This window comes from Quercus robur, chromosome 3 (assembly GCF_932294415.1).
Source record: "Quercus robur chromosome 3, dhQueRobu3.1, whole genome shotgun sequence".
NCBI classification, from domain to species: Eukaryota; Viridiplantae; Streptophyta; class Magnoliopsida; order Fagales; family Fagaceae; genus Quercus; species Quercus robur.
The window spans coordinates 53,044,524-53,188,702 of NC_065536.1; the positions used below are offsets into that span (position 1 = coordinate 53,044,524).

The 144,179-nt window shown below is 34.5% G+C and overlaps 5 protein-coding genes and 3 pseudogenes across 8 annotated transcripts; 2 read left to right on the forward strand and 6 right to left on the reverse strand.

Moving 5' to 3' along the window:
• Nucleotides 1-6,224: 6,224 nt before the first annotated feature.
• Nucleotides 6,225-9,900, reverse strand: LOC126718342 (glycosyl hydrolase 5 family protein-like; annotated as a pseudogene).
• A 9,539-nt stretch (nucleotides 9,901-19,439) lies between these two features.
• LOC126718336 (glycosyl hydrolase 5 family protein-like) lies at nucleotides 19,440-23,230 on the reverse strand. The gene is made up of 4 exons (XM_050420468.1): nucleotides 22,655-23,230; nucleotides 21,046-21,293; nucleotides 20,320-20,840; nucleotides 19,440-20,128 (listed from the first exon to the last, which is right to left on the reverse strand). The coding sequence occupies exons 1-4, from the start codon at nucleotides 23,072-23,074 to the stop codon at nucleotides 19,614-19,616; spliced, it is 1,704 nt and encodes a 567-aa protein (XP_050276425.1). The 5' UTR covers nucleotides 23,075-23,230; the 3' UTR covers nucleotides 19,440-19,613.
• Nucleotides 23,231-28,031: 4,801 nt separating this feature from the next.
• On the reverse strand, nucleotides 28,032-30,359 carry LOC126719767 (glycosyl hydrolase 5 family protein-like; annotated as a pseudogene).
• An 18,393-nt stretch (nucleotides 30,360-48,752) lies between these two features.
• Nucleotides 48,753-51,312, reverse strand: LOC126718343 (glycosyl hydrolase 5 family protein-like; annotated as a pseudogene).
• Nucleotides 51,313-69,848: 18,536 nt separating this feature from the next.
• Nucleotides 69,849-70,358, reverse strand: LOC126719768 (uncharacterized). Its single transcript, XM_050422287.1, has one exon. The coding sequence runs from the start codon at nucleotides 70,356-70,358 to the stop codon at nucleotides 69,849-69,851; it is 510 nt and encodes a 169-aa protein (XP_050278244.1).
• A 2,928-nt stretch (nucleotides 70,359-73,286) lies between these two features.
• LOC126718344 (mRNA export factor GLE1-like) lies at nucleotides 73,287-81,781 on the forward strand. 3 transcript variants are annotated; one of them, XR_007652890.1, is made up of 15 exons: nucleotides 73,287-73,452; nucleotides 73,633-73,800; nucleotides 74,413-74,541; nucleotides 74,757-74,871; nucleotides 75,188-75,336; nucleotides 75,752-75,923; nucleotides 76,408-76,612; nucleotides 76,726-76,835; nucleotides 77,071-77,141; nucleotides 77,832-77,913; nucleotides 78,656-78,730; nucleotides 79,639-79,722; nucleotides 80,703-80,834; nucleotides 81,013-81,131; nucleotides 81,221-81,333. XR_007652890.1 is itself a non-coding variant. In XM_050420479.1 (15 exons), coding segments are annotated over exons 1-15 (1,884 nt in total). In that variant the 5' UTR covers nucleotides 73,287-73,450; the 3' UTR covers nucleotides 81,488-81,781. The 3 variants fall into 3 exon arrangements, 2 of the variants coding, with proteins under 2 accessions (XP_050276436.1, XP_050276437.1); XM_050420479.1 differs by having other exon boundaries at nucleotides 81,009-81,131; nucleotides 81,221-81,781; XM_050420480.1 differs by having other exon boundaries at nucleotides 74,760-74,871; nucleotides 81,009-81,131; nucleotides 81,221-81,781.
• A 2,013-nt stretch (nucleotides 81,782-83,794) lies between these two features.
• Nucleotides 83,795-90,295, reverse strand: LOC126718345 (E3 ubiquitin-protein ligase RGLG5-like). Its single transcript, XM_050420481.1, has 11 exons — nucleotides 89,488-90,295; nucleotides 86,801-86,885; nucleotides 86,587-86,727; nucleotides 86,378-86,491; nucleotides 86,160-86,257; nucleotides 85,843-85,922; nucleotides 85,639-85,744; nucleotides 85,415-85,542; nucleotides 85,074-85,317; nucleotides 84,852-84,908; nucleotides 83,795-84,726 (listed from the first exon to the last, which is right to left on the reverse strand). The coding sequence occupies exons 1-11, from the start codon at nucleotides 89,776-89,778 to the stop codon at nucleotides 84,646-84,648; spliced, it is 1,425 nt and encodes a 474-aa protein (XP_050276438.1). The 5' UTR covers nucleotides 89,779-90,295; the 3' UTR covers nucleotides 83,795-84,645.
• A 31,942-nt stretch (nucleotides 90,296-122,237) lies between these two features.
• On the forward strand, nucleotides 122,238-128,962 carry LOC126718347 (uncharacterized). Of its 2 annotated transcripts, XM_050420483.1 has the most exons (6): nucleotides 122,238-122,379; nucleotides 122,515-123,975; nucleotides 124,072-124,148; nucleotides 124,323-124,434; nucleotides 124,990-125,106; nucleotides 128,451-128,962. In XM_050420483.1, the coding sequence occupies exons 2-6, from the start codon at nucleotides 122,599-122,601 to the stop codon at nucleotides 128,802-128,804; spliced, it is 2,037 nt and encodes a 678-aa protein (XP_050276440.1). In that variant the 5' UTR covers nucleotides 122,238-122,379; nucleotides 122,515-122,598; the 3' UTR covers nucleotides 128,805-128,962. The 2 variants fall into 2 exon arrangements, with proteins under 2 accessions (XP_050276440.1, XP_050276439.1); XM_050420482.1 differs by lacking the exon at nucleotides 122,238-122,379 and having other exon boundaries at nucleotides 122,388-123,975.
• The last annotated feature ends 15,217 nt before the right edge of the window (nucleotides 128,963-144,179 follow it).

The window sequence follows — 144,179 nt, forward strand, 5'->3', positions numbered from 1 at the left end:
TTCCAATTAGCTAAACTAATAAAGTCGAAGCAGATATCATAAATTAAAACTTTATAAAAAAAAAAAGTTACAAGCTAATATTCTAAAAATACTTAAAGTTGATGAACTCTAGGAAATCAGTAGGCTGAAAATCTTGAGCGTTAATGATCTCTAAGGCTGTTCATATATCCTGAAAAAGCAAACACAAAATTAGAGGAGACCGGTCAAGAATCCTTCGATGGCAAAGTCAATATTTTTTAGAATTCCAAGTATAATGGAAGTGTCTGAATGCCCTACCGACCTGTAGAAGAGCCCTTATATAGTGCTTGTTTGAGGCAGTTATTTGTATAATAACTTCTCCTACCATTGTGGAGTTCGGAAGACTCGGAGGTAACTTCCATAACCGCCATGGAAGTTACATTATTTGGGGTCCGTTTTCTAGAACCGTTTATTGGAGAAACAATTTGTAGCCTGACAGGAAAACAAGGGTCGCTTCAAGTTTGTACACAACGAACATGTTCAAGACACAAGGTGCTCGTCCAACCAACTTCACGAACGGACGAGCGTATACTTGGACAAACATGCCCTATGCAACTCAACTCTTCCTTTGGACGAGCCATATGGACGAGTTAGAAGTCGGTCTATTTTATAACACCATCAAAAGTAATAACTATTAAAACATATCATTTTGAAATAGTTATCTACTATTCAAATAATCTATCTTAAAATGAGAAAGAAACAAGGAATACAAGATTTCTTAGCAAATAGATGAAGATATTACCTTAGTTGAATATAAGTTTTGCCAATATAGATCAAACTATTAATAAAATCACACTTTACCGGAAATTAAATGTAGCAAAATCGAATACATCAATTTGCATATGTATATTTCTATATATAAAAATTGCATATGTATTTATAAATACTCCTTCCAAAAAAAGTTGTTGTCCTCATCTAATCCTTCCAATAAGGTCAAAATATTTGAGTAGCTTTTACACCTTCAAATTTTTTATACATGTCAAGAGTCTTGTAACTTAATTTATATATCTTCATGTAAGAACTTATAGGGGGAAAGTAATTCTAGTTGCGAGATTAGCAGCATATTGTAACTTTCTCAAAAAAAAAAAAAAAAATACACACACACACATACATGTGGGTCTAAATATAAAAAGCAAGAGTTAGATACAATACTTAAGTGTTGTTCCTTAGGTTCGACATGTGGTTTTTTTCGCATGAGATGGAAGTGTATTTTTTCAATTAACTAACCACATGGCATAATCTTAAAAGAATAATTTAAGGAATAACAGCTAAGATACTATATATAAGTTTTGTTCAAATATAAAAATAATTGAAAATATAATAATTTTATGAGAAATGATATGTCTACAACATTTTTACAATATTTTTACAACAAATCCTAAGTAACAAGTTGTTACTAGTTGTTATTGTTGGGGCAAAAAAGTAATCTTAGCGTTAGTTTGAAATTTGAACCAATAACAACTAATCACTTGTGATTTGTTGTAAAAATATTGTAGACGTACCTCTCTAATTTTATAGATCCATAAAATCATTAAAAAAGATCAAACCCTCTAAATCATGATCTTATTAAGATCCTACATATTTATTATTTGACTTAATTTGAATATCATTTTGAACTTTTTAGATAGTAAAATCTTAAGCTTTTAAGATCTAAATCAACATTTTAATAAAAGAGACCTAGCGCCAACTCACGCCCAGGTGATATTTATCTTCTTTTTTTAAGAAGGTGATATCTATCTATAGGTACACATATTCATGCTCACTGATTAACCCAATTAAAGATCCATGAGGAAGAGCATGCATGAAGACAGCTCAAAGCCATACAGAGCTCCTGGGTATGTACATGGATTACGTTATTAAAATTCCCTATTATATTGTGCTTGGGTGGAGTGATTACTATTTAGATAGAAATTGACGTATGAATAGATTTAAACTTCTATCATTTAAAATCCCAGTAATCATAAATTTCATGATTTTAATAAAATGATGGCATTGTAAATTTGCATTTATTTGAAAACATGTTTAATTTTTCATTTTATTTCTTTTTAATATTTTCAATTTTATTGTTTTTGAAAATTGGCCAAAAATACAATATTGAGCCTCTAAGTTTCACATTTTGTCATTTCGATACTCTAAATTTTAGTTTTGTCATTTCAGTCCTCTAAGTTTCAAATATGGTCAATTCAGTTCTCTATTAAGCTTCAGTTAAGTACTGCTGTCTATTCACCAAAACAACACCGTTTTGGACTTCTTCCTTTTTCAATTTTTTAATTTTTTTTTTTTAAAAACTGAAAAATATTAATTACAAAAAAAAAAATTAATAATAAAGAAAGAAAGAAAGAATCTAAGAGGAACGATGTCGTTTCCCTGCCAGCTGAAAAACAAAAAACAAAAAACACCACCCACCGATATGATACCCTAGCTCAGATATCGGTTACTTTCATCTGAAATTTGAGCCTTCAAAGTTCAAATTCAAGGGTGGTAGTGTTATTTTCTCTAGGGTAACAGGGTTCCAAAATATCCCTTCTCGGACTTTTGCTATGCTGTTAGCTTTCTAACTTCTGAATTATGTGAGAGCCCATGGAAAGGAAAACTGGCTGTACAGAGAATGCCTGATCATTTGATGTGGACTTTAAAAAGACAGAAGGAAATTAAAGATCTTCGATCTAAGCTCAAGATTATGAAATCTCAGGATTACTTCTTTCTTGAGATTTTGGATGTTTTGGATAAAGTCCCAATTATGGCTCTTGAATGCAACCTGAGCGCAGATAAGATGATAAAGAAAATTTTCATTTTCACTTATACTGGCGATCCATTTTTGTGTTGCTGGAAGACTGATAGTGAACCAATCAAAAAGAAATTTGAAATGAATGGCTATGTGATGCCAAATATAGTATGCTGGGACTTGAAATTTCGCTTGATTCCTATTGTGACTTCAACAGGTGATATGAAAACTTGTTTGGCTTCAACTACTGGCCATGGTTGGTGTGTATATTCATATTCCAGTACTGCTCCAGATTGGTGCCTCCTCTTTCTTTGGAACACTGTTACCCTAGAGATAATAACGGCTATTATTGCCAAACAGACTATTCCTAGGAAAAAATTAGGCGCGTGGCATATGTTCAAAGTTATTTAGTAAGTTAGACTGTTTTTGAAAATCGAGTTTGGCAAACTCGACTTTGGGCTAGAAAACAGACACTATAGTGGCGTTTTTTTAGTGGCTATAGTGGCGTTTTTGACAAACGCCACTAAAAAAAACACCACTATTGTGTCTGTATTCCAGCCCAAAGTTGAGTTTGCCAAACTCGACTTTCAAAAACAGTCTAACTAACTAAATAACTTTGAACGCGTGCTGTCCAGCTAAAATTTTTCAGAATTTTCACTGTTTGGCAAATTTTGCCAGATAATAACACAACCGCCCTTGAATTTAAAGGCTCAAATTTCAGATGAAAGTAACCAATATCTGAGCTAGAGTATCGTATCGGTGGGGTGGGGTGGGGGTTTTTTGTTTTTCTTTTCAATTTGGCTGGGGAACGACGTCGTTCCCTTTAATTTTATTTATTTATTTTTGTAATTAACGTTTTTCAGTTTTTTATTTTAAATTAAGAATTTTTTTTAAGAAAAAAAAAAAAACAAAAGTCTAAAACAGCCTATTTTGATTAGTAGATGGCAAAACTCGACAAAAGCTTAACGAAGAACTGAATTGACTATATTTGAAACTTTTAGAGGATTGAATGACAAAATTGAAACTTAAAAAACTGAAATGATGAAAGGTGAAACTTAGAAGGTTAGTTTTGCATTTTGGCTTAAAAAATTTCACACATAATGCTTACTAGTGTATAGCCTCATACATATGTGCATGTACAATTAAAAATAATCACAATTATATAATTCAAATTATACATTTTTTTAGAAGATGTTCAAATTATACATGGTATTAACTTACATATTTTTTAAACCATACATGTCTAAAATATGTAATGGTTTTTCAATATATATATAAAATTTAGAATTTAATTGGATTTATAATTAATTTTGAGTTTTTGCATCCAATAATTTACTTACCACAAAAATTAAAAAAAAAAAAATTAGATGCACACTTGGTGCAAAATTGGATTTTAATTGAAATCCAATCTATAATTTAATTGGATTTTCACTCTTTGATTTTTACACTCAATAATTCACTTGGTACAAAAATTAAAAATTGAATGGGACACGTGACGTAAAATTAAGATTCAAATTAAAATCTAATTAGATTTTCTCTAAGTTTTAGCTTTTATTACAAACTAGATTGTAACCCTATACATATGCATGAATACACTTAAAGATATATACAATAAGATGTATAATATAATTCTTATATATATAATTTAAATACTATTGATAGTCATTTATATATTTTGTTAATTCTTTAAAAAAATTTGTAAAGATATTATTAGATATAAAATGTAAATTGTCCTTTTTTTATAATTATTGTGAAACTTTTTTTTTTTTTTACGATTCATTTATTCTAGACTCTTTTGTTTTTGTACTTAATAACTCACTTGGATGAATATTTATGATGTGGTCCCATATTTGATTCTAAAATTAAGAAATAAAACTCTTTAAAAATAAATAATTTAGGACACATAGCGCAAAATTGGAACTCTAATTTGGAATTTTAATTTGAGTTTCTCTAAATTTCACCTATTATTATTATTATTATTATTATTATTATATCCATTTTTACAAAAAATGAAAACAGTGAAAGGTGTTGTCATTTTCTATATTCAAATTCACTTTTTTAAAATATTGAAAATGAAAATTGAGTATAAACTTGCAAACCAAACCAATTTTTTTGTAGTAGGTCCCACAGAAAACTAAAAATGAATACAGAAAACTACACTTTTTTCCTCTAATCAAACAGGCCCTCAATGTCTTTTATTCTAACTGCAATATGACTCAATTCCTTGTCCAATTTCAAATCCATTAACATTACTGTAAACGGATTTGGATCTAGTGCAATTACTCCCACTCATTCTCACATCAATTTTTACCACTCTCATTTTTTAATTTTTACTTCTTAACTTTTTTCAACTTTTTTTATTCAATAGTTGAGATTGAAAGTTGCTTTTTTCAACTTCCAATCTCAACCATCCATTGCTATTGCATTAGGTGCAATCCCTTAGGTAGGGTATTGCAACTGATCTCAATCCATTGTAAATCAATGACTCATGTCACGTATGAACATTTTAAAGTTTATTTTTATTTTTATTTTTTAATCTTACATGGCACAATTTACAGTTGACATGGCATGAAAAATCATTTTTTATTGTTCCGTTTGACACATCGCCTTTTTCCATCTAAGGGCAGAGACCAAATTGACATAGCATTGAAAATGTTAGATACCAAATTGATACAATTGAAAGATTAGGAACAAAATTGAGATATCATGTAAAGAATGGGGACAAACTTTGTAATTTACCCTTCTTTTAAAATAAACAGTCTTCTTGTCATGATCATTTTTACTTAAATATCTACCCAAATAAAAATATTTCATATGAAGATATCATTGTAAACAAAACACAAAATATCATATAAGCAATTGTTGCTCAAAAATGAGAAAAATTAGAAAAAAAAAAATTTGTTGTTATCGGTTGATAATCTTTTAAGAGTACTTTCTTCGCAAAAATTGCAAATCTATCCATCCAAAATTATTACAAAATAAACAGATACTAACGAAGTATCATAATTAGGCTTTAATATGTATCATTAAAAGAATTTAAAAAAATAATAATAATCTAAATATAAAAACTAAAATATATCACTCATCTGATCATTTTCATTTGATTAATCATTGCTTTTGTCTAAATAAGTGTTAGTGTAGAATTATGAGCATGATCTTTGTTATTGAATACATTAAGATCATATTGATACAAATCAAAGATACAATATGAAATTGTTTTCCAAAAAATAAAATAATAAATAAATAAAATAAAAAAAGAAGAAGAAGAAAAGAAAAGAAAAAACACAAGATGTCATACTCAACAAATTGTTACTTAACAATGATTAATTGGATTCATTTGGAGAACAACTTACTTTTGAGAAACTATTGAGAGTACTTTTTCCACAAAAACTACATATTTGTCTAATCAAAAGAATCAATTAAAAAATAAACCAAAATTAGCAAAGCCGTATAATTCAAAAATTATGAACTCAAACTCAAATCAAACCAAAGTGATACATAGAGAGAACCTGTGATTGGAAATGAATACACCAAAATGCTTGAATTACGTAGTATACCGATCTGCCACAAAGAGAAAAAAATGGGATGTGTCAATTAAATCAACAATAACAAAAAGAACAATTAGCAAACAAAACAAAATCAAAAACAAAAATGGTAGAAACTATTTATAAAAAAATAAAAATAAAAAATCCACTAAAAGAGAAACAAAAACAAAGAAAAGAGATTATTGACCTTTTTTTTTTGTTATGGATATTAATATGGAATGAATGGAAGAGAGAGGTGAAAGAGAGTATCAAGAAATTTATATGAAAAGAAAAGATAGATGAAGAATAGTTTCAGAATGAATAATTTTACTTTATCTAATTAGAAAGTCAAGAAGATAGAAGTTGAAGGACGTGAAAATTTTGAACAAAGTGAATGTAGAATTTAAAATTTTTCTAAAGTGAATGTAGAATTTAAGAATGAATAAAGGGAATGAAATGGAAAATTTAATCAGGCATAGGTTGAATGAGATAAAAGAGGTTGAACAAAGTGAAGAAAAAAAAAAAAGAATGGGAAAGAATAATTACATTTTTTTTAGAAGAAGGAAAAAATAATGACATGGTGCAATAGGAGATTTGCAAAATTTATTGCAAGGCCTCTATTATTATATATCGATTATAAGTTGTAATCTTTGAGTATTTACCATGTTTGAAAATGAATTTGACTTTTTCATTTTAATTTTGAATAACTTTATTACAATCATAGAATACATTGCGTCAAACCTTGTTTGAAATTGAATTGTGCTTTTCTATTTTAATTTTTTGAATAACTTTATTACTATTATAGAACAAATTGAATTACAAAATATTAATTTTTTACGGTTTTGAATAAGAAATTCTATAAGAAAATTTGTAAAAAGACCTCACAAGGTGAACATTCAAGGGAGAGGAGTTTAGAATTCTTTAGACTCAAAAATGTTTGGCGAATAGATCTACTCTTGTATATATGGCAGCCTTTCAGTTTATCTTTTTGGGGCAAGAGTAGGTTTATATAGAGAAAATTAGGTTTAATAGGTAACACAACAAAGTTCATTTATTGTTTAGGTAATTTTGGCTGAGTGAAGGTTTTGTGAACTTCCAGTTTCAGTTTTGGTTGATCAAATGTCAAGTGAGGGTCTTCCAAAAATTGATTTTTTGAGATTCTACTTCTTGACTTGATATAATACAAACCAAACTTAATTTAGCCAACAATCTAGCTAAAACCTAACAAGATTGAATTATCACAGGGTCTAATAGTAAATTTTAAACCTCTTTCTATTATTTTTGGCTGATTTAAGTCAGAAATCCTTATGAGTGACCTAATCTTATGGACGTGCCTTAGATTATTAAAAAATATTTAAGGTTTAAAGCTGATCTCAACAACTTCCATATATACAAAATACTTACATCGATAAGGATAAGCGAAGGCCGTGTCTAGCTCAAGAGCGGGACTTGTATAACTTGAATTTGTGCTGTCAACAAGCTTGAACCACTGGCTCCCTGGGTCACACATGTTATCTCCACTCAAGCACTTGCAACTGTTTACAACAACTGTATTTTCGGAATCTACATCTAGGCATGCTCTGGAACCATTGAAAACCTTCGATGAGAAATGCATTTTAGAATCTGAGATGGTTTCCCATTGGTAACTAGAGAGGGCGCAAGTGTAACCCAACATTGCTGGTTCTCCCAATCTAAATGCTTCTATACAAAAATCTGTTCCCTTTAATGTTAAAGTTCTCTGTGGTAGGTAGTTCCAGGCTTCGGATTTATTGCAAGTGCCAAGCTTGAGGGGCTTATAAATTGATTCTCTAAGCACACAGAGACCTGTTAATGGATGAAAAATCAAATTGTGTAGATTATCTTCTGGTAGGCCTGGCCCTGCAAGTCACATGTGTGCAATCTTGGTTATGGTACAATTGAGTCTCTAACCAACTTATGATCTCAGACTTAAAGTTAGTAACCAAATTGAATTGCATTTGTGAAGATTTGATTTTGAGAAAGGATGGAATGCCATCATACCTCGAAAAGGAGATTGGAGAGCAGAGATCCTTTGCAAGAAGCTTGAATTTCGATTTTCATACCAATTCCAGTCAAGCACTCCATAGTACTCATTGAACCCAATTACCCCCTCTCTTATATAATAACTTCCAACAAGTGTCCATAAGGACCAGTCCAGGTCAAGTTCAGCCACCACGCCTATGAAGCAATTCATATACCTGTTGTCATTTACATTGGTTCCTCTTAGGTCCATCCCAAACTCGCTCACTAACAATGGCCAACCTTGATCCAACAAAAATCCTGACAATCTCATGAAATTATCCACCTCTCTCTTACATACTTCATTTTGGTTGCCAGATTCCCATGCCTTTGCATCTGATAACCCATTCCAGTGCACCTCATATGCTAGCTTTCTGGTGAATGTGAGGTTTACTAGTTGATTGCGAAGAAATGACAAGTCTTTGCCGTAACTCAAGCCGGAGATAATGACAAGAACATCTGGGTTTGCTGAATGCACTGCTTCAGCTGCTTTTTCCATGTACCTAGTTCATTCCATTTACATATATGAAATTAGAATCAACACTAAAATTAAACCCAAAAATCAATTCCAATGTCACAAATAAGTCCTGCCTTTAAAGACTATCTCCCACAGCTCACTTACCTATACCAATCATTCACATTCTGTCCGGAGCCTTGGAGCTCATTCCTCAAGCTCATGCCAACCACATTGGTGACACCATTAAAGATGGTCGCCATCCGAGTTAGTCCCTTCATCCAGAGGTCCGGATCGAAATACTGGTTGCCAAAGAACCCATTACCATTAGAGCTACTGGGCTTGCTTATGCGATTGTCCAAGATGACCAGCACATTATTTGCCCCTAGGCTAGACACCACAGCCTGAGATATAAATTGTCAAATATAAGAGGGGATAAACAGGTCTCTTCATGTAACTGGAATATATTACATATACATTGAGCATTGAGCAAGTTTTATTGTACAGGTCAATTTGAACACAAAGTCGTTTATTCTAGATCAAACCAAACCCATGAAGAAGCCTAACGTTAACTACCCACGTATTTCATAAGATCTATTCAAATATTAAAAACAAAAAACATAATAGATAAGGATTCCAGTTTATAAAGTTCTCTTCTCTTTTCTCTCGCATGTTTACGATGTTAAATTTTTTTTGTTAAGAGGGGTGTAGGTATTTTACCTGGTAAGCTTTTATGAGGGGGAGATCAATGATGGAGGGGTTGTTGGCCTGGATTCCAGCAATAGATTCAAACAGCCCAAGACTCTGAAAGGACTGTCTTACAGTGAGAGAAGCCAATGAGTCATTGGTGACCAAAAAAAGTGGCCAAGTGAGCCTAACACAGTTGAATCCCATGGATACAATCTTCTTGGAGATTGCATCCATGGGCTGCTTGCTAAGGCCCTCAGCCACCATGGGTTCCAGATGTGACACCCAATTCACGCATGCTAGTGCACCCGTTTCCCTCCTTCGTCCACAATCCACCTTGAATTGGTATATAGAGGTAGAACTATCGTAGGCTTGCTCTCATGAGGCTTGCTGATCATAGGCTTGCGAGGGAGAGAAATTACTAGAAGAGATACAAAGAAGAAGAAGGTGAACAAAAAGATCCTCCTCATATTGAGGTTTTTTTTTTTTTTTTTGGGGACAGTAGAAGTCTTTGGATGAAAGAGAGCTGAAAGCCTTTTATGAAAGTAAAAGGTAATAGAAGAAGAGGGAGAACTAAAACAACCTCCCCGTGTTGAGTTTGTTTGAACTGTTGAAGTGTTGGAATGAAAGAGATAACAAGACTTATTGAAATAAAAAAAATTAATAGAAAAACCAATGTTTTCTCTCAATACTTTCATAACTAATCTTAGGTGGTAAGTTTCTGTTCTCCGTCATTACTTACGATATAGAGACTAAGTCTATTATTAAGTAATGCTACATAAATAACAATTTTTACAATATTTTCCATAATATTAAATTGATAGATTTTTATTGATTCTTATATGAATCTATAACTAACTTCATTTTAATATCTGTCATTCATAGTTTGTCACCTTAACCGTTGTGAAATATTTTTTTATGAAGGTTATTGTGACTCAATACTTATTTTCCACAATATCTTGTCGTTGCGATAATTACTCTTTATCACAAGATCAGGAGACTAATTGGTTTTTTTTATTGTAGGTAAGCTTTCAATCTATATACCTTATTCGACGACATATGACATCCACTCCATAATTATTACTCTCTATAATGAAGTTAAGACACTTAGTTATCAGTTTTAGAGTGTAAACAAAATTCAAATCAAATAAGATCGAGAGTAAAAAAATATACAAATTGAATGAACTAAAACCCCTTATTAAGTTTAATTTTACTATTTATAGTTCCCATATTAAAAAATTTTGGCATCTTGTTAAAGGACAAAATTTAGCTATAAAATTGGTTGTAACCTTAGGCTACAAGGTTACAATCTTACTCAATATCTTTTTATTGAAGATGAATTTTGACAAATTCACCATTAGATTACATTTTCTTCTTATATATTCTATGCTTGCAAAATTTCTAGAAAATTAAAAATTAATAGTTATGTCATCAATAAATTATTTAAATTGCAAGTTTTTGTAGTTTAATTGCGTAAAATATAAGTTTATAATTCATACAGTAAATAATATTCGTTTGACACGAAATTTGACATATATATTAAGAACGTAAAGAGCAAGCAATTCAATAGTTAGATTTTCAAAATATGTAGTAATGTTTATTTTATTGAGTAAAGTTGTAGGCTTGTAGCCCTAGACTACAACCAATATTGTAACTAAATTTTGTCCTTAATCAAATCATGAGAGTATGACATACATACAATTTCATAAGTAAATATTAAGTATTCTTAAAGTATGATAACATGGTATTTCCTCTTTTGACACTCATAGTGAACTCCACTAATTAAATACATGATAAGATTCACTATGAATTTAAGAGGAAAAGCGCCACGTTACCATACTCCAAGATTACGCAATACTTTTTCTAATTTCAAAGTTAGGGAGCAAGGTTATTATAAACGCATCAACTTACTTTATGATAAATGCTATTTCTAATTTCCATAATAAACCTTCTCTCAGGCCGGTAGTTTATTTAATTTTTTTTAATTAGTATAATTAAATTAAGTACAAAAATCTTCTCCAAAAAAAAAAAAAAAAAAAATTAAGTACAAAATTACATATAGGCTATAGCTATATAGCACAAGGCACAATTTTAATTTTTTTGCCTTTTGCCAACCCGTTGTATCTTAGGACCTAAGATGATAACTAAATTGAGACCTTTTATATATATTTACATTTTAGTTAAAAAAAATAATTTTTTACATACAATCTATTCTTCTCACTTTTTAATATGAAAATTTATTAATTAAATTTTGGAGAAAATTACTCTTTACTACCTTAAACTCCACATATTACATTTTGTATCTTAAATTTGTTGAATGCACATTTTGTATTCTAAACTATGACCTTTGTTATACTTTGCACCCTGACATTTTTCACCCTAACCTATGAAGTAAGTAGTGATGATTAACTTCCAACATCCTAAGTTTGTTTTTGCTCAATTTGGCCTACCCCCCATGTGAAAGAAGGGAACAATGCTCCCAAACTAGACGAGCAATGTGTAAGTGTGATAAGGTTGAGCTGTCACATGGATATAGCTCGTGAAGAAAAAGTATTCTTTTGAAAGGTGGATGATTTTATGGAAAAGTTTAAGGCCACAACTTTTTACTACAATTGTGACGTGGCAGGGTATGATTGGTGAAGAAAAAACAAATGGTCCATGTGTAAGTGATGATTAACTACTCACAATCTGTCATGTCAGAGTTAAAATGCGGCCATAGGCCCTACCTGATAAACACTGCTGCATACACTAAAAACGCGACTACAAAACTGTCTTATAACTGCATTTTACAAAACGCGGCTATAGGTTCATAATTTTAGCCGCATTTATAACAAACGGGGCTATATGGTATCTATAGCTGCGTTTTTGCAAATGTGGCTAAAAAAAATGCAACTATAGACCCGCATGTTTTGTAGTGGTTGTGGCAAAAAGGTTATGAAATAATTTGTGGTGATTTTATAGATAAAGTGTCAGTCACTAATAGAAACTATTTCCTGTTTGAAAATAAAAGCATTCCTAGAGGTTGTACGTGTCATATGGAAAAGGTAATAAGAATATCGTATGGTGCTATGAGAGACTATGGGGTTGACTATATATCCCATAACCATGCTTGCAGGGCTTTGTGACAAAAAAGGGGGGAGGGTAATTGCGAGGAAGTCCCATGGGTTTTTTGCCCATCTAGTCATGGAGAACGTCTATGATATAGACTTATAGACAAGGGAGTCAATCTCATACCGAAGGCTGTACCAATTTGACCAGTGGAACGATATATTTCAGTACCGGTCAATACTGGTGTACCATTTCGGGTTACCGTTATTTTTTATATTTATAAATATATATATATATATATATATATATATATATATATGTGTGTGTGTGTGTGTATGTACATATGTATGTATATATGTATGTCTGTGTGTGTATGTGTGTATTGTAATAAATATAAAAGTTTACCATAAAACATTACCTCAATTCAGAACAAATTATTCATGGTTTTAGACTTTAGCATCAATATAAAAAAAAATAAAAAAAATTAAAAAAAAAAAAAAAAAAAAAACACACACACACACACACAATATAAAAAATAGAAAGCTTAATTGTTCATTGCATACTAAAAAACAAATAATACTAATAAGTTAATGCAAATAAGTTATCATTCTGCCTTTACAAAAAAATTCAAAAATTACAAAACTTAAATAAATAAAATAAAATAAAAAAGCTTTTTTCTTTTTCTTTTTTTCTGTACCAGCCGGTATTGCCCGAAATCGGTTGGTATGGCCAATACATGGCCAGTACGACTGATATTTAAACCAGTATGAAACATTGGCGTTTCAATACCAGTATTCGTACTAGTATGGTACATACTAGCCAGTACGGCCGATATTAGTACGGTATTGACTACCTTTTATAGTCTCCTATTGAACTTTAGTTGTCCAAAGAACTCTTGGGAAGCTTTTTACCATGCAAAGAACACTAAAGGGAGAGGAAATTTTTAACCACCTAAGAGCATTCTCATCAAAAATGGTATAAATGCTATAATGCTATTTTAGCAATTAAAACACCAAAAGGCAAGCTACAACAAAGATGCTAAAAAAAAAAAAAAAAGGCGCAACTAAGCTAAAGTGAGATGTCAAAGATAATGGCCAAAATGGCCAAATACCACCAATTTTTGAAATTTTTTGTAAAAGAACACTGTTTCGGAACTATATAGGGAAATACCATTTTTTATGGTACTCGAGTTTCTTAAACTCGAGTTCCTAGAAGTTTTGCCATCGTGGCACTGCTGATGTGGAAATTGGGCAATTAAAAAAAATTATGTGGTACTCGAGCATGGTAAACTCGAGTACCATGAACAATACTCGAGTATACCAGGCTCGAGTACCATTATATAATAAAATGCTTCTTTTTTTTTTTTTTTTTCTAAGGTACTCGAGCTCACTAAACTTGAGTACCTTCTAATTTTTTTTTTTTTTTTTTGGGATTATCCACATATAAACAAAAACATAAAATGGTGCTTATTTTATTTATATAGTACTCAAGCTCACCAAGCTCGAGTACCTAGTAAATTTTTTTTTTTTTTTTTTTGGGATTATCGACAAATAAACATAAACATAAAAATAAGTAGCTTTTTTACGTTTTTATTTATTTAAATAGAAGAATTTTAAAATATAGAGATTTTAATTTCAAAATATGAATTTAATTTCTACATTAAGTACAATTGTTCATTGTTTTCTCACAAAAATTGTTCACTGTTTTCTCACAAAAATTGTTCACTGTTTTCTACATAAACTATTTCTAGCATTTTGCATAAAATTATTTTCTGTTCAACATTATTTAAAAAAAAATTCACTCTCTTTTCTACGTAAATTATTTTCTGTTCACTATTTAAAAAATCGTTCACCATTTTCTCATAAAACACCTAGTGAAATCGTTTTTTCTAAATCTAAATGCCAAATCTGAATGCATTTTCATGTTTGAATTTCACAATAATTGAATCTATTTTGCTGCATTGATAAAATCTGTTTCTACATTAATAAAATTTGCACTCTGCCCATCATGTTTACTGTATATTCAAATCTGCTTATTGCATTCATAAAATCTGTTTTTTGCATTAAGTAGAACTGTTCATTGTCTACTCATAAAAATTGTTCACTGTTTTTTGCATAAACTATTTCTAGCATTCTGCATAAAATTATTTTATGTTCAGCATTATTTAAAAAATTGTTTACTCTCATTTCTGCGTAAATTATTTTATGTTCACTATTTAAAAAATCGTTCACTGTTTTCTCATAAAACACCTAGTGAAATCATTTTTTCTAAATCTAAACGCCAAATCTGAATGTTTTTTCATGTTTGAATTTCGCAATAATCGAATCTATTTTTCTGCATTGATAAAATTTGTTTCTACATTAATAAAATTTGCACTCTGCCAATCATGTTTACTGTATATTCGAATCTGCTTACTGCATTCATAAAATCTTTTTTTTGCATTAAGTAAAACTGTTCACTGTTTTCTCATAAAAATTGTTCATTGTTTTCTGCATAAACTATTTCTAGCATTCTGCATAAAATTGAATTTTTTGTTCAGCATTATTTAAAAAATTGTTCACTCTCTTTTCTGTGTAAATTATTTTTTGTTCACTATTTAAAAAATTATTCCTTGTTTTCTCATAAAACACCTAGTGAAATCTTGTTTTCTAACTTTAAAAGCCAAATCTGAATGCATTTTCATGTTTAAATTTCAAAATGAACGAATCTGTTTTTCTGCATTGATAAAATCTATTTCCACATTAACAAAATTTGCTCTTTGTACATCATATTTACTGTATATTCGAATTTGCTTACTGTATTCATAAAATCTGTTTTTTGCATTAAGTAAAACTGTTCACTGTTTTCTCATAAAAATTGTTCATTGTTTTCTGCATAAACTATTTCTAGCATTCTGCATAAAATTATTTTCTGTTCAGCATTATTTAAAAAATTGTTCACTCTCTTTTCTGCGTAAATTATTTTCTGTTCACTATTTAAAAAATTATTCCCTGTTTTCTCATAAAACACCTTGTGAAATCTTGTTTTCTAATTTTAAAAGCCAAATCTAAATGCTTTTTCATGTTTAAATTTCAAAATGAACAAATTTGTTTTTCAGCATTGATAAAATATGTTTCTACATTAATAAAATTTGCACTCTGCCCATCATGTTTACTATATATTCGAATCTGCTTACTGCATTCATAAAATCCTTTTTTTGCATTAAGTAATATTGTTCACTGTTTTCTCATAAAAATTGTTCACTGTTTTCTGCATAAGCTATTTCTAGCATTCTGCATAAAATTGAATTTTCTGTTCAGCATTATTTAAAAAATTGTTCACTCTCTTTTCTGTGTAAATTATTTTATGTTCACTATTTAAAAAATTATTCCCTATTTTCTCATAAAACACCTAATGAAATCTTGTTTTCTAACTTTAAAAGCCAAATCTGAATGCATTTTCATGTTTAAATTTCAAAATGAACGAATTTGTTTTTCTGCATTGATAAAATCTATTTCCACATTAATAAAATTTGCTCTTTGTACATCATGTTTACTGTATATTCGAATCTACTTATTGCATTCATAAATCTGTTTTTTGCATTAAGTAAAACTATTCACTGTTTTCTCATAAAAATTGTTCACTGTTTTCTGCATAAATTATTTTTAGCATTTTGCATAAAATTATTTTCTGTTCAGCATTATTTAAAAAATTGTTCACTCTCTTTTCTGTGTAAATTATTTTCTGTTCACTATTTAAAAATTATTCTCTGTTTTCTTATAAAACACCTTGTGAAATCTTGTTTTCTAAAAAGTGGAAGTTTTAAAAGTTCAGCTTTTTGAAACAGTTCTTTTGGAAAAAGTGGAAGTTTTAAAAAGTGCAATATGAATATACAGTAAATATGATGGGCAGAGTTCAAATTTTATTAATGTAGAAACAGATTTTATCAATGCAGAAAAATAGATTCGATTATTGTGAAATTCAAACTTGAAAATGCATTCAGATTTGGCGTTTAGATTTAGAAAAAATTATTTCACTTGGTGTTTTATGAGAAAACAATGAACGATTTTTTAAATAGTGAACAGAAAATAATTTATGCAGAAAAGAGAGTGAACAATTTTTTAAATAATGTTGAACAGAAAATAATTTTATGCAAAATGCTAGAAATAGTTTATGTAGAAAACAGTTAACAATTTTTGTGAGAAAACAGTGAACAGTTTTACTTAATGTAGAAATTAAATTCATATTTTGAAATTAAAATCTCTATATTTTACAATGCTTCTATTTAAAAAAATAAAAATGTAAAAAAAAGCTACTTATTTTTATGTTTATGTTTATTTGTCGATAATCCCAAAAAAAAAAAAATACTAGGTACTTGAGCTTGGTGAGCTCGAGTACTATATAAATAAAATAAGCACCATTTTATGTTTATGTTTATATGTGGATAATCCCCAAAAAAAAAAAAAAAAAAAAAAAAAATTTACAAGGTACTTGAGTTTGTTGAGCTCGAGTACCTTAGAAAAAAAAAAAAAAAAAAAAGCATTTTATTATATAATGGTACTCGAGCCTGGTATACTCGTGTATTGTTCATGGTACTCAAGTTTACCATGCTTGAGTACCACATAATTTTTTTTAATTGCCCAATTTCCACCTCAACAGTGCCACGGTGGCAAAACTTCTAGGAACTCGAGTTTAAGAAACTCGAGTACCAAAAAAAGTGGTATTTCCCTATATAGTTCCGAAACAGTGTTTTTTTACAAAAAATTTCAAAAATTGGTGGTATTTGGTCATTTTGGCCCAAAGATAACAGCTCCAATCTTATAAAAAAATATTATTTTATTCCTTTCTCTCTCCACTTCTCTTTAAAAAATATTTTTTCTCTTTCTTCACTAACCATCTGTTTCTCTTTTTTTTCTCTCTAGCTTCTTATCTCTTCTTCTCCAGATCTTGCCTACCTCCTCTTCCTTTCTTCTATTTTTTTTTTTTTTTTTATTTCTTAAGCTATGGCCGAAAATACCTCTCTCTATTTCTTTTTTCTTTTTTTTTTTTCTTTCTTTCAATTTCTTTTTTCTCTCTTTTGTAGTGGTGATGGGCTTTATGGCTGGTTGTGGTTGTGGTGGTAATGGGTTTTGTGGCCGGTTGTGGGTGTTGTTGTGATGAGTTTTGTTGGCTTTGGTTGTGGATGTGGTGGTGATGGGTTTTTTTGGCTTTGGTTTTGGTTGTGGGTGTGGTGTTGATGGGTTTTGTTAGCTTTGATTGTTTTTTCTATGTGGTGGCTTTGTGGCCGGTTGTGGTTGTGGGTGTGGTTGTGATGATGGGTTTTGTGGGTTTTTTTTTTTGGGTGGTGGTGGTGGTAGTGGCTAGCAATGGATTGTGAGTTCTTGTTTGATATTTTTTTTAACTGGTGGGGGTGGTTGGTGGCAGTGAGTGGGCGGTAGAGAAGAGAGATGCAGCAAGTGTGGGTGGAGAGAAGAGAAAGAGATGGAGAAAGATGAGAGAACAAGAATAAAAAAATAAAAATAAAAAGAATAAAGAAATAATAAAGAAAGTATATTTAAATGAAGTGCTATTAAAAATAGAACTTTTAATATTTTGTGTATTTTAAAATGGAATGTTAAAATACATGAAGTAGGTTTTTGAGATGTTAAAAGCTAAAAATTTTAAAAGCTTGGATGTGAATGCTCTAAGGAAACATCCAAGGTGTTAAGTCTCACCTTGGATGTTTATTGGGTCTACTCCTGATGATAGCTTTTTATCATCATACTAAGACATCAATCAGTTTTTGGTATAGGCGGGGATTGAACCACAGATCTCTTATATAACCATCAGAAATTTTACCAATTAAGTTAACTGGAACCCACATCTTAAATTATGTAAATGTTTGGATTTATTAGGTAAATCTTGACTATATAAGCAATTACAATGAGTCTCGGCTAGCACTTCTTTGAGCTGTGACAAATATAGAACTCTTTAAGTTCAAGGAGGTTTGGCTCATCTATTGTTGAGTGGTAGCCTCTCTTGCTCTTGATTGAGCGAAAGTTGAGCAAAGATCCTACTAATTTCCAGTTTGAGTTTCAATCGAGCAAGAATATATTTTCTTGAACGAGTCTTCTAAAGCTTTTAATCTTTGAAATTATACTTTTTGGACTCGACTTAATACAAACCAAACTTAATTTAAATACTAACTTTACAATATTTTGTTTTCACACAAGAATGTAGCCAAGAATCTAAAACTTAACAAATGCTCTGCCACTAGGTGAGTGTTTGGATCCGCGTTTGTGTTTCCACATTCACGATTTCCCCTTTTTTTTTTCTTTTTTTTTTCTTTTTTTCCTGCTGCAGCACGCGTTTCAGGGGGACAAACGGCTACTATTCATGAACAGTAGCCGTATATTTCTAACTTTTAAGCCACTTTTCATCAGTTTGTGGGTTCCGTGCACTATTCACAGGACCCACAAACTTCACTTTTCAGCAATTTTTTCATTAAAAATGAGTCTCACGGTATTATTCACACATTTAAAAATTATTTTGCTATAATGTTTTCAGTTTTCGCAAAATAAATTCTATCCAAACGGACTCTGAATCTAATAGTCAATTTTAGACCTTGTTCTATGTTTGTTTTTTTTTTTTGTTTTTTTTTTTTTTTTTTTTTGGCTGATTTAATTTGGGAATCATTCTAAGTGCCCTAATCTCGTGGACATGCCTTAAATTTGTTAAAATTATTTTGTAAGGGGGAAGGTATAAGAATTTGAAAATGAAATAGGAATTGATTTTTTTTCTTTCCTAAGCTTTTGAACAATCCATTATTATCACGGAATTAATTGAATCGAGTAGCATATCATGTAAGATTTTGTAACCACTAACCAACAACATCAATGCTCGGTTTCAGAGGAAAAAGTGAGCGGGTATTAGCATGCTATGGTTGATATTTACGCTGCAAATTAGCCCAATAATTAATCTAAAGAAATTAGACAGGAAATAATTAACCTTCATTATTTTATTCTATTTTACAAAATGAAATTTCCTGTGAGATTAACAAGTCCAACATCTGTATGCAAATTGGGAAGATTCACCATTTTCTATCCTGAAATTTTTTTTTTTTCAATTGTGAATGACTTGTTTGGTTGCTTCCCTTTGCCCATTACTCTAATGCTGATCTCAACAACTTCCATACAAAATCCTTACCAGGCAAAGCCAATATCGAGTCCATCTGAAGAAAGGATTTTGTAGAAATTGAACTTCTTGTGCTGTCAACAAGCTTGAACCACTGGCTCCCTGGGTCACACATGTTATCTCTACCCAAGCATTTGCAGGTACTCACAACAATGGTATTTTCGGAGTCTACATCTAGGCAAGCAGTAGAACCATTGTTAACCTTTGTTGAGAGATGCATTTTAGAATCTGAGATGGTTTCCCACTTTGCAGTACTGTCTGTGCAGATTATACCAAGCTTTGCTGGATTTTCCAATTCATTTGCTTGTAAGCAGAAATATGTTCCCTTTAATGTTAAAGTTTTCTGGGCTGAGTAGCTCCAACCTTCAGAGTTAGAGCAGGGACCTAACCTTAATGGTTCAAACAATGATTTTCTTAGGACACAGAGACCGGTTAATGGATGGAAAATCACTTTGTGTAGTTTAGTTTCTGATAGGCCTGGCCCTGCAAGTCACATGAGCACAATTTGGTTATGTTACAACGTTAGTATTGATGATTATCTAAATCGTTCTAAAACCAGAAAAATTATGACCTCAGACTAAAAGGTTAGGAGCAAATTTGAATTGCAGCTGTGAGGATTTGATTTTGTAAGGGAGAAAAAAGTAACAGGAAAAAGGAATACCGTTAACTTATACCTCGAAATGGAGATTGAACAGCAGATATCCTCTCCAAGAAGCTTGAATTTCGATTTTCACACCAACTCCAGTCAAGCACTCCATAGACCTCATTTAACCCAATTACCCCCTCTCTTAAATAATAACTCCCAACAAGTGTCCATAAGGCCCAGTCCAGGTCAAGTTCAGCCACTGTAGCCAAGAAGCAATTTATATACCTGTTGTCATTTACATTGGTTCCTCTTAAGTCCATCCCAAACTCGCTCACTAACAATGGCCAACCTTGGTCCAGCAAAAATCCTGACAATCTCATCATGTTATCCACCACTCTTCCACACACTTGATTTGGGTTGCCGGATAGCCATGCTTGTCCATCTGAAAACCCATACCAATGCATCTCAAATACTAGCTTTCCAGTGAATGTGAGGTTTACTTGTTGATTGCGGAGAAATGACAAGTCTCTGTCGTAACTCAAGCCTGAGAGAATGACAAGAACATCTGGGTTTGCTGAATGCACTGCTTCTGCCCCTTTTTGCATGTACCTAGTTCATTTCAATTGCAAATCTGAAATTAGAATCAACACTAGGAATTGAACGGAAAAAAACAATTCCCATCTTACAAATGCCTCTAGGAAAATGTAGTCAAGTATACTTCACATGAATCTAGTATCTAGATATGATCATTCTGTAGGCAAGGTCCAAATAAATAAGCCCAGCCTTTTAAAACCATCCCCCAAAGCCTACTTACCTGTACCAATCATTCACATTCTGTCTGGGGCCTCGGAGCTCATTCCTCAAGCTCATGCCAACCACATTGGAGACACCATTAAAGATGGTGGCCATCTGTGTTAGTCCCTTAATCCAGAGGTCCGGATTGAAATACTTGTCGCCAAAGAACCCATTACCATCAGAATTGCTGCAGCACCAACCAGGCTTGCTTATGTGATTGTCCAATATGACCATCACATTATTTGCTCCTAGGCTAGACACCACAGCCTGAGATCATAAAATTGTCACTTATAAGAGGGGGTATACACTTATACAGCTCTTTTCGTCCAATCTTGTAACTTGAATTTTATATATATATATATATATATATATAAACAGACAGAGAGAAAGAGAGCTAGTTGTGTACGTATTTACATATTACACTTTTTTTTTTAGAAGAGACGTATTTACATATTACGACAATGATTAGAAGCGTGAAGCAAATGCAGATAAGATTAAGATTAGAATATACTAATATTTTTGATTCATTGTTGTGGCCATCACATTAATTATCATACTAATATATAGTATTATTTTCATCAATCACTATAGCCTAAGCCAATACGATTTATTTTACAATTAAATAAAAACAATTTAAATATGCAAAGATTAAACCCAAATCTCTTATTCAACCATTAGACTTTTTACCCATTAAGTTAACTGGAACCCACCAATGCACAAAACTCTTATGATAGCAAGGTTGGGGAGAGATGATTAGTGTACAATCTTGCCCCAATTTTTTTTGAGACATTAATTGTTGGACTCAAACCTGTAACTTACCGCTTTCAGTTGAAGGTACTTGTCATCACACTAAAGCCCGACAACTTAAACTTGTGGTAAAACATTAATTACATACTGACTTTTTAAAAACATTTTTATTGATTCTATTATGATAAATTCGTGTATGGTTTGATTTAAAATGGTTTTGATTTTTTTAAAAGCATTTTCATTAATGTTCTTAGCTTAAATAGTGTATGGTTTGAATTAAAACGATCTCAAACTTATAGGGTTCTATTTAAATTTTCAAAAGGATTAGTTTTGATTGGAATATATGTTTCAAATGTGATTTATCATATATCCCTTTTTTTTTTTTTAGAAACAAATATGATTTATCCTAAATAATAAAAGTAATAATCTGACTAGTTCAAATATCAACGTGGCCCCATTTGTTGGTCACTTTGACTTAAATGGCTTCATGTGAGAATATCTACATGGCCAAAAAATATAGTAACCAAAAAAAAAAAAAAAAAAAAGCACAACTCTTGCAACAATTATCTACATGGCTTCATGTGAGAATATGAGAGTATCATATAGTCAATTACAGTCTGCCATGAAAAATAATTCCGGTAAAAATAGTGGCTTTTTATGTAAGTACTAGAATTGCTGCTATATAGGCTGAGTTTGTTCTAGAATAAACCTAAAAACCCATGTTTTCCGTAGAATCTATTTTATTAAAAAAAAAAAACACAAAAAACAAAAAAACAAAACAAAAGATAAGGATGCCCAGGTTATAAAGTTTACTTTTTTTTTTTTTTTTTCTTTTTTTATGTCATAAAAAAATTGGGAAAAGGGGACTGTAGCTACTTTACCTGGAAAGCTTTTATGAGGGGAAGATCAATGATGGAAGGGTTGTTGGCCTGGATTCCTGAAATGGTATCAGACAGACCAAGACTCTGAAAGGACTGTCTCACAGTTACAGAAGCCAGTGAGTCATTGGTGACCAAGAAAAGAGGCCAAGTGAGCCTAACACAGTTGAATCCCATGGAAGCAATCTTCTTGGAGATGGCATCCACGGGCTGCTTGCTAAGGCCCTCAGTCACCATGGCTTCCAGATGTGAAACCCAATTCACACATGCAAGCTTCACCCTTTGCCCTCCTTCGTCCACAATCCACCTTGAATTGGTGTACAGAGGCTGAGCCATCACAGGCTTGCTCTGAGGTATCACGGTGGGGAAGATTACCAGAAGAGACACAAGGGAGAAGAAGGTGAAGAAAATGAACCTGCCCATTTTGATGAATTTGTTTTTTACTGAGGAAGAAGTGTTGGGATGAAATGAAAGTCTAGCTTAAAAGCCTTTATATTGAAGAAAAAAATTAATAGAAAAATGGTTTTCTCTAAATCCCACACCATCTGTCATCTGTCTCTTTCGGTCTGTCCCTCAAGCCATCACTTACTTCCGTTAAGGAGAGAGTCGACAATAATTGTTCATTATTATATGTATATAAAACGTGAGGTGTGGATAGGTTAATTTTCTAGTTAAATAAAATATAAATAAAATAAATAAATAACATATAATTGTATTGTTTAATGAAAGTATACATAATACAATCTGTTTTTTAAGAATAACTCAATTCAATGCAATTGTGTGCAGGCCTACGAAACAATTCACTCAAATTGTCCAACCCACTATGCACCGCACCACCCTGCACGGATATAAATTGATTTCTAAGTGGCCTTGGCGAGTTCAACTATTAAAGTGTCCAGAAGGATTGGGTAGTTAGTTAGTTGACTTTTTATCTTAAATTGTCAAGACCTGATCCAACCCGCTTATATATAAAATTTAATTTAATTTTGTTAACTTCATAATTTACACATTTTAATATGAAAAATGAATGATACTTTCTAAAATATTTGTAAGCATTGATATGGTTATGGTACTCATAGCTATTTCTACTTTTAGAAGAAAAAAAAAAAAAAAAAAAAAAAAAAAAAAAAAAAAAAGAAAGAAGAAGAAGAAGAAAAAAGAAAGTTAAAAAAGTACTCATAATTTAAGTCTTTAGATCGCATGTATTTTGTTCTATGAGAAAGTGGGTCACTTCCTATATACTTCCTTCAATGCTTTATAAGATTTAGAAGAAATACAAATTCTTAACTTTATCCTTGAATGATAAAATAAATTTTTAAGTTTAGTATATGACACATAATTAAAACTAACCCACACAATCCTAATTATGTACTTGAATTTAATTAAAACTAATGAATTGCACTTCTAGAATGTATCTAAATTTTACACAATACTATTTCAAAGCCAAAGTTATTATAAAATCATCATGTTAATTAATTCTATAATAAAACACAAAATTTGCAAACTTTTCTTTTATTTTTTTATTTTTTTAAAGCTATTAGAAATATTTACATAATATATTTGTTACATAATATACTTGTACCATGCATTATTTATCAACCAAAAAAAAACATGTACCATGCATCAATAGTGATGTTTTCATTTTCAGTTGAGATTAGGGAGGATAATGTGGGTATTGGCTATTTCGTAATTTTGTCACTTTCCATTGAGCAATGCGAATGAGAATGTCGTATTATTGTTGGAAACACGCCAAGAAATTCAATGTGGTCAACAGGCTTGTATAACGTAAGGAAAATGCACCATTCGCAATTACATCTTCTTACTTTAGAAGCAAGATCTAATGCTATTTAAAACATTTCGACCTTGTCAAACTTACAAGGCAATGCAAATACTATTGCTTTTCTCAATTGCTATTTTTCTCTTCTACTCCATATCTTTCATTTTTATTTATTTATACATTTCTTGGTTGAAACTATTTCACTCTTCTCTTGTCTACATCATTGTTCTCTTAAACCAATTCCCTCTTTCTAAATTCTAAATAATTCTATATCATATGGGCTTGTACACTGTGGGCTATAATTGACGCTGTCCACGTCCACGCATATAAAGTACTTTAAAACGAAGTTTGGAATTGAAGGCACAGGTGAAGGGCTTGATGGCTAAAAACTAGAAAATGACTTGTAATAGGCCCAAAGCTCCATAAGGCCCAACAGGACCAAGCGCTAACTCATGCCTAAATGATCTTTCTCCGGGCACAGTTTCAATCTCAACAAAATCCACTGGGAGCATTAATGAATAAAAAAGTCGTCAAAACTTTTAGGGAAAAATTAAATAATGCCTAAGAGTATTAGTTTAAGAAATTTTTTTAGAAATTTTTTTATGTGAAAAAATAAATAAATAACTGATTTTTTTTTTTTACATTTATTTTTATATTTCTCATAAAAAATAGTTTTTTTTTTTTTAATTTCCTTAAAATGATCCATTAATAAATGCTCTAAGGACAACCATTAACCAAACCCAAAATTTTATAATTTGAGTGACCAAAAGGTATTGTGTTTCCTTATAAGGAGCAATGTGCCATATTGATGACACTTGAGTGTAGTGACACATGAACAAGAGTTCTTGAGCTTTATTGGACATGTATGGATAAAGAAGTTAATCCAGGAGCATAGGGTTCATATAGTCATATGGACCCTTGGACTATGTTGTGTTCAAAGGGGAAACTAATGAAAATAGTGGATATAATGACTAAAAGAGAATAAACATAGTGTGCTTTTAGGTGACTAAGGGGATAGGTGAGCAATTTAAGGAAATTAAACATACAGGATATAAATTATTGCATATGTGAAAAGATAAAAATAGAAAGAGAGAATGAGAGATGTTACATCCACAACATTTTTACAACAAATCATAGGTGATTAGTTGTTATTGGTTCAAATTTGAAACTAACACTAAAATTACTTTTTTACCCCAACAATAACAACCAGTAACAACCTTCCACTTAGAATTTATTGTAAAAATGTTGTGAAAATGTTGTAGACATATCATTTCTCAAATAGAAATGGTGTAGAAATAGTCATAGATAAAAGTCTTAAATAAATAGTTGTTAAGGTTAGGAAGATTGGGAATGTAATTATTTTTGTAAAAACTTGTTTTAGGAGAAGAGATAATTAACAAAGTTAGATTATATGTTTCTCAAATGGGGTTGGAAGAATCCATTAAGCAAATATTCTTGGAGGACATGGATGAATATTTGATTTAAGGGGTAACAAATGGGATCATTATTTTTATAGTAGAAGATTTGAATGTTCATGTTGGAAAATATGGTGAGAGGTTTTGAAAGAATTCATGGAGGCCAGCAATTTGAACAAAGGAATGAATTAGGAGATAATATCCTAGACTTTTACTATAACAAATTAACGAACAATTGGTTTAACATGAGGAATCCACATGCACTTAATTACTTTTGAAAGTGGGAGAACTCAAATATAATTTCAAATAGGTGTTTTGGTGTAAAATCAGCAACCAGAATTCTGGTAGAATTTCTACGTTTGAAAATATTTCGAAAATTATGATTATTCAATAGAAACTCAAGAAATCATAATAAAAGCAGCATTTTATGTAGAATTTTTGCGTATAAAAAACATATGGAAATTTCTACATTTGAAAATCGTGAAATCAAGATTGAAGTATAATTTTAGGCGAAATTTCTACATTTGTAAACTATTTGAAAAATAATTATGGTTTTTCATGAAAATTCAACCAGGATTAAAGTAGAATTTTCGACAGAATTTCTCCATTTGAAAAATGTTTTTCTTTAGTGGAAAATTCAAGAAACCTGGATTAAAGCAGAATTTTAAACAATTTCTGTATTTGAAAAATATTTTGAAAGTTATGATATTTTATAGAGAAAAAAATCAAGATTAAAGAAAAATTGTGGACAGAATTTCTGGATTTGAAAATTTTTGGTGGGATTTTGATTTTTAAGTGAAAATAAAAATCATGATTAAAGCAGAATTTCAACCCAAAAAAATATATTTAAAAATGGGTTTTGTTGAAGAAGTTTTCACTTTTCAGCGAGTGGAAAAAATAGGATGCTAGGTGTGTATGGGGTTTTTGCATGTAAATGTCAGGTGTACAATAATAGAAGCTAAGTCGTGAACCCTTTTTGTGCTTTGACGAAATGAAAGATTAAAAATAGAGTAGAGCAAAAAAATCAAACATAGTGCAGAAAGCAGAGAACAGAAAGAAAATGAAATAAATGAGAAAAAGATTTGTGGAAAGAGATGAGTTTTCACGTATTGAAGAGAACGGATTCCAATAATGGAATTGATGCTCTGAGAAAAAAATGATATCAATGGTAAAATTATGGTTAAATAATTAAACTTTTTGTTTTCTAACTACTTAAACTTTTGGAATAATCAGTAATTTATTATGATATCAAAAAATAAGATGATGCCAAGAAGTTTGAACTCTGATACCATATCAAAAAATTGATTAAGCCTCTATTCAATTTTGGGATGTTCTAAAATAAATAAAATCTTCTTTAAAAATTCAATAAATAGATTTCCTAACATATTCTCTCTTTTATTAAAGTTTAAATTAATGAGGGAAATTTTGGAAACTTGTACATTTTTAGGTAAAAAATGATATTCCCTTCAAATTTTGAATTTCTAAATAAGCCTAACAAAGTCGGGATGAGGGAGTAAATAAACTTTTTTATGTGTAAAACATGATATTCTCTTCTTGATACTATTGATATGTGTAAATTACAACACTAAGTGTACATTTGGATTCAGCTGAAAGCGTCTGCGTCTGGCGTTTTTCTTTTTCTTTTTTTTTTTCTTTTTTTCACGCGTTTAAGGGACAAATTTTACTGTTACGGTTACTGTTCATGTACTGTTCATGAACAGTAGCCGCAATATTTGACTTGTCAAACAATTTTCAACCACATCAGTGGGTCCCGTGCACTGTTCACAGGACCTACAAACCTCACTTTTCAGCAATTTTTTTATTAAAAATGGATCTCACGGTATTATTCACACATTTAAAAATTATTTTGCTATAGTGTTTTTCAGTTTTTAGTTTCAGTTTTCAGTTTTCAGCTATATCTAAATGGACTCTAAGCACTCTTGTAATTTCTAAATAGAAGGGTAACAACCTGGAAACTATCACAAATAAACTAACTAATTTTAATTAATTACAATATCACAGGTGAAAATTAGGGAAAATGTGTACAAATGCTAATCTAAAATACAATATATACACACTGCAAGTTTAACTGAAGCTTCTTCTCTAGCTGAACGGACCAATATGCTCCATAATATCTACCCAAAAAAAAAAAGAAATTAATTTAATATAAAATTCTCATCAGGCACCTTCACGATAAGTTCTGAGACTTAGGAGAGGGATCTTTTAGGATTTTTATAGAACTTAGACTTCTTGCGCTTGTAATAATCTTGAAGCACTGGCCCTCTGGGCTACAAATTCTACTATTGCTTAAGCAATTGCATGTATTTGTCACGACTGTATGGCTGGAATCTATGTCAAGGCAAAGGGTAGTAGCATTGCCAATTGTTGACGAGAGATGCAACTTAGAATCAGAGATGGTTTCCCAATGTGAAGCAGAGTCATTGCAAATGTTACCAAGTTTCGCTGGCTTCCGCAATCCATCTACTTTTAAGCATAAATTTGTTCCTTTCAATGATAAAGTTTTCTGAGGTGTGTAGCTCCAGGCTTCAGCGACATTGCAGGACCCCAGACTCAACTGTTCAAGTGATGATTTTCTTTGGACACAAAGACCCGTTTATGGGTGGAAAATTACTTGGTGCGGATTAGCTTCTCATAGACCCGGCCCTGTAAGTCATATGTATTCAATCATGTGATGTCTAATGTTCCAGTGCATTAAATGTGACATGACACATGATCAATTTTGAACAGGAGTCTCATTTGTTGCACTAGGCACAATCCTCTAAATAGTGAAATAAGGGGTTCAAAGGAACCATTGAAAGTATAGCCATGAGGTCTTACCTTGAAAAGGAGACTGGATAGCTGAGAGCCTCTCCAGGAAGCTTGAATTTCTAGGCTCACTTGTGTTCCAATGAAGAAGACCATAGGTCTCTTCGAATTCAGTAACTCCTTGTTTAATATAATAACTCCCACCAAGTGTCCATATGTTCCAATCAAAGTCAAGTTCAGCTGCCAATGCAAAGAAGCAATTCATGTACCAATTGAGTTGTTCATTGGTACCTCTTAGGTCCATCCCAAACTCACTGAAGAACAATGGCCACCCTTGCTCCAACAAAAATCCTGCAGATCTCATGAATATATCTACCACGTTTGCACAAGCTTGGTTCGCGTTGCTATATTCCCATATCTTGGCATCTGTGAATCCATACCTGTGAACCTCATATACTAGTTTTCTAGTGAATGTGAGGTTCACTGAATGGTTTCGGAGGAATGACAAGTCTGTGTCATAACTCAATCCCGAGAGAATAACAAGGACATTTGGATTTGCCATGTGCACTGCTTCTGCTCCTTTCGGCATTATCTTCTCATTTCATTTACAAAAATGAAATTAGCCTCTTGAGTCTTTAGTTTATGTCACCCAAAAAGGAATATAATTATGAAGGAAAAAAATACAAAAAGATCATATATTTACCTGTGGCTGTACTAAGCAGGCAAATTCTGTCTTTGGCCTCGAAGCTCATTCCAACCACATTGGGAACACCTTTAAACAAGGTAGCCATCTGAGTTAGTCCCTTTATCCAAAGGTCTGGGTTGAAATAAATGTCACCGAAGAAACCATTGCCATCATATGCGCTACAACACCAACCGGGTTGGCTTATGTGATTGTTTAGTATTACCATCACATTGTTGGCCCCAAGGTTGGATACCACACTTTAAAAATGTAAAAGTTCCTTATAATATGCAAACTGCTACGTTATTTAAAATTTTAAATGATGTGACACTAGATACATTTTTATATTTGTAATATTTAATATGAATTATAAAATAGATCCATTTCAAATGAAAATAATCGTTTTCATGGAAATGAAAGAAAGTATAGTTAGTTTACCTAGAAAGCCTTTATAATGGAAACATCAATGATGGAGGGGTTTTTAGCTTGGATACCGGAAATGTATTGAGATAGACCTAGTTTCTGAAAAGACTCTCTTACAGTAAGAGAACCCAATAAGTTATTTGTCACCATAAGCAATGGCCATGTGAGCCTAACGCAATTAAATCCCATAAACACCATCTTCTTGGAGATTGCATCCAAGGGTTGATTGTTGAGGCCCTCAGCCACCATGGTATCCAAATGTGACACCCAATTTACACATGCAAGCTTCACCCGTTGCCCAGCTTCGTTGACAATCCATCGGGAATTGGTTTGTAGTGTTAGAGCCGTTACAGGCTTGCTTTGGGAAATGACACTAGAAAAGATTAGGAAAATAGCTACCAGAGGGAGAAAAGAGAAGTGTTCCGCCACGTTTTGGTTTTGAGTAGAGGCTTGGGCATGAAGAGAAAGTCTGAAAGTGTTACTTTATATAGGAAGTGAGTTTTCCCTGAATTGTATAATTAGTTTTAATTCCTTTTTTTATTGTAAATGAAGATCCATTAATAAACGTAGGGAAAGTATTTTTTTTCCACTCAATTACGTCCATTATTTTACACCAATATCCATAATTGATTCGTTGATGTACATTTTTTAAAAAGTAAATTTGTTTTTGAATAACATATATAAAAGCCCATACGTATATATACTATTTTTTTTTGGATAATATTAGTGAATACTAATTATAATAACAAGATTTCTATGTGGTTTTAACATGTTGCTTATGTTGGTGTGTGTTCCTAACGCTTGGTATTTACTATCCAAAATTTATGTATATCCACATTTAAAACAAAAAAGTTGATGCGAGAAAATAAAAGCCCATACACATATATACTAATTTGATTTGGATAATATTAGTGAATACTAATTATAAAGAAATTTAATTTATGCATGGTTCTAATATGTTGATCATGCTAGTGTGTGTTCCTAACCCTTGGTATTATTTTTAGTGAATCCCATGTATAAATTAAATTATAAGTAAATAAAATGTGGTAGGTAATTCCAATGGCTCTCAGCCTTCAAGTGGCTTATTCTAGGCGTGACAAATGGCTTGATCCTAGCATGCCACCTCATTGAGCTAGGTGGGGCTCCTGGCCCACACGTGGCCAATTGGCCACTTTCCTAACCATCCTTTTGTTAGAGTTAGGTAAGGTCAATGGTCAAGATGCAATCAAGTTGTGCAATCTCATTTGTCGGAATTCCATACTAACCACCCAAAACCCCTATAACTACGACCTCATCATTTGTGAAATTTGCATTGAAGAGAACAACGAAGAGCGAAAAGAAGGGGGAAAGGAAAAATAGAAGAGTGATGTTAGAAATACTGGAAGATTGTATTGTATTTCATAATAAGAGAATATACATCAGAGCCTTATATAGGAGGCGTAAGTGTGCGGTACAAGTAAAGTGTTGTACAAGTAAGGTAATTGGGCCTAAAGCCCATAATATAATATAATATACATTAACAGCCCCCCTCAAACTCAAGGTGGATGTGAGACCAACTTGAGGTTGTCAACTAAATCACGAGTGCGTCTCTTAGGAAGTGACTTGGTGAAGATATCTGCAAGTTGATCTTTGGAAGAGACGGAGAAGAGCTTAAGAGCACCATGGACAAGATGATAACGGATAAAATGACAATCAATCTCGATATGTTTAGTCCGTTCATGAAAGACATCATTGTGAGCAATATGAATGGCACTCTGGTTGTCACAATAAAGGGGAGTAGCAGAGGAGGTGGACACACCCAAATCCTTAAGAAGCCATCGTAGTCAAAGGAGCTCAGATGTGGTATCAGCAAGGGCACGATCAGAGCCTTATATAGGAGGCGTAAGTGTGCGGTACAAGTAAAGTGTTGTACAAGTAAGGTAATTGGGCCTAAAGCCCATAATATAATATAATATACATTAACAAGTGAGAAAAGAGAAAAGCTTTATTATAAAGTTGTTCTTAATCCTTTGTGTGTGAAAGTGTGTCCAACACAAAGGTAGATACTATGACTAATATTCTTAAGGGGTTGTTTGGCCAAAAAACCGCTTCGCACCAAATTTTTATCCTAGTGGCACAAATTAACATTTAAACACAATGCATACACATAATTCTATAACTTTATGAGATTGTTCTTGATATCATTTTTAGTTTTTTGTTATTGTATTGATTATTCGGAATAGACTTATTGTATGTTGGTAAAAATAAGAATTTACGTGTTCTCCAAAATTATTTTTCAAATAGCATGTCGATGTACCAAAAATAATTTACAGTCAAATTAATTACAACTAGTTTTATACTAGTGTAGGGATGACCCTCCTAGTCTCCTCTCAATGTTTCTTTTGGTGTATAAAGATGGATTAAGATCCTTTAAAGTTCTTAGTATAACTCTAATGATAGTTTATATTTGATTAAATATTGGTAATGTGGTAAAATTAATCCAATCAATTCAAAATTGATGGAGAAGATTTTAGAAACTCCAAGAATTGCCCTAAAAACTCTATCTAGACCATCAGTAAACCGTATATTGATGGAGTACTGGAGTAGATTTTCTTTTTCCTCTCTACTTAAGCCTCTCTATCTTTATTTTGGTGTATAAAGATTGAGTAATTTTCTTTTCCTAGAGAGATAAACTAGTTAAGAGACAACGGAAGAAGAAGGAAAGAAGCTATAGTAATCAAATTCAGTGTCATGATTCATAATCTTGTGGGCATACACTACATTATCAAAATCTATTATTGAATATTTTCTTATTTGAGTCAGTAACTTATTTCAAGATAAATCGTAATTCTGTTATTTCACTTTGAATCAGTTTATTATTATCATGGAATAATGCAATAATTAGTACTTCTGTGGGCATGCATGAGCATGACACACAATATTTTACACAACAATTGTCATTTTGCTAATAAACTCGTGGTTCCACAATCAATATCCTTTTTTTTTTTCAAATATATTTCTCGATATTGTATTTGATATAATTGTTTGTGTGGGGGCCAATTATTTAGAATGTATTATTAAAACTGTATGAATTGGGCCAATGGCCCAATCCGAGGATGGTCAAATAAGGTTATAATGGGAATGGTATAAGAAGAAGAAATAAAGATTGTATGTGATAGTTCAACATACGTCCGAGAAGAAAAGTCATCTCGAAAACGGAGATCTGAGGTCAGTAAGAATATCTTATCATCCTGGACATTCTTTAAGGTTGCATCACAACTAAGAGTCGGGCATTGGATAAGGGATGAGCAAAGGGAGACAACAAATATCTTCAAAAGCTGCTACCTCCACATTAAATGCCTCTCAACTAACTCTTTGGCCGCATTAATGTGGAGGTGATACCTAAACAGTGGTTAAGCAGCCTTACAGCTATTAGTTGATGGTTCTAGGAGGTGTTGGATAGGACAAGAAGGAGTTCCTAGAATCTAAGCCTACATGTGTATGGTAGAGATGATACCAAGATTATAGTATATAGCATGGGAAGGTAGCCTAATGAAAAGGGATCAGAAAAACTAAGAAATCCTTGTAATGATACTTTGAACTCTTGTAACTTTGTTCATCAACAAGACATTATAACATAGCTCCTCAGGCCGTGCCGAGGACAGATTTTCTTATCTTATTTGTGTTTAATGCTCTTAAATCAGCAACTATTATTGTCTTTCTTCTGGAATAGAACTAGTTCTTTCACCCACGCTCTACAAATTCATTGTTTGGCCTTATTGGACTAAAACTCAATCCTATACTGGGTCCAATCCAAATTTGGTCCTTACAATTGGTGCCGTCTGTGGAGAAGACTTGATCTATTCTGAAAGAAATTTGGGTACAACATTTAAGATGGAAGAAGCAGGTCCACACCAGGCAGCGATAGGACCACACCAGGTGGATGCTAATCTACACCAAGTAGAGTCAAGGGGGTCTCAACATAGCAATCCACGTAGGAGCCTCGAATGGAGAGGAGATCATGAGGGAAGTGTGCACACAGCTCATACTAGTAAAAGCCAGTCTCGAGGGAAGAGCCATGTTTCCCATTCAAAGAATGATAGAGACATGCAACGTGAAATTGATGAATTGAAGAGGGAATTGCGCCACACACGGCGAAGACATTCATCGCCCAACTTCGAGCTGTCCTCTGAGGAGATAGATGGTGCTAGTTATAGACAGAGATCCAAAACTCCGTCCAGCAAGACTTTCTCCTACGACGAGGAGTATCACCATAGACGTAGATATAAGAGCCCGCCTCGTAGAGGCCTATGGAACGATATCATGAACAAGGCGTTGAGTCAAGTTTCTAAGTCACCATTCACTCGAAACATAGAAGGTGCGAGTCTTCTTCGGCAATTCCATCAGCCCACGTTCACCATTTATAATGGTCGAACAGATCCAGTAGAACATGTCAGTCATTTCAATCAAAGGATGGCCATTCATTCTGAAGATGAGGCTTTGATGTGTAAGGTCTTTCCATCTAGCTTGGGCCCAGTGGCGATGAGGTGGTTCAATGGTTTAAGGGCGAATTCTATTGACTCCTTTAAGAAACTCACCCGGGCCTTTGGTGCTGGCTTTATCACTTGTAGCAGGGTTCCTTGGCCTTTGGGATCCTTGTTATCTATGTCCATACGGGAGGGGGAAACTCTGAAGGCCTACTCAAATAAATACTGGGAGATGTTTAACGAAATAGACGGCGATTATGACGATGTGGCCATCAATACTTTCAAGGCTGGCCTCCCAGCCGAGCATGACCTGAGGAAATCTCTGACTGGTAAGCCTGTTACTAATGTGCGCCAACTTATGGATCGGATTAACAAGTATAGAAGGATAAAGGAAGACCAAATACAGGGGAAACGAAAGGCTAAGGTGATCCCTCAAGAGATGAGGGATTTCAGGTCGAACCGGTACAATAATAACCGACCTCGGAAAGATTTTGTTGGGAAGCCAAGATCTACCAACACCCAGGTGGTTAATGCTGTATTCCAAGAACCAGTATAACAGGTTCTGAAGAAGATTAAAAACAAACCGTTCTTTAAATGGCCAAACAAGATGGTAGAAGATCCTATAAGGCACAATCAAAACCTTTACTACCAATATCATCATGATCATAGGCACACTACTGAGGATTGCAGAAACTTGTGGGACCAACTAGTCCAGGAAGGGAAGTTAAAGCAACTCTTACATCATTCCAATGGTCGGGGAAGCCAAACGGGTTTGGAACTTCGGGGAGATGCTTCTTCAAGACTCCCTCTTGGCACAATAAATGTCATTTTTGCTGCCCTAGGGAGGACCGGATCTTGTCCTTCCAGAGTAATGTCAGTATCTCGTTACCCAGTTGACGAATCCAGCTCAATGCCTAAAAGAGTCAAGATGGGCATCCCACTGGTGTTAGGTTTTTCAGATGAGGACAAACTTGGAACCATACAGCCCCATGATGATGCTTTAGTGGTTACACTTAGAATTGGTGGGTACGATGTGAAAAGGGTGATGATTGACCAAGGCAGCGGAGCTGAGATAATGTATCCTGACCTATATAAGGGGCTAAATTTGAAACCTGAAAACTTAACAGCCTACAATTCTCCTCTGGTGAGTTTTGAAGGTAAAATGATTGTTCCGAAAGGTCAGATCAAATTACCTGTGCAGATAGGGCTGTCCATCCAATCCGACAAACCGACCCACCCGAAGATTCCGACCGGATCCGACCCGAAAACCGGCCGACCCAATCAAGTCACCAGTCGGCAACGGGTCATTTGTTCCAAAAACCGACTCTAGCGGGTCGGTCTCGATTTTCCTCCCAAAACCTGAAAAAACCCGATTCGACCGATGTACTAAGAATTTCAAGCAAAAAAATTCAAGAATCCGGCAGAAATTTCCAGAATCCGGCGGGATTTTCCAGATTCCGGCGAGATTTTCCAGATTCCGGCCTCAAATTTCCAGATTCCGACTTCAAATTTTCAGATTCTGGCAACAAATTTTCATATTTCGGCGACTTATCAAGTAGATCTATTGATATTTCGTCCAAATCTAGTGAAATCTCACCGGATCTAGCGAGATCTCACCAGATCCGGTTAGATCTCCGTCGGATTTGTCGTTTTTTCGCCTGAAATCAACTATTTTGACTGGATTTTTCACCGTGGACGGTTCCGACCAAACCGATCGTGTTCCCGGCACAAAACCGACCAAGCCGATCCGACTCCCTCACAAGTCGGCGGCGGATCAGGATTTTCTCAACCCGATTCTATCGGGTCGGTCTCGGGTTGGGCACAAACCCGACCCGGACCGACCCGTGGACACCCCTATGTGCAGACCAGCCCAGATGTGGTGGAGGTGGACTTCATTATTGTAGATGCTTTCTCTCCATACACAGCTATTATGGGCAGACCCTAGCTTCATACCCTGGGGGTCGTCTCCTCTACTATTCACCAGAAGATGAAGTACCCATCTAGAGGCCAAGTCTTAGAGATATTAGGAAATTAGTCTATAGCCAGACAATGCCTAGTAGCGGCCATCCAACATCGGCCTGAAGTTGAAATCTCGGCCACCGCTGATAATGGCTTATAGCAATCAGAAACTCCGGCGTTGCCCTTCAATGAACCAACCGACGAAGCGAAATGTGAAGATCTAGAGAGAGTAATTGTTGGCGATGATCTGGAGAAGTTCTTTCAGGTTGGAGCTCAACTGCCTCTGCAAGAGAGAGAACAATTGGTTGAGTTCCTTAGAAAAAATGTTGATGTGTTCACATGGAGCGCGTATGAAGCCCCGGATGTAGACCCAAGTTTCATTTGTCATCATTTGAATGTTAACCCTTCCATCATTCCGAAGAGACAGTCACCTCGACATCCATCAAAAGAGCACGCCGAGGCTGTCAGAAATGAAGTAACAAAGCTCAAACAAGCAGGGGCTATCAAGGAAGTTTTCTATCCTCAGTGGTTAGCTAACACGGTGGTGGTGAAAAAGAAAACTGGGAAATGGCGTGTGTGTGTGGACTTCACGGACCTCAATAAGGCTTGTCCCAAAGATCATTTCCCTATGCCTCGGATAGATCAATTGGTGAATGTGACGGTAGGCCATCCTCGGATGAGGTTTTTGGATGCCTTTCAAGGATATCACCAAATACCATTAACGCTGGATGATCAAGAAAAGAAAGCTTTTGTCACTCCCACTGGAAACTATCACTACAGAGTGATGCCCTTTGGTTTGAAAAATGCAGGGTCTACTTATCCCTTTGGTTTGAAAAATGCAGGGTCTACTTATCAACGGATGATGACTAAAATGTTTGAACCACAGTTGGGCAGGAGCATTGAAGTCTATATTGATGATATGGTTGTAAAGAGCAAGGTGGTGTCTGAGCATGTGGGAGATCTTGCTAACATTTTTGGAATTCTGAGAAAACACAAGTTACGCCTAAATACTTCTAAGTGTTCGTTTAGTGTAGGCTCAGGAAAGTTTTTGGGCTACATGGTCACTTACAAGGGAATTGAGGTGAACCCTGATTAGATTAAGACCATTAATAGCTTGCAACCACCTCGGAACCCCAAGGAGGTCCAGAAATTGACCGGGATGACTACTGCATAAATGGAAGGGATTTGAATGGACCGATTTATTTCCAAATCAGCAGATAGGTGCAGACCTTTCTTCCTTCTGCTGCATAAATGGAAGGGATTTGAATGGATAGAGGAGTGTGTTGTAGCATTTCAACAGCTCAAAGAGTACTTATCTCGGCCGCCCATCATGTCCAGTCCTGAGGTGGATGAGGTCCTATTTACCTACTTGGCGGTAGCCTCCCATGCGGTGAGTTTTGTTTTGGTACGAGTAGATAGTGGCATCCAACGACCGGTCTATTACGTAAGTAAGTCACTTCATGAAGCCGAGGTGCGGTATTTACCACTGGAGAAGGCCATCTTGGTAGTAGTGCATGCTACACGAAAACTCTCCCACTATTTCCAGGTGCACACCATGGTTGTTCTAACTCAATTACCACTCAAGTCAATACTTCGGAGCGTGGATTATACCGGGAGGATTGCTAAATGGGATACAATTCTAGGGGCTTTTAACATCAAGTATATGACTCATACCTCTCTGTAAAAGGCCAGGTCCTCGCCGATCTAGTAGCCGAGTTTGCTGAATTTCCTGAAGAAATAGATGTGAAGCAGCATGGCATGGATGAAAAATCAGTTGGCCTAATCTCCACACAATATCCCTTACCCTAGAAAGTATATGTGAATAAAGCAGCAAACTAGCGGGGATCAGGAGTGGGGCTGGTTCTGGCATCTCCTGAGAAGATCACCATTGAAAAATCTTTAAGGTTGGGGTTCTCGGCTACAAACAACGAAGCAGAATATGAAGCTTTGTTGATGGGAATGGCGATGGTTCAGAAAATGGGTGGAAAGACAGTGGAAATGTTCATAGATTCAAGACTAGTCGTAGGCCAGGTAAAAGGGGAATTGGAAGCTCGAGATACAAGAATGCAGAAATATTTGGGCCAAGTTAGGCGTATACAAACAAAGTTTGAATTCTTCGACTTATCGCATATCCCTAGAAGTGGAAATACCCATGCAGACTCCTTGGCTACCCTTGCCACTTCCTTGGCACAGGATTTGCCCCGAGTGAGACTTGTTAAAGACTTATGCACCCCTATCCCAATAAAGAGAGACTTGCTCCAGGTCCATCAAATCAAGTTGGGGCTGAGTTGGATGGATCCTATACTGCAATTCCTTGAAAGGGATATATTGCCTGAGGAGAAGTCAGAAACTGAGAAAGTACGAAGGAAAGCTCCTCGGTTTTGGATGTCCAAGGACAAAAAATTGTACAAACATTCTTTTTCTGGACCATGTCTGCTTTATGTACATCCCGATGCATCAGAATCACTCCTAGAAGAACTACATGAAGGAATTTGCGGAAGTCACATAGGAGGAAGATCTTTATCTCATCAGGCCATTACTCAAGGATACTGGTGGCCGAGCATGCAAAAGGAAGCACAAGAATATGTTAGAAAATGTGATCAGTGTCAGAGGTTCGCGCCAAACATTCACCAGCCTGGAGGAGTTCTTAATCCTCTTTCCAGCCCTTCGCCTTTTGCTCAATGGGGTTTAGATATTGTAGGTCCTTTCCCTAAAGCACTAGAAAATAAAAAGTATCTGCTGGTCGGCACAGATTATTTCAGCAAATGGGTCGAAGCTGAACCTTTGGCTAATATCAAAGATATGGATGTCAAAAGGTTTATCTGGAAGAATATCGTTACTCGATTCGAGGTCCCCCATACCCTCATCTCGGATAATGGCCTTCAATTTGATAGCAAAGCCTTCAGGCAGTACTGTTCTAATCTGGGGATAAAGAATAGATATTCCACTACAGCCTATCCACAAGGAAATGGGCAAGCTGAAGCTGTCAACAAGGTTATAGTGAATGGACTTAAAAAGAGGTTGGATGATGCAAAGGGAAAATGGGTGGAGAAATTACCACATGTCCTTTGGACGTATTGAACAACGCCTCAACGGTCAACAAGAGAGACCCCTCTCTCAATGACATATGGGGCCGAGGTTGTAATCCCTCTAGAAACAGGTTTCTCGACACTAAGAACAAATGCATTTACCTCGGACGGCAATGATGGGTTGCTGGAAAAAAGTCTAGACTTGATCGAAGAGCGAAGAGAGAATGCAATGGTCCAACTGGCCTACTACCAGCACAAGCTCAAGCAAGGTTATGATACCAATGTAAAGCTAAGAACGTTGGCCCTAGGAGATTTGGTGTTGAGAAAATTTTTGGGGACTACCAAGAATCTAGCCTGAGGAAAATTAGGGCCTAATTGGGAAGGGCCGTATTGAATCACTTCGATGGCAGGAATAGGTGCGTACTATTTGGAGGATCTAGACGAAAAAACTGTACTCTATCCTTAAAATGTAAACAACCTAAAGAGGTATTATTAATAATAAAAATAGTCCTGTTTAATTCTTCTTTAATTTGTCTCAATCATGTATCATGTGTTCCCCTATCTATTGAAGTATTAAACAAAAACTACGTCATGTCAAGTTCCTCGGACCACAGACTTGGTGGAAATTAATACCCTTTGACATCTATTGAAGTTTTAAACAAAAACTAAGTCATGTCAGGTTCCTCGAACCACAGACTTGGTGGAAATTAATACCCTTTGACATCTGTTGAAATATTAAACAGAAACTAAGTCATGTCAGGTTCCTCGGACCACAGACTTGGTGGAAATTAATACCCTTTGACATGTTTAAAAACTAAGTCATGTCAGGTTCCTCGGACCATAGACTTGGTGGAAATTCATACCCTTTGACATATGTTGAAGTATTAAACAGAAACTAAGTCATGTCAGGTTCCTTGGGCCACATACTTGGTGAAAATTAATACCCTTTGACATCTATTGAGATATTAAATAGAAATTAAGTCATGTTAGGATCCTCGGACCACAGACTTAATGGAAATTAATGCACTATGGTACCTATTAAAATGCTAGTCCAACATGAATTTAAACATTTAAAGGAAATGAACCCCTAATTCCCGGATCACAAGGTTTGTTATCACCTAATAAAGATATAGACCGCAATAAGCCCATGAGCATCACTTAAAGTATTCTGGGGTGCCCTAGACTTAACTTTATTTGATCAAACATTAGAACATTTTCTTGAAGTTAAACTTGTTAGAATTGATAGATTCAAAATATGTCTTAATAGTACTACAGATTCAATGGTTACAATCCACTTTGATTACTGATTAAAAATATGTGTAAACTTTGTTTTTCTCTTGTGTAAGCAACTTTGTACTTTCCTGGCATATGATTATGTTCAAACAAAGGACAATCAAAATGAAAATTACTTAAAATATATATATATATATATATATATATATATAAATAATAAAACAAATAAAATAAATAACAACTCATACAAATTTGAGAAAGTAAAAATGCATATTTCATTAAAACATGTCTTGGAAAAAGCAAATTCCATTACAAAAATCATAATTACATTACAAAATGAAGATTCAATGTTTCAATTTTATCTAAAGCTTATCCTTGGAAGTCTTGTTAGCTGGTTTATCCGCTTTAATAGGAATCTTCTTCTCCTTCTCTTTGGGGGCTCCCTCGGCAGGCATAGTAATTGAAGCTAAGGCCTGTTCAAAACCTTGGGAAGTTGCCCCATCTTGTGGAACCTCTACGGCCTTGTCCGAGGATGTTTCCTTTGAAACTTCAGGTTCCTTTAACTGCTCCTACTGATTGGGAGGAAGAGGGTCCTGAGGCTGTGCTTCCTCAACCGAGTCAGGAACTGTAAAGGCCACCTCACCTTGAGTGGAAGGAAGGTCTGAGGCTCATTGGTGGGAAGTAGATGTTTTCTGGCCTTCTCAGCTCAGAAGAAGCCTCAACCCTGACTCGGTTGAGAGCTTCCTCCCAAGTCTAAGCATAGTAGATTCGACATACGGCTGGGACCTCTGCCCGGAGGGTATCCTCGGTCTCGGCTACGCCAACGTCGTAACCATGTTGTACAGCCTCGTTCCTAGCCCTCTCGGCCTCTACTTTTGCCTTCTCGGCCTCAGCTTTCAACTTCTCATCCTGATCTTTGAGCTTCTGGGTTTCTTCCAATTTCTTCCTAAAAGCTGCTATTTGCTCCTTGGAAGAAGCCAGCTGATCATTGGCCTCACGTAGGCACTGCCTCTGATCCTCGGCTTGTCTCTGAACGCTCTCCGGAGCTGAGTCAGCACTCTTCCTGGCCCTTTCCTCCTCAGTCAGCTTTTTCCTTAAATTTGTATTGCTTTGATTAGAAATGTTGAACAACTGCACAGCTGCTACACGCCTTTTCCTCTCATCATCCAACTGCTGATAGCAAGAGTTGGTTATCTCCTTAACCTTGAAAGTGGCTTGGACAACCTAAAAGAAAAGGGTTAGTAACATAACAAATAACAAAAAAAAAGGAGGATAGCATCATACCATGCCCAAATATCTTTTGAGGTTGAGGAAAACCTCATTCTTCCTGATATTTCACAGCTCGGCCATATCATTCAGGAGTAATAGAGCCCCCTCTAAAGCTGAGGCAACGTGACATCCAATACCCCCATTGAAATCCCTGAGTGATGCATCATCCCTCAAGGGTTCACCATTGAGCATGGGTGTTGGAGGCCAAGCCTGAGGCTCTCGAGGCTGATTATCTTCCCTCTCCACACTTCTCTGCGATGTCTGGCTAGTCTTTTGCTGCTTTGCAACTCTCTGGGTCTCGTCGTCATAAGTGGGATGAGACCTCCCAGCATCCACCACATCTTTTCCCTTCTGCTCTCACTTCCTTTTCAGATCAGCGGGATCAGGTCTAGATGGCAGAGACGGCTGAGAAGGAGGAAGAGGAGATTTAGGAGGAGGAGGAGGAGAAAGTTTTAGTTGTATGGATTTCCCTGGTGCATCTTTTCCAAGCTGAGATTCTATTCAGTCCCTCAAACTCCTTTGGGATTTCCTCTGGATACCCATTTCGTCTGAAGTGATGACTTCTGCTTGATGCTGGAAGTCAACGTCAGCCGATATACCCTTGAGAGATGGAGTTTGGTTGAACACTTCAAATTCCTCAGAGGAGTCTGACAAATCTACAATCCCCTCTGGACTTTTTTCTTTTTCTTCATTTTCTTTTTCTTCTTCTTCCTCTTCTTCAAGAATGAGATGGGATGAGGATGCTCCTACTGAAAGGGTGGCTACGAAGAGTGGTCGAGTGAGAGGTGTACCTTCAGGAATTGGAATACCCTCTAGAACGACAAATCCTTCATAGGTAACACTAATATGGTGAAGCCGAGGATCGTTGGCTTTTATCACGCACTTGAGGGCTTGAAATGCGAGAGAAATGGGTGTGTACCCAAGAATTAGGTGCGCCGCTCGCAATTGACCATTGGCTTCGTTTACGTACACCTTAGATCGTAAAATTCTACCTAGGCTCTCTCTGTTGACTAAGCTGAGCTGGGGTTTGGTAGAACGTTTATCTGCAAAATCATTAAAATGGAAGAAAAATTTTGTCAGAAGTAGAGATAGTGGGAAATAAAAGAGAAACACAAGCCAAGACACATAAATTTATGGCTATACCCCCACCTGGTTTCCCCTCCTTAGTTGGACAGGGTAAGCCATCATGCTATTCTCCAGAAAAGATTAAAAAGTCTTCCTTTAAGCCTTTGTTTGATGTAGGGAGGCACTGGATTAACCTTACTTCGGGATACCTTGACTTAAGATAATATCCCTGTCCCGTCAAATGATGTAGGTGCGCCGCTCGCAATTGACCATTGGCTTCGTTTACGTACACCTTAGATCGTAAAATTCTATCTAGGCTCTCTCTGTTGACTAAGCTGAGCTAGGGTTTGGTAGAACGTTTATCTGCGAAATCATTAAAATGGAAGAAAAATTTTCTCAGAAGTAGAGATAGTGGGAAATAAAAGAGAAACACAAGCCAAGACACATAAATTTACGGCTATACCCCCACCTGGTTTCCCCTCCTTAGTTGGACAGGGTAGGCCATCATGCTATTCTCCAGAAAAGATTAAAAAGTCTTCCTTTAAGCCTTTGTTTGATGTAGGGAGGCACTGGATTAACCTTACTTCGGGATACCTTGACTTAAGATAATATCCATGTCCCGTCAAATGATGTAGGTGCGCCGCTCGCAATTGACCATTGGCTTCGTTTACGTACACCTTAGATCGTAAAATTCTATCTAGGCTCTCTCTGTTGACTAAGCTGAGCTAGGGTTTGGTAAAACGTTTATCTGCAAAATCATTAAAATGGAAGAAAATTTTTTTCAGAAGTAGAGATAGTGGGAAATAAAAGAGAAACACAAGCCAAGACACATAAATTTACGGCTATACCCCCACCTGGTTTCCCCTCCTTAGTCGGATAGGGTAGGCCATCATGCTATTCTCCAGAAAAGATTAAAAAGTCTTCCTTTAAGCCTTTGTTTGATGTAGGGAGGCACTAGATTATCCTTACTTCGGGATACCTTGACTTAAGATAATATCCCTGTCCTGTCAAATGATGTAGGTTGTATACCCAGTTCACATCATAATGGGTCAAATTTAAGTTGATTCTCTCATTTAGAACTTCTATACTCTCCAATACCATAAACATATTTGGGGCGCACTGTGTGAGAGATAGCCTAAAGAACCTAAGGTAGTTTCTAGTGATGGTACCCATGGGAATGGTCATCCCTCCCTCTATGAAGGCGATCATGGGAATGACCACCTCTCCAGTTTTCCTAGCATCTACCCATTCTCCCTAGGCAGGGTATCTCATGCCCACTGTTGGTGGGATCCTGTACTTAACCCTAAACCTTTTCATACCCTCCTCGGACTCAACTAAACGCTTGAACTTACCCATTTTCTAAGAAGTTTTGAAGAAAAATTAACAAGTTCGAAACGAAAACTAAGAGGGTTCAAGGAAACTTACAGGTTTGAAAAGAAGGTCCTCGGAAAAAATTTTAGTATTTGTAGATGCACAAGGAGGTGAGAGAGAGTGACAGGTTCAGTGTATGAGCTCTAGGACTGTGTGATTGTTGAAAGTAGAAAAAGGAATTGATTTGAAAAGCTATTTATAGTGGCACAGAAATTACAAGCGGGAAAATTCCCGCTTGTAAACCTAGGAAAATCCTCCACCGTTGGATTTACATCCTGCCGATGAACGTGGGGGACAAGAGAGCCACCAAAATTTAATGATGGCACACTCTGGACACCGAAGCGTCAGGAGTTTGCCTTGAGCAGGTAGAAAGGCATTTGGGAATTCAGGTAAACAGGGTATAACCATAAACGCGATGGGTTAAGGATATCAAAATCCTCCTTTCCTCCCGAGGAGTCAAAAAGCAAGATTTTGAGGGGCTATTGTCGGGGCCAATTATCTAGAATGTACTATTAAAACCGTATGAATTGGGCCTATGGCCCAATGGCCCTATCCGAGGATAGTCAAATAAGGTTATAATGGGAATGGTATAAGAAGAAGAAATAAAGATTGTATGTGATAGTCCAACATACGTCCAAGGAGAAAAGTCATCTCGAAAACGGAGATCCGAAGTCAGTAAGAATGTCTTATCATCTTGGGCATTCTTCAAGGTTGCATCACAATTAAGAGTCAGGCATTGGATAAGGGATGAGCAAAGGGAGGCAACAAATATCTTCAAAAGCTACTACATCCACATTAAATGCCTCCTAACTAACTCTTTGGCCGCATTAATGTGGAGCTGACACCTGAACAGTGGTCAAGCAGCCTTACAGCTACTAGTTGATGGTTCTGAGAGATGTTGGATTGGACAAGAAGGAGTTCCTAGAATCTAACCCTACACATGTATGGTAGAGATGATACCAATATTATAGTATATAGCATGGGAAGGTGGCCTAAAAAAAAGGGATTGGAAAAACCAAGAAATCCTTGTAATAATACTTTGAACTCTTGTAACTTTATTCATCAACAAGACATTATAACATAGCTCCCCAGGCCGTGCCGAGGACAGATTTTTTTATCCTATTTGTGTTTAATGCTCTTAAATCAGCAACTATTATTGTCTTTCTTCTGGAATAGAACTGATTCTTTCACCCACGCTCTACAAATTTATTGTTTGGGCTTGTTGGACTAAAACCCAATCCTATACTGGGTCCAATCGAAATTCGGTCCTTACAGTTTGTGTAAGGACCGAGTTTAAATCCCAAACCCAAAGAATGAATAGGCTCGGGCCCAAAAGGCCCAAAACAATAAATTTGTAGATAGTGGATTGGAAAACTGAGCTAGAATGAGTTGGATGGCAAACAAAATGGATTCAAATGACAAGAGCAAAAAGGTAGATGGATTTCAACTAAAGAAAGTCGTCCTCAGACAGATCCGAGGAGATCAGTTCTTGTATATTTATATTAAGTATGATTACAAGATTATTTCCTGACTGCTACAGTGTTTCTCTCTAGATTTCTCTCTCTCTTTTTCAAACCCCTATTTGCCAGGCGTCCCATACATTATATATCTCCCTTCCAATGATCTTGGCCCTCCATTTGTTGATCATCCAGTCCACTACTTGAGTGTTTGTCGCATTGAACACCCTCTCTGGCCCTTTATGAGTTGGGATAGCCAATGCAGCACTGTTCAGGAGTCTTCTCCATATAAATGCAGCCAGAAAGTTAGCTATAGAGCATTCAATGCGGTAGTAGCAGCTTTCTCTTAGATGTTTCCTAGTTCTCAATCTTCCAGTACGTTCGTAATGCACACCCCTATCAGTGGAGTTTCCTCGGAGGTCACTTCGAGTGATAGGATATGCATTTGATCTATGCTTCGTTTATCTGAGGAGACACTCCTCCTCGGACCATCTTTCCCAACCTTTCTGTCTGCATGTTATTTATGGGACTCTAAGCTTAACACCCTTACTACTGTTTATTCGTACTCGGACCAATCAACGTTCTCGACCAAAACCCAAGGCCCAATATATGATTTTGTGCCCTTATCCTTACCATTTGAATTCCTTTTGATTTTTACTTAAACAATAATTCTAATGGTAATTTGAGTCATTACCTTAGAGCATTCTCATCAGGTATTCTATAAACATGTCATTTTGACACATCAAAAAACCTACTTTATTATTTTAACACACCGTTTTACAATTCACTGTTCATCATATCTTCTATTTTTCAATTCTATACATTAAAATAATATATAAAAATATTTTTTTAAAAAAACCATCAATATAAAAAAATACAAAATAAAAACCTACCACCATACACAAACACAAGCACAGAACTGTAACAAACCCACCACCACCGCCCACAGGTACAACCCGCCACCACCACCCAATACTACTTAAAAAAAAAAAAATCCCCAAAATCAACACAAAACTCTAAAAAAATAATAAAAATAAAGAGATGAATCAACTCCATTTATACAACCTAAATCACATGGAATCAACCCAACTCCACCACCACCCATAATCACACGGAATCCACAACCCAAAAAAAAAAAAAATGCCCAAACCCACCACCATACACAAGCACAGCCCGCCACCACCACCCACAGCCACAGGTACAATCTGCCACCACCAACAACAATCCACCGGCCGCCACCACCACCCAATATTACTTAAAAAAATCCCCAAAATCAACACAAAACTCTCCAAAAAAACATGAAGAAATAAACTCTACCACCACCCACAATCACATGGAATCCACAACCGAAAAAAATAAAAATAAAAATAAAAAAACGCACAAACTTACATGCGATCTCCACCAGTCGACCTCATTGATGAGGCCAAACTCCACAGTGATGGTCGATCTCAATGGCAACGGTCTAGGCAGAGAAAAAAGAAGAGAGAGAGACAGAGACAGAGACAGAGAGGCGTAGAGAAAGTGACAGAAAAAAAGGAAAAAAAAGGGGGGGGGGGAGATGAAGATTCTAGAGAAGAAAGAAGAAGAAAAAAGGAAGAGAGTGACAGAAGATGAAGGGAGAGGCGGAGAAAGAAAGAAGAAAAAAGAAAGAGAGAGAAGAAAGAAAGTCATAAAGGAAGAAAGAGAAAATGAATATATATATATATATATTTTGCATTTTCATTTATGCTGTTCCGAAAATGGAATAGTACTATTCATGTGTGCCAAATATTATAGCATTTAGAATATCTCATGGGAGGGTTTTTTTGGTGTTTGGTGTATAAAATGCCAAATATTTAGCATTTGACACACCAGATGAGAATGCTCTTATACGAAGATCAACTAATGACTATCCTTGTCGGGGCCATTGGTCTTAATTTCTTAAAGTTAATGGTGGGGGCCATTGGTCTTAACATGGCTCTATCCTTGTGTTTTATACTTTTATTGTTTGAGTTAGCACTCATCAACTAATTTAAAAATGTTTTCTAAAAAAAAAATTAAAAACTTATTTTAAGATGAAATAATGACATTTATATTCAATCTCTGATTAACTTTATTATTATAACAGAATAAAATTAATTCACTAGCAAAAGTAAGTGGCTGGACCTGATTCATTAAAAATAATAATAAATAAAATTAAGTGCATTGATTAGTTTACATAAATAGTACTACTATATAAAGTGTACATTATAGACAAAAATGTGGTTGATATTTACCACTTCGGGCAAAACTGTGCTATTCTTTTTACTACAATGCCCACTTTCCAGTTTTCATGAAATAGTGTAATGTAAAAATAGTTTTTTTTCTTTAAATTAATTTGACAATATCTAAATCCTAATCTTACCAACATGTATTACCTTAATTATTAAAATTTATTAAAGGTTTGAGACATTAATTTTTTTTGAGGATGACATAAATTTTCCACCTCGGTTTTGAAACACATTTTTTATTAAAATAAATTCAATTGGACAATATAAAAACTGAGAGGAAATACGGAATTTTCTTGTTCAAAATGTTCATGGCCAATTGGCCATATATATAAGAAAATACAGAAACTATGAAGGAGAAGATAATATGCGAGAGAGAGAGAATGAAAATAATGATCTCAATTGAATAATGAATCTGTACAAGCTCTGCGCCTAAATACTAAAACATAGACCTGGAGAAAATATCCCAAATCTGTTACAACCAAAATTCTGTTACTGCACGTGTAGGAGTCTGTTATTCCACGTGTGAGCTTCCTCCAACTTAAATACAATGAAAGCTACAGGTAGTTTTACATACAGGAAATACAAAACTACAACATCAACACTACACTAATGTCGTTTAGACAGAAAACAGAAAACTTATTTCTTCTTCGTTGCTTTCTTCTTCTGCTTTATTTCTTTTCTGTCTTTCTGATGTGAGCTGCAATCTTGATAATATAAGGAGCTCTGTAATAGCTTTGTTGTACTGTTCAACGCTTTCCCTTGTTGTTGCTCCAGGCTGATGATGCAGAACGGAAAATAGAGATAAAAGAGGAACAAAAGAAACAACAGAACAAATTCTAAGCTTCACCACATAAAATCTACCAGCAAACCCTAGGCATCACCACCTAAGAGCATTTGGCATCACCACCAAACAAAAGGAAACAAAAAAGGAGACATATCCCAACTCATAATAATTAATCTTATTCAAATTTAACTATCTTTCAGCATTACACAAGTGCTAGTTAAATATTTTTAGGGATTATACTAATATCGAAAGCATCTAATCAAATCCCTAAAAACTATCTACATTAATCAAATTCAAAAACAAAATTAATTTCAAATTAAAACATAAGATCTTGGTTCCTTGCATCAGCTAAGCTCAAAACTTTCATAAAATCCCCAGCAAGCATGTTCAAGAGAAGTTTTTTTCCTAAGAGTTTTTAGAACTTGGACTTCTTGAGCTTCTAATCAGCTTGAACCACTGGCTCTCTGGGTCACATGTTCTACCTATACTTACACAATGGCAAGTGTTTGTGATGACGGTGTGGCTAGAATCAACATCTAGGCAAAGGGTAGTGGCATTGCCGATTGTTGACGAGAGATGCAACTTAGAATCAGAGATGGTTTCCCATTGTGAACCAGAGTCGCTGCAAATGTTACCGAGTTTCGCTGGCTTCCCCAATCCGTCTACTTGTAAGCACAAATTTTTTCCTTTCAACGATAAAGTTTTTTGTGGGGTGTAGCTCCAGGCTTCAGAGTCTTTGCAAGGCTCCAGTCTCAATGGTTCAAGTGGTGATTTTCTTTGGACACAGAGACCTGTTGATGGGTGGAAAATTACTTGGTGTGGATTAGTTTCTGGTAGACCTGGCCCTGCAAGTTACATATGTTCAATCTTGTCATCTACTCTAATTAAGTAGAATCTTTAAATAGTGAAATATGGAGGAAAATGAACAAATAAGAGTTTGAAATGAAGAGAATTCACGGTAAAGATTTTATTTCCGGGATATAATAGTATACTATGTCATGTCATTTAAAACGTTAAATGATGTGTCGTTAAATACACATTTTAATTTGTAATATTTAATCTGAACCATGAAATTGATGTGTTAAAAAAAATAGAAAAAAAAAAAAGATCTTAATACCCCAAATTACCATCCTAATTACCTTGAAATGGAGTCTGGATAGCTGAGAGTCTCTTAACAAAGCTTGAATTTCTGGGCTCATTCGAATTCCAAAGAAGCAGACCATAGTATTCTTCGAATTCAGTGATTCCTTGTTTAATATAGTAACTCCCACCCAGTGTCCATAGGTTCCAATCAAAGTCAAGATCAGCTGCCAATGCAAAGAAGCAATTCATGAACTGGTTGAGAAGTCCATCGTTACCTCTTAGGTCCATCCCAAACTCACTGAAAAACAATGGATACCCTTGCTCCAACAAAAATCCTGCCGATCTCATGATTATACCTACCACTACCGCACACGCTTGGTTTGGGTTGTAATATTTCCATATGTTGGCATCTGTAAATCCATACCTATGCACCTCAAATACTAGTTTTCTAGTGAATGTGAGTTTCACTGGTCGGTTTTGGAGGAATGACAAGTCTGTGTCGGAACTCATGCCTGAGAGAATAACAAGAACATTTGGGTTTGCTAAGTGCACAGCTTCTGCTGCTTTTGGCATGTACCTTCACATTTTCATTTACAAAAGTGAGATTAGACTCTCAGGATTTAGTTTGGGTCACCTAAAAAAAAGCATAACATACAAAAGTAAAATGGTATATATACCTGTACCAATCAGGGGCATTCTGTCTAGGGCCTCGAGGCTCATTCCTTAGACTCATTCCAACCACATTGGCTACACCTTTAAACATGGTGGCCATCATAGTTAGTCCTTTAATCCAGAGTTCTGGATTGAAATACTTGTCACCAAAGAAACCGTTGCCATCATTTTCACTACAACACCAACCGGGCTGGCTTACATGATTGTCCAATATTACCATTAAATTGTTGGCCTCAAGGTTGGATACCACTGCCTGAAAATGTTAAACTTCTTAGTTATAAACTAATAATTTATCAAAATTACTTAGACTTTACACAAAAAATTTAAATAAAAGTTCAGACAAAAGGAAAGTCCGGTTATCGTACCCGAAAAGCTCCTATAAGAGTAACATCAATGATAGAGGGGTTTTTGGCTTGGATACCAGCAATGCATTGAGATAGACCTAGTATCTGAAAGGACCGTCTTACAGTGAGTGAAGCCAATGAGTCATTAGTGACTAAATACAGTGGCCATGTTAACACAATTAAATCCCATGGATACAATCCTCTTGGAGATAGCATCCAAAGGCTGCTTGTTGAGGCCCTCAGCTACCATAGGGTCCATATGTGACACCCAATTCACACATGCTAGCTTCACTCGTTGCCCGGCTTCGTTAACAATCCACCGTGAATCGGTGTGTAGTGTTACAGCCATTACAGGCTTGCTTTGGGATATGACATTAGAGAAGATTGCTAGAAGAGATAGAAGAGGCAGCAAGGAGGAAAAAAAGTAGTGTTGTGCCATGATAAATTTTGGGGTTTGAGTATAGAACTGAAAGTAGTGTCACTTATATGGGAAATGGGTTTGCCACAATTGCAAATAGAATGGTTAGTTTCATAGCTTTTGGGTTGTGAATTAGGACAGCAATGAATCAACTTGGTTTGTGTTTTACAGACATTAAATGTGCTAATTTTATCGGATGCCTCCAAAGGACATGTAATATTAGTGTGTATATAGTAAGCTATAACATGACTTTTTGTGGTTCGAACACTTTTTTTATAAACCAAAAGTAGTTCATTTCTAAATGATTTTTATTTTAAAATTGATTCCAAAACATCCACTACTCTTCCTCTACGACCTGTAGGAATCAAGGTTCTCAGATCCGGACCGGACCGTATGGTCCGATCCGATTAACCGTGAACCCCTCATTATTTCGGTTCTTTTAGCTCTAATAACCTCTCTATGTGAAAAATGCATGAAACCACTCAAACTGCGGTCAAACCGTACGGTTCTGAGAACCATGGCCGGTTTTAGAGGTTCGCATGATTCCATTTTTTTTACTATATTTGGCTGGAAAACAGATCTCAGTCCAAAAAGAATTTGAATATAAAAAATAAAAATAAAAAAAAAAATTGCAAGAGAGAAAAAGAAAACAAAGAGCCAAGTTGGTGAGGTTGCTAACATCACTGTTAATTTTCTGGCAGGCAGCAGCTAGAAACTCATCTCCTCATATTGGCTCTTGTTTCTTGTTTTTGAGTAGTGCACTAATAACTTGTATAGCTGTATTCTTGTTGAGTGTGCCCACTGTTTTGCCTGATAAAACCACTACCACATGACCTCGTGAAGCTCAATAGACTAATAGTGAGATTTGACCATTCAATTGTTTTTAACTTTTGTCATCCGCCAATATTGAGGTCCTTTTAAACAATAGGTGTCCCTTCTTTTTCTTTTTCTTTTTCTTTTTCTTTTTTCTTTTTTTAATGTCATTTAAGGTAAGCGTCATTCTAAAGTTATTATTATTGTTATTATTATTATTATCACAAGTTTAACTCATCAACATAAAAATAAGAAAATAAATATTATATATATGTTTGCTTAAGCTTTGATATTTTTTGTTTGCCTTGTCAAAATTATGATATGAAAAATATAAAGATACATCTTTTATCTAATTGGACTATTTTAGTTAATTTTTCTATTTGTACTAATTAAAAGTATTTATTTATATTTTAAATAATTAATTAATTAATTATGACGCCATCACGGTTCGACCTCGGTCCGACCTCAAAAACCTTGAACTTCTTCCATTTACGGTTCGGGTTTAAGAACCTTGGTAGGAATAGCTACTCTCCTCTACATCTTCTTTCCTGGAGTATATAAATAGAGTAGTTAAGAGACAACTTATGGAGGACTGATGAAAAGCTGGATACTTATTAGTGAATTATCAATTTTTTTTACCACTAAATTGAAATTTTTTATTTTAATTAGTTCATTTCAACAAAGCAGACATTTATTAGTCGTTCCATCCATTATATTGTTGTTTGAAAAATGCAATTTATTCTTTTAAAATAACGTTATTTCAGACTAAAAATAAAATAACATAAAAAGGAAATTAACGGAAAAAAGTTTAATAATATTTTTCAAATAGCAATGGAAAGACTAATCTATTTTGAAACAACTTATTTAATTTTTTGTTGAAAATACTATAGATAAAAATTAAAAGTTGAATAAAAAAATTATTTGTTTTTTTACTAAAAACACTATAGCTAAAAAATAAAATAAAATGGAACTCGCAGGCCACAATAATCAAAAGACCTAATATTTTTGCGCAAAAACTTTAGTATGGGACCCCCAAAAGTTAACTTTACAATAATCCAGAGACCTAATACTTTTGCACAAAAACTTTAGTATGGGACCCACAAAAGTTAACTTTATGTCAGGTTGAGCAAATTAAGCTAACTTTTTTTTTTTGTTTTTTTGAGCAAAAGCAAATTAAGCTAACTTTTTTTTTTTGTTTTTTTGAGCAAAAGCAAATTAAGCTAACTTAAGCCCAAAAAATGCTTCTTCTTTGTGTGACCCACAAACAATAGCATAAATAATCAATAAGCTAGTTTTTAACTATATTCCAAATGGACACTTAAATCATATCATAATCAAATATAGATAACAAACTAAAATGATAATATTTAAATTTAGTGGACTAAAATGACAAGTCACCAAATATATTAAATAATTGATCTCTCATCATAATCACGGGAAGAAGAATAAGAAACGAAAAAACAAAACTAACCGTCAATCTTTTCATTCTTAGTCATGAGAAAATTCTAGACATATCTCTTTGCATTATGTATTGCATCTCTCCACCAATCTTCCGTACGTGTTACTCTCAAATGTTTTTAATACAAACTACATCTTGAAATATTCAAGTACCTTTGCATGATCAAAATAAGCTTCAAGTTATACATGTTAGTGGTTACTCAATGTGGACAGAGGATGTTCCATCACACTTTCATAATGTATTGATGGGCGACTTTGGCTAATTTTTTTTAATAAAATTTCAAAGTATTCATTCTCCAAAAAAAAAAAAAAAAATGTTCTTGATACAAACTACACCTTAAAATATTCAAGTACCTTTGCATGATCAAAATAAACTTCTAGATCAAGGATCCAATTTATGAAGTATTCTTTATATGATACCCCCATCAATGAATAGAATATCACTAAAATTATGATTTTACAGCTGCTGATTGGTTGGGTACAAGAATAGTCTTTGGCACATATATCCTAACATCATCACAGTCACTTTTGGCTTTAAAACCAAGAACAATGAGAATATCATGAATCTCATGAAGCCACAGGTCATCAACTCCTCATGAGCTTGATTGCTTGAATCTTTGTCATGAAGGCTTGCATCCCATGTTCACTATCAATAGGGTGGCTGCTTTTACTGTTACTTTTATCACACATTCATAGTATTATTTAGAAACATAATAAATTTGAATTAAGTATTTTTTATATTTTCATAGTAGACATGCAAATTCATGTATCTAATTTAGGAAAAAAATAATAAAAAGACTAAATTAGCTTCTGTAAGGACTCAAAAGAGAAGCCCAGGCCCACTTAGAGTAGTGGCTCCCAGTTGTTCAAGCCTAATACAATAAATTTATAAGAGAGTGGACTTTCGAATCAACTACAATGCTAAGGGAATTATAAGCTTAGGGACAATAGGACTAAAGAGATTAATATGAACGAAAGAAGACCAATTCAGTATAAATTCTTCCTCGGGCAAGTCTGAGAATGGATTTCTCTTTAACAGTCAAGGCTGATATTTTTACAATATGATCCTTAGTTCTCTTTTTGTCTTTTCTCTTGCAGAATGTTCATCCCCTTTTTCAGAGGGGTTCCTTTCCTTATATAGCCCTTTTCATTGCACCTCAGCCCTCTATCTGTACATCTCAGGGGAATAATTTAGATGCTTGTCCCATTAGGACCCTTTTGGAGGTGGTAGAGAGAGCTATGAGTTGTGGAGTCACTGTTCGGGTGTCTTTTCCTCATAAATGCGGCTAGTTCAATTAGTGCAAAGTATTAAATGTGGAGGTGGTAGCCACCTTTCCAGATATTTGCCCCTTCCGTTGCTTGCACAATTATGTTGTCTTCCCTAGAGCTTTACTTTCTAGTGCAAGGAGTTACATAAGGTACTCACAAGGTGCATTCGCTCCTCGGGATCCTCGGTCAGCGGGCTAATTAGCCTTTTTTCCTCGGACCTTTTTATTATCAGTTTTAGTCCAGTTCCGAGTGATCTTAACGTCTTCCCTCCTCGATCTTGGTCTATGTGTCAGACTTGAGTAAACACATATTGTAGGTCTTTAATCATCCTCGGATAGGGCCCATGGCCTTATAATGTCCTCAGATCATTTGCTCCCACAATAGCCCTTCAAAACTCCATTCTTCCCATTTCAGGGAAGGTGGGGTTTTGATAACGCTCTGCGGGTCTAACACGTTTTGGGAGTGTTCCCACGTAGTGGTGTCTCTTCGCTTGCTTTGCACACGTCCTTGACACTTCGGCGTTTGCAACACTCCATTTAATGCCCAGTACGACACTGTGTCCCCCACGTTCTATAGTGTGATGAAGATCCAATGGCTGCGATCTCTTATGGTGTTTCGAGCGAGAAATTTCCTGCTTATCTCTTCTCCCTATATAAGGGGTGTGAGGGGACCATCTTTCCATTTTTCCCATCTTTCTAAACCTTCAAAGAAGCGGTCCGAGGTGCCCCACTCCCTATTTTTGTAAGTATCTTTTAGCTCACATATAGTTTTTAGGGTCTTTCCCTTCCTCGTCTCATGGTTTTTACTTCCATTTTCATTTTCCATAAAGATGGGTAGGTTTGCTAGTTTAGTTGATACACCCAAGGGTAGGGAGTCTTTTAAGGCCAAGTATAATATTTCGACCGGGGTGACAATAGAACATTGTCTTTTAGGGGAATGGTATACCATGAGGCCAAAAGGGGCTTTGGTCATACTCATGATTGCTTTTATAGAATGTGGGATGCAAATTCCTATGGGTAGAGTGACAAGGGATTTTTTTATTTCCCATAGGCTTTGCCCAACCCAATGTTCGCTCAACTTATTTAGGATTCTAGGTAATGTAAATGTGTTAAACCGTAATATAGGGGCTAATCTTACCCATCATGACGTCAATTGGGTATATAACTGTCAACATAGCAAAGATACGGGGTACTACTTTAAGACTAGGGTTCTCTCAATGAGGCTGATTTCCTACATTCTTGAATCCAACAACGGCCTAGATCAAGATTTTCTGATCATCTCGGGTGAATGGCACGATGGTTTACATTGTCCAACACAAGACAGGAAGTTAGGTGGGGTGTTCATAGGCTTGAGTAAATTGTCTTTACCTCTAGATAGTAGAGCTCTATCTCGCTCACCTTTTTTTTAATCTTCTCTTCCTTTTTTTCTTTTTTTTTTTTGCATACAGTTTTTTCTTCCTCTTTTTTGTAAGAACGTGTACTTCTCTTGTCCTCTGTTGACTTTAGATCTCTTACTATTTTTTTTTTATTGCAGATAAGCAATTTATTGCTCCCAATTTTAACTTAGTGAATTGTAAGGACCTCAATAGGATACTGCAATCTGAGATCTTCCTTTACAAGGACAAACAATTGCGTGTTGCCCATGTTATCCTCAGGTACACCCCCATTTCCTCTAGTTTCCAGTCTCCTAAGCATGTAATCAAGGCTAAGGATCCTCGATTGCTTCAGATCAACATTGCTATTCCCGGGTTTCTCGCTAGTCCCCCCCCCCCCTAGAAGGAACTCACAACGTTGCTCTAACTTATCAATAGATAGTTGAAATCCTTCAAGCCGAGAAGGAGGTTATTCCATCGAAAGAAGAGCAAGAAGAACCTGCCCAAGAGCCAGAACTTGTAGAGTTAGAAGAGGACTTTAGCGTGTTTGATCGGCCCGAATTTGCTGAATCTTCAAGTGCTAGTTCAAGGCGCCAACCTGCTATTCAAGTAAGTAGTGATTAGGAAACTACCGACGTCATTAACGCTATGGTACTGCAAAGGAAGAACACAAGCCTACTAGCTCTACTGGAGTCCCACGCAGGGGGGACTATGCATGAGGTGAATGTTAATCCTCGTCCACCCACTCCTCTTCCATTACAGGCTTCCCTTGTTGAGCCTCTAGAAAAGAAAAGGAAGAGGGACAAGAAGGCTGGGAAGGAGATGTCCAAGGAGGGCAAGATTCAGCCTTCCAAGGATCAGGAGGGCAGCAGAAAAGAAGCTCTACCGAAGGTTCTGGTGCTAAGGTAGCACCAGACCGCCACCCTAAGGTTCCTACCTAGAACCCACCACTGGAGCTAAATGGAGCCCCTCTGCCTGTTGACTCCTCCATGAGGGATTTTCAATAAGGGAAAGCTAGCTATGTGGCCAATTCCTTGGAGAAGCCTCTGCTCCTTCCTCAGGACATGGCAGACTTGAGGAGATTGAAGAAGTATGAGGTCTTCTTGACCTTAAAAAGAGATCTTGCCATGGCAAGTGTTCAACATTACCTTCCCTTTTGTCCTTTCGTAAACATTTTTCTTCTTTTTTTTTTTTTAACCAATTTAACTTCTTATTTTGTTTTGCTTACTCAGGCAGTCCAGACTGCTCATGTGGCTGAAGAGTGGGTTGATCATGCTCACTCTAAGCTGAAAGATAAAAAGGCTTGTTAGGTTTTAGCTATGAAGAACTTGGCAGTTGTTGAAAAGAAAAACAAGGATCTTACTCTCAAGCTAACTGAAGTTGAGAGGGAAAGGAAGAGTGCGGAGGCTACTCTAGCAGAGGTTGAGAAACAGGCCGAGGAGTAGCGCCAGTACCTTTGAAAGGCTGAGGAGCAATTGGCCATTGCTCGTGAACAAATTGAGGCCCAGTAGAAGGAATTGGAGGGCAAGGAAAAGGCTGTTGCCAAGGCCAAGCAGATCGGGTATGATGTGGGTGTTAAAGAGACAGAAGCGACCCTGAGGGCTTAAGTTACCGAGGTCTGCCACGGTTACTGCCTCCAGGTTTGGAATGAGGCCTTGAATCTTGCCAGGGTGGATGCTGCTTTCGAGTTGAGGGACCTCGAGAAGGTTTTTTATCCTGTAGCCTTGAAGGAAGTTACTCCGAACACCACTAAGGTAGCAAGTACTGCTCCTATGGCTCCCCAACCCACTGAGAAGACAGTTGCTATGGTTTCTCTACCTGTTGACAAGTCAATTGTTTCGACATCCCAGACTGCAGCCAAACCAACCACCTCAACTTCCCAACCCGCTAAAGAGAGTGAACAGGAACAAGATGACACCAACCCTAAGACTGTTTCCTAGAGAGGAAGCTTTCTTTCCCTCATCTTTCTTTTCTTCTTTTTGTTCTTCTCTTCTGAGCAAGAGTAGAGTAGGCTTTTTTTTTTTTTTTTGGTACTTAGTAATTTTCTAACATCAATTAATGAAAGTTCAATTTCGGCCAGTTTATATGCTCAATTGAGTTGGGCCCCCCCCCCCCCCTTTTTTTTGTCTTATCATTTCTTATTGGTCACAAATATAATTGTGTGTTTTTAAACTTTTTATTTATTTATTACAACATAGCCACTTTTGGATATTTAGCTTATTCCACCAAGGACAACCGTTTAACTGAGGAGCCTACAAAAGCCGAGGCCACATCAGGCACTCAACCATATTACATAACGAGGGTAACACTTACCTATTTCAAATAGAATCATTTTATCCCAAACACTTGACACGAGGAACCAAACATTGCTGAGGTTCTGGCTTGCATTTAGTTAATTAAGAAGCATTAATTTACTTAAGGCACGTGTTCCGAAGAATCAAACATAGCGAAGGTTCTGTTTAACACTTAATATAAAAAAAAATAAAAAAAAAAGGTATTAATTTACCCAAGGCATGTGGTCCGAGGAACCGAACATGGTCGAGATTCTATTTAACATTTAACCAAATAAAAAAGTATTAATTTACCCAAGGCATGCGGTCCGAGGAATCGAACATGGCCGAGATTCTGTTTAACACTTAACCAAATTAAAAAATATTAATTTACCCAAGACATGCGGTCTGAGGAGCTGAACATGGTCGAGGTTCTGTTTAACACTTAACCAAATAAAAAAGTATTAATTTACCCAAGGTATGCGGTCCGAGGATCTGAACATGGTCGAGGTTTTGTTTAACACTTAACCAAATAAAAAAGTATTAATTTACCCAAAGCATGCGGTCCGAGGAACCGAACATGGCCAAGGTTCTGTTTAATACTTAACTAAATAAAAAAAGTATTAATTTACATGGGTGCCAAGTAGGGAAAGAAATTAATAATCACAAAAAGAGAAAATGATGACTTTAAAGCCTTTCATTAATAGTAATATCTTCAAAGATTATTTACATTTCACAGGCATGGTACAACATTTTCATCTAAATCCTCCAAGTAGTAAGTCCTTATTCTAGCTACTGAAGTGACACGATAAGGTCCTTCCTAGTTAGGCCCCAATTTTCCCCATGATGGGTTTTTTACAATACCCACCTCTTTCCTCAAGACTAAATCACCAGGCGCCAGTGGTCTTGTTCTGGTTCCCTTGTCATATCCCTGCTTGAACTTTTGCTGATAATGGGCTAGTTGGACCATGGCCACCTCTTCTCTTTCCTCAGCTAGGTTTAGGCTTGCCAAGAGTATCCAATCATTTTCATCATTATCAAATTGACTCGTCCTCAACGTCAGGAATCCAGTCTCAAGAGGGATGACTACCTTAGAGCCATTCGTCATTGAGAATGGAGTCTCCTCTATTGATCTTCTGGGTGTGGTGCGGTATGTCCATAATATGTGTTGCAGCTTATCCACTCGTTTCCCCTTTGCTTCATCTAGCCTTTTCTTTAGTCCATTAATTATGACATTGTTGACAACCTCAGCCTGCCTGTTCCCTTGTGGATAGGTCGAGGTGGAGTATCTGTTCTTGATGTCCAACTCACTGTAATACCTCATGAACGTCTTACTGTCAAACTAAAGTTTGTTGTCTGAAATTGGCGTATAAGGAACTCCAGACCTAGTGACGATGTTCTTCTAGATGAAGCTCTTAACGTCTAAGTCCTTGATATTGGAGAGGGGTTTAGCCTCAACTCACTTCGTCAAGTAGTCAGTTCCGACAAGGAGCCATCTTTAGTTTCCCATTATCCTTGGGAACAGCCTAACTATGTTTAAGCCCCACTATGCAAACGGCCAAGAACTGGAAAGGAGGTTCAAGGCTCCTCTTAGTTGATGGATGTTCGAAGCATACCTCTGATATTGGTCACACTTTCTGATATAATCTTAGGCTGCTTTCTGCATACTAGGCCACCAGTACCCTTGGGTGAGAGATCTATGTGACAGGGACCTTCCTCTTGTATGACAACCATAAATTCCTTCATGGAGTTCTTCCAGTAGTGGCTCCATTGCCTTGGGTTGAACATAAAGTAGATACGGCGAAAATGAGCGTTTGTACAATTTCTACTCCTCGGAGAGCCAGTATCGTGGTGCCTTTCTTCAGATCTTCTCGGCCTTACTCCTGTCCTTGGGCAATGTTCCATCTCTTAAGAACGAGACCAATGGGTCCATCCAACTCGGACCAACTTGTATGCTGTGTACCCCAACTATGGCTTGATCATGACAACTGGGAGTCACTAAATCCTCAACGATTATGACTCGGGGGAGGCCTTCCCCTAAAGAGGTGGCCAAAGTGGCCAACGAGTCAGCGTGAGAGTTCTTGCTTCTAGGAACTTGCTTTATGCAGAAAGCTTCAAAGCTGGACTGCAATTGCCTAATCTGGCTAAGATACCCCTGCATCCATTGGTCTCTAGCCTCAAAATCGCCATTGATTTGCCCTACTACTAGTCTCGAATCTGAGAAGATCTCCACGACTTTACCTCTTAGTCTATTTACCATTGTCATTCCGGCCAGCAAGGCTTCATACTCCGTCTCATTATTCGTGACTAGAAAGTCTAATCTTAAAGATTTTTCCATGGTTATTTTCTCAGGTGATACTAGAACAATTCCAACACCAGATCCTTTCTAATTAGTTTCCCCATCAGCATATATCTCCCATGATGGGGGGCAAGGAGTGGAAATTACCAAAACTTCCGGGTCCGACATCTTTCTCTCCTCAGTTTATGTCTCCTCGATTCCCTCGGTGAACTCTGCAGCCAAATTCGCTAATACTTGCCCCTTTATAACTGTACGGGGTAAGTATTTAATATTAAATGCTTCCAACATTGTCCCTCATTTAGCTATTCTCCCCATATAGTCTGATCTATGCAATAGTGCTTGCAAGGGGTGCTAAGTGAGGACCACGACAATGTGTGCCTAAAAGTAATAGAGAAACTTCCTTGTGGCATGTATGATAGCCAAAATTGCCTTCTCAAGGGGTAAATAACGGGTTACTGCCTCCTGGAGAGATTTACTAACATAATAAACTGGCTTCTGCACGCCAACATCCATTTTGACCAGGACTAGGCTTACTGCATGATTAGTAACCATTATATAAGCATACAGGACCTCTTCCTTCTCAGGCCTGGAGAGAATAGGAGAGTGTGACAAATACTGCTTCAATTCTTCAAAAACAACGCTACATTCCTGGGTCCACTCAAAATTTATCCATTTATGAAAGAGCTGGAAGAAAGACCTACATCGATCAGCCAACCGAGATATAAATATGCTCAAGACAGCAGTCATTACTATCAACTTCTATACCTCTTTGGGGTTTTGAGGTGAGTGCAGGTCATTTATGGCTTTAATTTGATCGAGGTTAACTTCTATTCCCCGATAAGTAATCATATATTCTAAGAACTTGCCAAAACTAACACCAAAGGAACACTTTGAAGCATTGAGGCATAGCTTGTGTTTTCTAAGCATTGAGAACACACTTCCCAAGTCATTTAAGTACTCTAATACCTACTTACTCTTCACAACCATGTCATCAATATACGCCTCGACATTCTACCCCAGTTGAGATTCAAACATCCTCGTCACCATTCTTTGATAGGTTGATCCTGCATTCTTTAGGCCGAAAGGCATTACTCGGTAATGGTAGTTCCCAGTAGGGGTCAAGAAAGCTGTCTTTTTTTGGTCGGACAAGGCTAATGGTATTTGATGATAGCCTTGAAAGGCATCTAAAAAACTCATCCAAGGATGACCGACCGTCGCATCTACCAACTAGTCAATTCGAGGAACTGGGAAAGGGTCTTTGGGATAAGCTTTGTTCAAATCAATGAAATCCACATGAACCCTCCAATTTCCCAGCTTCTTCTTCACCACTATTGTGTTAGCTAGCCATTCGAGACAAAATGCCTCCTTGATTACCCCAGCTCACTTGAGCTTGTTCACCTCTTCTTTTATTGCCTCAACATGCTTTTTAAAAGAGTGCTAAGGTGGTTGCCTCTTGGGTACGGCTACTGGATTCACATTTAGATGATGACATATGAAATTTGGATTTACTCCGGGCGCCCTATATGCACTCCATGCAAATACATCTATATTCTCCCTTAAGAACCTTAAAAGTTCTTTTTTAGCAAGGGGCAGTTAAGTCCCCACCTGAAAATATTTATCCTCGTCTGACTCAATGATTACTTTCTCCAACTCTTCACACAATAGACCCCTTTCTTTAGTCTCGTGTTGGTCTTCAAACTCTGTTAATTGCTATGGGACCTCTTTTAGGCCAAGGGAAATCCTATCTACTGATTGGTGCCTAATAGTAGCCACCAAACATTGTTTGGCCATCGTCTGACTTCCCACCAGTTCCCCAACTCACCCTTCAATGGGATACTTAACCTTCATATGCAAAGTTAAAGATACTGCTCCCATAGCATGGAGCCAAGGCCTTGCTAGAATGGCTGCGTAGGGAGAGTAAGCATCAACCATGATGAATTCCACATCAACCACTTCGTCTCCCGTCTGCATGGGTAGCTTAATCAACCCCCTAAAAGTCACTGTTCTTCTGTCAAGTCCCACCAAAAGGAAATTATACTTGCTTAGGTCCTCAGGCTTCAAGTTCAACCCCTTGTACAAATCCAGGTACATAATTTCAACTCCACTTCCTTGATCCACCAATACCTTCTTCACATCATATCCTCCAATGCGGAGGGTCACTACTAGGGCATCATTATGGGACTGAAAAGTTCCAATCTTATCTTCATCTGAGAAGCCCAGGGTTGGCCGTATTTTTGCTTTGACCCTCTTGGATTCTCAGACTTCTCGAGGTCTGGCCTCGACACTATGGACATGATTAAAGAGGAGGGACCTACATCCCGGATCGGGGTGGCAAAGATGACATTGATAGTCCTTAATGATGGTCGAGAAACAGCTTCTCTTTGGTATCCTTGTCCGACTTGACTTCCCTGCCTGGAAGGCTGATGCATGAACTACTTTAACTTCCCTGCCTTGACCAACTGCTCCAAATGGTAACGTAGGGTTCTACCTTGGCAAAGATGACGTTAATAGTCCTTAATGATGGTCGAGAAACAGCTTCTCTTTGGTATCCTTGTCCAGCTTGACTTTCCTGCCCGAAAGGCTGGTGCATGAACTGCTTTAACTTCCCTGCATTAACCAACTGCTCCAAATGGTCACATAGGGTTCTGCAATCCTCGGTGGTATGTCCCAAGTCTTAGTGGTATTGGCAATAGAGACTTTGATTGTGCTTGGATGGGTCCCCTCCCATTTTAATAGGTCATTTGAAATAAGGCTCATTCTTTATCTTTTCAAGGATCCAATATACCGGCTCCTTGAATACCAAGCTGACCACTTAGGCATTAGCTCGCAAGGGCTAATTGATGAAGTCTCTCTTAGGTTGATTATGGCTGCTCCCATCAAGTCAAGGATCTCTCCTTTCAGGAGGGAAGATTTTGGTCTTTCCCTTTCCTTGCACCTGATCCTCCTTGACCCGCTTATGCTCATTAATATGATCCATGAGTTAGCACATACTCTAAGCGGGCTTCATGGTTAATGACTTTCCCAAGTCATGGTTCATGGGAAGCCCCACCTTGAAAGTTCTTATGGCCACATCCTCAAAATTTTCATCTATCTCATTAAAAGTTTCCCAATATATGTCAAATTAGGTTTTCAAGGTCTCTCATTCTCTCAATGCCATGGACAACAAGGAATCCAAAGGCCTGGGAACTTTGCTGCATGTCACAAATCTGGCACCAAAAGCTCTAGTCAACTCCTCGTAAGAGCTTATTGAACCCTCTTCCAGCCTATCGAACCATCTCATGGCAACAGGCCCGAGGCTGAAGGCAAATACTTTGCGCATAAGGGCCTCATTTCTAAAGTGAATGGTCATTCTCTAGGTGAAGTGACTCACATGCTCTACGAGATCAGTCCTTCCATTATAAATGGTAAAGGTCGATTGGGCAAAGCGGTGTGGGAGCTTGGCCCTATCAATTCTGCGCATGAAAGGTGACCTGGAAATTTGACGCAAAACTTTACTCATCAAGTTATTCCCCATATTCCTAGGGGGTGAGCTTTTACTTCTTCTCCTACTCTGTCTTTCCTCCTTATCTAAATGTGAGGATACAGTGAAGGACTCACTAAGAGGAGTCCTTTACCTCTGTCTGTAGCTGCAGTCTTCTAAATCAAATCCCGAGCTTGATGGGGGCGTTCTGTGTCCCCTAACATGCACCCTGCGGCACAGCTTCTTACGCAAGTGGTCAATCTCTAACCTGAGATTTCGTGTCTTTTGGTCATGGGAAATATGACTTCCAAGCCTTGACTGACTTCTACTAGTATGGTCTGTGTAGTCCATTTCAACCCAGACACTAAGAGTTCAATTAGCCTCTAGATCTCTCCTTCACTCCAAGCTGACAAAATGGTCAACGCGCTGCGAACCAACAGATTCCTCCCTATTTTGCCTGGAATTTTTCATTTATTTATTTTTACAAGGAAAGCCTGAATAATGAAGATTTCAAGTGATTCCCACAAACAGCGCCAATTGTAAGGACTCAAAAGAGAAGCTCATGCCCATTTAGAGTAGTGGCTTCTAGTTGTTCAAGCTCAAAACAATAAATTTGTAAAAGAATGGACTTCTGAATCAACTGCAATGCTAAGGGAATTATAAGCTTAGGGACAATAGGACTAAAGAGATTAATATGAACGAAAGAAGCACCAATTCAGTATAAATTCTTCCTAGGCCAAGTTCGAGGATGGATTTCTCATTAACAATCAAGGTTGATATTTTTACAATATGATCCTTAGTTCTCTCTCTATCTTTCTCTTGTAGAATGTTCATCCCCTTTTTCAGAGGGGTTCCTTTCCTTATATAGCTCCTTTCATTGCATCTTAGTCCTCCATCTGTACGTCTTAGGGGAATAATTTGGATGCTTGTCCCATCAGGACCCTTCTAGAGGTGATAGAGAGAGTTATGAGCTGTGGAGTCATTGTTCAGGTGTCTTTTCCTCATAAATGTGGTCAGTTCAGTTGGTGCAAAGCATTAAATGTGGAGGTGGCAACCACCTTCCCATATACTTCCCCCTTCCATTGCTTGCACGACTTTGTTGTCCTCCCTAGAGCTTTACTTTCTCGTGCAAGGAGTTACATAAGGTACTCCTAAGGTGCATTTACTCCTCGAGATCCTTGGTTGATGGGCTAGTTAGCCTTCTTTCCTAGGACCTTGTATTCTCAGTTTTAGTCTAGTTTCGAGTGATCTTGATGTCTTCCCTCCTTGGTCTTGGTCCATGTGTCAAACTTGAGTTAACACATATTGTGGACCTTTGATCATCCTTGGACAGGGCCCATGGCCTTAGAATGTCCTCGGATCATTTGCTCCCACAGCTTCTATGCAAATGTTTTTTTAAAAAAGAAAAAAAGAAAATGATAGTCAGTGGTGAGAGGATTTAAACCTTGAACCTTGTAGGGAATTAACCCGAATTCCCAACCTGTGAGAAACAAAAAAAATAGAGAGAACACACACCAAAGAAAAACAATCACACAAACAAGACAGTATTTACGTGGTTCGTCAATTTGCCTTCATCCATGGAGTTGCAGGGATTTCACTATTATCAGGGAAGAAGAAAAAATACAAGATGCGGCTACAATTACTTTTTTTTTTTTTTCTCTCACCCTCAAGAATGCGGCAACAACAACCTACAATCTTAAAAACCCTAATCACGGCAAAGTCGGTTTATATATATGAAATGGGCCCAAAAAATTTTTCCCGAGGGCAACGCCAACTTAGGCCTGTCGGCCCAAGCCTCCGCTCCATGGACTAAGCCTCAATAAATCTCCCATTAAAAACCACGCAATATTATTCGAGTCGGGTTGAGTCGTCAAACCGGATCAAACAAAACTAGGCTTCACAAAGCCCAACAGAACCTCTTCATAAAAATGCTTGAAGATATGCAATGTGAGGATGGTGTGGAAGACATCTTACAATTAAATAATGGGGTTTTCACACAAAGGTAATCGTAAAACTTCACTTGAAAGTGTGGATAACTTTAAAGGAGGGTGTGAGGCAAGTCATACTACACACAACACAACACGATCTCTTAAACAATGCGAAACAATTAACCATTTTATTAGATCCTTTAAATTAAAAAAGTAATGATACATATTCAATAATTTTCATACTATTTTTCGAGAAATTCTATATTCATAACATTCACAACAAATCCTCAATGATAGGTTATTATTGGCTCTTAGTGGTGGACAAAAAAATCAATTTAATTCAAAATAGAAACAATAATAACTTACCACCTATAATTTATTGTAAAAATATTGTGATGTAGCCACTATTTTAAAAACCGAACCAGACCGACCGATTCAATTGGTCGAACTGGACATGGAATCGATCCAATAAAAACCCAGAAAACTAGCAAAAAATTGGTCAAGAATTGGTCCATTTTTTGGTTCTTTGATGATTTTTAAAACTATGGATGTAACAATTTCAAAAATCACTAGGTGCACCCAGTTTTTAAAACAATGGATGTAGCAATTTTTAAAACCATTTTTTGGTTCTTTGACGGTTCATTGCAATTTAAAAAAAAAAAAAAAAAAAAAAGGCTAAGTGAGTTTATGATTATCTATACTATTATTTAATAGACTTCCCCTATTTGGTCTGAACTTTTTTTTTTTTTTGTTTCAAAATACCCCTACAGGCTACTGCCTACGTTTAAGTCACTGTAAAAATATATCTCTAACTCTTACCAAAAATATTTTATACAAAATAAGATTACTCTCTCACTAACTACTTCATCAAAGCAACTATAGGTTTACTTTTTCTTTTTTTTTTAAAAAAATAGAAAACAAGTTAAACAAAAATAAATAAATAAATAAACAACCCCACGTTGTTTTTTTTTTTTTTTTTTTAATTCCTTTCCAAAAAAAAAAAAAAACTTTACCAAAAAAATAGGATATCCTAGTACTAAATTGTTTGAGTAAGGGTAAGTTTGGTTTAGCTTTTTGAAAAAAGTGTTTTTTCGAAAAGGTAGAGTTTCCAAAAAGTGCATAATGAAAAAGTGTTTTTTCAAAAAGCTGAGTGTTTAGTAAAAACTGTTAAAAAGTGCTTTTTGAAAAAGCTGAATGTTTGGCTAGCACTTATAAAAGTGGCAATTTAAGGGATAAATTACTAAAAATGACAATGTATATATAAGGGAATTTATTTCATACTTAAATCAACTACTTCATATACTTACTAAATAATAATAATAATAATAATATTGGTATTATTTTAATAATGTTTAGGCAATTTTTCTTTTTTAGTATTATAATTATTTGTTATTACCATTAATGACTTCTTATCAATATTAATTAAATCTAAATAATTTTCATCATTATGAAGCACAAAATGAAAATGTAAAAAGATGATAAAATACACACCAATAATCCAAGTTTAAATTGTACTACATAAAAATATAAAAAGATATAAAATACGTACCAATAACTCAAGTTTAAATTGTACAACATAAAAATGTAAAAAGATGATAAAATACACACCAATAACCCAAGTTTAAATTGTACTACATGATATTATAAAAAAAAAATTAAAAAATTAAAAAAAAAAAAAAAGACAACTACTAATTATTATCCCCCCCAAATGGAATTAGCAATGGAATCACAAAGAACCACCATCGCAGGGTTTGTTAAAGATCCTAAGTTCTGCTCATAACTGCTACCTGCTTCACTATTATGTTCTCTTCTAGAAATTGAATCTCGATTGGTGTTTATGAAGCCCCTATCATCCCTATCATTTAGTCTAAAAAAATTATGAAGAGCCATAATAGCAGATACAATAAGTATTTGGATATAGAATGAAAAAGATAGTATATTTCTGATAATTCTCCATTTATTCTTCCACACACCAAAAGTGCGCTCAATCACACATCGAAGAGATGAGTGAACATGATTAAATTTTTCATGTCTAGTTTTAGGGCTTCCACCTCTCCTTCTAAATTCCTGAAGATGGTAAGATAGCCCCTTGTATGGTGCCAAATAGCCTTTCATCATTGGGTATCCAAAGTCAACTACATAATATTTCCCTAGAAAAAAAAAATTCAATTGTATTAACACACACACACACAATATGTCATTATAATGAACAATTGGTTAATTGTATTAACACACACAATATGTCATTATAATGAACAATTGATTAACCAATTACAAACTTGGTGGTGGGTGCAAAAAGTTGTTACTTTGTTTACAAATAGTATCAAGAAAAATAGAGGTGTTGTGTGCTACACCTTCCCATCCAGGCAAAACAAATGTGAATAACATATCAAAGTCATTGCAGCCATCACATTTTGGGTTAGATATCCCTTTCTTCCATAGTATGGAATGGACTTCTCAGTGGGTACAACCGCTATCACATGTGTGCCATCAATCGCACTGATGCAATCCTAATAAAACATTAATAGTTTTCAATTCCACATGCATTGTATTATCTTATAGACAATAGCACTTATTCAAATATATAATAGTACACATACTTGGAAATATGGCCAATAAATTGGATGGTCTTGTAATTGGGTTGGAACTTCACTAAAAGTTGGATCCGAAAGCTTTACATATACAGCTGCAAAGCGAGCGCCCAATAGAGTGATCATCTTCTCAAAATGTCTACTTATGGTTTCACCCAAATGTTGAAATATTTCTTGAACTATTCGGTTACATGTTCTATGACCAAGTATCAGTAAACAAATTACCACCAACTCTTCTAACCTTATATTCCTTGAATGTTGAAGTCCATAGTCATGTTGTAAAACTTGACACAAATTATGAAACACCTCATTTTTCATTCTAAACATGTTGTAACACAATTTCTCATTATCTTCCATACAACATCTCACCCAAGCCCACCCTATTTGTTCAGTATCATAACAAGGAGCCTTATTAATGTACTTATTAAAATATGTCACAACTGCTTCACATGTAACTGCCACAAGCTGGTAAAACTCTTCATCAGAATCATCGTTACTATCATCATCATCAGAATAACTGTCACTGTCATCATCACTATCACTACTCTCACCATCATCATCATCATTGCTATCACTATCATTATTATTGTCAGCATTGTTATAATTGTCATCATTCAAGTCACCACCATCATGATCATCACAGTAATTTCTGTAATCCCTATCCATTAATAGTTCCATATAATAGCCACTCTCATGAATACCATTATAATCATCCATATTGGTTTAGTCTATACAACAAGGAAACAAATAATCAACCATTGCTAATACTACTTTAATATAAATCAACATAATAATCAACAAAGTAACAAAAGGCAACAATGGGACCAAGTATAAGTTACTCTATAGATGCAGACTTCATGAGTCTTAAGCAATCAAAATAAATTTGTTTAGGCAGCCCAATATAAGTTACTCTATATTCACATTCATATTGTAGATAGATGATATCTTAACTATATATTATTGTAATACCAATATGCCATATAAAAGTTTTCTGTACATCAAACAATTCAGAACATCAAGTATGTAACCAACCACTTGACTGGAAACACGTTGCATACCAAGACAATTCAAAACATCAAGTACATAACACTTAAATGAAAATTTCAAATGTGTTTACATTACACATATATTAGTCCAAAGCTAATACTAAATATCACATAACTTAGTTTAAAGTTAATACAACATAGCTAATACAAATCTAATATTAGTCCTAAGCTAATACAACATAAAGTTAATATTAGTCCTAAGCTAAAACAGAGTACCACATAAGGTTGGTCACTTCTTTAACATCCAAATCATTCCTTGTAGCCACTCCAGCGGTGACTCTAGCTCCTTGAAAGTTAGGAACATCTCCCTACGTGACTTCTTCAGTAAGACATAAGAAGTTTGAATCACAAATGTACTTTCCACTCCAGGAAGTGCTCTCACAATCTCCATGACATTATCAATTGAACTTGGTAACTCTCGAGAAGTACCTTCAGACTTATTCTGACATACATTTATTAATTGACTAATACGATTGTCCAACATTGCAACTCTTCCTCTCTTCTTCTTTTTCTTCTGTGAGGGTATTGATTCACTAGTTTGCTTTTGTCCTAAACTACATGATTGACTAGTATGTCCTTGTTGTAAACTATCAATGTCTAAACTCATGTCACATTGATTATCCTTAAATTCAAAGCTACTAGATGAATCACCAGCACCCTCCTGTGGCATTTTTGGAGGGAGTGTATTTGAAGAAGGAGTCCATGCAGCTACTCCAATTGCTGCAACATCCCTAAACATTCTATCAAGTTGTTGTAGATTCTGTGGACCTTTCTCTCAAAATTTTGTAGTTTTGGGTAATTCCTACAAAATGTAATTGTCATTTCACTCATATTACAATAATATTAAAAAAAAAAAAAAAAAAAAAAACTATCTCCAACTAACTACATATTAATAAAATACTCAACTCACCTTCAACTTCCGTCCCACCAATCATCACTAGCATCAATCGTTTCCTTCACTGCATACCAATCTAAACCTGTGTCAAGATTCTTCAATTTTTCCCACACTTTCCAATCACCTTTTAATACATTCCACCTACTTTTTAATTGGTCCTCATCATAGTTTAGACCGGTCTCATCACAAAACTTGGTCACCAAATTGATCCAACCTTTGGTACTAAAGGAAGCACCTTTTGTTCTATTCCCAGCTTCAATCTATTCCACACAAAGGTTACAAAAAGTCATTGTCCACTTTGGATTATCCCATAATGCTCTAGCCTTTTTTGCCTCGGGATTGAAAGTGGTGTTTTTACCCATCTATAGAGTTAAGCAACCATAAGAAATGCAAAAAATAAAATTCATAATATTCCAATCTAGTGAACTAGTTACAAACATGATCTAATGTTAGAAGTGTGTAGGTGTATATATGCGTGGGGTGCTGATGGGGAGTGCATGTGGTGCTGTATGGTGAGGTGCTGCAGGGTGTGCGTGGGCTGCTGATGTAGGGTGTGTTTGCTGCTGATGGGGCATGTGTGTGCACTCCCCATCAGCACCCCACGCACATATACACCTACACACTCCTAACATTAAGATGTGACACACTAACATGTATTTGCATCCTCAATATAAAAACATATAGGCTTCATGGCACATCTTTGACACATTCGAATTGCAGAATTTCACAATGCCACTCACAATGCTCTGTTTATTTCACTGGAAAACCTTCTGTAAAGATAGTTTTCTACATTTTCTAGTGTTTGGTAGCACACAAAAAATTGGTCAACAAAAAACTAGCTTTAGTCAACGAAAAATCTTAATAAAAATAAGACTTATTTTCTATAGGTTGTTTTCCAAATATTTTTTTTTGGAAAACAAGCTCTTTCTCACAGTAAGCTCTCTCACTTTTTCTCTCTTCCCTTTACTTTTTCTCTCCTCACATCTTCCCTATCATTAATTTTGGTCTCTCCTCTTCCATAGATCTATCTCTCTCTTCCCCTTTATAACACAGTTCTCTGATTATTTTTTTTCCACTCACTGATTTGTCAATAGTTTCGACTTGCAAAGGAGAACAAATTTGCAATGGTAATTATTTCATTCCTCTCTACCAAAATCCCAATTCTTTGCTTTAAATTTCAAGCTTGATTTTCTTTTTTCTTTAAGAAATTTTTAGTTTGATGGATTCCAAGCAGAAGTTACTTCTTTTTCGCACATAAAAGTGCAAAAGAAAAATAATAATAAAAAAATAAATAAATAAGAAGAAGAAAGAATGAATAAAGTAAAATACGAAAATTTTAAATATGGTGCTTATATAGCTCTAAATTGATTTTACATAGGAAGATCTTTACTATAAATTAATAATATTTTTATGAATGATAATTGTTTAGGAAAATTGCATTTGTTAGCAGATACATTATGCAGATACTATGTAGTGATGATATATTATGCAGATACATTATGTAAATACATAATTTAGAGTAATATTGAAAACTTGTGGTTGACTATAGTAGACAATTAGTCTACTAGCAAAAAGAGTAAACAATTAAAAGTTATTGTTATTTGTACTTATTAAAGATATATTTCCCTATCAATTAATTAATTATATATATATATATATATATATATAGACAAATGGTTGGTATATATGTATATGTGTGTGTGTGTGTGTGTACGTATGTATGTATATACGTACGTACATTATTGTTCATATATATGAGCAAGATGAATGGTAGAGATCATGAAAATTTGACAACTAATTTTGATTGTATCTATTGTCAAAATTTTAGTATGAAAACCAAATTCATTCTTGGTTTTTTATTTATTTATATTGATTATATTAGTTGGTTTACATAATACACATGTTTTAAATTATATAATAAATATATAAAAAAATTGTATACCAAACACTAGAAAACATTCTCAAGCTCATTTTCAAGGTCATTACCAAACATCAGAAAATGAGATAGTTTTCTAGAAAATGCTTTTTGGAAAATGAACTATTTTCCAAAAAACATTAATGCTAAAACAAACAGAACGAGAATGAATGAGAGTGAGTTTTTAAATTTTGTTTTCTAAGTCACGCAGATTGATGACGTGGAGTTATTTTAGAACCGTTAGATTGAATGGAAGGCTAGGATTTGAGGTATTGCACCCCGTGCAATATCCTAGGTATTGCATGGGATATGAATCCCAAAGTAAGGGAGATTTTTCTTTCCACAAAAGCAGCTAGCAAGGGTTCCAAATCTTAAGGCTTAAGTTTCTTAGTCAATAAGTCCATTCGCGGGTATGGCAAAGCAAGGAAAGCGGCTAGAAAGACAAAGAGCTAATCATTACTAGCCTCCATAATATTTTTACAACATTTTCACAACAAATCAAATGTGATTAATTGTTATTAGTTCAAATTTGAACCTAACACTAAAATTACTTTTTTACCTCAACAATAACAACCAGTAACAATCTGTCACTTTAAATTTATTGTGAAAATATTGAAAAAATGTTGTACACACCTCATTTCTCAATAATAATAATAAAAAGAGAAATGATATGAAATAAAGAGAGATGCTACGTTTACAACATTTTTACAACAAATCACAAATGGTTAGTTGTTATTGGTTTAAATTTGAAACTAATACTAAATTTTTTTTTTTCCAACAATAATAATCAATAACAACCTATCACTTAAAATTTGTCGTAAAAATATTGTAGTTTTATCATTTCTCTAAAATAAAACCCCAAAATCCCTAAATCAACGGCTCTATCTATCGTCCTCTTCCATTGAATACGAAATCCAGTGCACCCGATATTCTTCATTACTATATCACTCTGCGAACTCTTCAATTTCGGATTCATTCACCGTGAATCCCTCCTACTCCTTCAGGTTTTCAAATAACAATAATGTAAGTTTTAAGCTTTCTTCTCTTTCGCTCTGCTTAGCAGAACCCTCAAATTCAAATGTAAAATCTCTGAATTTCAAACAATTTTCATTGCGTAAAACTAAGATTACAATTCAATTTTAGGCTTCTCTCGTTGTTCTAATTAATGGGGTTTTTTTTTTTTTTTTTTGGGTATACAATTAGGGGTGTAATAAAGTTGGAACCTCGTTGTCCCCAAAGAATTGATGGAATGGCAATCGACCCTGAACCCCATTGGAAGTTTGATGCTTTATTATCAGAACTTAATTCATTGGAAACAAAGCTCAGTTCCTCTACTAATGTTCCTGCGCCTTTCACAAAATCGACGCCAAGGTATCACAATTTTTCAATGCTTTCTGTATATAACTGTACTTGGGTATTTGTGTAATGCCAAGAGATATTCAATTTCAAGGGTCTTTTCACTTTTTGGATTAGATGGTTTTTTGTATTTGGTGCTGTTCAAGTATAATTTGAAATTGAATTCTGTGTATAACTGCACTTGGGTAATTGTGTAATGCCAATAGATATTCAATTCAAGGGTGTTTCAATTTTTGGATTAGATGGTTTCTGTATTTCGAGCTGTTCAAGTATAATTTAAGAAGCACTAGTGTGTACTGTCTGAACTAATCTGCATTTTAGGAAAATGGGTTCTTTTTATTGATGCTTATAGATTTGTGACTAATGCAACTCATTTGTGATTGTTTTGCTTGTCTGAGTATGTTTTAATTCAAGGGTCTTTCACTTTTTGTATTCGATGGTTTCTGTATTTCGTGCCATTCAAGTATAATTTAAGAAGCACTAGTGTGTACTGTCTGAACTAATCTGCATTTTAGGAAAATGGGTTCTTTTTATTGATGCTTATATACTTGTGACTAATGCAACTCATTTGTGATTTTTTTTTTCATCTTCAACTCTGTTTATATATTTCTCCAATGGGAAGAGCAGTGGTAAAAGTTGTAAGCCTTTTATAATGCGTGTGTTTGAGGATGAGATTGACGATACTGACAGCGAAGGTGAGGAGGATCATAGTTCGGTGGCTGCAACACGGTTCAATTGCGATGCAATTTATTTGAGGTGCTAACTTCTTCTTCTTGTTTTCCTTTTAACATGGGAAAATTTGTTTGACGATATAAGATGTTCTTTTATGGGATTTTATTTGGTTGGAAATCTTTTCTTTTCTTTTTTAATTAATTACACATGATGCATTCAGATGGGAGGAATTGATATATTTTTTCTGCTAATAAAATATTCAATGATGGTGTTCATTTATTTTTACCTTCCAATGCCAGTAGTGATTCTGATGATGAGTCGACTTTTAAAGACCAATCCTACTTAATGGATGAAGTGCGAATAGTAGAAGGTGCTTTGTGTGAGCTAACCCATGAACATCACCTTGAAGATAAGGTATTTTTCTGTTTTTGATCGGTAAATGTTGCTCATGATGCTGATTGATATATTTTCCACAATATTATCTAGCAAATTGAAAATTATACATTACATTATGTATTATTTTAGAAACAACTTGAAAATTATGATCCTCTATTGAATGAGTTTGTATTAAACCTGGATGCAGAGAAATGAATGAATTTATCTTGTGTTTGGCCATTTTGAGTTGTCGTGGCTAGCAAAGAAACCCATCTTTTGATTTATGTCTGTTTTTAAATGTCTTGTTAATCTTTTCTGCTTGGTGCATAAACATAGTATTTCGATTGATGAGCAGGAGGAGATTAGGAACAAAATTTCTGCCTTAGAGACAGATTTAAGGAGTGGAAGTGAAAAGTCTACTTCTGCCCTTACTCAAGTTGAGAAATACAGAGAAGCAAGAAATGAAATGGATAGGAAACTTGATACTCAATACCAACGCAAGATGTAAGACAATTTTTTATTTCATGATATGGCATGCTTTATTTTAACAACATGGTTGAGCTTATTATCCTAGTTTCAGTAGTTTTCTTTCTGCTACCATTGTCTGTGACATTAAATTTCCTACCACTACTTTAGAATAGACCTATGAAGTAAAATGCATGCATGATATAATCTTTATAGTTGGTGATGTGTCAATCCCTTTATATGGATTTCATTCTCATAGATTTAATTTTGTTTGTTTCTATAAAAGATAGTAGAGACAAATGACGGAGGGAGGGATGGTTAGTTGAAATTGGAATTGTGTTGTGCATTTCTCATTCCCTAGTGGATTGATGGATGCTTGTTTTCCCCTTTTCTATTCTTCCCTCTTTTGGGGGTTCCAGAAATGTTTTTTGATAATTTCTTACAATCTTTGTAGTGCAGAAGCACTTGATAATCACTTGACTGCTGTTCAGCGGGACCATGAATTGAGATCACAAATAGAAGAAAGAAAAATAAGAAGTGACGCAGCTTATGAAGAGACCAAAAGAAGGGAAAAGGCTCTCCAAGAAGAAAAAATACGCCAAGAAAAATCTAAAGCAGAATCTGAGGTTTGTTGGCACCTTTAAGTCCTTTCACATTTTTCTGATAACATTTTCATATTTGTTTTTTTAGTCCTCCTCTATACATTTTACTCCTGTAGATATCCTTTGAAAAGCATAACAGAGTTATTGTGACAGCTCTTGGACTATGGGAAAACTGGAACTCCTTTGGCATTTTCTATGCCTTTTTTGCTTTCTGGGACTTCATTTCTGCACTTCATGCAAACATTTTCCATTAAACTACACAACACATGGTTATTTCCAACCCAAAATGCTTACTGTGCATGCCTTTCTACTTGTTTGTTTGATTGGAGCATTGTTTAGGGTCCGATATTTGTAATAAGTATCCATTTCTTCGTCAAATGCATTATGTTTGTCGCTACTTCTAATTGGTTTTCTGGTCACTTGGTGACAAAGTAGTTCTAGTATAGCTTAGCATTTCAAGGCAGATACCATCATCCTTCATAAGTAATAAAAATATATTGGAATGCAGGCCAGACTTAGAGCCGAGGAAGCAAAGAGAGCTGCTTTGGAAGCTGAGAGAAGAGCAGCTCTGGAAGCTGAGAGAAGAGCTGTGAAAGAAACTGCAGAAAGGCAAGCAATTGAGACCTCAACGAGAGTTGCTGCTAGGGCAGCACAAGAAGAAGATGCAAGACGCCAAATGAATGCTAATTCAGCAAAAAAATCACAATCAGCAAGTAATTTTTTTTCAAGTACTTGATAGATTGATTATACCATGCTTTGCACGTGTTGTTTAGTGAATTGTCTCATTTAATACTTTTGCCCTCACCAATTGGCAACGTGATGGTAGGTAATGTACTCTGGGCAGCAGAAAGTGCTCTAAATTTAGAACAGGCAAGAATACAGAAACTTAAAGAGGTAGATGAAGGAAACCGGGCTTTGAGGTTGACTTATAACAAGGTATTGCTAACACTACAGGGATTAAGTTTTGAAATATTGGAATTAGAATATATGTTTTCTTAAATTTTATTTTGGATGTATATATTAAAAAGATAATGCTATTACTCACACCTGGATACTGTTATTGTAGATTAGACTCTGATTTTGTGTCAATTATATTACTGAAGTCTAAGTTATAGGCTAAGTGACTTGCTTCCTTTATTTCAGTAGGTGACATGGTCTTATTTTTTGTCAGGATTTGAGCAGCTACGAAAAGCTTATTGGTAGGTTGATAAGACAAATAAGTGGATCGACGGAGGTTGTCCGGTGAGATGGATTTGAGTTTCACTTCAATCTAGTGAAACATTGCATTATCAATGAAATTTTTTGGTTTTCCTGTATTATCTGTATTACTGTACCTAAATTATGTTATCATGACGAGTATGAAACTGCTATCAATGTTTGCCCTTCACCCCAGCCAATCATGACATGTCACTGATATGAAGGACTTAGTTTTTGCTTGCCTTTAGAGTGGACTTCTGCCCTGGACTGCGTTGGACCAGACTAGCTGGTCAGACTAGTAAATTAAGTGCCAGCCCTTTTGGCCATTTTCCTTCTCCCCCCCCCCCCCCCCCCCCCCCTTCCTTTTTTTAATCATTGTATTATTCATGGCTTTGAACTAATAAAGTGATTGTTACTGATCACACTGGCTGATTTATGATCTGTCACTCATTAGTGAAGTTTGTAGTTGCTGCTTCAGCCTCTTTAGATAGAGTGAGGGTGTTTCCTATTTTTGAGATGATTTCTGTCTAGTTGCATGTTTTCTGTTCTAGTCAGCATGAACTAAGACACTTTATGGCTTTTGGCATGGTAGCATATTAAGAATTCTTCCTGAAGCTTCATTGTTAAAGAACTCAAATTCTGGTTTTATTCATGGCATTCAATTTGGTTGTAATTCTTCACCACAAAAGTAACTAATACTTTTGGATCTTGTTTGTATTGATTTACCACTTGCAGTGAAAAGTCACGTGAAATTATTAAGATTTTCAATGATCCTCATTGCCCTCAATCTGTCATGGTGGCAGCATTTGCAAAGCTGGTAATTTCATGAATCTGGCCAAAGACATGCTTTTGTGTTCTACCTAGATTCATTTTTGGATTGGATTGTTCAGAGAATGGAAGAACTAGACTGAAAGTTCTAGAACATGCATTTTTTTTATAAGTGGAACATGCATGTTAAACAAGCTTAAAGTTGGAAAATATGGGATTTTATTTGGTATCTGGAAAGAGTTTAAAAACAACTTTTAAAAAAAAGTTTAAAAAGAACATTTAGAATTAGATCATTATACTCTGTAACCATACACATCGAAACAATGAATAATGTAGAATTCAGAAATTAGGGTTAGCCAAGTCTAGAAATTCAGTTCTAACAACTATGAGCCCATGCATGGAGTTAGAGAATAAGCATTTAACAGTTTTCTTACTTTGTTAATGAAAGCAAATGATAGAGTATATGGACACGTACCAAACAAGAGATGCAACTGCTCCTTAATATTTCCATATAGAATCTTAATAGTATGAGATATCTGATGATAGGATTTAAATATTTGTTTCCTCTTATTTTAATACAACATTGGAGTCACTATTGAGAAGCTCTTCAGCTCATAATTTTTTGTCATTACATTTGATGGTCTTGGACATTCTGACTATCATGCTCTAGTGAAATTCAAACTGAAAGTTTTCTGTTACAGGATATTGACAGTAAAGTCTTTTAATTATGTTTTTTATAAGTAGACAGTAAACTTAAAGAGATAATATTATTCCCAATTTTGACATTACAGGTTGTCTCCCGTTGTACGAGCCCTAATACTGATGCTTTTGCGTGTGGGCATGTCATTGTTCTTGTTACCTCACAGGTAAAACACGTTTTATTCATTGTGTTTGAGGCTGGATGTTCATTAATGAGATCATTGGTTAGTGGCTGTTGGATGCTCTTGTGTTTTGCATTCTTCTATGCATTAGGATGCTACTCTGAGATTGTAAAATTAAAGGACTTGTTTCAAAACTTCAAGATATTGCAACGTTGAGGACTACTGCTTTTTAGGTTATTATTTACACATGAGATTAAAAAAAGGTATGCTCATCTGCCAGGGGTCATATCAGTTTGGTACAAATAGGAATGGTGTAATTGGTTGTGGTTAGGGTTTGATTTTGATGCATTTTAGGGATATCTCAATGAAACAAATTCTAGAGGCCTTCATGGAAGGCTTTCTTTCTGTATTCAATTGGAAGAAAGGTTTTGAAGTTCATGAATTTGGTTCAAATGACGGAGGAGGATAGCCTTCACAATGTAGCTCTTTTGTCATTTATAGTTTTATACATCTTGAAATAGACAATCAGACACAGATCTTTTACAAGCTCTCACACCAATCATTGGAATCACTGTAAATCTTAATCACAAGGAAGGTGCATATTGTTTCTTCCTATCTGTGTTTACTTGTGCTGCATGCAGGTGTGTTTTTAGAAAGCAATTGAATGGCCCTTTCCTTGAAATTTGTATTTATGTAATAATCTGGTTTTGTCATACCAAAGTAACTCATCATTCTAGTCACATTGGTTTCTGAATTTACTGAAGGATATAGAATTTTCTCTACAATTTGCTCAATAGGTTGCGATGCTGAACCAACCTACATTCTGATTTCTGAGTTGTTAGTCTGAAAGTCATATCAGGTCATTAATTAGGTCAGAGGAGGAATTAAACCTAGCTGCGGCTCTTGTACATAATTACATTTATTTGCTTATGTTTTTGTTATATATGAATCAGGTTCCACATGCAATGGATCTTCTTCTAGCTGAGTTCCACAGAGCCTGCATTTACACTGTTCCAAAGCATATAACATACTCAGAGGTGATGTTTATCAACTCGGAGAAGTCATTTATTAATGTTTTGTAGTGTCATGCTATGGTTATTTTGTGTTTGACTTTGACTGTGTTTTAAGGAATTTGTCATGTCATGTCATGTCACATTAGTATTGCATCTAGCCGAAGCCATGGCTTCAAGACCTACCGATGCATGTGTAAATTACCAATAAAAAAATTGCATTTAGAGGAAAAAGAAAAAACGAGCACCCTTATTTATCCTTATTTTGCATGCTTGCTTGACCTATGAATGGTTGATATGGAGTAAATTACCAATAAATCATTTATCTGCTAGATATTAAGTATGAGTTTTGGAGATTTGTTCTTCCTAATTGTCAAAAATTGCAAAATTGATTGAAATTTTTGATAGAGGAGAATTTCTGAGTTCAATATTCAATGTGATTTTTACATATGATTTAACTACTTAAAAGTCTCATCTGATGTAAATGTTCCTGCTTTATAATAGACTAGAAAAGGCCTGAGTGAGAGTACTGATTAAAACTGGATATAGTAGAGAACCAAATAGTGATCTGTTATCACTGCTGATCCTTGATGGTCACTGTGGAATGTTGAATAGTTATGTGAACAAGTGAATAACTTGTTTTTCATTCCATATTTCCATTCTTTCTTTTCTTGTTATTTCCCTTGTAAACATTCTTTTCACTTAAATTTTTTTTATTGGAGTGGCAGATTTTATATTTTGAATTGAATGGTAAATTTTACACACACACGTAGTTATTTTCCCAAATCTAACATGTTGAAAATGGTCCAAGTACGGCTTGGGAGAGTTTGAATTTGGCCAAATTTATCCTAATTTTGTGAATTATTTTTTTCTAGTCTATGACCAATCCAATAAATTACCAATGTTGAAAGTTTCAATTTCTTGGCCTATTGTTTGTTGCTGCTGTTTTTGTTTATGATTCTGCAGCTAATGCATGGAGCTTTATTAATTATATTTTCTTACTACAGTTGGCATTTGAATGTGAAGAGGCTTATTATCAGGCTCTTGGATACCGGGTAATTGACAGAAAGCTTGAGAACACTAAGGACTATTTGACACGGTTAGCATCCTACATGGAATTGTATGGAGCTCTAATTCAGGTTTGTAACAATGATCTTATGGTTTTGAATTTTGAGGTGTTGAAATTCTTTATTTTTCACAACGGGAAATTTATAAAACCCCAGCTTTATTGACATGGTACTATTGTCCACCTTTCCTTTGTCTCTTCATTCCTGAAAGAAAAAGCTTTTTACCAAGAATGATTGTTTTGGCAGACAGAAGTACAGGGTGTCCAGAACACACATGGCCTGAAAGAAGGCTGGGCATGGATTGCGAGGTTCTTAAATACTTTGCCTGCCAATAGATATACAGCGGTAGCACTGAGTGCCTTCCTGAAGGTAAGTTGATAGAGAAACATAATGCATACTTGCAAAACAATATTTGAAAGCCCTTTTAAGTCAAAAAATAAATATGTATGTTTTTACAGATGGCAGGGTTTGCTCTCTTCAGAAAATATAAATCTCAGTTCATGAAGGTACTGAGCAACATCTTGAACAACTTTCTGCAAGAATTGAAAGCATGTGAAGATCCAGGGTTAAATGCAACCATTCTGGAGATTCAATCCTACTTGGAGGATAAGAGGTTCCTTAAGGAGCCAGTGGGAAGGGCCCTGCAAAGTTCTTTGCTTTCAACTGTTAGTATTCCAGAAGGACCAGATCCAGATTACCACCGGTCATCAGGTAGATATTACTAGTATTTATTAGTAATCTAGATGTTATCACCTGGGTCTTAGGGGGTGAAAGTTCTTTTGAAGTCACTTATGTATGTTGTATCAGTTTCTCAAAACCCAAAAAAATGTATGTTGTATCTTTGCTCAGCTGTGTAACCATTGATAATGATCAGAAGGTTACAATTTTATCAGCTGCTGTTCAGTTTGAACTTCGTATAAGTAGCCTAATGAGTTTCATAACATCTCTTCTCCTTTTGTATATTTTATAGACAGTCTTGTTTTTTTGGGGCTAAGATATAGACTGTCATATTGTAACTCTATGAGGGATTCCTTCCAATGCTAATTAGGTTTCTCCTTTATTAATAAAATTTTCATGTTACTTATAAAAATATGAAAACAATATATATTGTTTCAATTGTTCATCAACAATTATAATTTTGGATAAAATATCATTTTCATCCCTAAACTATCACAAAAGTTCGTTTTTTGTCCCAAAATTTTTAAAAGTTTGTTTTTCACCCCTAAACTTTACAAAACGTTCTACTTTTAATCCTTTCGTTAATGCCCTTTAATTTATGTCCTATGTGGCATAATGGAGATCTGATGAGGTAATTGACTTGGACTAAACTATTTTATTTTAAAACATATGGACAAGTGGCTTATAATGATTCGTGCATGTGGATTAAATATTTTAGTGAGACAAATTTATCTTTCACACTACCTGTAGTTGTACATTATTCTTGATAGAAAATCCCCAATTGGAAACTCATCGCCCAAACGTTAAAACTGAATACCCAACGCCCAACACCTCCCAAAAGCTCACCTTATAGAAGAGAAGAAACGATTAAAAATTCCAAAGCTTAGAGAGAGAGCGCTTATAGCTTTATTTAATTTTAATCCACTCCAGGTCTACTGCTTCAACTGCAAACCCATTTTACAAGAAGTATTGCTGCACACATATAGCTCCAAATCAGGCAAAAGTTTTGAGACCCAAACTATAAAATACTTCAATTTTTAGCTCTGTTCAAGAAATTGTTGTTTATGCATATCCAAACTTATCAACTAATCAAGGTAGTGGGTTCCAAGTTATCTTTTCTTTTCAAATCTATAAGCAAATACAGAATGAAAGGATTTTTGTCAACCAAGGGCTTGAGATTTCATTGGGCTCGGGTGTACGGGTTAGTGCCACTGTATCTTGTTTTTGTTGCTGGCAACAAGATCTCTTCTAGGAGAAGCTAGGTGCAGTTGGTCGTGAGAACAGGGAAGAAAGAATCATTAAAAGGGGTAAATTTGTCTCACTAAAGTATTTAATCCATATGTACAAATCATTGTGAGCCACGTGTCCATATTTTTTAAATAAAATGGTTTAATCCAAGTTAGTTACCACATCAATACTCCATTAGGCCACATAGGACATAAACTAACAGACATTAACAGAAGGATGAAAAGTAGCACACTTTGCAAAGTTCAAGAATGAAAAACAAACTTTTGAAAGTTTAGGGACGAAAAACAAGCTTGTGTGAAAGTTTAGAGACGAAAATGATATTTTACCCTATAATTTTTCACGCTTCCTTCTATTGTAATTAAGTTGGCGAATTTTCTTACGTTCAAATTCACATGCGTAGGCCTTTTCAGAAAATTCTAATGGTCAAATCCTATCGCCGCACTTGTTCAGCCATATTGCAATTTCTCTTTCGAAATTAAATTCTAAATGGTCAAATCCTATCGCCTCACTTGTTCATCCATATTGCAATTTCTCTTTCAAATTGGCTGTTTCCAAGGATTTCAGGGTCCCAAAATGTAACCTATTTATGAGTGATGTTATAGCAAAGCATTTTTCACAATAAATTTCACAACAGTTAAATTGACCGATTTTTATTGACACCACCACTTTGTTATCCGCATTCACTTGTCACATTGATAGTTTGTGAAATCATTTGACTCTAGACTTTTGAAACCTTTATTTTAGGACATGCTGAGTTCCTCACAAAAGTGGGACTCTTTTCTAGATTATGTGATGGAATAGGTCCAAGTCTGGTGCAGGACCTGATGTTCATCGAGTTATAGATACAGAAACAGGAGCATATGCTTAAGTTTTAGAGATGATAGTAGTCACATTACCTTAATTTCCTCTAATTAGACGTTAATAAAGGGCCTCCTACGTTTTGCTAATCATGCATCAAAAGTTACAAGTCATCATTCTCTTGTTGTACAGGCTTATTCCCAACATTTCTGAATATGAGGGAGCTGTGTCATCAATGTTTTCACCATCATACAGCAACCACCTATTTTAAGTAACACGCATGGAATTATCACACACCAAAAAGCAGAGATGCCAAGTAGCAATATCCATAAACTCAAATATTGTCTTTACAATCCTGAACTGAAATTCATGTACATCAAAATTAAATCAAATCACGAACGAATCCTGCTATCAAACTGGATCTTAGTTTTACATTCCTCGCTAGTATACATGCTTACAACCAAAACATAAAAACAAAGACGGAAAAGAAATCATCTTACCAAAAAGGGTGAAAAAGAATAATAAATAAAAAAAATGAACCGTGCCTAACTCGTTCTATCAACAGGCCTGAACAGGCAAATCATATCCTAATTTGTTATGGTTCTTAATTAAGCAGCTTCTGTATAAAGCAATAAGCAGAAGATTCAATGGAAAAGAGACTCTGCTGGCCAGTTTTTCAAATGACCTTCGGAAAATTTCTCTTTTGTCATCAAGATAACCCCACTTGTCTTGATCTCACGCTAAGACTAATGCAATACTTTCACATCAGATTGTCTTAGCCCAATGCACATCCCAAAATTTCTCCATCTCTGATAGAGGTCATCTAACATCATTCAAATTGGACATAATTTTCAAACTGTTTGGAGGAGAGTCCTTCGGACCAAGTACATCACATCTCAAAAGACAATCCACTTGTACTTTGGTCACATGATCTACTTTGTCATGTGACTTGTTTAAATGATTTAATGAATCACATGATTTAAAACACATGGATGATCTTCTGAACTGTCATGTAATTCCTCCGTTTGGAGAAAACTTTGTCCTTTGATAAAGTTGCTCTTCAACAGCAAAGCTTTGCTACGTCTAAAGCACAATTGTTGCCTTATCAAACTAAACACATGAGAGAAGAAATAGACTCAGAGATGTGCAGAAAAGCTGATTAGTAGAGCCTTATTCTAGTCTCGATTGCACGCCGGCAAATCGGGCACACTTCAAGGTCTTCCCCACAATCACAACAAGTCTGCCACATAAAAGTGAAAGGAAACTATTAAAAACGGAGAGAGAGAAAATCTATTATGTAAATATGGTTCTTCGATTTAACCTCAAGGTCCCTATAAAACAGCAAAGGAATGCAGTGTAGTTTACCTGATGTCCACAACCAAAGGCCATGTTCTTTGCATTAGTAAGACAAATGGGGCAAACCTGTATAAGTTCACCACAAATAGATTAGTAATCTTGGTGTTGGTGGTGATGACAAAAATACTAAAGAACAACAGCAACTATTATCTATTTCCTTAATAACTATGCAAGGAAGGAATATTTAATAAAAACAAAGCATTTTACTTTTTGGAGAACACTCAAAAATACCTGATTGTCATAATGAGAACTTGATGATGGAGCTGTTTCAACTGGTGCATCATATCCAGTATAAGGAGGATCATACCCGCTATAAGGATGTGCACGCTGCTGAAAACTATTTGAACGCTGCTGAAAACTATTTGTGCGCTGCTGAAAGCTGCTTGAACGCTGATTTTTCGAGTTGCTGCTAGAATTCACACCATAAAGAGGTGGAGGAAGAGGAACCCTCTCTGGAGCATTTCCCCTCTGTCTACTGCTTTAACAATGGGAAAAGGTGAATGTTAATTTCTACATAACTATGCATAAAAACTGGACCTGAAAAATCTTAAATATTAAAATCCAAACATTACCCTAATAAGCCAAGCTCAATAGTTGCTTTATATTGAGCAGGTATTTCCATTAAGGCTGCAAGAGCGAATTCAGTCTCTTTTCTAGAAGGATCGACATTCTTTGACATGATTTCTGTGAAATTGACGAACTAGATGCACAAACAAAAGCACGCCTTTCCAATTAAGTACACATTCAAGGACATGACATCAAAATCTTGGTAACTAAATCAGCAACCATTGCTTACCTGGAAATTATCAAAGGCTCGAGCAGGGATGTTATCATCAAATTCCCTCATCATGTCCCAAGGCCCATCTCCGACCCCCACCAAAATTATTGACAAAGGATACTCACTGCAATTAAATTATCATATGAGAAACGCAGGTTGGCAACCAGCAGTACTGAGTTGTCAAATTTTTTTTTTTTTGATAAGTAGCTGTCAAATATTTACCTTGCTTGTACAATTGCATTTATCGTCTTTTGTTCTTGTGGGCTGAGCTGGCCACGCTGAGTATCAACACTTCTTGTTACCTAACAAAGCAGGCAGTTCTGTGAGGCACAAGTCCTAATATTGATATTATTATAGAGGAATCCTCGCACTAAAATAAACTTGTTCAGCTTTAGCAAAGCAAGACACATGTTTTTGCTTGGGAAGACAGAAATAAGGATATAGTAGTCAGATAACCTCAAATTTGAAATCCACAGAAAGCTAAATTTCATTTTGGACCACCCAAAAAAAAAATAAAATCTGAATTTGAGGTGAATTACCTGCCCATCAGCAATTATCACCAAAACATGGTACTGGCCACTACTTTGCTCAACGGTTGTAATGGCCATCTCAATAATTGGAGCAAAAGATGTTGGCCCTGCCATCAAGTGAAAAAATAGTAAGAAGGTGCACTAAAAACCTATTGGTTGAATTTCAAGAACACTGAATAGAATATATATATATATATATAGGTCACTGGGATGAACAGATGCAGCACCTGCAAGTCGAAGGTTAGGGACAATTTCTTTGTATTGCATCAGCACTTCCTCAAATCCATTGCAAGCACTCTCGTCTGGATAGAAACTGAAGACATCTGTATCATGTGTTGATGCTGCCAAAATATGTAAAGACAATTAACATCATTATAGTCCAAACATTATATCAAGATAAAAAGAATGTTCAAGACCATGCTTCATATGAAATTACCATCGCCAAATCCATAACAGGGAATTAAGTTATCCTCATCGAAAGCAGATAAAGTTTTTCCAATAATTGATATTGCTTGTTCATAGGGATTTTGACCATTTCCAATGTGATGTAAGCTTCGTCGGTTGAATGACCTAGCACCTAAATTATGAAGAAAGATAAGCACACTGCATGCCAAGATATACAACTTATAAGCATTGAGATGAGGTTGAACCTGTCCACTCGTTACTCTTTGTGAAATCAATACCAACAATTAGATTAGAAGACTCCAGGCCAGCATTTGCAAGAGCAGCAGTAACCTGCGGTCAATCATTCTCATTAATCACCAAGAGGATGAAAACTTTGCGAATCATTTGGCAATCAAGATGTTCTAAAGTAGGCACGGACATATATCAATGATGCAATCAGAGCTCGAGACTGAGGTAAACAAGCAAGACAAGGAAAGAATGAAAGGTACCAACAAATAAAAGAGCTACACAACCAAGTGCATAAAATGATACATTATTTGGTTATCATGCCATATTTTACTACTGGCAAGTAAAGCTGGCTCTAATTGAAGAGACAAGCCTAATGTAAATTTTTTTCTCAGAACAAGGCCAGCTCCTAGTTAAAATAGTCATAGCTGATTATTTACCAGAATTTTTCAAGATTGATTTGTTTATACAAGAGGCATGCAACTGCTCAAACAATTGATATATTTTTTTTTTTTGATAGGTAATAAGAATATTATTAAAACAAACTAAAAAACAGACGAAAGCCAATACAAGGTGTTCATGACGGTGAACACAAGGAAAAGCAATAAACAAAACAAACAGCAAACAACAAACAGGAAAAAACTTAAAGAGCAATACTAAGAGAAGAAATAAACTCTAAGATAGTGGAGCATTCCGAGAAGCCCCAACACCTAGACCGATCAAATAAAGTCTTTTGGCAAAGAGCTTGTAATTGAACCAAGGATTTCTCGGTGTCCTCAAAAGAGCGCCGATTTCTTTCCGTCCAAACAATCCACATCAAACAGTCAAAAACCATATTCCAAATCTCTGAATTAAATTTTCCCAGCCAAAAACTCCAACAATACACCAAGCTTTCCACAGAGCCTGGCATGACCCAATGAATCCCAAAGATCTTAAGCATATAAACCCACAGAGAGTGAGCGACCGGACAATGGAGGAGAAGTGTCATTCCCACCACCCATAGGGATCCGAGATTGAATGAACTCAAGGAAAGATAAGGCAGCCCCTAATTCCCTTTCATGAAAATTCCTATGAAATCTCAAATTCCAGAATCTATCGATACCACCCTCTTGGTAGCATAAAACATCAGAAATGCAAGCTTCCTTGTCATTAGAACACACATACAACTGAGGATAGAGCCTATTAAGCGTGTTATCTCCAACCCACTTATCATGCCAAAAAAGAATACGAGAGCCATCCCCCACTACTAAGGACACATGGTTGGAAAAACTCTCCCAACCATCATGAATACCACGCCACGGACCACATCCGTGGGCCCTTCTACAAATTTTAGTACTCCACCCCCCCTTGACCCTCACCAATTGATATTATAGTCACATTTGTCCTAATTTTGAAGATCTGAAGGAAGCAATTACGAGAGCTCTAGGGAAAAAAAAAAAATTTAATCTTTCACCTCTCAACATCATAATCAATGCAAGTAGTGCCAAAAGCAAATGGTAATAATATTACAAGGAATAGAGCATGGAAACCTCCTCATACTGAAGAAACTACAGGTCACAATTTCCAGTTGTTGACTTCAGAAATAAATGACAGGTTTCAAAGCTATCGGCCAAAATATAACTTTCCAGCTTAATACGAGTACAAAACTCGAAAAGCCAAGGGTTACTTTTACAACACCCTAACTTTAAGGTAGGGGCTGAGAAAATCAAGCAGCCAGAGGTTTACCATTGTTAAAATGCTATGAGAGTACAATCACTTGTCATAGCTAGAGAGAGAGAGATGGAAAAATTAGCTTATGAGACCGGCTTATACAGTGCACCCCTCATAATATATGAGTCCCGCAGATTTGTAGGGTAAGGAAGATGCCGTATAAACCGCCTTGCAAGATACTCTCTCAAAAGCCTCTTAGCCATGGAACTATAGTTGTCACAGGGAAAGATACAATTGGGGAGAAACAAGTGGGAAAAGTACTTAATATTGAGCAAAGTACAAATTTTAAAAGAGCAAACACTCTTCTTCTTCCTCCATCCACCCCTCTCCCCCCCACTCCACCAAAAAAAAAAAAAAAAAAAATCTTGGATCTATAAATTCATGTCAGAAATACAATAGAAGATTTGAACATCCAGAGATTTAATGAATCTCAGATGGGAATTGTTGAACACATATCAGAATCAAAGATTTTAATCATTTTTCCCAAAAGAGAAATAGTTTAACACAAAAACCTGAGGATATACATGTCTCCTATACTCTCCCAAGATTTCAATCCTTCAATTAACTGGAGAAAAAAATAAATAAATAACAGAAGCTTATTTTTTTTCCTTTCACATGAGAATTGAAACCACTCTTATTATGGTCCGTTCACATACCTTTAAAAATATCTCGGAATATGCTTATGTTGACAAACTGAGAGGCCAGCAAGGCTTTAATTGTCACCTCTAGTTCAAACACAATATATTCTACTTGTTTGACCATACTTAAAAATCTTTGGATCAAGCATGCACATACTAATATATAGATAACACATGTAAAATTTTCTGGAAACTTCTACTCCTTTTATGTTTCAAGATTGTAAAGTGCATAGGCAATTTGTTGTATTAGTACCAAAATTCCATACAAGACACCAAACAAAAAAAACAAAACACAAAAACAGATGGTCTTTAAAGTAGTAGAGAAAATCACAAACATAAATACTGCATATGGGTCTAACCTCATCTAAGGACCTGTAGTTATCAGCAATCCTCGAGTATTTTCTATCCAATTTTCTGTGCGGTTGTGCCACTGGTATCTCTGACCCATAATTATAAGATGCTTGGGATCCATAACTAGAAGATGGTGGTGGTTGCCCATGTTGATGCTGTGGCGTATAATTATATGAACTCTGCTGATGATATGGGGTTTGTGGAGGATACCCATATTGTTGATTATATGTTGAAGAACTCGCAGACCCATATGATGGAAACTCTCTCCTACCTGACCCTTTCGAACTTTTACTACCCATCTTCAAAAAAATAGTACAAACAGAAACTTAGATTCAATCTATTTATTATTTATTGTTCATTAGCAAAAGCTTAAGCCAAAACTCCTTGACCTTCAAAGTTTTGGTCAACAACCTCGTTTACAAGCAAAATACAAATACTCGGCAACTTCTGAATCTTGGTGTATTCAAAAAGGACACAAACATTTAACACAACAAGTGTCTTTCAAATAGAATGACAACAAATGTGAAAAAAGATAATGAATTTTCAAACCACTAATATGGAACAAAGACCAAAAAAACAGCGGCGAAACACGACCGAGTCTAAAAACGCCGACCATCGACGAAACCCATATCGTAGAACGTTACGCACTTCGTGAATTTTCAGGTAAATTACATGAACAGCGAAGAACAGTCACAACTGGGGTTCTCATTATTATAGATAACGTGCAAGAGACTAGTAATATTATGATTTCTACAATTTAATCAATATTTTAAACGAAAATTGAGGCTGTAACTTGTATCTAGAATATACTAAAACTATATATTATATCATTATTATAGGCCTAGACTCACGGGCAAGTAATTTTATTTTTTATATTATATAATCATGAGCAAGTTTAATTTGACAACTAGGCAAGCTATTATATAGTCTTTATAGTCAACTACAACTTTTTTCCATCCACCGTTCTAAATTTCCATTACAAGTTGTTTGAACTTTTAGTAGAAATTTTAAAGATAACAGCCTTTATAATAATAAATTATTATCACCCATGCTAATCTTAATCTAGTGGATTTCTAGAATCTTGATCCTAGAGTGCATTACACATTTCGCAAAATTATTATTGACTTTTTTTTTTTTTGAGAAACTATTATTATTGACTTTAATTGTTATGTTTAAAACTCAAGACATTGACCCTAAATGCAAGGCCATTACCCTCATTTGTAATGAAATTTAATTATTAAAAAATCATTGTATTTCTAATTTTTTTTTCATTGTGATAAACACTTTTTTTTATTAGAATATTAAATATCTTTAACACACACGAGAAGAGTTCTCGTGGAAGAAACTTTAAAGAAACTTACAGTGGTGTATATTCAAAAGGGTCTAATTGTGACAAATTCTTAATTAATGTTATGGAGGCATTTAATTCTCTATAATGTGTCCCTGATATGATAAACATTACAATAATGTGGCATTAAGATTTTTTATTTATTTTATTTTTTCTAACATTATTATAATCTAAAATCACAAAATATATCACATCACCTTAATCTCATCACCTTTCTAACCAATGTAATATTATATTCCTGTATTGAGATTATATAAAAGTAAGATTACAAAAATCAAATGTAATATAACAGCGTAATGTAACATCATGGTAAATCAAACAGTCTGTATAGAAGTTTTAATGTAACTCAATTAACAACTTTTAATGTTTCCTATAGAAGTTTCTAGGATTCAAATTTTTCTTTCCCAACTATTGAATTATAAAATTAATTTAAAAAAAAAAAAAAAAAAAACCTCTTAAATCACAATTGTGCCTATTTGGTATTCCATTTTAATTAAAATCGTACATTTTCATAATATAGTTTTTCTATATTGCACTTCTTTTTTTGGTAAATATAGCTTTTTCAAATAATTAATATTCAAAAAATAATAATAAATTGTCCAAATTAGCTGTCCATACACCTCTTATGATTGAGTTAAGAATTGCCATTTTAATGGTTCCACCACAATTTGTTTGTTTGCAGATTGTAATGTCGTTTGTAATTGACAGGAATGAGTTTTTAAAGAATAAGAGCATCTTTTACCATAATTCAATCACATCACATTGCAAATTATGTGCGATGGAAGGTTAGTAATGGCATAATGGGTCGATATGGACCTCTCATACCTTTGTCACATCATATAAATAAGTGTGAACAAAATTACAAGAAAAATAAAATGTGTCCCTATAAAAGAAAAAATATCTTGTGAGATTTATACAATATGTCTACTTCTAGGGGCGGAGCTACATGGGGAGGGCCTTTCCCCCCTCCCCCAACTATTTGAGTTGATCCAATAATGTTTTTAAAAAAAATTGTCCAATTTGTCTAGTAGTTATAGAAAACATATTGTTTCTCAAATTCATTTTTATGGTAAAATGTGTTCTCGTATTTTTTAAAGTTTTAGATCATTTATGTCTTTAAACACTTCATTAATTCAATTGAAAATTTTTTACTCACAATGGTAGACAATTTGGTAACTTATATGGAAAATGAAAATTGTAAGGATTTCACTATGGAAGATGGTGAAAGATTAATTTAATTCTATGAAACATTTAATTTTAAGGATTCATTATGAAAGATACTAATTTTTTGTGTATGTGTATATATACATGTGTGTATGTATATAAAAGTTTGTATAGACTAATAAATTAACAAACAAATCGGCCCCCCAAACAAAAATTTCTAACTTCGCACCTGTCAACTTCATGCTAGATGGTTTCTCAACACTTGTGGAACACATATATTGTGACTTGTGAGATCGCTATGTATATACTTTTCTCTCCTATGAAAATTTTCCCTATGCATTAGAATTTCTTAAAAGTGATGGTTTGGTAAGGTTTGGTAGGGTTCTAGTCTCCTATAGTCCTACGTGAATGTCTAATTTTCAAATAATTTTTTGGGAGAGATAGTGGAAACAACATGTCAATTTGGTTTTAATTGGATGATAAAAAGTCTTGAGTCTAAAACACTAAAGTATCATGGGTAACTTCTCAGCAAAAGCCAAAAGGAAAGAAAAAGAGATTGTGACTTGAGGATTAGAAATGGTCATAACTCACTAGGAGTGTGACAGTGGCATTTGCCCAAATAATTTGGAAGATATGTGGATTCTTTGGTAGCTGATGCCGACAATTTGATATTAGGGATCCACACCTTTTAAAAGTCTATAAACTACTTTTATTGATTTTCAATTGAGCCAATCACTAATATCAATATTTTATCTACTACTAACAATTTGCCATATAAGAAATTATGATTTTTTTTTTTTTTTTTGGTGTCTATAAACTTTTTCTAAAATTCATTCTATCCACTGAATTTTCTTTCAAACAGTGATTATAATCTATTTAAACCTATTTAATAGTTATGTAACTGTTTTTTTTTTATTAAATGTAATTGATTTATTTAGATGATTAATATTTAATACTAACAATTTTTTAGTTAAAACAATATAAAGTTTTATTTCTCACGGAAATTTCCAACAAGTCCTTAATAAATTAAGATTATAAATACTTATTTTCATGCTTAAATTCAAGAAGTAATTCAATTAGCAGCCATGTCTTTTTAATTGTTATAATAACTAGTATTATGCTCGTGCAATGAATGACTTAATCATAATTATATGTAAATTATTTCAATATTATAATTATATTGAAGTTTTTGAACTTGTAAGGGATATTTTAACATTTCAATATTATAATCAAGGGCATATTTAGTATAAAATAAAACTAATTATATATTTAAATACAAAATTGAGAACTCTTCAAAAAAAATATACAAAATTGAGAAAGAAAATTCAGTATTCTAAGAAATACAAAACCTAAGAATGGAATAGCTATAATATATGGTATTGGCAGAAAAAAAAAAGTTTGGGATAATTATATCTTCTTATCAAATGACATGACAAATTGACAATCATTATAGGATTCATAATATCTATAAACAACCTAAAAGATTTGTCATTATGGGATTCATAATCTCTAAAAACAACCCAAAAAAACAATTGAAGGCAAGCTTAGGTTAAAGCCAATTCAATCACTAAAACAATCCAATTCCTAAGCATTAAAAAAAATTTGCAGATTTAAGTAAATAGAGACGTACGTGGTAATTGGATTTGGTGAATCAACTGGTCACTTCTCTAGCTGAAGTATCATGCCCCTTTAACTACTACCATTGAGAATGAAGAGACTTTTTAATCAATTTGAGAATTGAAAGCACATTTTTCTTAATATTTGCTGTTATTTCTATAAAAATAAATAATGAAAATAGAGTGTGTATTAATTTTGACATTTATTTTTTAAATAAAAGGTCTAGATAAGTATCCTCCTTCATTTTTTATATCAAATCAATAAACATAGAAAGAAAAAACAAAATGCAATCATTTATCTCATTAAGAGTTTTTTTTTTTTTTTTAATTCACATATTTGATCAACATATATGAACCCTGAACCATCAATGGATCCTACTAATAACAGGATTTCCTGTTTGGATTTCATCATTTTGCATACTCTCACAAAAATTCTTAAACTCTCTTAAATACTCCTATCTTTTAGTTAAATAATTTTAAATTTAAAAACATAAACTGGTTAAAATAGTAATTTGAATTACTACTTTTTATTTTAAATTCAAATTTTCAAACTTTTATCAACTCCCACGTAGTGAAAGATTCTAAAAATTATAACACTGTCTTTATCTCACTTTTAAACATTATTCCACATTATTTTATCTATTTCTTAAATAAATAAAAAATACTTACAGTTATTTTATTTATTATTTTTTTGGACAAATGACTTCTCCTATTTGAATTTCAATGCCTCTAAATGGGCAAAAAAAAAAAAAATCAAGAGCTTCAATTTCAAATTGTTTCTTCCATTCATATCAGCCACTAACTCATGTACAAATAAATAATTAGAAAAAAAAAACCATCAGAAATATCCTAAGAATTAGGATACTATCTTTATCTCACTTTTAAACATTATAACACTAAATACAAAATAAAAAATAAAAAAGAGCCTCATCGCATGCACTGTTAACATATGATAAGGCCTATATGTATATTCTAGTCTCTAAACACACGCTACGTACACACGTGTTTAGAGGCTTTTAAAAAAAATAAGAAAACAATTTGTGTCTCTATAGTGTATATGAGGAAAAAAATTTCAGTATTATAAACTTGTTTAAAATAAACACACACATACAAACATGTGAGTGAGAAAACATAAAAAATTAATTTAAGGAAAAAGAATTAAGAAAATTACCTTAGCTATCTAAGTGAAAAAGAAAGGGAGGGAGAAAGGGAATTTATTTATGTTTTTGTTTTGGCAACTAGCTTGACATTCAGAAAAAAAAAGATATATATATATATATATATACACACACACTAGCCTCTCTCTCTATATATATATATACTAGCTTCTAAGCACGCGCTCACATGTGTGCTCAGAGGTTCTTCTATTTTTTTGGGTAAATGTTAATAATTAGCATTTATTATAATTTAGAATTTTTTTTTTAAATTTTCAAACAAATATAAAGAATAAACCTTAGAGATAAGCTACCACTATAATTTCTTTTTTGAATGTGAAGGGAAAAAAATCCTAAATTTTAGTTCTCTTTTTTAATTCAAAATAAAATTTGTTATTTAACAATTATAACTTTATTTCTAAATGAACTTACGTTTCATTAATGAGGGTATTTTTGAACCACATAAAAATCCAGTTGAAAGAGGGGAATCCTCTTATATATTGTAGTGCTTAAATTTAAGGATATGAATGAAAATGTGGGGTGAGTTTTCTAGTAATTGGAGGAATCTAGGAGAGTTGAGTTTGAAAAACAACAAAAAAGTTATCATATTTTGTAGGCTATGTTTTAGGTGTGAGTTAGACATATATTTTTACAGGGTTATTCTCAAATTAGTTTGGTCTCTATTTAAATGTTGGATGCATGGGTAATTTTGAAACACAAAATAAGATTCCAAATAGGAAGCCCAGTACTGTTTCATTCAACTGCCTTGTAAAGTTGTGATTTACAACTAGTTTGTGTTGGCTTTTATTCCGTGCCAAATTTGATTGTAATTTTGTTCAATCTCTATGTACCTTGTATTTTATGTGGGATTTCTTTGTAAGGGTTGTGTGTGAAAGAGAGTGTGAAGACTCAAGGCAAAGTGAAGAGCAAGAAGTTTTTGTGGGTAGCTTGCGAGAAGCCTTCCCGCAAAGTGAAACATGTGTCTTGCACATGACTGAAATGCAAAGAATCATGACAGAAGCTGACAACTGGTTTTCGTGAGTGTCTCGCAGGTAAGGCTTTCCCGCGAGATACCCGCGAAACATTCTATTTTGCCAATTTGTCATATCTGATACACTAGGTCTCTGCACATACTATATATATCCACATTACCCACATTCTAAGAGGAGTGTTTTTTATAGAGAAAACCCTAACCACTATCCTTAAAAGTGAGAGATTGTTATACCCACAATTCTCTACACAATCCATTGTGGTTTTCCTCAACTCCTACCTCTCCATTTCCAAATCCTTAAGAGGTTGATAGCCCAAACACTTACCACACCCATTCTGAATGTCAAGTGAGATTTTGGTGTTGTTGGGAAGTATTGGAAGAAGCCAAGTTTTGGTGGATGCAATCAGGCGTATTGCAGGATCTGAAAAGTTAGACAAGACATGGTTCTAAGAAATTCTGTTGGAGTAGGAGCTTAGAGGGTTTAGGTGCATTGGATAGATTAAGTTTGGAGGGTCTTTTGCTATTCATGTATCCCAACTTATTGTCTAGTGGATCGATTTACCGCTTAGAGGGCGACGGAAATGTTTTACGCCGAGTACTTCGATTTCCTCTTCAATAACACATCAACGTGTTATCTTGTGTTTACATTCTTCTTCCCTACTCTTTTGGCTTTCGTTTTACTGTTGTGTTTTGTTGAATATGGCTTAGAGTAGTTTTATTATTTGTTCGCTCGTATTTACTCTATTCCGCACTTAGTTTAAATTAAAGTAAAATCAATCAAGCCGTAACTTTTAATTTAAGGGTCTAAACAACTCTTGTATTTTAACACATAATCGAGCTTTCATATCTTAAATAAATTACAATAATTTGATTTGACACAATCCTTACACTATATTTTGCTTACACTATATTTTGCTTTGAATTCTTCCAAAAATATACTAAGATATCTATGTGAATTAATATTTAAGCATCAAATTAGTATCAACTATCAACATATAACACGTTAATCTGCTATTTCAATCAACAACAGCAACCAAAAAAAAAACAAACTTATAACAATCACTATAGAATAATTATAAAGAAAACCCGAAATTCACAAATTATAAGCTATCCAAATTCATAAGCATTAGAAGAAAAAAAATTAAGCATAAATCTCCACATTATTTTGGGGAAAAAATTATTTTAATTTTTCAAATTTTCAAATTTATAATAATATGATGGATTTTTATAGAAAGAATAAACCTAAAATGTTGTATTTTGCTTGCTCTCTGTTCAACTGATAGGGTGCATGAAACTTGGTTTAGTGGCTACAGATGTCAGTTTGTATGAAAGTGTGAATATTGGTGTGAAATAGCGTCTTTAGGCCAACTAATGAGAGCAAAAATATAAACAAAACAAAGAGGAGAAATACTGAAGTACATACCTGTGATCGCAATACCAAGCTAGAGAATTTGGGGATTCATATATATAGAGGTGAGTTCCACTAATAAAATATAAGATATATAATCTTGGAAATTGAGACTTCGGAGAGTTCTATTTAACATATAATTTCAAATTATATTGAAGTTAAATTATCTATCCATACTATTTATAAGATGATTCTCCTTTTTAGATTAGATTTTTATGTGGTTTAAAAATACTCCCTAAACCTTAGATTTAACAGATAAAAAATTTGAGGACAACCCAGTAAAAGTACATTTCTAACTCCACTTGAAATGTTTACAAAATATGACGCTTTCCTACTAATCTAGGTCTTCAAAATAAGCTTATCCAAAATTAAAAATAAAAAATAAAAAAATTATGACACTAGACCACTCTTCAAAATAGGACATTCTTTAAATGCCTACAAAATAAGACATCTGAACAAATCGTTTGGAATTAAAAAAAAAAAAAAAAAAAAAATCATATGTGAAATTCTAATCAATTAGCTGTATATGCGTATAGAGATAGCGTTTATTTTTAAAAAATATATAGGTTTTTTTTTATACCTCTTAATTTTGTTAAAATACTACTGGTTACCTGATAGTCCTAATCCAAGTAAATCAGCTATCTTATCCATATTTTGATATGCACATTGCTTGTTTTTTTTCCCAACGTTGGAAGTTTAACTCAAATCAATGAAAGAAGTGATAAAGTAGTTGTTCATAAGAACAAATAAATTGTTTGTTCTTATCCAAAACATTGAAATTTGGTGAAGTTATTTGACGCAATCTCAACCTCTAAGCTCAACTTTGATTATATAGTATAGTATATGATTATTATGTTCTTTTGATTACAAGCTTCAATTGTTTTAAAAAATAAATAAATTTAGGTATTTATGATATTTTATAGTTCTCATAGAAGAACACGTTTGGCTTGTTTAAAAGTAAAATATTTTTCAGAAATTTTTCCCATTTTCAAGTGTCTGTTTGCATGTAAAATGTGACCAAACTTGTAAAATATTTGCCGTTGACTTTAAAATCCTTTATAAAAAGTTTTAAAACGTTTTATCTTTAAAATTTTGATAAAACATCTTACAAAAGCACACTGTGACTTCCCTTAATTCATTTGGTGGCTAGCTCACTAGTTGAAGGCCTGACTCGTCACTCTGGCAACTGATGTTGGGGATCTGGTAGCCTAAATGACAATAACCGATGTTGAAGTCCAGTGGCAAACGCTGCCATTCCGATGAAAAATGTTAGTCGTCCAGTCATTAGAGATGTCATTGCAGCAGCCAATGTTGAAGATTTGATAATTGGAGACACTGTTCCTACCACTAATGCCAGAGGTCTAGTGGCCGGAGACACCACTTAGGCAATGGTTGTCTATGTCTAGTTGTTAGACCTCCAGCACCAGCAACTTCGGTGATTGAGCCACCGATTTTGGTGATTTGCTTGAAAAATTTTACTTGTCATACCAAATACCTAAAAATATTTTACTTCAAGATAAACGAAGGGCAAATAATCTAAAAAGACTACTCACATAAAAAGTAAAAACTTCAACAACAATGTTTCAAAACTAGTCTCACATAGTTTAGTCAGTACTTTAGTTGGCTATTTGTTGCATCAACGTAATTTTTGACACTATTTTGTTAGACTAAATTAATGTCAATGTGTGAAAGATAACTATTCTTTTGGTCCCTAAAATTTGGTACTGGAATGATTTTGGTTCCACAAATCTAAAAAGTTCAAATTTCAAAAGGGGAACACTTTGGTCCCTCAATCTATTTTTCTATTCATGTGACTAATGGGATACTAAGGCACCCCATTTTATATATAGGGGCCAAACTCAAACCAACCACATATTCAAGGGACTAGAATTGAACCCACCACATATTTAAAGGATCATAATTAAATTGATACTGATGAACTCTAGGATATCAGTGGACTGAAAATGCCGGGCCTTGATAAACTTGCGACTGGATCCTGAGAAAACAAGTAAAAACTCAGAGGAGACCGGTGGAAGCCGGCCAAGAACCCTCCGATGGTGAAGTTAGTCTCTGACTGAAAAATGTGAACTCAGTTTCTCAAGAACAGAATCCCTTACTCTTTCATTGGCGTGTGCTTATATAGTATGCGGGAAGCGGTTACTTGTTTAGTAACCGCTCCTACAGTTGAGGAGTCCAACAGGCTCGGAAGTAACTTCCGTAACTGATGTAGAAGTTTGTGTTTCACAACGGTTGGGCTTGACTGGCGACGGTTCGTTCTTCCACTCGGCGGATACGTAGTAATCCTCCCTTGTCCTTTATGGACGTATGGACGAGGAGATGGTAGCAAGCTCGTCCGTCCTTTACAGACTGACGAACGCTAAAAACCCCGCCTGTCCTCAAGGACAGACGGATGATAGAGAGCTCGTCTGTCCCGTTTGTCCTTGAGGACAGGCGGACGAGTTAGCAAAGACTTACCTCTTGTCTATCCTTTGGACGACACATATGGACGGGAGATGACTTAGCGAATTTTCGTTGCACATCAGATACCATTGATGGAAGGAAATTTTTCCCTTTTTGAACTTTGAAAGACTAAAATTGAACTTACCCCAAATTAGAAGCATCAAAAGTATAATTTACCCTAAATTAAGAAACCCTAAGCAATAGTGAAAATAAAAATCACACACGTACCAAGAAAATCAATCACACAAGAACTAACCAAATTTACACGGAAAACCTCTTTAGTCTAGAAGGAAAAACCAAAGGCATATCCAACCAATCCTCTAATAAAATAAAGATTACAACCATGGTTTTAAATACCAAACCGAACTGGCCAGTCTAATTGGCTCAACTGAGAACCAAGTACTAGTCTGATCCTGTACAAATGCCCAAAATTGGTAAAAAACTAGCCAAAACTGAGAACCGGAAGCAAATCTAGTTCGGTTTTTAAAACCATGATTACAACACTCAAGTTTATGTCTAAAACTTGAGTTTGCAATAAATTAGGAAAATGCAAGAATAACTTTATGGGAATAAATACAATCTCATTGCAAAAAACTGGAACCTAGTGAAAACCAATTACACTACAAGATCCTATAAAAAAAAATAAATAAAAAACACAAGAAGATTTTTTGTGTTGAATTCTTCAACTTTACATAGTTACGACACTCATAATCCCCCTCTTGAGAAAACCCCCCAATTTATTATCCTCGTGACATACACAAAAATCCCCTCCCTTCCACCCCCCCAACCCTCTTTCCTTTTTATTTATTTTTTATTATTAATTTTTTTTTTTTGGGCATAGAATGAGGATATATCATATCATATTATATATAATAAAAGTTGGGCTTAAACGTCGTGGTTGCGCCACGTGGCTTCACTAAATTGCAAAAATTTTAATAAATTTTTAGATTTTAAGAATAGATATATACATATTTTTTGGATAAATATGACAAATCAAGTAATGAAAGAAAGTAGTATTTGATTTACAACTATAACAGTTGTGTCTATCAAAAATGTTATTAACAAACCCTAAAATCAATAGAATAGAATGAGCTAAGGATAGAATTTAAATAAAAGAAGAGATTCTTTCATCTTGATGCTTTTTAAATATATATTATTTTTCTTCTCCTATAATTTCTAATTTGATTACAATCCAAATTTGATCATTTTCTTATTATAATATATAAGTTGATAAGAATCTTAATTAAAAAAATCAATGTAGTACACGTAAAAAAAGGTCCATCTAATGCTTCTTCTTTTTTTATTTAAATTATAGTACTACATGTAAAATCAAAAAAAAAAAAAAAAAAAAACCTTACTACACGTAAAAATTGCAGAAAAGTTTTTAGATTTAAAAAAAAATAGATATAATTTTTATTCTCCGATAATTTCTAAGTTGATAAAAATCTTAATTTCATTATAATCCAAATTCTTCATCTAATCCTTTCTTAAAGTACACGTTAAAGTCCATCTAATTTTAACTTCATACACCTCTATAAATTAGACTGATATTAGACTTTTTATTCATATCAACTTCTTTAATGTGGAGTGTATATATATATAAGATAATTCATAATAAATACCTACCATACAGTTTTTTTCCTCTATTATTCCCTTCTTCTCCCTACAACCTTACACATATGTATTTGTTTACTCTAATTTTTTTTAATGTATTTGTTTAATTTTTTTTTCCCATAAAATTGAATAGGTTTTGTGTATTTTTTGTCTTTTGTTTAACCTAATTTCCCAAATTTTTATCCTATTTATTTGGTTATTGTTTGAGCATCAATCATTAAATAGAGTTAGACATGAATTTTTATTATTTTGTATATCATATATGAATTACACTCAACAATATCACACTTCTGTTTTCATTTAGTACAGTTCCATTTGAAGTTCTGCATATTGGACAAACTGCTTCAACATAAACACCACGCCTAGATAAATTGTCCATTGCAAGTAAAGAATTACTCAATGATTTCCAAAGAAAAAGTAAGACATTTTTCCCCTTCACTTATTTTATTCTATTTATGCCTCAATAATTTTTATTTTGTTGGTCTTTTTGCTTCTTCTTTATTTATTTTTATTTATCCGTATTGCTCACATTGTTAATTGGGAAACTACTGTCTACCATTCTCTTTGTAGTTTAAGCCTTATTCGAAAAATCTTAATTAGGTGAACAAGATAGGAAATATCATGCTAAGCTGGGTTTTTTTTTTTTGTGCTACTTATTTTGGGTTGTTAATAATAGAGAGAGAGGTTGAGATCAAATAATAGAGATTATTGTTCACAACTAAAGGCCAAAATGGATGCTACTATTGAAAGGTATCACTTCTCAATTCTCATCATATCTCAATGCTAATGAATTTATTTAATTTTTTGGTTGGGTGAAAATCACTCAAGTTTCAGTGTCTTCTCCCATGCTTTCAAGGACAAAAATTATATTTTCATGTATGTCTCTCTACTTTATATTTTTAAATGTTTAGTTATTTAGATTATTCTTAATTATTGAATTGAGGTTTCCACTTAAATATGCTTTCAATAATTTTTTAATAGCTTTTAATTATTAAATTCAAGGTTTTTCCATTTAAATATTACTTGAGCCCTAAATCTCAATATATTATGAAAAATCCTTTTATATTTCTTTTATGTATCTCATTTTATATTAGTTACTTAGTTATCTACCATCTTCCATTCAATTATTTTAGACTGATATATATATATATATATATATATGCTTTTAAAACTTAGTCTCACACAATATGCATTCATTATATAACTTAAAAGTAAAATATTCATTTATTTTTTATTTTTTATTTTATTATTTAATTTTAAGGAAATTAATAAAAAAAATTGTTTACATTTGAATTTTAATTAAGCCGTTGGGCTTAGAAGCCGTGGTTGCTCCACGTAACTTCACCAAATTGCAGAAATTTTATTAAATTTTTAGATTTTTAAAGGAATAGTATACTGCCAGAACTCTAATTCTTTCTTATCATTAAATAAAATTAGATTAACATTATTTTTTTATTTGTTAGGATATATTTCTTAAATTAAGGGGATAATATTTAACATACAAAAATTTAATTTAGATAATATTTATCATCTAATTAAAATTATTTTTTTATTTGTTAGGATATATTTCTTAAATTAGGGGATAATATTTAACATAAAAAAAATTAAATTTAGATAATATTTTTCATCTAAATTTTCAAAATTTTAATATTATTAAATTAATATTATTTTATCTAAATATCAAGCTACAAAACTTGATTATTAAGTGATAAGCACAATCCAAATTCTTCAAGAGGTGATTAATATAAATCTATCCCAAGAAATAATATATATCTCTAATAATTTGATAATCTCTATCTATGCCAAAAAACAATATATATCTCCATTAATTTTATAATTTTTAAGTTGATGACATTTAAAATATATATATATATATATATATATATATCAAAATTCCTTATAGCTATCAACCACGTTCTCTTTCTCTTTTTTTTTTAAATTTATTATTATTATTATTATTATTATTATTTTCATTTTGTTTATTTTCTTTAGTGTTATTATTGTTTTTTGTCTTCATGTAATTTTAATTAATGAATTCAAAATATTCGAAAACATTGTCAAGTTTCTAAAGGCTCATTCTTTGTTTTTGTATTTTGTTTTTATTAAATTGATTAGGTTTTGTGTATTGGTTGCCTTTTGTTTAAACTAATTTTCTTAGCTTTGATATAATTTATATTCTTAGGGTTAGGGTCTTAGAATTAATGATTAAATATGATTACAATTAATAGATTAATTTTAACAATTTTTTTATTTGATTTTTATGTTACATCAAATTATCAATATGTTCTACACATGTATTCTTGAATTATCAACTTTAATTTTAATTTACAATATTATCAAAATTATATTAATTTTAGATTTATCAATTGTTTAGTACATTTTTTAAAATAATTATCAATTTAAAATTCAATTTTGGTATTATCAATTTAATTTAGTTTTAGGAAGAAATCTTACCCCTTATTTTAATGAGATAATTATTTACACTTGATAATTTTCTTCTTTTATCTTTATTGAATCTATTAAAATATATAATTATTTATACATTTATTTTATAAGCTTTTTCATAAAACCGTGCAACGCACGGGCCTATAACTAGTTATTATATATAAAGCAGATAGAAAGCTAAAATGAGTTTCAAAATTGTGAATACACACCAAACAACACAAACTGTCCAAAACATTAAATACACCTAAAACAAAATTTGGGAAGTACGCAGATGACCAACCCCATCTTGTCCCAAATGTACATAGTTATTCAAAAAGGTTGGGCATTTTGTCATTTAAAATCTCTCATTGCATTTGTTTCCTTCCAATATCAACTAGTTTATCTACTATTGGATTTGCCTATCGGTAGATATGATTAAGCGAGAGGTTCCATGTTGGCTGGCGCATTAGGTACCAACAACCAAAGATTAAGTTCGTAAAGAGTAAGAGGAAAAATTGTATTTGAATTCAGCCATTTTGTTACTAAATGCGAATCTGTTTCTGGTTGGATTTGATTCATTTGAGTATATTAATATATTATCCGTTGGCCTTAGCAAGAAGTAAAGCAAATTAGCAAAACTGATTGCTCAAAGTTCCGCTGTAATACTAGAGTAATGTCAATAGTAAGAGTACGAGAGAATGCAATAACCCAATTGCCCTGCCCCATTAATCCCTAACTATCTCCCCAACATGGCATTTTTTGCCAAATATTCAGTTTTTGTAAAAATTATTACTGATAAGCTTATGCTTGAAGTTATTTAGGCATATAGCACTTTTGAAACTCAAGTTTAACAAACTCCAATTTAAAATAAAAATCAAGTTTAGTAATCTCGAATTCCAAACAGATGTAATATTTTATTTTTAGTTAAACGATTCATGTGAGTAACTATCTACTTCGAACTTAAGTTCCAAAAGACATTATATAACAAAATAGCTTCAGACAAAAACTTCTCACTAATATATTTTTTTCTGGTAAAAATTAAATATTTGAGGGGAAAAAAAAATGCCCCCAGCACCGAATGGTCCTGGATGACCTTTTGCACTACCAGTAATATTTAATTTGAGGTATTTGGTGAAGGTGGGTTCCAACTTATTTTATGGCCTTACTTTTATTATATTCTTATTTTATTGCTTCTAATTAGATGGATAACTCTAGTTTTTGTTTCTTATGAGCCATATCTGTTTGGTTTCATTTTCATCACATGGGTCACGAAACAAAACACCTCCAAATTCGTAAAAATATGAGTTATTTTGTTCTTCACAGACGAGAAGACGTTGACGGTGTTTGTCTTTTTGCGGCTTTGCATTTTGTCTGTTTGCAGATTTTGTTGATGTTATCGCTGTGTTTTTTTTTTTTTTTTTTTTTTTTAAATTGTTGTTTGTTCGGTTTGGTACAGGAAAGATTATCTTAAGGGACATGGTGGAGTGGCGGCACACTACACGTTACAATTGCCAGTGTGAACGCGTCATTCCTAAATACTTTCCGGAGAGAAATTGATGCTTTCTTGGGTCAATTTGGCCTAAATTCAATGATATACACATCCTAGGTTTAAAGTTTGATGGTAGCTTGTGGTTAAAAGATTGTTAGGAGTAGTAGGGTAGTGGCACGTGTCCAAATGATCTAGAAAGACATGTGACACTTTAATGACAATTTTTTTTTTTTTTTTTTTGTGTAATGACATTTTAAATATACATTAAATTGAAAGTTTAGAAATTTGAGACTTTGGACAAGAAGAGAAAGAAATAGAGGAAAAAGAAAAAGAAAAATAGAAAACAAGAAGCGTGATCCATTTGATCTTGGACTTTTCTTTTTAATAGATAAATAGTATTTCAAATCTATAGCATTTACTCTATAAAATTATATTTTTATCATCAAACCAATATTATAATTGATTTTTAGTCTATGTGGGAAATTGAACTTTAGATACCGTATTTAACAATAAGAAACTTTACCAATTAAACTTAATTAAACCTAAGCGTGATTGATTGAATCTTGAATTGATAAAATTAAAAAAAAAAGAAAAGAAAAAGGAAATCATTAGATTATCTTGGTAACTTGTTTTAATTTTTGGTATCACAACTGATGTTGGTTTTGGACCACTTATAGCATTTACATCAACTTCAACAAGTGCTCAGTTAAATTAACCCCAAAAAATCTTCTTTTTCTATTTTAGCAAGTCAATTTTTCAATGCATGTACATTAGACTCAATACTCTGCCTCTAATTTATTTAAATAATTATTTTCTCTCTCTCTCCAAGCAACAATTTGTTTTGCTTCCCTTACTTTCCCCAATTTCAACCTAAAAGCCATATCAACCCGTGGGGGTCAAAAACGATGGAAGCCTTTAAGGAGGTTCCACGGATCTAATCGTCTCAACTAATTTGTTGATGAAGGGGGTAATCCATACTAAGAAGACTAGACAAGTAAGATCAATGGTTGAAATGAAAAAATCTTGTATATTTATATAACGCAACTGAACTTCTGCCAAGATTACAAACAAGATAAGCCTAAGCAAGAACACTTTTCTTTTTACTCTAACTCTCTCTCTCTCCCTCTCCCTCATCTCCTTCCACCCTCAATAAGTGAGAATAGGTTTATTTATACCCTCAGCTCATCCTTCTCCTTAATGAATTACCAAGCTAAATGTCTGCAAATCCTTATCCCATCAGGTGTCTTCTCCCCTAATTTCATGATGAAAATGGACTTTTGGAGCGTCCAACACTACTCAAGCCGATCATCCATAATTAAATGTAGCATGCATTAAATGGGAATACCTAATTAATGCGAAAGTAACTATTACTTGGATTGTGTGCCACTTTGCATGGTTCCCTAGTTGTATTATGGGTAATTCCTCCCTCAATGACTTTCTGGGTAATTCCTCCCTTGGTGGCTTTCCGGGTCAAGAATAATTGGGTGGGACCTTACCTCGGTTTAGCAAGTTTTTTCTATCTTTGCTCAGATGTTGTGGATCCAAACTAACCTGGTGTTTCCATTTATCCTTGTCACAAGAACCTTCTACAGGCCTAATACCTCGAGTCGTGACCCAAGCTCGACATCTCAGGCATTACTTGGGTTGTTATATGGGCCCAACATCTCATGCCTATCTCGGGCTTCACAGGCCCAACATCCCTGGCTTACTTAACTCCTTGGTGGAGGGGATCATCCTCCCATACAACCCAAATCCAACACCAGCAACCCAGATCAGCCCAAATCAAACATCAATTGATCAACAATCTATGAATTAGATCACACCCTTTGCCATTGCCAATCTCACAAATCTATGGTACAATTATCACCATTCATACCATGGTACTACATATAGAGCTTATGATAATCACTGATTAAAAATCAACAAATCGACAATCAAACCTAAATCGCATGGCCAATCACACAGAGTTGCTAACCACAGTTGTTGCAGTTGCATTGATCTTCAGCTCTTCACTTCAAAATTACATTTCTCAAGATTAAAATCATGAGGCACTTCGTGAACTAAGTTTAATTCTTCAGTTAGATTGTCAATGAAATTTTCACCACTCAACTTTTCTTTTATAAATTGGCATCAATTTCACTGGAATGATCATGACCTTTGTTAACAATTTTTTGTCCACTAAAGTCATACTCTTCAGGGATTAGAATCATAGGGCATTTCATGCCCCCAAACTCTAATTCTTGAGTGTTAGTGGATCTTTCTGCAGTCTTTTCTTCATACTTTGATGATTGACCACTTCTATTTTGGTCTTGACATCGAGTTACTTCATAGAATTATTTCCATAGCATCTCTCTTCGTTCACATAACTTTTGAATGATTAAATTTATTCTATAAACTTTGTATGACTCAAAGCCATCACTTGAATCTATAGGTTGGTTCAACATAGCAATATTTTCTTTAATTCTATTCTATATAGCTGCATTTTTACTTAACATTGGCAAAGTAATTTACAAGCGCAGTTGATATGATTTTTGCCATAGATTACGCACATTTCTCCATCTAGACCCATGCTTTTTGTTGAATTTTCTCATTCAACGACTTGTTACCAGCATGTGTTCCCATTGAGGTCGCCAATTTGTTTGAGCACAAACCAACTTTTATTTGATGTTGCTCAAAGTGATACAAAGTTTCTCGAGGTTAATGACCTGACTTTGCGAAAGAGGACAAGGGTTCAGTTCGGTAACACCTAACTTGATAGGACTTTTTTGTGAACTGAATCATGAGAGACCTATATAGGTAGTATTTGTACCCATAATTTTAACTCCACAAATTTTCTCTTAAACTTTATAGTTTAGTGGCATAATTTGCTTTCACTTTTTAGGAGAATTGAGTTCAAATCTCCCCCCCCCCCCCCCCCCCCCCATTGCTGTCTTGATGTTCTGTGGAAATTTAAATTATGTTTTGAATTTTGCTAAATTTACAACATTCAGTCCACAACATTTTCACAACAAATTTTAAGTGATAATTTGTAAAAATAACAATTTACTTATCGAAATTTGTTATGAAAATGTTGTAAAAATAATATTTTTTTAAATAATATATGGAGTATAGAATTTAAAATAATAAATTTTCCCCCCAAACTCCAACTAAAGTATTGCAGGCTCGCAGCCAATACACAGTTACTTCCAAGCTACAATTCACAATCCCTGGATGCAGCAGTATCTTAAGACCGAAACAAGAACTGCCAGCTCGTAGAAATTTGAGTTTTATTTTAGTTTTCTTAGAGGAAAAAATAATGTTTCCGCGACTGTTTGAAGGATTTTTTGGCTGCTGTTGGCATTTTTTTTATGGATTTTGCCGAGAAACAAGGGGGTGTTTAGTACATGTGTTTGAAAATATGTGTTTTGTTATTTGAAAACATATAAAAATATGTGTATGTAAAAAAATGTGTAAAAATGCGTGTAATATTATTTAAAAACTGAAAATATGAATTGAAAAACCATTCCTAAGTTTTCAGAAGTCATGGTTAGGTAAGGAGAGTAATTGACACGATATAGCTTTAGCCCTTATCAAATAATTTTTGAATAGAAAGTTAATGCAAAGTGTCAATTCGAACTTTGCATTAAAGAAAAACAAACTACTCTGGCCTTCAGTTGATGATAAGTCTTAGTCTACACTCTTAAGTATGGTAGGTGGATTTCAACAAATAATAAATGAATGTTAAATTTTATTTTTTATGATTATTTGTTATTGAGAAACATAAGTTTGTAAAGTTTATACAATACAATTTTGTAATATCCCTACTAAAGTTATTCATGTTTGAATTATCTTCTATGATTCGTGATATATTAGTTTGTAAAATTTGTTTAATAAAATTTGTAATATATCTAACATTAATTTTTTTTTTTTATAAAATTGTTAATGTTTTTTATTGCTTCTAATCAAATTTTGTGACATTATCAAAAAGTATTTTTAGATTGATAACTCAGTTTTCTTGAGATCTACGTTTTTTAATTTCATGGTCATGATCAGATCTAGATCTTTTACTTACAAATCAAAATCCTAAAACCTAGCAATATCTTAAGATTGAAACATAAACTTCCACTCGTAAAACATTTTTTTATTATTATTATCAAAAAGCCTCGGATCGGAGGACATAAAAATAACTAAATAAACACAAAAATTTTCACCCCAACACCTTTGCCTGTTTTTACTGTGTTGCGGATAGGCTAATACAACAGCAAAGCCATTTGGTGATTTTTTTTACAATATTTAGCTGAAATTGAAATTTTTTTGTTGAAAATATTGTAAATAAAACTAAAAGGTAACTAAAATAGTACAATAGGACCCATAAATAATATCAAAAAGTATAGTGAGACTTATGAATAATAGCAAAAATAAGCTGAATAGTAAAAAAAATTGACTTTTTAAACCATGCCAAACGCACACTAGCCGTTTTTTCTACTTATTTCTTCTCCGGTTCTACAGTTATGCAGCTTGCCATAAAATATGTGTCAAGTTGTGATAAGATTACATTATTTATATATGGGTCTATCATTGATTTTTTGTGAAATAATAATCCAATTCTCATTTGACATATGCGTAGGTTGTGATAAAGTATGTATCCCTGGAATTATCGTTCTTCCACACTTCCTCTTTAGATAAAACGAATAATGTTTCATGCAACAATCCAAATAGTTAAATCCAGCTGTTGAATTTACATTCGGTGAGGCATATTCCATCAAAATGCAAAACAGATTATTATATTGTTCACCAAGGAGCACAAAAACAAGCCTACATCGGAGTAGGCATTTTGCAAAATATTTTGCAACTTGCCACTCAACTCATAAAAGTTTATTTATTCATTTTTTATCTTATTCTTTCTCTCCTTCTCTTCTCTATAGTGTTATTTTTATAAAATGAATTGTAAAATAATAAAAAATAAAAAATAAAAAGAGATGTAAAGTGTGTTGATAACTAATGTGATTATATAATAAATGCATTTTTTTCAATGCTCATAAGATTAAAACAAAAAGGCTCTCAGGCTGATAAAAATGAGTTTTACTTTTCTTTTTTTAACTAATATTTTCTGCAACAACTTCTGTGTCTGTTGTTGTGTTTGCCTTCTTCTTTTTTCTTTTTTTTAATTAAAAAAAAAATGTTTGTCCTGGTTGGTACAGAGATAAATCTTTAAAGGCCAAGATTTGGTTAATGTGAACGCATCATTAGAGTGCAAGTGAAATTGTGAATGCATGATTTTCACTTTTTCAGAGCGTAGTACAAAGTGCTAGTGTGTGTGAAAGCGTCATTTTTAAAAGCTTCTTGCTAGAGAAATCTTTTTTTTTTTTTTTTTGGAATACTGGTAGAGAAATCTGATAGCTTCATAATTCATGAAGTCAATTTGGCCTAAATTCAATAATACCAATTCTGCGTCATCATGGTCCGTGACTCTAATTACCGCTAGTAGTTTTGGAATTGGCGTGTTATTGTATGTTTGTGTTATATAAAAAAATTATAAGTCATAATCAAAAATAAGTTTGGTATATGTTTCAATGTTTCATACTTTGTCTGAATTTTGGTCTAAAGTGATGGTAGATTGTGGTTAAAAGATTGTCGGTAGGAGAATAGCATGAGTATAATATGTTCAAATAATTTGAAAAGACATTTGTTCTTTTACTTTAATCACGTATAGATATTACTCTACAACTCTAACAGTCGCTAGCAATTTTAAAATTGGCGTGTTGCTAGCAATTTTAAAATTGGCGTGTTGTTATATGTTTGTGTGTAATAAAAAAAAAATTCTGCGTCATAATCAAAAATAAGTTTGGTATATGTTTCGAAGTTTCATACTCTCTCTGAATTCTGGTCTAAAGTGATGGTAGATTGTGGTTATAAGATTGTCAATAGGAGAATGGCACGTGTATAATATGTTCAAATAATTTGAAAAGACATTTGTTCTTTTACTTTAGTCATGTGTACATATGTCAGACTCTGACAATAGCAAACATACCTGTTTACTTTTTTTTTTAATCTCAATTTTATTTATAAAAAAATAAAAAATAAAAACCTCCAAAATTAGATTTTTTTTTTTTAAATAAGCTTTTTTTTTTCCTTACCTTTAACAAATAAGCTACCAAAAATTAAAGGATTTCAAAAATACACTTAAAAATTTTGGAGGTAAGGAAAGGCAAAAAGAAAAAAAGAAAAAAAAAAAGAATCGTTAACGTAATAATCACTTTACAAGAAGTTATCAGACCCATAGGTTTAGAACCTAGGCAAGGTTAGAGTTGAAGTTAGAGCCTTACCACTTAGTTACGCTTGCAAGTTGATGCTCAAAAAAAAAAAAAAAAAAAAAAAAAAAAAAACTTGAAGTAAACTTAACGCAATTTTTTTTTTATTTAAATAAAAACAACTTAACACAATTCTATTCTACTTAATTAAATTATCAATCTCTTACAAGGATTATAAAAAAAAAAAAAATCATAATTAAAATCCTTCAAAGATATTCAACTTTACTTCAAAAATTAATCATAAATTTTAATATTTTCATGATTATTATTTTATTTTAGTAACTTTCTTATTTAATTATTAAATATATGCTTGAAAATCATTAAATTTCCCTCACATATATAGATATATTAGTCAATTTTGCTAGTTTTATAAATTTAATATCTATATTTAGGGTTTAATTAATTATTAAAGTAATTATGACATTATCGCGGTTCGATTTCAGTTGAACCTCGGTCCGACCTTAAAAATCTTGAACCCCTCCTTTTACCGGTTTTTTGAACGGTTCAGGTATGAAAAACATGGGCAAAAGCATAGAGTAGGATTTCTATTTCTGATTTAAATAATAATAATAATAATAATGAGATGGGATTGATTATATAAATATGTTACTTAAGCTAAAAACTACTATTTGAATCACTTTTCTAGTGTAATGTTATTTATAAAATAATTTTCTAAAGTTTTGGCTAATAGATTAAAGTTGATTTGGCCCCAATTAATCTCTCCCTCTCAGAGCGCCTTTGTGCCTAGCTGATTGATTACTAATAATGCACTTGTGGCCTATGAAACTCTGCATGCTATGCATGGCCGGAAAAAGGGCAAGAAAGGGGCTATTGCACTAAAACTGGACATAAGTAAGGCGTATGACAGGGTTGAATGGTCTTTTTTAAAGGGAATGATGATCAAGTTGGGTTTTCTGGATGGGTGGATTGACCGGATCATGGGTTGTGTCACTACTTCTTCCTTCTCTGTCCGCCTCAATGGTAAGGCATATGGTAATTTCAGACCTACTAGGGGACTCCATCAAGGAGACCTGCTTTCCCCCTATTTATTTTTGATTTGTGCTGAGGCTTTTACATCTCTGCTAACTAGGGAGGAGGTGGTGGGCCGGCTTCATGGTGTGTCCATCTGTCGGTCTGCCCCATCTATTTCCCATTTGCTTTTTGCTGATGACTCTCTTGTGTTTTGTCAAGCTAAGCAGGAGGAAGTGCAAGTGGTTTCGGATGTTTTAGATTTGTATGCTGTGGCCTCCGGTCAATGTATTAACTTGGAAAAATCTTCCGTCTTCTTCAGCAGCAATACTTCAAGGGTGCAAAGGGATTGGATAAAAAATGCATTGAGGGTAAAGGAAGTGGAAAAATTCGAATCCTATATGGGCTTACCCACTCTGATTGGCCAGTCAAAATATCAAGCCTTTTCTTTTCTTAAGGAGAGGGTTTGGAAGAAGATTCAAGGGTGGAAGGAGAAGTTGCTATCCAAAGCGGGGAAGGAAGTCCTAATAAAAGTTGTGGCCTAATCAATCCCTACATACACGATGAGAGTATTTCAACTGCCAATGAAACTTTGTAACGAATTAAACATGATGTGTGCTAGGTTCTGGTGGGGTCAAAGTGGGGATGAAAAAAAGATACACTGAAAGAGTTGGGAGTCTCTTGTCCAGCCAAAGAAGGAGGGAGGTTTGGGATTCAGAGACATTCGAAGTTTCAATTTAGCCATGCTGGCAAAACAAGGGTGGAGAATGTTGACCAACCATGACTCTTCTTTATCGTTGTTTTAAAACAAAATACTTCCTCCGGTGCACCTTTTTGGAGGCGGCTGATCATCCAAAAAGCTCATATGTTTGGCAAAGCTTAATTGTTGCGCAACCTATTTTGAGAAAGGGGTGTTGCTGGCGAGTTGGTTCGGGCTCTTCCATTCGGGTGTTATCTGATAAGTGGTTGCCTCACCACCCAACAAATAAAATCCTGGCTCCACCGAATGAAGTAGGGGAAGATTGGTATGTGGCGGAGCTAATTGATTGGAATAATTTCCAATGGGACCATACTTCATTGACGGGGCTTTTAGCAAATATGATGCTGAGGCTATTTATCGAATTCCTCTGAGCAGAAGATATGTTCCAGACGTGATGGTTTGGCTGCATAACAAAAATGGGCGGTACTCGATGCGGTCTGGTTATCATACAACAAGGAAGTTGGTGAGAGAGTCAAAACAGGAGGGTGAGGGGTCAAATCCAAAGGCCGGCAGCGACGTTTGGGCGAAAGTCTAGGGGCTTCACATCCCAACTAAGATCAAAGTTTTTGTGTGGCGAGCCTGCCATGATATTCTTCCAACTTATGAAAAACTTAGACAGCAGCGAATTATTGAGAATGACTTGTGCCCTATCTGCAATCAAGCCCCTGAAACAATTCTCCATGCATTGTGGGAGTGTGCTGTAGCTCAGGATGTGTGGGATGGTTGCTCTCACCATTTGCTGCAGAAAGGGCTGACTGTCCAAACCTCTGTGCTTTAATTAGTTGAGGATCTTCTGCATAAGCTGCCACCGGATGTGCTTGAGTTTTTTCTGGTGCTTTGCTAGCTTCTTTGGCATCGTCGTAACCGTGTTGTGCATGGGAGTATTTTGCAGGAACTAGGTACTTTGGTTGGGCGTGCTAGCAGTCTCCTTGGGGAGTTCTTGGAGGCTCGGTCTCAACTGGATTTACCCGTGCCTCATGTGTTTAATGGCCCATCAAAGCAGTGGCAACCACCTATAGGATTGATGTATAAATTGAATTTTGATGCTGCAATTTTCAACGATTTTTCTGCCTCTGGTGTTGGGGTGGTTATTCGGAATGGTGATGGTCAGGTGATGGCTGCGTTGGCGTCAAGGGGTCCTGCAGTTTTGGATAGTGAAGAGGCAGAGGTTTTGGCTTGCAATCGAGCCCTGGAGTTTGCGATTGATGCTGGTTTCACTGACTTAGTTGTGAAGGGTGATAACTCAAATGTGTTGCGTTCTATTGTCTCTGCCCAGTCGGATTGGTCACAGTTGGGAAACATTTTCGACGACATTCCCTGCTTGGCTGCTAGGCTGCGACTTGTGGAATTCCAGTGTATTAGACGGTCTGCTAATGGGGTGGCCCATTCTCTTGCTTGTTATGCTAGACAAATTAGTGAGGATTGTATTTGGCTGGAGGAATCCCCTCTGCCAGCTCTAAAAGCTCTGTATGAGGACTCTGTTTCTCTGTTGGTTTAAATGAAGCTGTGTTCATTTTCAAAAAAAAAAAAAAAAAAAAAAGGATCACTTTTCTAGTGATTCCATGGGTATTCCACTACTATTCCTTGGAATTCTCAGCGTGTTTTGAAAAGTGAACTCATAAGGCCTTTTTATAGTGAAAAAATGGAGTGCAAGGCCAATTCGAGGCAATGTGTTATTGATCTAACCACAATTTTTTGAGATAAAAATGTCCTTATGAACCTCCATCAACCTTAGCCTACTTGCACGGGCTCAATGACTTGCACATGTAGGAATCAAAGCCTACACACCCAAAGCTAAGGGTTTTCAGAGTATTTTGTATGTTTAGAAAAATTGGGCTCATATTCATCTTGCTTGGCAAATATCCTTTACTATTGGGCTCCTAAAGTCTCATCGCCAGTAGTTTCCAATTCTGTTGGACTAGGCACCACCCTGCAACTATGATATAACTTCACCTGCTTTTTTCCCAAGCGCTCCTTGGTGAATACAACGAAGCCACTCCCCGCAACTCCAAGCCAAAATATGCATGTTTTTTCCACCACAACGGCTCACGCACAAAACAATGTTGGCATTTTGCACTACCCGCACAAAATGAAATAATGCTTGTCGAGGAATAGGGGCTTAAGTCGAGAAAGGATGCAAAATGGGGTGTCTATACACTATTTCCTTTTATTTTCTTAATTTTGCCATATCCCAAGCCCGTGTAATATTTTATGGGAAATTTGAAGAAGTGTGATATGGAAGGAAAAAAGTGTGGCCTATTGAACTCACCCATGGGCCCAAGAAGTGGATTTTGCCCAGTAGGCTAAAAATGTTTGCATAACTTATGTGCAAATTAGCAAGCCCATTTATAAGCCATGAACACAAAAATAACACTTGAATAATTTGTTTTATATCCCATTTTGGCCTAATCACCTTAAGTCATGAAAACCTCCCTAACCGTATTTAACGATAATTGATGAAGTTTGTCAAATTTAGCAGGCTCTTAAGGGATCGATTCCTCTATAAAGGCTTGACAAAGCTGATTTAGCTAATTTGATTATCCAAATTTGGTAGCAAACTAATGTTGCAATGTTAAAAAAGCCCACTTTTTAAGGTTGCTAATTTTTCAAATATCTAGCTACCAAGAGGTTTGATCATTACCTAAAGATGGATATTAGACATACCTCTTATCTACTTTAATGCCCTGTCCCAAACCAAGTATTAATTGAACTTCATCTACCTCATCAACCACATTTATACTTCTGACTTACACCACAACCTCTTATTATAAGAAGTTGCAAACTTAAAGCATGTTTGTGTGTGTAGTAGCACAAGTAGTACCCTCTCTCTCCATTTGTTTTACGATGATATTTTGTTGTCATTATTATCGATTGATTGATTTTTTTTTTTTTTTCCGAGTAATTAAAGAACCTTTGAGTGATCCTTAATATATACTGCTAGCCTCCTTAATTTAAAGAAAAAAAATGCTATATCCATATCATTTTTACAACAAATCCTATGTTACAGGTTATTACGAGTTGTTATTGATGGAGTAGAAAAGTAATTTCAATGGTAGATTCAAATTAGAATCAATAACAATTAATCACCTATGATTTGTTGTGAAAATGTTGTGAACGTAACTCCTCTCTTATTTAAAAGATCAAATTGAGTAGTCCCATCTCTTTTGAACTTGGGTCATGAGTCCAAAACCTCATTTGCTTGCCATCTCAAATCGACCCCATTAAAGGAAATAATGTGATTTCTGGAAGTATAAGACAAGGGGGTTTAAATGTGATTGGATAAACTAAGGATGGGGGCTTAAATACTTCCTAACTCAAATCACTGAACTGATTGTGGACTTCCTAACTCAAATCACAGTTAAACAAATGCATTTTTAACATTCATTTGTAAGAAAGTCCAATGCTAAGAAGCTGCTAGGAATGTACTCACAGAAAAGAGACAAGAAATTGGGGCAAAGTGTCTTTGTAGTCAATGCTATAAGTCTTCGTTTGGATAAAATTATTGGAAAAGTTGGAGCATAAAAACTGTAGGAAGGATAGGAAAGTTATCTATTTTTCACCATGTGTGTTTGGTATAAAGAATCGAAATGTTGTAAGGTAGAAATAAATATACATTGAAATGGAAATTGTATGTATCTACCATTATACCCCTATTGCATAAGAAGTAATTTTTCTATTAGTATATAATAAAGGATAAAGTTTAGTTACAAAATTAGTTATAGCTCAATATCTTTTGATTGAAGTTGAATTTTGATAAATTTACCATTGGATTATATTTTATTCTTATATCCTCCATGTTTGCAAAATTTCTATAAAATTAAAGATCAATAATTTGTTTAAATTGCAAGTTTTTATAGTTTAAAATTATACATAAAATATAATCTTAAAGATCATATAGTAAATAATATCTAATTGGCACAAAATTTGACATGTGCATTAAGAACATAAAAAATAAGTAATTTAACGGTTAGATTTTTGAAATATATAGAAATATTAATGATATTGAGTAAAGTTATAGTCTTATGTTATAACCAATTTTGTAACTAAATTTTGTCTTATAATAAATATATTTTTTTCATTCTTATAAATTAAAAAAATTAAAAAAGAAAAAGAAAAAATGAAGAAGAAGAAGATAATGTCATTAGTTCAATTAGTGGAGATGAACACATACGAAGACAGATTTATTCTTTTTTGGGCTGATGTTTCTTATTTCGTTCCACATGGTAATTGATTTTGACACCTTCACTAACTCCTTCACTCTAACGACAAGTTATATTTGTAAGCGACCGGTGTGTTAAACAAAGTCCATACGATAAGACAATTTTCCATAGGAAAACCAAGACCAGGACTTGTGTCTTGTCCTGTAGTCCCCAGAGAAGAAACCTCAATGCTTTCGAAACCAGACTCAGCATCTCTGTCTCATATAGTCATGCTCCGAAAGCTAAAGCAAACCCAACCCAAGCTCTAACAGCCATTACTGGGCTTATTTGGACTGGACCATGCTCCTAGAATCTGTACCTACGTAGAAGCCCATATTCATACTGGAAATGCAAACGATTTAGTTTATTATGAACTATTGCTGTAAACGAGCTGGCCCAATTAAACAAAATTTAGAATTGTTTTATATAATTTTTTTTTAACATAAGTTGAACTTAACCTCATCATCAAGTTGATTAAAAACAAAAACCTCTTCCACAAGATAGATTGTATATTTAAATTTGGTTAATTTATTGATGAATAAGTTTAGGTTTATTCACAAATTACTTGTGATTAACTATTTTTTTCCCTGCATATAATAAACATGTCTAATACTTTTTACCCCTTAAAGAATTATACCACGTAACTAAATTATAGTTTATAATTATATTATTTAAGTTAATTAGATAGAATGATTATTAAAAAAAGTTCATGACTTTATATACTCCTAAAGCCAGTGGTATAGACTCTAGTAAGCATTCAGTCTTTAAAAGTATATATAAACAAAAGAAGGGTAAAAATATGTTTCAATATATTGTACATAAATCATTTATCAAAATGAAATTCAACATATATATTTTTTATTCTTGAAAATAATATATGATTGATTCTATGCTAAATTATGTAGGTAATTTCTTTTTCAATGTACAAAATTCTTTTTTTTTTTGTGAAACTTTTTTTTTTTTGAGAAGAAAAATGTTAGCTTGGTAGTTGCAATAGAAACTAAAAACAAGAAGAATAAGCAGGAGTACAATTACTTTTTATAGAAGTTGATGGGTTGTTAATCTTTTAATCGCCTACCAACAATTTCGCACAATTCAAAACAAAATGGTGATGAATAAAAAATAAAATCCACACGAGTCCTCAGATCTACAATCCATCCATCTATTTCAAAATTTTGAAGGAAAAAGAATTTAACATGAAATACATTGTAAAAAATGAAGAAGTGCCACACATAAATATATAAATAAGAGCAAGTGACAACCTTTGGATAGAATAAAAATGTAATACCCCTTGAAAGCAACCTCTTCGTTTGAATTTAAATTTTGGTAGATTAATAAATTTTTTATTTATTTTATAAATATATAAATAAGAGCAAGTAAGAACTTTGGATAGAAATAAAAACGGAATATCCCTTTAATTAAGGAAACCTCTTTGTTTGACCTTAAATTTTTGCTGATTAATAAAATCTTGCTTGTGGGGCCAGAGAATTTGCGAGGACGTGCAACGAAAGTCCAAATGGCCTAGAGGTGTAGCTGAGGACGATCCTATCCTCGGCATCCCAAAACTTAGAAGGAAAGAATGGAACGCCATCAAAGGCAGCCCCCAGAGCGCTCCCAGAAGAAAGGGCGAGTACAGTGTGGGAGTAGTTCAAGGGAAAGACTGCTAATACTGCAATTAAGTACTTTGCGCCTGATAGGGCTATGCTCTTCAGCTTTTACAACCACCCCCAACCACTTTGGGTATGGGCTGACAAGCAAGTATCAGCCCTAAAAAGCTGAACCTACACGTGGACGTTTGAGAGAGGAGAAAAGCTAGTATAAAAAGAGGAGGAAGCAGCCAGAAAAGGAGGAGGGCATAAGGCAGATCGTCTCCAGGGGCCATTGAACCCTAACGTAAAAAGAATAATAAGAACATTAAGCTCCTCAGATGAGGTCCAAGGACCGGAGCCACTTAGGCCGTGCCGAGGAGAAAGTCTTCTTAGATACGCTAAGTTCACCTCTATGTAGTCACCATGAACACCATGACTAACTACTATCCGATGATCAAGACCTAGCCTTTTAGCCCATTCTCTACAAATTTATTGTTTGGGCCTTTAACGTTCGAACCCAATATACCAATTTGGGATCGTTACAAATTGAGTCCTTACATTGTTTATTAAAGAATTTTATCTGCATAAAACACCTCTAATGTAGAAAACAATGTCTTAAAAAATTTGTCTTAGAAGAGTACCACAAGTTATATGCTAAATCATCGGTTTTAAACTTCATTGAATAAATTGAATTATTGTATGCAAATTTTCCCCCCCAAAAAAAAAAAAAAAAAAAAAACCAAAAAAAAATCTTTAGTCATCCATCTTTACTTCCTTTCATTTCAATCATCTAAGTTTAAAATTTATTCAATTAAGTTTCTCCATCAACTTCCATTGAAATTAATTAATTTTTTTTTTAAATTTTTCAATCATTAATTAGATTTTTTAATGTAAAAAATTTGAAGAAAATGATTGAAAATTTGGACAAGTAACCTCAACATTTAATTGATGGAGATGCCTTAATTAAATAAACTTGAAATTTAAATTACTGAAATAAATGAATGCAAAGTTGGACTAAAATAAAATTCTAGTGAAATATAAAAAGTGAATTTTGCATTTTAGCCTAAAAGTTTTAATTATATATGTATGTGTGTGTGTGTGTGTGTGTGTGTGTTGGGGGGGGGGGGGGGTACAGGAATTTAAATAAGATAATTGCACCATGTGTCGTACCCATGACTAAGGGGGCCATTATCGTGTCGAGGAGGTCACTCCCTCGGACAATAAGGCCACATTAGTGGCACGTTACCAGAGGAGGTCATATTGTAGAGAAAGAGTTTCAGGGAAGGGGTTGGCTCTAACATGACTGAAGGGATGGTGGCTACTACCACATTTAATTCATCCCACCAAACCTCATTACTGCATTTATGTGGAGAAGACTCTTGAATAATGCTGTCTTGGCTGCCGTAACTCACAAGGGGTTTGAGAAGATGTCTGATGGGTCAAACACTTAAGTAGTGGTCTGGATGATTAACAAATGAAAGGTCAAGATCATCTAAAGGGAGTTATATAATAGGCAGAGGGGATCGGAAAATCTGTAGAAAAAAAACTATAACAACAAGAACTGAAATTGCACCCCAATTTAAAAGAAATATACATGAGAACCACTCTCTTCAGATTTTGCCGAGAAAGGGTTTCTTTGCATAGAGCTTGTTTTTCTTTACTTTTTTACTATCTTCAATTCACTGTGCGTGTTGTTGGATCCATTGAAGCCTAGCTTTTAAGCCCATTCTCTATAAATTCATTGTATTGGGCTCCTTGAGCCTTAATCCATTCATCTTTTGGGCTTAGGAACTAAAGCTTGCCCTTACAATATATATATATATATATATATATTTAGTTATATCTATCTTTTTAGAATAAATATTTAAAAATATGGTAAATTTTACTATCATATCCTAAGGTTTAGGTTAATGTCAACCAAGTCCAAGACATTCCAAAATTAACCAATTTGGTCCTAAAGACTATTTAGTCTCTAAAAACTGTTAACATTTCGTTAGTTTCTCCCTCTTCTCTCTGTCTCTCTCTATTACTCCTTTCTTCACTCATCTCTATCTAACCTTAGACTAGTCACAACCATTAAGATTAGCCACAACAACAGTCGCAACCTAATTTTACCCATATCAAAACCCAGTCAAATCCATAGCAACAAAACCCAAATCCAATAAACCCATAGCAAACCCACTACCACATCAGAACCCAAAACCATCCCCACTACAAAATCCACCCACATTGGAATCCAACACCATCATCGGCCACAAAACCTAGCCAAACCCACATCAATAAAACTCAAATTCAAAAAATCCATAGTAAACACATCACCATATCAAAACCCACAACCACCTCCACTACAAAACCATCCTAGATCGCAACCCACCACCACAACCAAAAACAACTACCAGCCACAAAACCCAAATAAGAAACCTCAAAAACCCACTACAAACCCACCGCACATTAAAACCTGCCACCACCACTAAAAAGCCACAACAAAACCAGGACTCATCATCGACAACTCATAACCATCGCAAATGACTATCCACAACCATGACCACTATTGTTGCTTGAGAGAAGAAAAAGACAATGAAAAGGGTAAGTCAGAGAGAGGAGAATGGATCAGGTTGGAGAGAGAGAGAGAGAGAGAGAGAGAGAGAAAAGAGGTTTGAGAGAAAAACAAAGGCGTAGAGAGAGACGAGAGGTCTAAGGGAGAAAGAGAGGAACGAGAGAGTTTTTTTATATAAAATAGAAATTTTCTTTAATCTAATCTAAGTATATAAGTGTGTGTGTGAAACTTTCTCTTGAAGACTTGAACCTTAATCTTTACCTTCCATAAGCACTTATACTTGTAGAGTGACTATCGCATCAAAGATATGTGATAGGAGGAACAAGAGAGTTAGAGAAAGAGGAGACACATTTGAGAAAAATAAATGTAAGGGATTAAAATTTTTTAAGAATCAAATTGATCACTTTAGAAATATCTTGAATTTGGTTAATATTTGTAAAAACGTTGGAGAATATTATTAGAATTTACCAGGAGGAGTTGGCTTGGCCCCCTTTGGGCGTTGTCTCAACGTAAAACGTGGACCCCGTCTTTGATCTTCACAAAAAGTGAAGCTTCTTTCCTCCAACTCTCCCCGACCCCGACATACAACTATCACAAGGATTTGCGAAAAAACCAAAGCCTTCACCACCAGATCAGACGTGGCACATTCTCAAGGACTCCTTATTTTAGACATCTGCGATTTACCCAAACCCAAACCCAATCATTTTCAATTCTAATTTATATATATATATATATATATATATATTTAAAATTTTATTTAAAAAAAGAAAAAAAGAAAATAAAATCACAGACCGAGACTGGTTGTTAGATGTAGTTGTATTCTGATAGGCACTGTCTCGGTCTTCTTTTTCTTCTTCATCTTTCTCAGGTACGATCTTCTCTTATGTCTCAATCTCTCTTAAAAAATTAACGACGTTTCACCTTATCCAATCTCGCCTTTTTTATTTTAAGCAATCTCTCTCTCATATTGAAATTATTTCATTCTCTTCTCTCTGAATTTTAGGGCTTGGTAAATGGAGGTTTGCGTGATCGATCGGCAAGAGTGATTATTATTATTATTATTATTATTTTTTTTTGTATTCATGAAATGGCGAGTGGCGGAGGAGACGAAGAAGCCGATGCGGTGCTCAGCGACGTGGAGGAGGGAGACGAGCCGGTGCCGATTTCGATAAAGAGTCCGAGCGCAGAGGATGTATCGGTGGAGAGGTTTCGGGAGCTTCTCGCCGAGCTCGATCGGGAGAGGCAAGCGCGCGAGGCGGCGGAGAGTACCAAATCGGAGTTGCAGGTTTCGTTCAACAGGCTGAAGGCTTTGGCTCACGAGGCGATCAAGAAGCGCGACGAGTGGGGGAGGCAGAGGGACGACGCTCTGCGCGAGAAGGAGGAGGCGGCTAGGTTGAACGAGAAGGTTACGGCGGAGTTGGCGGAGGCGAACAAGGCGAGGGACGAGGTTTCGAAGCAAATCGACGAGTTGGTGAAGGAGAGAGACGGTTTGAGATCGGAGATTGGGAATTCTAACCATATGCTCACGACTGGGATTGAGAAGATATCCGGGAAAGTCAGTAGCTTCAAGAATTTCGCGGCGGCCGGGTTGCCGCGGTCGCAGAAGTACTCGGGGTTGCCGGCGGTGGCGTATGGAGTGATCAAGCGGACGAATGAGATTGTGGAAGAGCTCGTTAAGCAGATTGACGCCACGGCGAAGTCGAGGAATGAAACGAGGGAGGAGATGGAGCATAGGAATTATGAGATTGCCATTGAGGTTTCTCAGCTCGAAGCTACGATAAGCGGGTTAAGGGAGGAAGTTGCGAATAAAACTTGTGCTGTTGAGGATTTGGAAAAGAAGTTATCTGAGATTGAAGGAGAGATGAAGGAGAAATTGAGTAAGATGGAGAATGAAGGTTCGGAGTTGAGGGAGTTAGTTAATGAGTATGATGATAAGTTGAGGAGCTTGGAATCGAAGATGGAATCGCAGAGGCCTTTACTGATTGATCAGTTGAGTCTTGTGTCGAGAATTCATGAGCGGATATATGATGTGATTAAGATGGTTGATGTTAACAATTTGGACCAGTTCTCGGACTCATTGTTTGTCCCACAAGAAACGGACACGGAGGAGAACATACGCGCTGCTTTAGCTGGGATGGAATCCATATATGAATTAACCAAAATTGTTGTTGAAAAGACGAGGGATTTTGTAGAGGAAAAGGGTCGTGAAATCAAGAGTTTAGATGAAACGGTGGGTCGATTGGTTAAGGAAAAAGAGCATATTGGATCCTTACTTAGGAGTGCTCTGTCTAATAGGGTGACATTGGACCCATCTTCCAAAACGAATGAGTTGTTTCAAGTTGCAGAAAATGGTTTGAGAGAGGCCGGGATAGATTTCAAATTCAGCAAGCTTCTCGGGGATGGAAAGTCTCATAATGACAATGTGGATGCGATGGGGACAGAGGAGGATGAAATATACACTTTGGTAAAGTTTTTCTAAGTGCTAGTTTGTGTTTAAGGTTTTGGTATTTTTTTCAAACCCTATTTTTCCCTTGCTGAGATATTTATATGCTTTACACAGGCTGGTGCATTGGAGAAGATTGTCAAGGCATCTCAGCTTGAGATCATTGAGCTGCAGCATTCTGTGGGTGAACTAAGGTACTTACTAGCATTCTCAATATTATATAGCTGCACATAGACTGTAAAATTTGCATGTTCTCCTATTGTAAAGCTGGGTCTAAGGGTCCCTTCAATGATAGTCAGAATTATAAGCACTTGCTTTTTTCCTGACCTGGTATCATTCTGTTTTTCATACTGCTTCACTGTATGAAGGGCAGAGTCGAGTTTACTTAAAGAGCATGTAGAGGCTCAAGCCAAGGAGCTCAACCATAGAATACGTCAAATAGAGGAACTCGAAGAAAAGGAGAGAGTGGCAAATGAAAGTGTAAGTTATTTATGTTTTGTTTATAGTTCACTAATGTACTGTTACTTTCCATTCAATTTGGCAGCATTTGATATCTGGTGATGATATGGACCCAATTTCTATGTTGGTTGCTTCTAGTTCTAGGGAAACAAGACCTCCTAATTTCATAAATGGATTACTTTGAGGGAGTCCAGACTTCCATGTTAGACTAGCTAACAATTTATTCAGAAATTTATGATTGCCCTTTATTCATTTTCAACATCTGAACTCAAAGTAGACTTCCAAATCGATAAAGATAAATAATGACTTCCTAAAATCTATCGATAAATCTAATCATAATCCAAACCAATCCAGCTAATCATAATCCGAAATAATTTATTTGAATAAATAAAACATATCTCTACCATTATTGATCCAATAATAATTCAAAAAAATTAGGCATATAAAAGCTGAAATATGAAATTTTCAAACTAAGTTGCACCACTCTTTAATTCTGTGCTGGTTGAAACTTAGAACTTGTTTGTGCCTTTTATATTTGGGGGTATTTGATATCAACTTGGCTTATATATATTGTAGATTGAAGGGCTCATGATGGACATTGCTGCTGCTGAAGAAGAAATTACAAGATGGAAAGTAGCAGCAGAGCAAGAAGCTGCTGCAGGCAGATCTGTTGAACAAGAGTTTGTGGTGCAGGTATTCTTGCTTATTTGGCCAGAAAAATTTCTTTTTGTGTTAACATTGATATGTGGTTTGTCATTTCTAGTACTAATTTCTTGTTGGTCAAACTATAGTCAGTCCTCCAACAATGAGTGTAATTACAATTCCATCCCTTTATATATAATTTTGTTGATTTTGTCCCTCAACTTCCAAAATCAAGTCAATTTTATTCTTTTTGGTAGAAAGGAAACTTCATTAAAGAAAACTAAAGGTTAACAATCATCTCAGGACAACACTTGTTATGATACAAACCAGAATGATCAAAGTCTGCAAAAATCCCTAAGTCCATAAGAGGACTTTCATACAAAATAAAATCTAAAGATTGCTGTGTTCCCATTCTAGCTAAAATCCATCAGCACACCTGTTTGCTTCCTTGAAGCAGTGATGAAAACGAACCTGGGGAATTTGGGAAGCCAACTGCCTGCAATCATCCATAATGGTAGAAATAACAGAATTAGTTTGATTGGGGTTAACACGTCAATAATAGCTTTTGCATCCAGCTCAATATCAACAGCTAGAGAGTTTCAATTAATGCATAGAGATAAACCATCCCACACGGCCCATAACTCAGCTATAAAACTAGATGTGATTCCGATGTGTCTAGAATACCCAAGCACCCAGTTACTATCTTCATCTCAAAAAACTCCTCCACTCCCAGCTGTTCCCAGATTCTCCAAGGAGGATCCATCAGCATTTAATTTCATCCATCCCCTACTCAGTTTCTCATGGAGGGGCCTAGGAGGGCACTTGGTAGATGCCAAGTCCTGCTTGTAGAAGGTTTGTCAAGCCTTCAACAACAGGTGTGGTAGTCACTATCATATCATCCAAATGGACAACCGATAGTGATGCCACAGGGGGAGGCCAGAATCCCCAATCATGGTAAAACCATGAGTGGCAATCCAGGCTTACAGATGAGGAACTAACTCAGCTGTCGCCATGTTCGGTTACCCGAACGCGATGCCCCTAACTTCGTGACTTGAAAGATTCATAGCAAGGCAAATTTTCTAGAAAAATAAACTCACCCTGTATTCCATGTGAGTTAGTTGACTTTTATGACCAGACTGACCCAAAGAGAGGAACGTGCCCACGAGGGCACCACCAGATGTTGTAGATGAACTTACTGAAGAAGACGTTGAGTAAATCATGGCTGACCACACCATGGGCTAGCCCATACACCCACTGCACGAGTGGAATACTACTTAGTCAAGTAGAAGGGCCAACCGTTTCCCATTTAATTGGCTTCAAAACATAGCAGACTGCTTCTCTAGCATCGTGAGCATAGTGGACAAAATCCAAAGCTTTTCGAGAAATTTCAGACTTAGGGTAACAAGGAAAAGGTTTGTTCTGGAAAACAACAAATTTTTTTTTTGCCAGATGACCCAAATGGCAAAGAGAAAAATGAACTTCCAGGGGGGGGGGGATTTGGCATTTTTAGCTTACCAATTCGAGACGTCGCGAGAGAATAAATTATTATCATTCCCAGCAATGCCCAACTTAATCCATATTGGCTTTACTACTTCACAATCTCAGGGAGCATGAATGATTGTCTTGGCCCCTTTCAGACATAAAGGAGAGGACATAAAGTATTAGTGGTCACCCCTCTTGCAACAAGACAGGAATTAACCCTTATTCTGTTATGGAGACACTTCCAAACGAAGAATTGTATTCAGGGGATAATTTTTATTCTCCAAATCCACTCTCCCTCAAAAGAAACACTATCATTCTCGGTTGCCAATTTGTATGCCCTTTTTAAATCAAAATTTCCGTGCGGATTGTCAGACCAGACCAGTCTATCGTTGCTAGTGGCAGCTTGAATATTCATTTTGACATTAATAGGTAAGTCCAACGACACCTTAGACTAGTCCTAACCGCCCACTTTAACATCTTCTTTCACCTTCAGATTTATCTCTTCCAAAAGGAGGGGACCTTGGACAGAATTCCTCAATGGTTCAAGAATAGACCATTTGTCATGCCGAAAACTAAGATTGCTATCTCTCCCAAGAGTGCATCTAACTCCTCACTGGAAAGTGTTCATTCCCTTCTTAATGCCTTTCCACACTGGCAAGCAAGGTAGCTTGTTATTTCTGGAGTTGAGCCTCTGGTGAGTGCGGTACTTCCTCCTCAACACTTGGGACCAAGGAGCATCCTGTTCCGAGTGATATCTCCAATTCAATTTATCAAGGAGAGCATCCTGTTCTGGAATTGACTTGATTTTAAATATTGAGGGACTAAATTGGCACAGTTAATAGTTGAGGGACCATGAAAATTGGAGGACAAAATTGACACAATTAAATGTTTGGGGATGAAATTGAAACTGTGGCAAATATGTAGGGACCAAAGTTGTAGTTTGGCCATTCTTCTTCATACACATATTCTTATGCTATTTATTGAATCTGTTAATCAAATATTCAAACTGTTACTTATTAAAAAAAAAAAAATACATATATTCAAACGGTTACAGAATGAGGTTTCTTGAAGCAACTTTGAGGGGGATAATGGCTTAAAATGGTTGCTAGAATTATTTCTTGAACAAGCAATGAAATTTTTGTTTGTTGTTTCTCTCTCTCTCTCTCTCTCGTTTATTGAATAATTTGGAGAAAGTCAAAGAATAAACTGAGATCTAGAAAAGCAATATATGTTGAGGGACGAGAGAATTATTTCTAAAGACCTTGGGGCTTTTGTAATACGTAAGCATAGACATTAAGCTGGAAATTCAGATGTACTATCATTCATTGTTACATACTAATACATACATCTGAGGCAGCCTCATCATTTGTCATTATAAAATTGTGCTCATGAATAATATGCTTATTTTGTAGTTGCAGTTGCTCTATATTTTAAAGCAAAGTATATAAATTTCAACTTGTTTACTACATTCCATCTTTTTTCTAACATGATTTATCTCAATTTTATTTATTTTTTATTGGTAAGTTACACATGCATGTAGTGGGTCTTAAACCCATGACCTTATCCTTCATCCCATTATTATGGGAAAAGGAAGTGCCAGTTGAGCTCATTGGCGATATTCCATCTTCCACCCCCCCCCCCCTTTTATATGGCATAAAAATAAAAAAATAAAAAAATCTCAGATGCAAAATACCCCTTAATTACTGTAAGGTTCATCACCTGCCATATGTATCATCGTATAGGTACTTTATCATGCCCCTATATACCCCCCCCCCCCCCCCCCCCCCCTCCCCCCACAACAAAAAAAAAGAGAAAATGAAAAGAAACAAAATGTTATGAATATTTCTCTTACAGTTGGATTAAATCTTATGCTCTAAGTGGTAATGGCTTTGGTTGAATTATGGATGGTGCAGTTGTCAGCACTTAAGCAGGAGCTTGAAGAGGCTAAGCAGTCCATGTTGGAGTCAGAGAAGAAGCTCACATTCAAAGAAGAAACAGCCACTGCTGCCATGGCAGCAAGAGATGCAGCTGAGAAATCATTGAAGTTGGCAGATTTGAGGGCATCTAGGCTGAGGGATAGATTAGAGGAGCTTACCCACCAGCTTGAAGAATTTGAAAACCGGGAAGACTCAAGGAGGGGCCAAAACAGGCCTAGATATGTATGCTGGCCATGGCAGTGGCTTGGACTTGACTATGTAGGTATCCGGCGACCAGAGACAGAACAACAGGTTTCAAATGAAATGGAGCTTTCTGAACCTCTTCTATGATTATACTTTTTCCCCCATCTGTGTAGTTGTGATATTTCAAACTAAAATAGTAAAGAAATTGTAGCTTATAGCAACTTCATTCTTTAAGATTGTCCTGTTTGTTGTAATTTGGTGTTGACTGTTGATTGATAATTTTTGCAAGGAAGCAGCTTCCACCAGCTTGTTGACCAACTTAATACCAGAAGCCAAAAACTCTAAATCATGATCTTGTAAAAAATAGGGTCAACAAGTTGGACTCGAATAAAATTATACAGTATATAAAACATGCATTGGTAACCCTAATTTGTATTTTGATGTTGAAAAAGGTGTGCGCAATATATACCATCACTTTTTGAACAATTCAAATGCCCTTTCAACTACATTCCTAGTAACAGATGACAAAGATTACACCGAATGAGATAGGATTTGAAGTTAGAATTTGTGACGTGCAAATTTTGGCTACAAATCTCACCCACAAAATTTTGAGTAGCCTATTTTATAATACCAAACAAATGAATTGCCGAATTCCCCCTTTCAAATTACAGCTCCTCCTAAATTCGGCCTCAAAATGCTTCATTCAGACACATTATAGGAGAACAAAGTGAATGTTTCATTCAAACACAGTGAATGTTTCATTGAATTTTGAGAGGGTTTTCTGTCCTGCTAATGGAAGAGTTCAATTCAAGAGGCGTAAGGTTAGCAAGTTTTAGAAGCTATCATAAATCAAGGTACTTAGTATTATTACCCATTTAATGATAACAGACAAGGGAGTTACTAAATTCTCCCTCATAAATTTGGGCTCCCCTAGATTTCACATGAAAATACTTCATTTAAAGACACGATAAAGGAACAACATAAGTGTTTTCATTGAATGTTGAGAGGGTTTTCTTCCTATAAATTGAAAAGTTCAACTCAAGAGACGTAAGGTTGGCGAGTTTTAGAAGCTATCATAAATCAATGTATTCATTATTATCGCCTATTTTATGACAACAGATAGACATAGGAGTCTTCACCAAATCGCATAAACCGCACCAAAACCGCCCGCAAAATGGCATAACCACATCGCACCGCAAGTAACAATGCATTACACTGCACCGCACCGCATGGTGCAGTGCAGTTTGCGGTTTTATAATGAGAAAACCGCACTGCACTGCACTCTCTCTATATACTAATATATTTATTTTTTAATATTGAATATATTATTAATAGATTAATAACCTTAGTTTTCAAAAAAAAAAAAAAAAAAAAAAATTTAACAACCAAGTGTTGATTAGGAAATCAAGCCAAAATAAAGAAAAATTAGCTCAATAACTTAAAACTTGGCGCAAGACAAAGGGAAAAGTAGTTTTGGGTTGGGCATAAAAAATGCAAAATTCAAAAAATATACTAGCTTTAAACTGTTTAAACTGCATCTTAAATATCGCACCGCACATGTGGCGGTAAAAATAAGGTGCGGTGCGGTTATGGTTTTAGCTAAACTCAAAACTGCACCGCACCACACATGTGACTGCAAAAATGAGATACAATGCGGTTATGGTTTTGGCTAAACCGCACTGCAAAGTGCGGTGTTAAAAATGGCCCAAAATCGCATTGCGAACACCCCTCATAGACAAATTGCTAAATTCTCCCTTTCAAATTTTGGCTCCCCCCAAATTCAACATGAAAATACTTCATTCAAAGACACGGTAAGGGAACAATGTGAGTGTTTCATTGAATGTTTAGAGGGTTTTTCATTTTATAAATGGAAAGGTTCAACTCAAGAGATATAAGGTTGACAAGTTTTAGAAGCTATCATTAATCAATGTATTCATTATTATTGCTTGTTTAATTTTAACCAACAATGGAATTAGTAAGTTCTCCCTCTCAAATTTGGGCTCTCCCAGGTTCAGTCTAAAAATACTTCATTCAAAGACACGGTAAGAGAGAACAATGTGAGTGTCTTATTGAATGTTGAGAGGGATTTTCATTCTATATATAGAAAAGTTGAACTCAAGAGACATAAGGTTCGGCAAGCTTTAGAAGCTATCATAAATCAAGGTATTCATTATTTTAGCCCATTTTATGATAACATACAAAGGAATTGCTAAATTCTCCCTTTCAAATTTTGCCTAAAATACTTTATTTAAAGATATGGGATAATGGGAGGGGCTCAACGTGAGTGTTTCATTGAATATGGAGAGGATTTTTTGTCTTATAAATGGTCCATTCTTAAAAAAAAAAAAAATTGTCCCATGACCATGTAACGTGGCCATCTAGGACCCATTGAATATCCAAAATATCTTGACACCCATTTTTACACTAAATTTCACAACCTGACAACTTATGCTATTTGAGTGGTTAACGGAAAAATGATGAGTACATGTAATTAGCAGTAGAAAATATTCACAATTTATCGTTCATAAATTAATAAGTTGTGAAATTAAATGTGTCCCTAAATTTATTCATTACCGGCAGAAAGTTTCCACTACTCACCGTCTACAAATTATCAATGAAATTAGATTTGTCCCTAGATTTATTTATTGAACGGTGGGAGAGAAAAAAAAAAAAAAAAAAACCACTAAATAGATACTCTCATTAAATACTCCCACCTAACCCACTTCTCTCTTTTCTTTTTTATTTTATTTTATTAAAGTTTCAGGCTTCAACTTCTTCTTTCGTAACTTTTGGATTTTCTTCTTCCCTTCTTTCTTTTATAAATCTCTCTCTTTGTGCCGCAAAATTCATGATTATCTTGAAACATTGGATAGCTAAATTCTTCGTCATCTCTTATTTCATGATAACAGACAAATGAATTGCTGTATTCTCCCTCTAAAATTTTTGCTCCTCCTAAATTCTGCCTGAATATACTTCATTCAAAGACACAGGCGGAGAACAACATGACCGTTTTATTGAATGTTGAGAAGGTTTCTTGTCCTTTAAATGGAAAAGTTCAACACAAAAGACGTAAGACAATGAATAATGTTGAAACTACTACAACTTTTATGGTTTGATAATGTTGTCCTTATCCCTTCAAAAAAAGATAATGTTGTCCTTATAAATCAAGGCATTCATTATTACTACCTTTGATAATGTTGAAACTACTACAACTTTTACTACAAAAACTTACAAATTATAAGCCAATGAATAAATAAATATTGAATTATTGATGCTGAGAGTTTATTTTATTTTTATTTTTATTTAATAAAAAGGTCCAACTCTACTGCGCACCATTGGCACAATGGTCACTCCATAAGTATAAGTTCTTATGAGATGGAGGATAAGGGTCGAGGTTTAAGTTTCTAGGAGAAAACTTTACACATAAATATACTTAAATTAGATTAGAGTAGAATTTTTATTTTACATAATATATATATATATAGAAAGAAAAAGTCCAACTCAAGAGACGTAAGGTTGACCAACTTTGAAAGCAAGCTTAAGTCAAAGTATTTTTTATTACTACAAATATAGGAGAGTCATCCTTTTGAACAATTTAAAGTGATGGTAGTTTCAAGGGTTGCAACTTGTAAGATTGAATCAGGCATTTAAAGAATACTATTTTCTTCACAATTCACGCATTGTGGGCATGTTCAGAGACTTTTCTTAAATAAACAATGTGATTTTCTTATGATGCCAAACAAATGAACTTAGAATCAATCTACAAATCCTATCGATAAAATTTAGAATCACCTATTTTATCCATAGTTCTCAGAATCGGACTGGACCGAGAGGTCGGACCATGAAAATCGGGAACCGGGATGAAAATCAGTTTTTTAAGCATAAAAAACCGGGCATATGTGGCAATTCTGTGAACCGTTAAAACCGGGGTTGGACCGCATGAACTGGTGGCAAGAACCGTGCGGTCCAACCCCTTACCATTTTTTTTTTATAAATTTTTTATAAAAACAACTTAACACAATTTTATTCTACTTAATTAAATTATCCATCTCTTACAAGGAATAAAAAAAATTATAATTAAAATCTTTCAAAGATATTCAACTTTACTTCAAAAATTAATCATAAATTTTAATGTTTTCATGGTTATTATTTTATTTTATTAACTTTCTTATTTAATTATTAAATATATGCTTGAAAAACATTAAATTTCCCTCACATATATAGATATATTAGTCAATTTTGCTAGTTTTATAAATTTAATATCTATATTTAGGCTTTAATTAATTATGACGTCATCACAGTTCAACCCCGGTTCGACCTAAAAAACCTTGAACCTTTCCCTTTTACGGTTCAATAAACGGTCCAGGTCTGAAAACTTTGATTTTATCATTTATGATAACAAACAAATGAATCGATAAATTCCCTCTCAAATTTTGGCTCCCCCTAGATTTCACCTCGAAATACTTCATTCATTAACAAGGTAAGGGAACATCATGATGTGAGTGTTGCATTGAGAAGTTGAGAGACTGTTTTTTTCCTATAAATGGGAAAATTCAACTCAAGAGACGTAAAATTGGCAAGCTTTTGAGGCAAGCATAAATCAAGGTATTAACTATTACTACCATGGATAATGTTAAAACTACTACAACTTTTACTACAAAAAAAGTTACAAACTATGTGACTGTGAATATAATTGATGTCATTTTAGCAATATAATAGATAAATATTGAAATATTAATGTTGAAAGGTTTTTCCTTCCTTTAAATGGAAAAATCCAACTCATGAGACATAAAGTTGACAAACTTTGAAAGCAAGCAAAAATTAAAGTATTTATTATTACTATCACTATACGAGAGTCATCCTTCTAAACAATTCAAAGTGATGGTAGTTTGAAGTGTTGTACAAGGTTTTGAAACCCAGATTGGACCGGGCAGTCCGACCGGGAAACCGGACTAAAATCTGGTTTTTTAAACCTAGAGAACCGGGTATCAGTGAGTTGTGAGAGAATCGAACGAACCGGGGTTCAACCGGATGAACTGTAGGCCGGTTCAACTGGTCATGGAATAGGGAAAAATTAAAGAAAAATGCGGCTGCCAAGATCCGAATCTAAGCTCTCACACCTTGTAAGCAAGATTGAAGCCATGACCAATGGACCAAGTGCTCTTCTTGGGAGCTAATATGCAATATTATTAAATTTATATTAAATTTACATGATTTATAGTTTCTAAACTTCTATGTCATCTTTCTCAACATATTAAATACTACTAAATTAACTTTTTATTTAAGAATAATACCTATGCAATTTATGAATTTATTTTAAAAGTCGATTTTAGTTAATTGAAATGATTTCTCTTAAAGGATTATTATAAAAATTTCAACATATAAATATTACTAAATTAACTTTTTATTTAAGAATAATACCTATGCAATTTATGAATTTATTTTAGAAGTCGTTTTTAGTTAATTGAAATGATTTCACTTAAAGGATTATTATAAAAATTTCTTTTTATGCTTATTTATGTTGTACTATTTTTTTATTAACCTTATAATGTACTATTTTATGTATTTTGTTTCAATTTTTAAGATATTTTTAGTAAATTTTGCTAATATTTACAAATTTAATATATTTATTTATATTTAAATAATTATTTAATTAATTATGATGTCATCACAGTTCGACCTTGATTCGACCTCGGTTCGACCTCAAAAACCTAAAACCTTGAACCTCTCGCTTTTACGGTTCAATGAACGGTCCAGATCTGAAAATCTTGGTGTTGTAAGATTGAATCAAACATTTAAATAAATAATACTAGTTTCTTCATAGTTCACACTTTGTCTTTATGAATGCATTCGGAGGCTTTTATTTTTAAATAAAAAATTTAATATTTTTTATGATATAAAAAAAAATGAATTTCCAATTTGGCTACAGCTCCTACCATAAAATCAAGGTATTAATTATTACTACTACGAATAATGTTAAAACTACTACAATTTTTACTACAAAAAAGTTATAAACTACATGACTGTGAATATAATTGTTTTTATTTCAACAATATAATAGATAAATAATTAAAAAAATTGATGTTCAGAGGTTTTTCTTAATTTAAATGGAAAAGTCCAACTCTAGAAACGTAATGTTGATAAACTTTAGAAGCAAGCATAAATCAAAGTATTCACATTTTATGAATGCGTTCAGAGGCTTTTCTTTCTAAATAAACAATTTAATATTTTTATGATAACTGACAAATGAATTTCCGATTCGGTTACAACTCCTATCATAAAATTTAAAGGGAAAGGTTTTGCTGCATGTTTGTATGCAGCAAAACCCTTTCCAAATTTAGAATTGCCCATTTTATGATACCAAACAAAAATTGCTAAATCCATCTCCAATTAAGAGTCCCCCAGATTTTGCCTCAAAAGGCTTCATTCAAACACAAAGTAGGGGAACAAAGTAAATGTTTATTCTTGAATGATTTTTCGTCTTATAAATGGAAGATTTTAATTCTTTTTATTTTTATTTTAGAGAAACAAAAGATTTCAACTCAAGAGACATAAGGTTTGCAAGCTTTAGAAGCAAGCACAGATCAAGTATGAGTAATTTTAGGGCCACACCTTTTACCACTCTACTTTCCACAACTATCCTATGTGACAAACTGTGATTGGTTGCCTGTCATTTTCACATGAATCCAACACTTTGTTTTCACCATTCATAACCTGCTACATTAGAGTTGTGGCAAAATTATGGCATGAAAGGGTGTGGTCCTCAATTTTTTTCCATCAGAAATTCATTACTAGTTTGTAACCTCATGCATATGCATAAATATACTTAAAGATATACAATAAGATGTACAATATAATTCTTATGTATATAATTTAAATATTATTGATAGTCATTTTTATATTTTGTTAACTCTTTAAAAAAATTTGTAAGGATATTAATAGGTATAAAATGTAAATTGTCCATGTTTAAAAAAAAAAAAAGAATTATTGTGAAGCACTTTTTATTTTTATTTTTTACGATTCATTTATTTTAGACTCTTTGGTCTTTGTTCTTAATAACTCACTTGGATAATCAAATATATATGATGTGATCCCACATTTTATTCTAAAATTAAGAAATTAAACTCTTAATTAATAAATAATTCAAGACACAACGCAAAATTAGAACTCTAATTTGAGTTTTGATGGACGACCATAATCCCCTCAGGCAACCTCCTCGTCCAAACAAGGGACTAATGGAAGTAGAAACCTCCACTTTGTCCTCAATTGAACCCACTAGACGAGGAGGAGGGCTTGCCAGTTCATACATGACAGGCATACGTTATAGGATCACCATAAATCTCTTTACCGTTGGAGCACCGATGACTCTCTCATTAACATCTCAGGAAAGTGTTACAAATAGCCCATTCAAGCCTCCATTAACAACACTCCCCAATGGCTAGGAAAATGAAGCACGTATATATACAGACATCTCACACCTACAAAGGTAGGAAAAAAAGACTCTAGTTCACAGTGATTGATATTCTAATATTGCTATTCTTATTCTGGCCATTCTAACTTTAGCATCGGAGGTTCTATGGCAAGCACCCCACTGGTGACCCACACTTCTTCCTTTCACCCTCTATTTCTTCAGGGTCAGGTTGGCATAGAATGACTCCATTCTGGACGAGCATTCTGACTGACGATCTCGAGCATCATCAAGTTTCTCTCAGCTTCACCTATTATTATATATATAAATTGCTATCACAATGTTAAAGCTACTATAAATTTTATTACAAAAGCTTGCAAACTAACATGACCATGAACATAATTGTGTCACTTCAACAACATATAAATACATGATGCTGAGAGGATTTTTCTTTTTTTAAATTGAAAAGTTCAACTCAAGAGACATAAGGTTGACAAACTTTTGAAGTAGAAATCAAGGTCCTTAGGAAAGCCATTCTTGTGAATAATTTAAATTGATAATAGTTTTAAGTATTGTAAGATCAAATAAAGCAATTAAATAACAGGCTAAATTTTCTTAAAAAAGAAAAAAGAAAGAAAGTAATAGGCTAAATTGCAAATTATAACTTTAAAATTTAGGGTAATTTTGATTTAATTCCCTAACATTATTTATCGTTTTGATTAGTCCTTCCATGCCTATGCTAATGTGTGTCCCTTAAGTAACACCTAAAACTTGCCATGTGGATTAATTGATTCAATTAAATCATGTAACGTGGATTTAATTATGCCATGTCAAATAAGTAGCCTAAAAACTTTAAATAATTAAAATCAATTCTCTAAAATTCAAAATAAAATATTTTTTTCCCTATCCAACATTTTCTTGGTATCTAGGCAGAAAATTTTTCCCATCCAACCAAGCCCAATCACAATCACAGAATTACTCCCAACAAGCAACAAATATTTTCTATTGACTGGAGATGAACAGATCCAGTCAATCAACACTAAACCCAGCCAAGAGTTAGAAAAACAAACTGTAAAGCTTGTTTGATCTTTGGTTTTGAGATAACCAATTCAAAGGCCTCATCGATCCCAGCTTCATTGATGTCAATTCCCACATTGAAAAGCATATCCTTGGATAGCAATGACCTCCAGGGGCTTTGTTGCACTTGCACAAGTGTTTCCTTTCCTCCCTTTGCGTTGCTTAATTTCCCTCTTTTCACACCATGTTTGTGAATTTCTAAGAGATTTGAGGGAGAGAATATAAGCTCTAGCACAGAACTTGGCCCAACTATTCTTATAGAGCCCCAAGCATCAAAATCGACTATAACAGAGAGATTATGTATTCGTTTGGATTGGGCGTATGCGTTTACAAGTTTGCGGTTTTTTTTTTTTTTTTTTTTTTTTTTTTTTTTTTTTTTTTCACGCGTTTCAGGGAATAATGCGGCTACTGTTCATGCACTGTTCATGAATAGTAGCCGCAAAGGTTGACTTTTCCACGGTGAACAGTGCATCGGTGCACTGTTCATGGACCTACAAATTCCACTTTTCAACAATTTTTTCATTAAAAATGGGTCTCACGGCACCATTCACACATTTAAAAATTATTTTGCTATAGTGTTTTCAGTTTCAGTTTTCAATTTTAGTAAAAATAAGTTCAATCTAAACAGACCCTATATGTACATGATATTACTAAATTCACGTGACATGATTTAATTGGACCAATTAGTTCATGTAGTAGGCTTATATGTCACTTAATGGACACATCAGCATGGTCATGGGCTCCAATCAAAACAATATTAGATAGCATTAGGATACTAAATCAAAATTTTGAAACTTTATGGGCAAAATCAAAATTATACCAAATTTTAAAGGCTCAATTTACAATTTAGTATTAATTCTTCTCCCTTGACAGTTCACACTCTGTGCATGTTGAGAGACTTTTATTTTTTAAATATAAAAGTTCAATATTTTTATGATACCAAACAAATGAATTGGAAATTCAGCTATACAAATCCTACCAATAAAATTTAGAACTGTCGATTTTATGATAACAGACAAATAAATCGCTAAATTCTTCCTCTCAAATTCTAGCTCCCCTCATAATCCGCCTCAAAATACTTTATTCAAAAAAATGGTAGGGAAACAACCTAAATGTTTCATTGAGTGTTGAAAGAGTTTTTGGTCCTATAAATTTAAAAATTCAACGCAAGAGATGTAAGGTTAACAAGCTTTAAAAGCAAACATAAATCAAGTATTCATTATTACTACAAACTAATGTGATAGTGAATATGATTGGTGTAATTTCAACAACATGACAAATAAACGTTGAATTATTGATGTTGAGATGGTTTTTTATTTTATTTTATTTATTTTATTTAAAATGAAAAAGTCCGTCTCAAGAGATATATGGTTGACAACCTGTGAAAGCAAGCATAAATCAAGGTATATCAATTTACAATTTAGTATAAATAGTACTTCTCCCTTCACAGTTTACACTTTGTGCATGTTGAGAGACTTTTCCTTTTTAAATAAAAAAGTTCAATATTTTAATGATACCAAACAAATGAATTTAGAATTCGGCTACAAATCCTACTGATAAAATTCAGAATTGTCTATTTTATGATAACGAACAAATTAATGAATTGCTAAATTCTCCCTCTCAAATTCCAGCTCCCCCATAATCCACCTCAAAATACTTCATTTAAAGACATGGTAGGGGAACAACGTAACATGAATGTTTCATTAAATGTTGAGAGACTTTTTTGGTTCTATAAATGGAAAAATTCAACTCAAGAGACTCGTAAGGTTAACTAGCTTTAAAATCAAGCATAAATCAAGTATTCATTATTGCCATCATGGATAATGTTAAAACTATTACAAAAACTTACAAACTAACGTAATAGTGAATATGATTGGTGCAATTTCAACAACATGATAAATAAATGTTGCATTATTGATGTTGAGATGGTTTTTCTTTTTTTAAATGAAAAAATCCATCTCAAAAGACATGGTTGACAACCGGTGGAAGCAAGCAGAATTCAAGGTATATATCTTATTACTATCACAGTACAGTATCACTATAGGAGAACCATTCTTCTAAACAAATTCAAATTTTCAACTGATGATAGTTTCAAGTGTTGTAAGATCAAATCAAACAATTAAAAATACTAGTCTTCACAGTTCACACATTATCTGTGTGTTCAAAAAAACAAAAGTTAATTCTTATGATACCAAACAACTGAATTTAGTATTTAACTACAAATTTTACTCTAGCCTAATCTAAGTGTATATGTATGTGAAGCTCCCTCCTGGAGACTTGAATCCCGGCCCTTACCCCCCACACCTCATGAGCACTTATACTTGTGGAGTGACCATCGCACCAAGGGTGTGCGGTGGTCCCACTCATAAAATTTAGAATTGCCTAGTTTATGTTACCAAACAAATGAAATGCTAACTTCTCACTTTCAAATTCCTAGCTCCCCCAAATTCTGCCTCAAAATGCTTCATTTACACACATGGTAGAGAAACAAAGTAAATGTTTCATTGAATGTTGAGAGAGTTTTCCGTCCTATGCAAAATTCCAACTTAAGAGAGGCAAGGTCGGCAAGCTTTGGAAGCAAGTATAAATCAAAGTATGTTGGAATATGTGTGTTTCAAACTCTTAAACTATGCTTGTGTCCCACATTGGTTAGAGATAAGTTCTCATGTATGTTTATAAACCATAGCACCACTTAAGTGATAGCTTGAGAGATAATGGGCTAAGGGTTAGAGTTGGGCTTGGGTTGGACTTAAGCTTGTCTCTATCTCTCTTGGGCCTCATTCCTTTTCCCTTTCTTTTCTTTTAGCCCATTTTGGTTTTGCCTGTTGGGCATTAAACAAGCAGCTTGTTGGGGCATTTCATGTGCTGCCTGTTGGCTTGCATAGTAACCGTTGGTTGCAGCCCATGTCCTTTGCTTTGTTGGTTTATAAAACCCTCATTTTCCCCTCACAAATCAACCTTTAAAGACAACGCATTTTGCATGATTCTATATTTTGTGAGATCTTTCTAACTCTATCTATTTATTTTTGTCATTGCTAATTTTTTAGGGTTTGTATTGTTGAATCAAACTTGTTCATTTAGCCTTATTTTCCTACAATTTTAAAGGTTGATTAGTGTGTTTTAAAAATGGAGAAACAAGTTGTTGATTCTCTTAAGGTTATTTCGGAAATTACAAAGCTTGAGGCTTTTGATGGAAATAATTTTAAACGTTGGAAAGAAAGGGTTTTGCCCATCTTGGAATTTACCGAAATTGACCGGGTTCTTTATGAGCCTAAACCCGAAGATGATCCTAAAAATATAGCAAATTGGGGAAAAACAAATAAATTATGTGTTCATACTATTAAGTGTGGTTTATCTAACAAGTTGTTTGATAATTATTGTCATTTTACTTGTGCTAAAGATTTATGGGATGAACTTAATGGTCGTTATGAGTTTGAGGATGAGGGTGCTAAAAGGTTTGCTACGGCTAAATATATGTCTTTTCAAATGGTTGAGGAAAAAAGTGTTTCTAGCCAAATTTAAGATTTTAAAAAATTAGTATCTGACCTAGCTAAAGAGGGTGATGTTTTACCCAAGAGGTTTGTGGCTCATGGCATTGTGTTTAAGTTGCCGGACTCTTGGAAAGAGTATAAACACTGGTATAGCCACCATAGAACCTATTTGAATCTTCAACAAACTATCGTTGATATTCAAATTGAAGAAACAAATAGGATGTTGGAAAAAGTTTCTAGAGCTAAGGAATTTACTTCCAAGGCTAATGTTGTAGTGGGAGGACTCTCTAGACCTCCACAACATAATAAGAAACATGATTTCAAGGGAAAAGGAAAATTTCATAATAAAAATGGCCCAAATTCTCAAATCCAAAAGAAAAAGGGTAATTATTTTATTTATGGCAAAGTAGGTCATTATGTGGCAACATGTAGGGCAAGAGGAAACTTCAACAAAAATAAGAACAACAACAAAGGCTCTACATCAAATAAGGTAAATGTGGTACAAACCGAAGAGATCATTGCGGCAGTGGTGTGTGAGGCACACTTGGTGACAAAAGTGAAGGGATGGGCAGTTGACCTGGCTTGCACAAGACACATTGGTGCATTGAATGAGTAGTTTAGTTCCTACACTCCAATGGCGGAAGGCACCGAATGTGTCTATGTTGGGGACAATAGGTCTGTGCCGGTGAGTGGTAAAGGGAAGGTACTCTTGAAGCTAACTTCTAGTAAAACTCTTTCACTCAATAATGTCCTTCATGTATCTCACTTTCGACACAATCTCATTTCGGTACATTTGCTTGGTAAGACCGGTATTAAAGTTTTATTTGATGGTGCCATAGTTACTTTAACTAAGAATGAAGTCTTTGTTGGTAAGGGCTATGATGATTAAGGTCTCTTTGCACTTAATGTTGATCAAGTTATTAATGAAAAAGGTTCATCTTCTTGTGCTTACTTAGTTGATTCCATTGATGTTTGGCATGGTAGACTTGGACATGTTAATCTTGGCTATATAAAGAAAAGGAAAGAATGTGGAATTATTAACTCACTAAGTGAAGCTAATATGGACAAATGTGAAATTTGTACCGAAACTAAAATCACCAAGAAACCTTGTAAATCTATAACAAGAGAAACTAAGCTTCTTGGATTGGTACATAGTGACTTGGGTGATTTAAAACACACCATGACTAGAGGTGGTAAAAGATTTTATGTGATCTTTGTTGATGACCACTCTAGATTCACTAAACTTTATTTACTAAGAACCAAGGATGAAGCTTTGGAGATGTTTATAAAGTATAAAAGTGAAGTTGAGAACCAAAAGAATAAAAGGATTAAAAGACTTAAAACCGATAAAGGTGGTGAATATGAGTCTAATCCTTTTAAGGAATTTTGTGAATAAAATGGCATAATACATGAGATAACTCCATCTTATTCACTGGAATCTAATGGAATAGTTGAAAGGAAAAATAGAACTCTTAAAGAGATGATGAATGCTATGCTTGTTAGTTTTGGGCTATCTTTTAACATGTGGGGGGAGGCCATTCTTTCGGCTTGTCATATTCAAAATAAGGTACCTCATAAGAAAACTGGTAAAATTTCTTATGAACTTTGGGAAAGGTGTAAGCCTAACTTGGAATACCTCAAAGTGTGGGGTGCTTGGCTAAGGTCATGCTACCCGAGCCTAAAAGGAGAAAGCTTGGTTCTAGAACATGTGATTGTGTGTTTATTGGTTATGCTTGCAATAGTTCATGCTATAGATTTCTTGTCATCAAAAGTGATATATTAGAATCTTACACTATTATTGAATTGTCATATTCTTTGAGCATGTGTTTCCTTTGAAAAATAAGGAAAAAGTATTGCATGATTCTATTGAAATTTCTAATGACTTTGTTAATGATGTGCAAGAAATAAAAAGGAGCAAGCGAGCTAGGAAGGAAAAGGATTACGGTAACGATTTCCTTGCCTATTCCGTTGAAAATGAACCTGTATGTTCCTATGATGCAATTAAATCCGTAGATGCACTTTTTGGTTGGAAGCAATTAATAATGAATTAGAATCTATTATGTCTAATCATACTTGGGAATTAGTTGAGCTTCCACCCAAGGTTAAACCTATTGATTGCAAATGGGTGTTTAGAAGGAAATTAAAACTGGATGGTACAATTGATAAGTTTAAAGCTCGTTTAGTAGCTAAGGGCTATAAGCAAAAACACAATGTGGATTATTTTGATACTTATTCTCCGGTTACTAGAATTGCATCTATTAGAATTTTGTTTGCCATTGCTTCTATTTACAAACTTGTAGTACATCAAATGAATGTTAAAACTGCCTTTCTAAATAGTGATTTAGAAGAAGAGATTTATATGGAGTAACCCGAGGGTTATGTAGTTCTTGGACAAGAACATAAAGTTTGTAAGTTGGTTAAATCTTTATATGGTTTAAAATAAACACCTAAACAAGGCATGAAAAATTTGATAATGTTATGCTTACACATGGGTATGTGATCAATGGTGCCGATAAATGCATATATAACAAGTTTATTAATAATGAAGGTGTTATTTTATGTTTATATGTTGATGACTTGCTTATATTTGGAACTAGTCTTGATGTTGTGCATGATGCTAAACACTTTCTTGCCTCTAATTTTGATATGAAAGATTTGGGTGAGGCAAATATAATCTTGGGCATCAAGATCCTTAGGGATAATGATTGCATTATACTATCATAATCTCATTATGTAGAGAAAATTCTTAAAAAGTTTGAACACTTTGATATGTCACCTATGTCTACTCCTTTTGACTCAAAGGTGCACTTATTTAAAAATCGTGGTGATAATGTTTCACAAGATAAATACGCACAAATCATTGGTAGTTTGATGTTTTTGACAAACTGTACTCGCCCTGATATTACATATGCTGTTGGTAAATTGAGTAGATATACTCATAATCCTAGTATTGAACATTGGGATGCAATATCAAGATTGTTAAGATATTTAAAGGGTATTTCTGATTATGGTTTAGGGTATTTCTGATTATGGTTTGTCATATTGTGGTTATCCTGCTATACTAGAAGGATATTGTGATTCTAATTGGATCTCTATTACATATGAGGTAAAGCCCACTAATGGATATGTGTTCACACTAGTTGGAGGGGCTATCTCTTGGAAATCATCCAAGCAGACTTGCATAGCGAGATCCATCATGGAATTAGAGTTAATAGCCTTAGAGAAGGCTGGGTTCGAAGTCGAGTGGCTTAAGAGTTTGTAAATTGATATACCATTGTATACTAACTCTATTGCCTCTATTTGCATACGTTGTGATTGCCAGGCTGCCATAGCACATGCTAAAAGCAAAATCTATAATGGGAAAAGTCGACATATCCGATTGAGGCACAATATTGTGAGGCAGGTCATTGATAATGGTATAATGTCCTTGGACTTTGTGAGATCAGAAAGGAATTTGGCTGATCCTTTGACCAAGCCACTAGCAACAAGGCTGGTGAGTGAGGCATCGAGGGGGATAGGACTGATACCCAAATTGTGACACTATGG

Bases quoted from the DNA above. Each gene is read 5' to 3' on its own strand.
- LOC126718336 (XM_050420468.1), bottom strand. From the start codon at position 23,074: ATGGGCAGGTTCATTTTCTTCACCTTCTTCTCCCTTGTGTCTCTTCTG. The intron at 21,294-22,654 runs GTAAAGTAGCTA...TTATGATCTCAG, and splicing joins CCCTCATAAAAGCTTTCCAG to GCTGTGGTGTCTAGCCTAGG. The intron at 20,129-20,319 runs GTATAAGTTAAC...TGTGACTTGCAG, and splicing joins TGTTCAATCTCCATTTCGAG to GGCCAGGCCTATCAGAAACT.
- LOC126719768 (XM_050422287.1), bottom strand. From the start codon at position 70,358: ATGTTTAGGGATGTTGCAGCAATTGGAGTAGCTGCATGGACTCCTTCT.
- LOC126718344 (XM_050420479.1), top strand. The intron at 74,542-74,756 runs GTGCTAACTTCT...TTCCAATGCCAG, and splicing joins TGCGATGCAATTTATTTGAG to TAGTGATTCTGATGATGAGT. The intron at 78,731-79,638 runs GTAAAACACGTT...TATATGAATCAG, and splicing joins TTGTTCTTGTTACCTCACAG to GTTCCACATGCAATGGATCT.
- LOC126718345 (XM_050420481.1), bottom strand. From the start codon at position 89,778: ATGGGTAGTAAAAGTTCGAAAGGGTCAGGTAGGAGAGAGTTTCCATCA. The intron at 86,728-86,800 runs GTTCAACCTCAT...TTCATAATTTAG, and splicing joins AAAGAGTAACGAGTGGACAG to GTGCTAGGTCATTCAACCGA. The intron at 85,923-86,159 runs GTAATTCACCTC...CTGCTTTGTTAG, and splicing joins TGATAATTGCTGATGGGCAG to GTAACAAGAAGTGTTGATAC.
- LOC126718347 (XM_050420483.1), top strand. From the start codon at position 122,599: ATGGCGAGTGGCGGAGGAGACGAAGAAGCCGATGCGGTGCTCAGCGAC. The intron at 124,149-124,322 runs GTACTTACTAGC...CACTGTATGAAG, and splicing joins CATTCTGTGGGTGAACTAAG to GGCAGAGTCGAGTTTACTTA. The intron at 125,107-128,450 runs GTATTCTTGCTT...TGGATGGTGCAG, and splicing joins AACAAGAGTTTGTGGTGCAG to TTGTCAGCACTTAAGCAGGA.